The sequence below is a fragment of the Mobula birostris genome, chromosome 3 (genome assembly GCF_030028105.1).
Source record: "Mobula birostris isolate sMobBir1 chromosome 3, sMobBir1.hap1, whole genome shotgun sequence".
NCBI classification, from domain to species: domain Eukaryota; kingdom Metazoa; phylum Chordata; class Chondrichthyes; order Myliobatiformes; family Myliobatidae; genus Mobula; species Mobula birostris.
In genome coordinates, this window is record NC_092372.1 from 43,304,347 (window position 1) to 43,448,525 (window position 144,179).

General features: G+C 42.1%; 1 protein-coding gene across 5 annotated transcripts; it reads left to right on the forward strand.

Annotated features, from left to right (window-relative positions):
* Positions 1-382: 382 nt before the first annotated feature.
* LOC140195000 (interleukin-6 receptor subunit beta-like) lies at positions 383-101,217 on the forward strand. 5 transcript variants are annotated; one of them, XM_072252537.1, is made up of 18 exons: positions 383-544; positions 22,114-22,249; positions 35,065-35,133; positions 39,008-39,307; positions 43,650-43,770; positions 45,370-45,530; positions 48,678-48,835; positions 52,685-52,838; positions 53,337-53,419; positions 71,141-71,357; positions 72,299-72,487; positions 74,290-74,391; positions 76,362-76,505; positions 77,779-77,919; positions 80,305-80,398; positions 84,606-84,687; positions 92,325-92,645; positions 100,748-101,217. In XM_072252537.1, exons 2-18 carry the CDS (start codon positions 22,231-22,233, stop codon positions 100,784-100,786), a joined length of 2,394 nt encoding a protein of 797 aa, XP_072108638.1. In that variant the 5' UTR covers positions 383-544; positions 22,114-22,230; the 3' UTR covers positions 100,787-101,217. The 5 variants fall into 5 exon arrangements, with proteins under 5 accessions (XP_072108638.1, XP_072108635.1, XP_072108634.1 ...); XM_072252534.1 differs by lacking the exon at positions 100,748-101,217 and adding an exon at positions 624-741 and having other exon boundaries at positions 384-544; positions 92,325-100,641; XM_072252533.1 differs by lacking the exon at positions 100,748-101,217 and having other exon boundaries at positions 384-544; positions 92,325-100,641.
* The last annotated feature ends 42,962 nt before the right edge of the window (positions 101,218-144,179 follow it).

Sequence of the window (144,179 nt, forward strand, 5' to 3'; positions counted from 1 at the left end):
GGCAATAGATAAAAAAAAAATCAAAATAATTAAATCTTTCCCGTTTTTGGGAGCAAACTTGCTCTGGTCTCAGGATGCAATAATCCTGTTGATTTTAGAGAACTGTTCATCCCTCATATCCTGGAAATCCAGAGCAACACACACAAATCGTTGGAGGAACTCATCAGGCATCTCCTCCAGCATTTTGTATTCTCCACAGATGCTGCCTGACCTGCCAAATTTCGCCAGTTTTGGTTGTGTGTTGCTCTGAATCGTTTATGATTAAATCCCCAGTTTTCATAAAGTAAAACTGGAAATATTTTCATAACCTATCAGATCAGATCTATTCTTGTCAAGTCAAAATCAGTATGAGTAACCGATGTTGTAAATCTGCAGTACACCAGGAAGCGAAATGTGGAAGAGATACTTTAAAAAAAAACTTGAGAACTGACGCCTGATAGTTCGGGGCATTTAGCTTTTTGCGGAATTTCCCGACAGGAATATATCCAGCTTATTCCCTTGTGTTCCTACAAGATTTCAGCCATCCATTAGCCAGTCTACGACTGTAAGTTGTGTTTCATCATTGTTCATATTAACTTCTCTGATTTCCTCACATTTTGGTGAAAAAAGTACTTTTCTTTCAGTCAGCCCACTCGAATCATTCGTGGCTACTTTTCCGCTGTTGGTATTTTTCCAGGGATTCTATTTCGTGTTGATACTTGTGCAGATGCACGACTTTCTTTTTCTGCAGCGATATTGAAGGTACTGTGCTTCTGGAAACGCGATCTTTTATTCAACTAGTAACTGAACAAGCTTCTAGGCTTTCAAAAACTCTGTTTCATATATATGATATATGTATATATGAATCTAATCTAGGGCATTTCGACATACCCTAAGAAAGTCGTTTGTTACTTGGGTCAGTGGTTTTGCTCTGGTGTTGTGTAAAGATAGTTAGTACAGCTTTAGAACGCACTGCTACAGTTTTAAGAGTGCAGTGATTAAATAGCATTTGAATGCACTTAAATCCTTTAAACTGATTGATATTTCACTAATGCCGAGAGGTATCCGGTGGTGCATTCAATGCATTGACTTGCTTTATTAATTTTAGAACGTGTGTGTTTCTGGCAAAGCGAGAATTTATTATTAACCCGTGTATGTATGTGTTGAATTCGCTGATCCATCTTCGAGAACAAGCAAAACCGGACAGCAATGTTGTGAATCTAGAGTTACATACAGGTCGGATTGGAATGGACGTTGCCTTCATTGACTGTTGACAAGTGCCAGCATGAAGGACTGGTCCAGAAGGTGAGATCACACCAGGTCCAGGGTGAACTTGCCAGACATGTATTATATAAAATTAGCTTGGTGGAAGGAGTTAGAGAGATGTAATGGGTGTTTTTCAAATTGGTTCTAGGTCATTAGGATTAGGATCAAATGTATTCACCATATACATTTATATGTATTAGGAAATTACTGTGGTTGTTGGCACTATATGCTACAAAATGACAATATTCAACTACTGTATACAGAATGAAGAATTATATAAAAATAAAATTTGAAATACAGATATGTAATACAATGTGCATAAATACATAAACACCAGCATGTATTTAAAAGTAAACATCATTATATAAAGTGGTTTAAAGTGTTTACACTGCAGTGTAGTGACTGTGGACTGTAGTAATAGATAGAGGAGGTTTGGCAGGGTTAACCAGAATGGTTGATCAAATTAACTTCTTGGGGGAAGAAACTTTTAAGATGGCATGATTTTTTTTTGTTGTTTTAAAGCCTTGTAGCACTTTCCAGAAAGGAGATTCATCCACAATGATTTTTCCTGCCCACTTCTTTGTCCTGGACTCATTCAAGTCCTGCAGTGATGGCAGCCTGCAGGCAATGACCATTTCTGCTGACCTGAGAGTTCGCTGTAGTTTTAATTTTCATGTACTGTGAGAGGATCTTGAACCAAACCAGACAGTGACGACTGATGTGAGGATGTTCTCAACGAGGGCAGTATGCTCTGGGTAAAGATGGAATTTCATCAACTGCCACATTTACTGTCATCTGCTATTTGTCATTAACATTAAATTTGCGAATGACACCAAAACTGGTGGTGTGGTGGACAGCGAAGAACGTTGTCGACGGTTGCCACAGGATGTAGATCAGCAGGAAAAGTGAGCAAAGGAAAGGCAGGTGGAATTTAACTCAGACACGTGCAAAGTAATGTACTTTGGAAAGTTATATCGGAAAAAGGACGCACAGTAATGGGGAGGCCCTGGGAATAACGCAGAAAAGAGAGAGCTATTGGTGATTGGCTCCCTGAAAGTTGTGAAACAGGTAGACAAAATGGTGAAGAAGGCATTTGGAATGCTTACCTTTATCGGACAGGATATTGAATACAGAAGTTGGGACATCATGTGAGACATTGGTGAGACCACACCTGGAATATTGTTTGAAACTCTGGTCGCCGCACTATAGGAAGGATGTGATTAAGGCAGAGGGAGCACAGAAATGTTTCACAAAGATGTTGCTGCGACTGGTGAGATTGAGTTACAAGGAGAAATTGGAGAGAATGGTCATGAGCAAAGGTGGCTGAAGGAAGAGGTTTATAGAATCATGAGGGGCATTGATAATGGTCATAGTCTTTTCCCCGGGGCAGGGGAGTCTAAACCTGAGGGCATTGGTTAAAGGAGAGAGAGATTTAATGGGAAGTTTTTCGTAAGTTGTGACAGGTGTATGGACTGGGTTGGCAGAGAAAGTGGAAGAGGTGGGTACAGTTACAATGTTTTAAAGACATCTGTTCAGGTTCATGGATAAGAAGAGTTTAGAAGGATTTGGGCTCAGTGCAGTTCGGGGTGGGGGGGGGGTGGTGGGATCTAGCCGAGGAAAGCGTGGACAAATTGATCCAAAAGGCTGTGCTATTAAACTTGGACCTGTTAAGTTAGAGCATATTATGCTCAACTCTGTAAGTCTTTCTGTGTGAAAAAAGGACTTGGCTATTTTCCTAGCCTGTGTGGCTTCATTAGCATAATTTAATACAATAAGATTTCCCATAGAACCCTTCAGAAACAATATTTAAAGTGCTATTAATATACTGTAACTGTCATCAAGCAAACACAGTTTATTTCGATCAACCCATCAGTTCATAGCATGCAACTTTAAAGGGGGGAACTGAGACATGGAGAAGTGAACAATGATTATACCTGATAAAAGCGTTACAGATGAAGTGAATTTTTCTTAAGAGTAATAGGAAATTAAGTAATGGTAGCAGTCTATCACATGTTAGGAGGTGGTAACACAACATGACCATTAATGAAACGGTAAGGATTTTAAATGTTGAATGTATATTCATTAAGAAACTTTCTGAGGATTATTTAATGTGTAATCCTGTCATGTGCATGTCATAAGTATAATATTTGGGGTCAATATGTCCTGATTTTTTACTCGAAGTATTAACTCAGCAGTAGTCTTATATCAATTTAAGCAAGTACTTAGGGTTGCCAGTTGAAAAGTGACTGTAGTTTACCCCAGTGCTTTATGGTAATTAAAGTACTTTTATTTACTATAGTCTCAGGAAGTTTGATGACTAATTTCAGCACATCCTGATCACATAATCATGAGGTTTTTTTTGTGATTTTTGGTTGAGAGAAGTGAACATTGAACAGAGGCCTTCTGTTGGTTAGGCTCGACCATGGATGTTGTGTCCTAGCTATCTACATTGTCGCTGTCAGTCGATGAGCAAGCAGATATGCAAGCCAGGGCAATACAATATGGAGAGCAAGCTGTCGCCCGTGGTTCTTCTGCTCCATGCAGCTGATGAATGGAAAGGAATGGCAGCGACTGATACAGTTTGGCACCAGCGACATTGCAGGAGATGCCAGTCAGCATGGAGATCAACATAGGACTACCTTATCGACTCCAGCTCCAGCCTTCCCCATGAGTGGGTATAGCCGCAAGGCAGCTTCTTCCTCTTTTTAAATGAGTTAATGCATTGAATAATAAATCAGGTCACATTGACCCCAGGTAACGTACTTATGACGTGTACATGATAGTATTACACACTAAATAATCCTCAGACTTTTTCTTCTCCTAGATGAGCTGTCAACTATAGCTAATGAGCCCCACCTGCCCCAAACGACTGGTTTTAAGGTGCCAGTAACCCGTCTTCGCCCCTTCTCATGTCAGTAGAGACGGTTCCATCAGGCTTAGTAGCAAAGTATTCTAACAGATTTGTCAGGCAAAATCTCCATGGAATGAAACCGTGCTGACTTTGCTCTAGGTTATCATTTGCTTCCAATTACTCTGAAATCTCATCCTTAATAATGGACTCTTAAATCTCACCAGCCACTGAGGTCAGACTAACCAGCCTAAAATTTCCTGTTTTTTGCCTTCTTAAATGGGGTGTTATATTTGCGACCCTCCCTGACTCCAGTGATTCTGGAAAGATCACTATTAATGCCTCTGCAACGACTTCAGCTGCTGCTTTCTGAACCCTGGGGTGTAAACCATCTGGTCCAGGGCATTTATTCGAGCTCAGGACTTTCAGCTTACCGAGCACTCACTGAATAACTTCCACTAAGTGCACCTCTATCTTCTGACCGTCTTGAATTTCCGGCATGTTACTGACAGCTTTCGCTATGACGACTGATTTTATTTTTTCTTCTTGTTTACTGAGATACAGCACAGAATCGGTAATTCCAGCCCTTCAAGGCGTGCAGCCCAGCAACCCCTGATTTAACCCTAGCCTAATCACAGGACAATTTACAATGACCAATTAAACTACCAGCTGCTAAGTGCACTTTGAGTTCCTCCACCAATTCTTTGTTAACCATAACTACTTCTCCAGTGTCATTTTCTGGTGGTCCAATGGCCACTTGCTTCTCTCTTACCCGTTATGTATATTAAAAAGATTCAGAATTGACATTATATTTGAAGGACAGCTGATATCAACCTAGTTTGGGAATGTCAACAAGAGTTAGACCAATGAATTAGGACTGTTTATAATTCAAAAATAATGAGCAAGTCATATGAAATGATATGATCCATATGTCCTTTCTCAATATCTGTTTTTGAATTATATCTAAAGATATTAATCCTGCATTCCCATGAGGTTTAACCATTATGCCTTTCTTGTTTTGTTTGGTGACAGTCCAAAAAGCCACATGCAAGAGTCTTGAACCTAAATGTAAACTTTGAAACAAATATGACTTTACATTTTATGTCAGATTATGTTCATTATTTGGAAGTAATTACAAGAATTTTTATGCCTATGGCAATTATAATTAAAATTGGCTTTTGATAAATACAAAGTATCTGTAGTAGTAACATTTATCTGTATCATGACAACTTTTCATTTCTGGTTTAGCTAAGTGTTGCAGTTAACGGGAAGAAAGAGCAATGGGATAAATTACTGGCACATCGAGAGCTTGGAAGGGAAAGTAAGCAAGGAACACATTTGCACAACTTCCTGTTCTTGACAACAAGATAATTGAATCAAAATGAGCTTATGGAGTGACTTTGTTTCACTTTTAGCTCTACATATTGCATACAGCATTGGTGAATTTATTAAACATTTAAATAGTGCAATCTAATACAATGGCCAGATAGATATTAGAAACAGTTCAAGATTGCCTCAAGTCTTGGAGTATTACAGTCAACGGTCTCAGATAAAGGTAGATTTCAGCTGCAAGTGCCGGACAGTGATTTGCTGGTGACTACTACCATGCCTGTGACGTTGGAATGTGTCTGTATGTTATCAGGATGGAGTGAATTGCACACATTGCCAGTTAGACCAAGCACACCCACAGAGTGGGCAGTTGAGGCTCTGGGATCTTTTTCTGTTATTGTGGCCTTCCTGAGAAGCTGCTTTTCTGATAATAGTCTGCAGTGGAGGCCGGCACATCTTGTCACGTTATGGTAGATGCAAGAGTGGAGGGCAAGTTGCACTACTGATTAGAGAACCTAACAGCAATAATGAGAGGGTATCCTGAAGGGATTATCCAGTGTGGCTGCATGTGTAGAACCTAGCAATAGAGGGTTCATCACTTTGCTCACATTATGCTATTGGCTTCCTAGTCATCAGGGCGGACTAAAGAAACTAATATGTAAGCAAATTGCAGAAATGTAACAGCAAGGACGCGTGCCTAGCCCACTCTACTCTCTCTACACTCATGACCATGTGGCTAGGCTCAAATCAAACACCATCTAGAAAACTCGCTGATGACACAACTGTTATTGGCAGCATCTCAGATGGTGATGAGGAAGCGTACAGGAGTGAGAAGCAGATGTAATCCCTTTATTTCAGAAGGACAGCAGGAATAAGCCAGGAAGCTACACCTCAGTAAGCAGAGGAGTTACCAGATAAAATTGTAAGGGATAGAGTTTATGCATAGCTGGAAAGGCAGCAAATAATAGGAATAGTCGGCATGGCTTTGTGAGAGGGAAATCATGACTTACTAATTTGAATGAATTTTTTGAGGAGGTGAGTAAGAAAATTGATAAAGATAGACATTGTTTCGTATGCAATATAGTAGGGCATGTGACAAGATCCGCACAGTAGGCTGGTCCATAAGGCTAAGACAAATATGACCCAGGGCAAGTTAAATAATTGGATCCAAATTGGTGATAGAAAGCAGAATGTAATGGTGAAAGGATCCTTTTCTGATTGTAGTAGTCTGGATTCAGGAGTGTACCTGATATTGTTTGTAACACAGTAGATTACAGGTAATTGGGACGTAGCAGATACAGTAGATCTCGGCCCAATTAAGCAGTTGCCTCAAATTAGCCAAAGTTTCATGGAAATAGTTAAAAAGATATAAAAAGGAAAACTGTGTAACAAATTATGTATTTAAATGAAATATGGGACAAATTAGAACACTATCATTACTACTACAGTACTATAAAACTGTGTATTAGTTCCTAATAATTATCAATGGAGGAATTTATCCAGTGTACTCTGCGTGTTCTTTTGGTTATCAATGAACAAAATCATGTAGACACCTAGTGCGGATAATGGACTCTGTTCATACAATGCTTTTGATGATTGCAACCTCCAAATCTTCATTTTTATTTATTCATTTATGGGACGTGGGCATCGTCAACTAAGCCAGCATTTATTGTCCATACCTATTTGCCCTTGAGAAGGTGGTGATGAGCTGCCTTCTTGAACCGCTGCAGTCCCTGAGGTGTAGGTACACCCACAGTGCTGTTAGGGAGGGAATTCCATGATTTTGACCCAGTAACAATGAAATTACGGTGATATATTTCCAAGTCAGGATGATGAGTGATGTGGAGGGGGATTTCCAAGTGGTGGTGTTCCCAGATACCTGTTATTCTCATTCTTCTAGATGGTAGTGGTCGCGGGTCTGGAACGTGCTGCCTTAGGAACTTTGGTGTGTTGTTGCAGTGCATCTTGTAGATAGTACACACTGCTGCAACTGTTCGTCGATGGTGGAGCTGAGGGACTGGATGCTTCTGGAAGGGGTACCAATCAAGTGGGCTGCCTTGTACTGGATGGTGAAAAGCTTCTTGAGTGCTGATGGAGCTGCACTCATCCAGGCAAGTGGCAAGTATTCCATTACACTCCTGACCTGAGCCTTGTAGATGGTGGACAGGATTTGGGGAGTCAGGAGGTGAGTTACATACTGCAAGATTCCTAGACTTTGACCTGCTCTGGTAACCACGGTGCTTATATGGTTGGACCAGTTCAGTTTCCTGTCAATGGTAACCCCCAGGATGTTGATAGTAGGGGATTCAGTGATGGTGATGCCACTGAATGTCAAGGGACAATGGTTAGAGCCTCTCTTGTTGGAGATGGTCATTGTCTGGCACTTGCTGGCTCGAATGTTACTTACCTCTTGTCAGCTCAAGCCTGGATATTATCCAGGTCCTGCTGCATTTGGGTATGAACTGCTTCACTATCTGAGGAGTCACGAACAGTGCAGAACATTGTGCAGTCATCTGCGAACGTCCCCACTTCTGACCTTATGATGGAAGGAGGGTCATTGATGAAGCCGCTGTAGGTAGTTTGTCCTAGGACACTTCCCTGAGGAACTCCTGCAGTGATGTCCTGAGGATGAGATGATTGACCTCCAATAGAATCAATGAAAGACTGCACACAGCAAGATGGACAAACAAACCATGTGCAAAAGACCAACAAACTCTGCAAATACAAAAAGAAGAAAAAAAAGCAATAAATATTAAGTACATAAGATGGAGAGTCCTTGAAAGTGAATTGATAGGTTGTGGGAACATTTCAGTGTTGTTATCCCCTCTGTTTCAAGAGCCTGATGATTGCGGGGTAATCACTGTTCCTGAACCTGGTGGTGTGGGTCCTGAATTTCTTCTACTTCCTTCCTGATAGCAGCAGTGAGAAGAGAACATGGCCTGGATAGTGGGGGTCCTTGATGATGGATGTTGCTTTCCTGCATCAGCGCTCCATGTAGATATGGTCAATGGTTGGAAGGACTTTATGTGTGATGGTCCGGGCTGTATCCACTACTTTTTGTAGGTTTTTCCATTCAAGGGCTTTGGTGTTTCCATACCATACCGTGATGCAACCATTCAATATACTCTCCATCACACACCTACAGAGGTTTGACATGACAAATCTATGCAAACTTCTAAGAAAGTGGAGGTGCTGACGTGATTTCTTTCTAATGGTACTCACATGCTGGACCCAGGACAGGTCCTCTGAAATGATAACTCCGGGGAATTTGAAGTTTCTGACCCTCCCCACCTTTAATGTCCTGATGAGGACTGGCTCATGGACCCCCGATTCCCTCCTCCTGTAGACAATAGGCAGCTCTTTGGTCTTGCTGACACTGAGTGAGAGGTTGTTGTTGTGGCACCACTCAGACAGAGTTTTAGTCTCCCTCCTATATGCTGATTCGTCACCACCTTTGATTCGTGGTGAGCCAAAAGACCTGAGTTAGTATTCTGAATCTGAATCTTTATGACTATGATTCCCTGATTCTGCTTGAATGGAATCCAATACATTTCAATATCCCTGCTCTTTCCAGCATCTATTAGAAAGCCTAAACAATTTGTCCACACAGGGGCAAATTATTAATCAATAAAGCAACAGTTAGTCATAGTCATACTTTATTGATCCTGAGGGAAATTGATTTTCATTACAGTTGCCCCAACCAAGAATAGAGTATAAATATAGCAATATAAAACCATAAAAAATTAAATAGTGATATGGAAATAAATCCAGGATCAGCCTATTGGCTCAGAGTGTCTGACCCTCCAAGGGAGGAGTTGTAAAGTTTGATGTCCACAGGCAGGAATGACTTCCTATGACGCTCTGTGTTGCATCTCAGTGGAATGAGTCTCTGGCTGAATGTACTCCTGTGCCCTACCAGTACATTATGTTGTGGATGGGAGACATTGTCCAAGATGGCATGCAACTTGGACAGCATCCTCTTTTCAGACACCAGCTTGGACTTGGGGCTCAAGTGTGCATGAGTCATTGATGTCCATTGTTCCTTAAATAGAGCAATGCACATCTCCCCACTGCAGAGTGTTCTCCTGGTGTGATGCTGGTGGACAAAACTGAAGATGGTGCAGCCTAATGAAAGGAGAGCTGGGTGAAGTGAAGAGGAGCTGGAAGGGCTTCTGGGTCAGGGGAAACCATTCCATGGGAAGTGCTCCAACCACCAAGTGATGAAGGGTTGTCTATTTGGAACATGGAGAGATTGTGGAAGTACTGGGAGTTAGAGACATCCTGGTGAAATGAGCTATGTAGAAAAGCTCATGGATCAGAAAACACAGAAAATTCAAACCAAGTAGATGATACACAACACCCTAGAGTAGGCCATCCAGCAGAACTGAGGATATATAGAATGACAAATGTAATTTTGCACTTTATAGCTGTGTACATGTATGTAAATGTTTACTGATTATATTACTTTATATTTATAAACAGCCAGTGACAAGTGGTGTTTAAGTTTGTGTTCTTTTTAAGTAAGCAGTGTAGTATATAGAGTATTTTTTTTAAGAGGAGAGAATATCTTATAGTGTGACCTTGCTACAATTCCAGACTCTGCTGTTTAGTGGGTTGAGGGGTATTTATAACTGTTTTTTTAACTCTGAATTTATAACTTTGTCTCCATCGAATTGACTGAGCTTGCAAGTAACCCAGAGAGATCTACAAACTACAGTATTCTACTCTCATTTATGGATGACTCGGATATATTAAGAATAACTGAAAATCAAAACACTGGAAATCTTTATAAAAAAGTACAGAATCAGGCTTTAGGAAAAGCACTTCACCTTCTGTGTAGACACACTTCAGGGAATAGTTATTACCCCTCAGCCGTCAGGCTCTTGAACCAGAGGGATAACTTAACTTCACTCACCCCAACACTGAAATGATTCCACAAGCTATGGACTCACTTTCAAGGACTCCAATTAATGTTCACAATATTTGTTGCATATTTATTTATCATTATTACTTTGTGCTTTTTTTCTTTTTTTGAATTGCATGGTTTGTTGCCTTTTGCACACTGGCTGTTTCTCTGTCTTTGTTGTGTGTGGTTCTTCATTAATTCTATTGTTTCCTGTATTTACTGTCAATGCCCGCAAAAAAAAAGAATTTCAGTGTAGTACTATTTGGTGATACATATGTACTTTGATAATAAATTTACTTTGATCTTTGAACAGTATTGAATGTCAAATTTAACAATTTCATAAACCAAAAGTAGATTGGGTTATTGCTGGGCAAGGCACTTATGTTAAGGCCACAGGTGTGACTCACATCTTCATGTATTGTCACTTTCATTCCTTAACCCTCTCTCTCTCTCTCTGACCCATCATATGTGGCTTGATGCTGTACAATGTAAGACAGAGGAACGACATGTCACCCTCCAGCTGGGCACATTGTAGTTGTTCAGACTCGATATCAGATTTTACATCTCCAGGTAATGTTCTTTCTCTATCAGTATCAGAACAGAAAGTGCCACCAATGTGATTTTGGCTTTATTGTCTCTTTCCATTAGCACAACCTGACCATCGCTGAAGTTTGCAAGTTTAGTTGTGCTTTGTTTTCATTATCACTCACAAACATTTCAACTTCTTCCAGTTTCCTCGAGTAACTCAATGATTATATAATTTCTACAATTTGACATTGGTTAGCTCTGAACTCACTCTATCGGAGATATCCTCATTGTCCTATCCATATCTCCCTATCTTCTCTGCACCTTAAATCTAATTCATCTTTGCCCTCTCCCAGTTCTGATAAATGGTCTTAGACGTGAAACTCTATTTCTCTTCTCACAGATGCTGCTTGACCTGCCTAGTGACTCCAGCATAATCCATCAAAATCTCATCCAGCACAGCTTTAGATGCTGGTTTTCCTCATGTTAGAGTGAATTCTGCTATAACGTTTGTGATATTTTACTAGGTTAAGGACATTGTTTAAATTTGGAAGCTCTTAACTTTTATTATTGCCTCTGGCAATTGGCCAAACTCTTCTTGTGATTGCAGCTTGAAACCACATTTTTAAACCACAAGTTTTTCAACCCCACTCTAATCCATCATGTTTCAATGTTTTCAGTATGACATGAGTTGATTTTGTGTGTAACACAAAATGTGCATTACAATTGCACATACAGTATATAATTGTTTTGGACTATGATTGTAACTTCGTGACCCTCGGTATCTTGGTCAGAACAATAATCAATGTGATGTCATGGTAAGTAATCTGACTTACACATCTAGGGAGATGAAATCTCCAGCAAAAGACTACTCCTGTATGAATCACAAATACTATATTCCAGGCAGGGAATTGGATATTTGAATTACTCTAGGATACAGAATCACGGCACATTAAAATGCAGCATGACTGCTGTTGGGGTGGGATGACCTACCCAAGGGAAGCAACAGCAGCCATGCCTCTGGCACTGAGTCTGGCCCTGTGACTCGGAAGTATAGGGAACTGAAAAGGATGGCAGCAGTAACAGGGGACTCTATAGTCAGGGGGACAGAGAGGCGATTCTGTGGACAGGAGAGAAAAAAAAACGGATAGCAGCTTGCCTCCCAGGAGCCAGGGTCCACCATGTTTCTGAACATGTCCACAATATCATGGCAAGGGAGGGTGAGCAGCCAGAAGTTGTGGTGCATATTGGTACCAATGACATAAGGGAGGTCCTGAAAAAGAACACAGGGAGTTAGGAAGGAAGCTGAGAAGTAGGACCTCAAGGGTAGTAATTTCAGGATTGCTGCCTGTGCCACATGATAGTGAGGATAGGAATAGAATGAGGTGGCAGATAAATGTGTGGCTGAGGAATTGGAGCAGGGGGTAGGGTTTCAGAATCCTGGATAATTGGAACCTCTTCTGGGGCAAGTGTATAAAAGGGACAGGTTGCACTTAAATCCGAGGGGGACCAATATTCTTGCAGGCAGGTTTACTGGTGCTGTTGGGAGTGGTTTAAACTCATATGGCAGGAAAATGGGAACTAGTATGATTGAGCTGAGGGTGAGCCAGCAGGTTTACAAGTAGATGATGGGTACAGCATGAATGTAAGGAAGGACAAACTGATGATTGGGTACAAATGCAGACAGAGCAAAGAGTTAAATTGGGCCACAGAGGCAGAACTCCAAAGTGTGAAGAATGCAGGACTGAAGGTGCCGTACTTAATGAATGCAGCATCTGGAATAAGGTGGACGAGCTTGTGGTGCAATTACACATTGATAGTTACGACATTGTGGGCATCACTGAGTCGTGACTGAAAGAAGGCCATAGTTGGGAGCTTAACATCAAAGCATATACTTCGTATCACAAGGACAGTCAGAAATGTATAGGTGGTGGTGTGGCTCTGTTGGTGAGAGATGGAATTACGTCTTCAGAAGAAGGTGCCATAGGGTCAGAGAATGTGGAATCGTTGTGGGTGAAGTTAAGAAACTACAAGGATAAAAAGACCATTATGGGAATCATATATAGGCCTCCAAATGGTAGCCAAGATGTGGTGCTGAGATCGCAAAGGGAAATGGAAAAGGCATGTAATAAGGGTAATGATACAATTGTAATGGGGAACTTCAAAATGCAAGGGGATTGGGAAAATCAGGTTGGTGTCGGATTGCAAGAGAGGGAATTTGCTGAATGCCTATGAGATGGCTTTTTAGAGCAGCTCATGCTTGAGCCTACTTGGGGAAAGGCTATCTTAGATTGGGTGTTGTGTAATAACCCAGATCTTATTAGGGAGCTTAATGTAAAGGAACCCTTAGGAGACAGTGATCATAATATGATTGTATTCATACTGCAATTTGAGGGGGACAAGCATAAGTCACAACGGAATGAATGGAATTACAGAGGCACGAGAGAGGAGCTTGCCCAGGTAGATTGGAGGAGGATACTGGTGGGGCCGATGGCAGAGATGGTGGAAGTTTCTGGGAGTAGTTCACAAGGTGCAGAATAGGTATGCCCCACAGAGGAAGAAGTTCTTAAATGGCAGGTGTAGGCAACCGTGGCTGACAAGGGAAGTTAAGGATTGCATAAAAGCCAAGGAAAAGACATATAAGGTAGCAAAAGGGAGTGGGAATTTGGTTGATTTGGAGATTTTAAAATCCAACAAAAGGCAACTAAACAAGCTATAAGAAGGAAAAGATGAAATATGAGGGCAAACTAGACAATAATATAAAGCAGGATACCAAAAGTTTTTTCAGTTATATAAAGAATAAAAGGGAGGTGAGAGTTGATATTGGAACACTGGAAAATGATGATGGTAAGGTAGTAACGGGGGACAAACAAATGGCAGGTGAACTTAATGGGTACTTTGCATCTGTCTTCACTGTGGAAGACACTAGCAGTATGCCAGAGGTCTATGAGTGTCAGGGAGCAGGAGTGAGTGCCATTGCTATTACAAAGGAAAAAAGTGCAAGGCAAGCTGAAAACCTTAAGGTGGATAAGTCACCTGGACAAGATGGACTACATCCCAGAGTCCCGAAGGAGATTGCTGAAGAAATAGCAGATGCATTGGTTATGATCTTTCAAGAATCACTTGATTCTGGCATGGTCTTGGAGGACTGGAAGATTGCAAATGTCTCTCCACTCTTTAAGAAAGAAGGAAGGCAAAATAAAGGAGATTATAGGCCAGTTAGCCCAACCTCAGCAGATGGGGACGTGTTGGAGTCTATTACTAAGGATGCGGTTTTGCGGTACTTGGAGACTAATGTAAGGGGGTTTCTTTTTTTTATGTCACTGTGTAGTGTAATTAAAATGGCTTCTTTGTTATGTTAACTGCTGAGAAAGTCCTTCCCGCTAGCAGTTTGTTTTAGATTATCTACTGGTAAGAGGACGAATGAACCAAATGCGATAGTTGTTATGCTTTTGGTGTGTCTGTAAGATATTGTATGCACGGGGTTTTGGGGCAGAAGGCGGGAGAGAGAGATGGAGGATGGACCAGGTGCTGTGAGTCTGCTAACGGGGTCGGACCCCGAGTGGGGTGTTCGGCGAGGAGAGGAGATGGAGACGGACTCGTGTGGAGAGTCTGGTAGACCACCGTTGTTGGTCCCAGGCGGCCGGTCGAGGTGATCCGAGGGGTCGCAGGGTGAAGAAGAAGGGTCCTGAGCTCCAACTGTTTGTGCACAAAGAGATTGAACTTTGATAAGTGTGGTGCCTTTTATTTTCCTTTTTATATTTTATTCTCTATTAATTATATAGTTCCGGTAATATCTATAAACTGTAAATCATTTAATCATATCTGGTGTATTGTCTGTTATTTGGGTGGGGTGGGGTACATCACACAGCATCCACACAAACTAATTACCCAGTTTGGTGGGGCCGAGGGCTGTTTCCCTAGACGACAGCGAGCCGAGCGACCCTGAGGCTGGCCAGGGGGGCTACACTAATAATAAAGTAAGTCAAAGTCAGCATGGTTTCTGTAAAGGGAAGTCTTGCTTGACAAATCTGTTAGAGTTCTTTGAGGAAGTAACAAGCAGGGTGGACAAAGGAGAGGCAGGGGAAGTCACTTACTTGGATTTTCACATTGTCAGTGATTTTGATAATGGAATTGATGGCTTTGTGGCAAAGTTTGCAGATGATACAAAGATAGGTGGAGGGGCAGGTAGTGCTGAGGAAGCAATGCGATTGCAGCAGGACTTAGACAAATTGGAGGAATGGGAAAAAGTGGCAGATGGAATAAAGTGTTGGGAAATGTATGATAGTGCATTTTGGTAAAAGGAACAATAGTCGGACTATTATTTAAATGGGGAGTAGGTTTAAACATCAGAGGCGGAGAGGGACTTAGGAGTCCTCATGAAAGACTTACAGTAGATTAATTTACTGCTTGAGTATGTGGTCAAGAAAGCAAATGTAATATTGGCATTCATTTCAAGGGGAACAGAATGTAAAGGCAAAGAGGTAATGCTGAGCCTTTATAAGAAACTAGTTAGGCCACACTTAGAGTATTGTCAACAGTTTTGGGCCCCATATCTCAGAAAGGATGTGTTATCATTGAAGAGGTTCACAAGGATGATTCTGGGAATGAGGGAGTTAACATATGAGGAGTGTTTGGCAGCTTTGGGCCTGTACTCATTGTAATTTATAAGAATGGAGGGGGATCTCATTGAAACCCACTGAATGTTGAAAGAATTAGATAGGGTGGATGTGGAGAGGATGCATTCTATAGTGAGGATATCCAGACCTAGAGGGCACAGTCTCAAAATTGAAGGATGACATTTTAGAACAGAGGTAAGGAGGAATTCTTTCAGCTAGAGAGCAGTGAATCTGTGGAATGCTCTGCCACAGACTGTGGCGTATATTTAAGGTGGAAGTTGACAGCTTCTTGATTGGTCAGGGCATCAAAGGATATGACGAGAAGGCAGGTGTATGGGGTTGAGTGGGATCCGTGATCAGCCATGATGGAATGGTGAAGCAGACTTGATGGGCTGAATGCCCTAATTCTGCTCCTATGTCTTATGGTCTTAAATCTTTAGTGTCACAGAAATGGCTGAAAATTGTGTTTCTGATATGATTTGCTGCCTTCTTCTAATATAAAAAAGCAGGCATCTCTTATTTGTGAATTTTGATCTGTGTCGGTGGGCAATAAAACCTGCTGTCCTAATTGAATGTCCAGAAGATAACATCTCCAGTTAAAGTAATCAAACCATATCCAGGATTTAAAACTCTTACTGTCTCTGTCTCTTTCTTTTTCAAGTATCTAGCTGAGTGATTAATTATAATAACGTGGTTAAGTGTATTGTAGTCTGATACTGAGTCAGTAGGTTGTGGATGCAAGCCCCATTCCAGAGACTTGAACAGAACGCCATGGCTGTTACTGAGTGAATGCAATACTCTCAGCAACGTTGCTTTTCAGATGTGTTTAACCTAGTCTCCTGCTAACACCAGGGGATAGCAGTGTTTAAAAGAACAAGGGAATTCTCCAAGAAACTTTGTCAATATTTAGCACTCAATGAAACCAAAGATACAATTGTTGTCATGCCACTGTTTGTTGGACTTTGTTGCACACAGTTTGATTACAATCTCTCTTACACCCCAATTTAAATAAGATAGATACTTTATTGGTCCCAAAGGAAATTACAGTGTCACAGTAGCATTACTAGTGCACAGATATACAAATATTAGAAGAGAAGTAAGAAAGTATTTTTAAAAAAATGACCTCAAACAATCTAACAGGAGGGGATCATCACTTCCCCAGCTATAGGTTGATTCATTATAGAGCCTAATGGCCAAGGGTAAAAACGACCTCACACAGCGCTCCTTGGAGCAGCGCAGTTGTTTTAGTCTATCACTAAAAGTGCTCCTCTGTTCAGCCAAGGTGGCATGCAGAGGGTGAGAAACATTGTCCAGAATTGCCAGGATTTTCTGTAGGGTCCTTTGTTCTACCACAGCCTCCAATGTGTCCAGTTTGACTCCTACATCAGAGCCAGCCTTTCCAATCAGCTTATTGGGCCTGTTGGCATCACCGGTGTTGATGCGATTGCCCCAGCACACCACCACATAGAAGACTGTACTGGTGACAACAGACTGGTAGAACATGTGAAGGAGAGGCCAGCATACTCCAAAGGACCTCAGTCTCCTCAGGAAATAGAGGTGACTCTGGCCCTTTTTGTCCACAGATTGTGTTGGCGCTCCACTCAAGTCTGTCATCCAGGTGTACCTCCAGGTACCCGTAGGTCCTAACCACATCCATGTCCTCACCTTCAATAGTAACAGGGAGCAGTGCAAACTTAGTCTTCCTAAATCCCTTCACCATCTCCTTTATCTTACCGATGTGGAGCTGCAGATGATTCAGCTTGCACCATTTGACAAAACCCTCCACCAGGACCTGTGTTCATCTTTCCATCCTCTCTTTATACACCCAATTATTGCTGAGTCATCAGAGAATTTCTGCAGATGACATGACTCAGTGTGGTATCTGAAGTCCGAGGAATACAGGGTAAACAGGAAGGGAGCCACAGTCCCCTGTGTGGCCCCAGTTCTGCTTATAACCATGTTTGACACACAGCAATATTTAATTGGAAGAAACCTGAGAGATAATTGTAAAGGAATTTGTGCAATTGTAGGTGTTTTCTCCCCATAATTTCTGCTGCTACCTCAGTATAATAGTCTACTCTCACTGCCAAAAGAGCACAATAGTATATAGCTAATGGGTTGTCATAAGGGGGGTGCTGGGAGCAGACCCAAATGCAAGACTCAGACACTGAAGTATTAGGAACTGGACTAGAGTTAGGGATGGGACTGGATGCAGACTAGGAGCTTGGACAAAAACACAGACTTGGGCAAGGACTTGACTGGGAAAGCGGGACCTGGACGAGGAACTAGGAACTTGGAACCTGGACAAGGACTCTGATCCAAAACCTGGGTCTTGACTCAGCCTCAGACCCTGGATCGAGGCGAGGACATGATGGGGCTTGGGTTCCTCGAGGCGAGGACATGACGGGGCTTGGGTTCCCTGAGGCGAGGACATGACGGGGCTTGGGTTCCTTGAGGCTTGGGTATGGACTCCGAGCCAGAGACTGGGCAAGGACCCAGAACCTGGGACTTTGGGACTTGACTCGGGCTCGGACTCCAGAACTAGGCGAGGACAAGACGTGGCTACAGGACGAGGAGTGGCAACAGGACTGAACGTGAGACTCCTGGACAGGTCAAGGGAACCCCAACACCGGGCTGGGCAAGGTACTCCTGGGCTGGGTGAGACACATGGACAAGACAAGAACACAAAGCCGTGGCTTGGACAGAACAAGGTTCTTGGATGTGGTTAGGACTGGACGAGACACTGAAGCCTTGACTTGGTCGAGGGAGAGACAGGAACACAGAGCCTTGGTCAAGGGAGAGACAGGAACATGGAACACAGAGCCAGTACCCCTCCTTGGGTACAGGACATAGGGCCGGGACTCATTACACAGAATGCAGAATATGACAAGACAGTTCTCAAATCAAGGTAGCGGCAGACGGCCGGACCTACCTAGCAAAGGCGTGGACAGAGACAGAAAGTTCCCAACACTAGGTAGCAGCAAACAACCGGACCTACCTAGTGAAGGCATGGACACAGAGACAGTTCAAAACAACGATAGACAGTTCCTTATCTAGCTCCAGCAGTTGAACTTGACAGCAGTGCAGGCGAGGGTTACAGGCAAAACAGGGCTCCGGGGGGAAGGGGAAGGGGAAGGGGAAGGGGAAGGGGAAGGGGAAGGGGAAGGGGAAGGGGAAGGGGAAGGGGAAGGGGAAGGGGAAGGGGAAGGGGAAGGGGAAGGGGAAGGGGAAGGGGAAGGGGGATTCAGACAGGGGGTTTTGACAGGAACAATCCAACAGCCAGAGGCTGAATTTGAAGCTACTTATGAGGCCAGCCCAAATGAGAATCAGCTGCCTCAATAGAAACTGGGGAAAACTGGAAAACCTGAACTGGAATACAGATTTCACGGACCGGACCATGACATGGGTGTTATTTGAGGAAAAAGCCAAGAAATGGAATAGTTATACATTCATGTTTGACGTGAAAGTGTGACCTATCCATGGTTAGTGAAGCAAATTAACATAGTGATAGTCTAAAGAGGAGTTAGGTAAATTTGACAGAATTTGAGAACTGGGAGCAGTTGAGAATTCTGCAAAGATAGAACAAGAGATTGATTAATAGAGCAAAAACAGAACATGAAAGGAAACTTGCGAAGAATATAAGTGGGCATCAAAACTTCTCTATGAATGTGAAAATATAGGTCCCTTACAATGACAATGGGAACAAAGAAAACAGGGAATACTGAAATTGCAGATTAAGTTAGCAATTACCGTTCTTTGATTTTGTCTTCATGGTAAAAGACACAAATAACTTCTCAGAAATGCCAGGAAGCCCAAACTCTGATGAGAAGCAGGAATGAAAGGAAATTAGTAATAGTTAAAAATGGTGCTGGAGAAATCAATGAGTCTGAAGGCCGATAAATTTCCAGGGTCTGATAACCTGCATCCATGAGAATTAAAAGAAGAGGCTGTTGAGAGTATGGATGCATTGTTGGCTATTCATAATTCCACACTTTATGGAACACTTCCTGAAGATTGTAGGATGGCAAAGATATTCCCACTATTTAAAAATGAAGGGAGAGAGAAAACAAAAATATTGGCTAAATTGACATCAATGGTCGGAAAAGTGCTGGGGTATGTTATTCTTAGCCACACACTTAGAAAATATTAGCGGGATTAGACAAAGTCAAGATAAGTTTATGAGAGGAAAATTATGTTTTATAAATCAACTAGAACTATTAAGTGTGTGACTAATAGAATAAATAAAGGAGAACCAGTGGGTGTGGTGTCTTTAGATTTATTCAGAAAGCCTTTCACTTAAATCCACATAAGAAGTAAGAGTTCAGAATTAGCCACATGTTATTGGGAGTAATATAGTGTCATTAATTGAAAATTGACTAACAGACAGAAACAGAGAGTGAAAATAAACGTGTCTGCTTTGGGGACAAGAGCCCAAAATTCATTTCTGAACTGGACAAGCTGCTTGGAGAGGCAGAGGCAGGTCAGTCAGCTCTCTGAGCTATTTGAAAGGAAAGCAACTTAACAATATCTCGGTCTCCATATTGTGCTGGATATTGAGTTTTCAGAGGTAGTTATAGTTCCATTTCTGTTATAATAAATATGGCTGATCTTCTGGGACTAGAGTACCCAGACAAAGTAATAGTTTTACATGCTTCACTGAAATGAAATGGTACCAATTAACCCTTTAAAACCCCAAATCTCTATTGAAACTTGCAGATGTGTCTTGAAAAAATGCACAATTTCTATTACTGCTCACCCTCAAAGATCTATAATATTCTGGAAAGCAGAACCATCGGTGCCATAACCTGAACTCAGCAGCAACAACGTAAGGTTCCAGTGTGGCACGTTGGTTAGTTAGTTAGTTTGTTAGGTAGTTGCCTATTGCCTATGCTGCAATGAAAGTTGAAAAGTCTGAATTCAGATTCTGCATTATGAAAGTGTTGGATCCAGCCTATACTCCCTTGCTGGAATGGATGAGTTCTCTTCTTCCTGACTAAGCACAAAGGAAGTTTGGAGCTGGACTCTCCTGTGCAGGTTTTCATGATAAGCTTAAACATGCTGTAAACATTTCAATGTCTTTGTCCACTAGTTTTCATCTATCAATTCCCAGAAACTTAATTGAATTGTCTTCTGTTCCTTATGGTTATTGGCAAACTGTTGAAAGAGTAAAATATGATAACTGGAAGTCCATTAAAAAAACTTCCTAAACTCATTGAATGCAATTTGTAAAGGAAATCTCCAGGCAAAGATTATACAATTATGAGCGCATGCCAATGTGCATCTTACAAGTTACTGTATTACCTGTAATACTATGGCAAACATTTCAAGGGTGAGTATTGCACATCATTGACCATATTTTTCAAAAATCTTCTAAGTATATTCAATTGAATAGCAATACACTTGGGAAAAACTAATATATATCCCTACAGCAAAAGCAAAGAAACTCTTTAATTTTACAGAATTAGATATCCCTGTAAGTGATCTTGTGTTTTAATTTTTGTTTTGTAGTTGTTTTGAAGTTCCAACAACTTCATTGATTTATTCTGCAGTGTTTTTTAATAAATGCATTTTACTAATGAAATTTCTCCTTTGTTATAGAACAAAATGGTAAGTTATTTTAAGAGTGAAATAAGTCAGCAGTTGTAAAAGCACTCAACCTTCTGGTTCTTTCTTGCTTTGGCATCTCACTCCAATTTCCTTCTCCCTTTTCTCACTTTTAAGGGGAACCCCATCTCTGCCTGTCCAGACCAATACAGTAAATCATTCATTTAGGCTTCTGACATTGGAGCAGATTTTGGAAACCTAAATGGTTGGCATGGTCGTGTTCCAGTTGGCATAATGCTACTACAGTGCCAGCAACCCGGGTTCAAATCCCTTCGCTGTTTGTAAGGAATTTCCCCATGACGGCCTGGGGCTCCTTTGGATGCTCCGGTTTCTTCCTGCATTCTAAAGATGTATGGGTTAGTTGGTTCATTGCTCACGTGGTCATCATATGGCGGCGTGGGCTCGTTGGGTCAGAAAGGTTTTCTGCTGTGCCGTATTTCTGAATGAATGAGTAAAATACTGTATCATAGCAAACGATGGTCACTTGTAACAAGGTGTGCACTCATTCTATAAATGGCATATGGGAGAGTTAAGAAATACCAAAATATGGAATAGGATTATGATGGTTTGAAAAGGTGATTGAAAGGGTTATTCTTCTTATGGATGGTTATTGATCATTCTTTCGGACTCAAATCAGAAATGATCTTTGGAAATCAATACTAATCAATTGATCCTGTCTGATGAAGGATTCTGGACCTGAAATGTTAACCATGTCCAGCACTTTCTGTTTTAGTACATTGATTCAGTTAATTTGTTTGGAGAATAAAATCTTCCCATATTGATCATATCTATAAGATGTGGTGCAATGAAATACTGGTGTCATTGAAATTCAGTGTGATCAGTGGGTTTACGTCTGCATTTCATTTCATCAAAGAAAACTACTAGAAATGTTGGAGTTTTTAAAATAAAATGGGAAAGTGCTGGAAGTTCAACGTAACTCAGTCTACACCTGCCAAGGAATAACTCAGTGTAAACCTTACATCATGACTTTCAATCCTGACCAACACTTACAAAATTAATGTGTTTTCTTTTTTCAGATGTTCCTGAATCTTCTCTCCACTTCTCATGTACTTAGTTTCCAGTTTTACTGAATCGAAAATGGCTCTTGATGATCCAGGAATATTATACCACAGAACTCTTATGACAAGAACTCTATGAATCTTTCAACAATGTGTAAGTTTTTAGATTGATAAGATGAGAGTTGAATTGTCTCAGATGTTCATTGACTGAGCAGTATGTTTGCAGCTCTTTCTATTTTATCATCATACACCTGTATTAATGTTAATTGAACAAATCCTGTGCAAATTGTAGGGGAGTCAAGCAAAGAATTTAGAAAGTATTGAAAGAAGATACTCTAGGAAGAGGTACAGTCGACGTTTCAGGCTGAGACCCTTCGTCAGGACTAACGAAGGGTCTCGGCCTGAAACGTCGACTGTACCTCTTCCTAGAGATGCTGCCTGGCCTGCTGCGTTCACCAGCAACTTTAATGTGTGTTGCTTGAATTTCCAGTGTCTGCAGAATTCCTGTTGTTTGAAAGAAGATACTCCTCATGTTCCTCAGATGGTGTAATTTAGCTTTGAATGTTGTATCCTTGTTCACCCTTTTTTCATTCTTTCAGCATTTTCACCATACCCCCTTCCCAACCCTGCATCGCATTGTGATAGGAATTGACTCACTGAGCTCTTTTGCTTGTCTAGTTCCCTCTCCTCAGATATCTTTGGCCAGGATAATGGTTAACTTTACCCAGATTCTTTGCTTAGCTTCCCTTCCTTTTGCTTATACATCAGTAAGGTAAAAGTTTTGGGGAGAGGGTAATGTTGTGGTTATATATTAGATTAGATTAGTTTATGAGGACACACAGTCCTCTTTTATTGTCATTTAGTAATGCATGCATTAAGAAATGATACAATATTCCTCCGGTGTGATATCACAGAAACACAGTACAGACCAAGACTGAAAAACTAACAAAAACCAACAAAAACCGCATAATTATAACATATAGTTACAACAGTGCAACAATACCATAACTTGATGAAGAACAGGTCATGGCATAGTAAAAACGTTCAAAGTCTCTGGAATGTCCCACATCTCACGCGGACGGGAGAAGGAAGAAAACTCTCCCTGCCATGCCTGACCACAGTCTGACTCTGAGTCGTCCGAAAACTTCGAGCTCTGATCAGCCCTCCGATACCGAGTACCGAGCACCACCTCTATCCAAGCGCTTCAACCTCAGCCTCGGTAGCCAGCAGCAGGCAAAGCCGGGGATTTTGGGGCCTTCCCTCCGGAGAGTCTCGATCGCACAGTAACAGCGGCAGCGAACTGGGCATTTCAGAAATTTCTCCAGATGTTCCTCTGCTTCTCACATCTGTTTTCATCAAGGGAAGGCATTGGAAGGGTAATCCATGGTTTGGATTAATAATCTAGAAGCGGGAGTTCAGATTTTGGAATTAAACAGCGCGGAAACAGGCTTTTCGGCCCAACTGGTCCATGCTGACCAAGATGCTCCATCTAGGCTTCTTCCATTTGCTACTATTTGGTTCATAACCTTCTAAACCTTTCTATCCATGTACCTGTCCAGCAGTGTTTTAAAAGTAGTTATTATACCTGCCTTAACCATTTCCTCTCTCAGCTCATTCCACATAGACCCCACCCTTTATGTAAAACAAGTTGCTCCACAAGTTCCCTTCAAATCTTTCCCCTCTCATCTTAAACCTGTGCCCTCTAGTTCTTGATTCCCAACCCTGGAAAAGACTGAGTGCATTCGCTGTATCTAGGACTCCCATGAATGTATGCACCTCTAGAAGATCATCTCTCAGTCTTTTACACACTTAGGGTTCTAGCTTGTTCAATCGTTCCCTATAACTCACTTCCTCAAGTCCTGGCAACATTTGCCACGCTGCATGCGTTTATGAACATCACAAGTCAATTCCATCATTTGCTGCTTCTTTTAGTTCCTGTATGTGGTAAACATATTTCAGGAAAAATGAGGATCCTACACCAAGTATAAATAACTTTAACCTTTCACTATTTTAATAATAATATCACGATTGTGGCATAGTTCTGTTTTTTAAAATGATGTTAAATAGATTTTTTGTATTAAATTTCTGAATCAGGTAGATTAGATCAAATGATTTTATATATATTGATAAGAACATGAGAATAGGAGCAGTAGATGACCGTATGCATTTTCAATAATGTCATGGCTGACATGATCTTAATCTTGGTTCAACTTTCTTACACGTTCCCCATAATTTTTACCTCCTCTAGCTAGCTTCTTGACCGTCTTGGTGAGTGTTTCTGCATGGCCCTCACTCCCATTAATTTAATTAATACATGAACATACCTTTCTTTCCAGACTCCTAATATTTATTTTCAAGATGCAACACCTTGGGGGCTTGAAATGTTAGTTAGAGCACGGAAAAAATTGCTGGAGGATCTTTGTTGATGCAGAGTGAGGGTTGATGTTTCGGGTTATGACCTGGCAGCAGGGCTGGTTTTGGTTGAATGTTAGTTGCTTTAGCTGAACATCTCTGAACCATACCAGTGAGTGAACAATTTAGAACTATCAGTCAGAAATTACCTGAGTCATTTGACCTTGTTTCTGGAGTATCTTTTTATTATGGGAGGGAACTTCAAATTTAAATTGCTCTTTGGATGGAGAAGTGTTTCCTGATGATGCCCTGAATCATTTAACTTTAATTTTAAAGTTATACCCCCTATTTTGGAGTGACACACAAAAAGGAATAGTTTCCATATATTAAGCCATTCAATCATCGTGGAACTTCACTTAGTCACGGACAGCCACTCAGAATAAGACCAACAACCATTGTGTTTTATCTTCTATAGCGAGGCGATTCTGAATTCAAATGCAAAATCACCACAGATCCCATGCATCATAATCTCTGAATGAGCTTCCCTTGAGAGACCTTGTCGAATGCCTTGCACATAGATATTCAACATCTCCTGTTCTACCTTCATTGACCATCTCCGTCATCTCCTCCTGCAGGACTGACAGAAGTTAATTTTCACTTTCCCCTGTTATGGGAATAGCTTAAGTGGAAAAAAAAATCAAGGACATTCAATGGAAAAGCCAAACAGCATTCTGGAGCTGATTGATTGTAAGAAAGTATAAATCAGGAATGAATCCATTTAAACAGTAAACAAGCGAATATTATGTGAATCCTTGAAATACTTGTGGGTTACTATTAAAGGAAAATACTATCTATAAAGCAGGGCTATTTCTTTATAGTACTAGACTATCTAAAAAAAATTGGGTTTGTTTCTGCTTTAGTTCTTCAGTTCAGCACTAGCATTACATTGGATTGAGCTGAGTTTTGTTTCCTCCTTTTTCAAGAAAGTATGTCATGATTTACTGGAGAATGATGATTCCTGTGCTGTAGCTTGTTCTGATTTTAATGTCAATGACAGAAAATTGTGGCTTTGTGGTGACGTTCTTTTTCAGATGACTTAGTCTGAGAAGTTCTAATGGCTGGGCAGCTTGCACGGAAGTTAACTCTGAGCAAGGAAACTTCCATATTCATATGGGGCAGAGGGCTAGTGAGTTCCTTGTACACATCATGTGCTAGAATGTGTGAATCCTTCTCTGCGATGCATTATTTCTAAAGTCTCTTGAAAAGAGCCATCCTCAACCTTGCCAAGTACTTTTAAAATGGTAGATCTCAATGGGAGCCACTGCTTCAAGTAGTGCTGCAGATCTGAATCTGTTCACTGGGACAAACAGCGTTCTATAACGGTGAATGTTTTATGAGATTATATTAGATTAGTGAAAGCGGGAATAAAATGCATGATTTCACAGTTAGCAAACTTGGCTCATTTTCACAAAAACACTGCCAACCTCAAGATATGTGCCCAGGTATTCAGAGACCAACTCCAGAAGCTGCACTCAAAACCATTCAGGAAAAAAAGACCACAAAAGCTTATTATTATTTTCATCATAGCTGTTGTACATTAAAAAATGTCCTTCTTATTAAAGTCAAGAAATGTTTAAAGTTATGACAGCCATAGTCGGAAAAAAATGCACACATTTCCTCCGTGGTCTTTTCCTGGTTCCACTGATTGTTGTATGAAGGGCTTTTTCCGTGAATCACAAACACATGCCTGAGTCTTTCATGAAACCATGGTAGTGATGGTTGTTCAACCATTTCGCGGCCTGTTAAGTGGAAGTTAGTTAGTGTACAACCAGAGCTGACACTCTGCTGTATCACAATGATATACGATGACTATCCCTTCAAACCTTTCCTATGCATGTACTTATCCAAATTCCTTTTAAATGTTGTAACTGCATCAGTCTCCAATACTTCCTCTTCCAGTTAATTCCATGTAAGTGGTGTTCTTATTAAATCATAGCCTTCTCTACTTGAACCCGTGCCCCCCAGTTCCTTATTCTCCAACCCTGGGAAATGATTGGGTGGATTCACCCTGTCTATGCTCCTCATGATATTATACAGTCTATACAATAACTTTTTAGTCTCCTATACTCTAAGGAATAAAGTTCTAATGTATCCAACTTCTCCCTTTAACTTAGTCCCTCAAATCCTGGCAAAATCCTAGTAAATCTTTTCTGCTCGCTTTCTGGTTTAAAAACATCAGGGAGGCACAACACTTCACAGTATAGATGACCCAGGTTCAATTCCTGCCTGCTGGCTGTAAGGAGTTTGTATGTTCTCCCTGTGACTGTGAGGGCTTCCTCCAGGTGATCCGGTTTCCTCCCACAGTCAAAGACGTACCGGTTGGCAGGTTAATTGGTCATTGTAAATTGCCCTTTGATTAAGCTAGGATTAAATTCAGGGCAGTGCTGGGCAGCGTGGCTTGAGAGGCTGGAAGGGCCGATTCCATGCTGTATCCCAATCAATCAATCAATCTTTTCTGTAGCTAGGTGACCAAAAGTGAATAGGCTCCCCCAAGTGTGGCATCACCAAAACCTTATAAAACTGCAGCATAACTTCCACCTTCTATACTCAATGCCCTGGCTCATGAGGCCAGCATGTGAAAAGCATAGCAACACACACAAAATGCTGGAGGATCTCAGCAGGCCAGGCAGCATCTATGGAAACCAGTAAGCAGTTGAAGTTTTGGGCTGAGACCCTTCATCGGGACTGTAGGAACAAAGAGATGAGAAGTCAGAGTAAGAAGGTGGGGGGAAGTGAGGAAGAAATACAAGGTAGTAGGTGGTAGGTGAAACCAGGAGAGGGCGAGGGGTGAAGTAATGAGCTGGGAAGTTGATTCATGAAAGAGATAAAGATCTGGAGAAAGGGGAATCTGATAGGAGAGGGTAGAAGACCATAGAAAAAAGGAAAGGGGGAGGAGCACCAGAGTGAGGTGATGGGCAAGTAAGAAGATGAGGGAAGAGCGGGAAGCAGGTACGGGAATGGTGGAGGGGATAATTACCAAAAGTTTGAGAAATCTATGTTCATGCCATCAGGTTGGAGACTACCCAGACAGAATATAAGGTGTTGCTCCTCTAATGTGAGTGTGGCCTCATTGCGACAGTAGAGGAGGGCATGGGCTGACATATCGGAATGGGAATAGGAAGTGGCATTAAAATGAGTGGTCACCAGGAGATCCCACTTTTTCTGGCGGACGGAGTGTAGGTGCTTGGTGAAATGGTCTCCCAATCTACGTTGGGTCCCACTGATATCCTGGAGGCCACACCGGGAGCACCGGATACAGTAGTTGACCCCAACAAACTAGGTGAGGCACCTCTTCATTGCTTGTGGTGATAATTTACTTCAGAAAGGGTGTTATTAGTAATGTTTTTAGTCGAGTTCTTTGCCTTTTGAACTGCAAGTGAGCTGTAGCTCGGTAGCGGCACTAAAGCAGAAGGTAAGGAGTCATGGGGAAAGCTTTCATATTCAGCACCCCATATCAGAATCGAACTCAGTTCAGTAGAGTCATATGGCAGCAGCTCTAAATATTCATGGAGAACATCCCTAACTTGGAGTTAATCACAATTGTGTTCACCTTTGCAAGGCTGCTGTGCAAGTGATATATGGAGCAGCTTTTTGCAGAGGAACTTTAAGAAGTATTTCTCTTTGCATTTTAGTGATGGTTGTGTGTGTGTGTGTGTGCGCGCGCGCGCGAGAGTCAATGTGGCAATTGGCTGCAACGGTGTCGGATCTGAACTCTGGCACCACAAAGGCCAAATGAAGCCAAGGGCTTGGGTTTCCTGATGGGGTGTGAAAGATCTACCTTTACTCAGAGGCTCCCATGAGGATTGGACACTTACTTTTTAGCTTGCAAACGAAGATTATGGAGAAGGGAACTTTAGGAGCGAAAATTGTTTTCCTTTGTGGTCTCTTCCTGTTAAAAGATAGGTCAGAGATTATGCTTACAATAAAAAGAGAAAACTTAAGTGATATATTGTAAAAGTGTATCTGGCCAGGCATCAATGAGGAATAAGTTTTGTGTGGTTTTCCTGTAAGCACATAAGGAAAAGACATTGTAATTATAATCCGTAATAGCGTTTGAATCAAGTCCTGTGTGCTACAGGAACTTCCGGAACTGTTGTTGCTATTGTCTAAATTGGCAGCCAAGAAAAAAGTTCCTGTTTTCATCACACTTCTTATAAATCCATCTGAAATATATCCAAAACCAAACTGAAATGAAATCAAACGAGTCAAACATCAAGTATCACACGACAGCCTGAGGTCAACTTAGTTATTTTGAGTCAGCAGAATTATTCTGGTGTTTTAACCATTGACTTAATATTGAAGGTAGCTGCGTTTGAAAAATATAAACACTGGGTACAATTATCACTGCTTAAGCAGTTTTGTACGCAAATGATTATACCAAAGATTAAGAATCCATTCAGCCGAATATTTGGCTATTCAGGGGAAGTCAGAAGAACACACATCAATTGTCATTGAGGGGCCAGTGGTGGAAAAGTTGAGCAATTTCAAGTCCTTGGGTGTCAACATCACAAAGGATCGGTCCTTGGCCCACCATTTTGATGCAATCACAGCAAAGACAAGCCAGCAGCTGTACTTCATTGGGTGTCAGAGACGATTTGATACGTCACCAAAGACTGACAAATTTCTGTAGATATTTCATGAAGAACATTCTGCCTGGTTGCATCACCGTCCGCTATGGAGGTGGCAATGCGCAGGGTTGCAGGTTCAGCCAGCTCCATCATGGGCACAAGCCTCCCCAGCACTGAGGACATCTTCAAAAGGCAGCATCCATCACTGAGAACCCTCACTGCCCTCTTCTCGTTGCTACTGTCAGGGAGGAGGTACAGATTCAGTTTTATTTATCATATATACATGGAAACATACGGTGACATATATTGTCTGTGTTTTAGAACCAACACACACAATGATGTACTGGGGACAACCTGCATTCTGGTGCCAACATGGCAGTCCCACCATATCCAACACAGCAACAACACAACACTCAGCACCGAACAACCAAAACAGCAGCAACAGAACTGATTCAAAGAACAACAATGAAACAAGCCCCTTCCTCATCCTTCCACCCCTCATACACAGGCATCCAAACCCAGGCTGCCTCTGGGCCTTCAGGCCTTGGCCCCGGACTCTCAAATTCGCAGACATCAGGCCTCCAAACTTTAGTCTCTGGCTTGGACTGTCCTTCTACCTTCAGACTCGCTGACTTCAGTCTTCAACCTTTTGGGTTTCTCCCTCTGGACTCACTGAGCTCTGGGCTTTCACCTTCCACTCTGTCCTCTGGACTTCACTGACTTCTGAGTATCAATATAATATCTGATATACACACACATAATGTTTTAGGAACAGCCTCTTCCCCTCCACATCACATTTACAAATGTCCCATGAACATAACTCGCTAATGCACAATTTATTTATTCTCATCGTATCTTCTAATAGTTTGCTGTGGCTACATTGTACTGCTGCTGCAAAACAACAAATTTCCCAATTTATGTCAGTGACCATAAATCTGTTTTTGATTCTGTTTCTGATAATTAGGAGCAGGAACGATAGTATTAATTTTGTGCAATTTTCAATAGCAATTTTGTGCAAACCCATTAGAGCTGATAGACCATAAATAATAGACCATAAAGGTGTAGAACTATCCTCCAATTTCATCAATATTGTAGCGCAGAAGATGCCTAGGACTAAGATCAACTGTGCTGTAAGTGGACTTGAGGAACATGTGTAAGAAGTTTAACTATTTGTGACTGAATAAAGAACTACTGCAGATGCAAAAAATCTGAAAGAAAAAAACTAGAAATAACCATCCCACAAATGTGGCTTGACTTGCTAAGCATTTTCAGCATTTCCTGCTTTTGTGGATTAATGGTGGTCTTTATTTTTTCAGATGATGAAGGCTGTAATAACCTTAAAGACTTACACAGAGAAACAGTGAGCTTTCACCGATTATAGGCTCTGCTAACAATAATGTAGAACCATGCAAAACTGATTTTTAAAATTTATTTTCTTTATGAATGCCATATATATGAGCAGAGAGATTATGCTGCAGCTGTACAGGCTACTGCTAAGGTCACACCTGGAGTATTGTGTGCAGTTCTGGTCTCCTTACTTGAGGAAAGACATAATGGCTTTGGGGGTAGTTCAGAGAAGGTTCACCAGACTAATTCCAGAGATTACGGTTAACCTATGAGGAGAGAATGAGTCACCTGGGATGATATTCATTGGAATTCAGCAGAATCAAATTAAAATCAGGTTTATTATCACCGGCGCGTGACGTGAAATTTGCTAACTTAGCAGCAGCAGTTCAATGCAATACATAATCTAGAAAAACAATAATAATAATAATAAGTTTATTATAAATAAGTTAAATTCAAGTTTCTTGTCATTCAACTGTATACATGTATATCGCCAAATGAAGCAACGTTCCTCCAGACCATGGCACGCAACACAGTACATACAACTCACACACTGCACATTACCACAAATCAATTAGCAAATAATAACATATATTTCAGAAGACTGACATTTAGTACAAGGTGCATTTATGACGCAAGTTAGAAAGTAAACAGTATAATACTACTGGATCTTCATACGTGATGAGACGGGGAGTTTACTTGTCTCATGGTCTGGTGGAAGACACTGTTTCCCATCCTAAGAATAGCCCTAATACTATGGTAGCTCCTGCCTGATGGTAGGGGGTCAAAGAGATTGTAAAATAGAGGCTGGAAAGTTGTTTTCACAGGTAAAACCATCCTTCCCGCAATCTCTTTGACTGTCTGCTGCAGGCGGAGGGTACCGTAGCATAAGAACCCGAACTATCAGGCTGAGTAACAGGTTCCTCCCCCACGCTGTTGGACTTCTCACACTGTTGCCACTCAGCACATGTGTACACCCCCGTCTGAACACACAGCCACACCACCCCCTCCCTCTTCCCAACCAACAAGTCTGCACTGGTAACTTTTCATCTTTTATTGCTGTTGTTTCACATATTTATACCACTGCTTTGTTATTATAACAGTGCCAGTAACACTGTACTGTCTTACATAAACATATACATACAATGGACTTTATGTCAACCTGTGAATCTTCAGGCCATACCACAGGGAACTGTGCTGATATTATTCTTATGTTCTTGTTAAGGCAAGAAAATCTGCAGATGCTGGAAACCCAGAGCCACACACACAAAATGCTGAAGGAACTCAGCAGGCCAGGCAGCATATGGAAAAGAATAAACAATCACCGTTTCAGGCCAAAACCCTTCTTCAAGACAGGGTCTTGACATGAAACGTCAGCTGTTTACTCTTTTCCATAGATGCTGTCTGGCCTTCTGAGTTCCCCAGCATTCTGTGTGTGTGTGTGTCTTCTTATTTAATTACGTTACTTCATTTAGAGGTACAGCACTGATAGGCCCTTCTGGCTCATTGTGCTACACCACCCAGCAGCTCCCTACACCCTGATTTAACTCAAACCTAATCACAAAACAATTTACAATGACCAGTTTACCTAGCTGGAACATCTTTGGACTGTGGGGGGAAACTGGAGGACTTGGACAAAACCTACACATTCCACAGGGAGGACATACAGAGAGTCCTTACAGAGGATGCTGGGATTGATCTCCAAACTCTGATGCCCCAAGCTGCAATAGCATCACACTACCTGCCACGCTACTGTGGTGCTACTACTTAAGCACGGTTTCTTAAGCATGGCACCATTTCCTCATACATGGTTTCAAAATGTACATGGAGATGACTGATCAATCTGTTTCATTGAAGTGCCTGTTAGTGAAAAGTTTATGCATCTCTCAACAATTTTTAATATGCTAATACACCCAGGTTTTAAATGTTAAAAATGAAACCCATCAAAGTGAACTATGAATAGAATCTGAAAGCAAAGTCACACTTGTGACGGTGTTAGTGAGTTTGAATTCTGAGGTACCACACCATATGCATTAGACTCATTATATTCATTAATCTCAATATATCAGCTTATGCAGGTACCAAAACTCAAGTTTACACACCATGGGGATCAATGGTTAATTTTAGACTGTGGCCATTTATCTGATTTCAGACAGAGCCACACCTAGAGAGATGGAAAAAAATATTAATTGGATTTCCAATTACTCATTTTTGGAAACTCTAAATTTGCATGAAATTAAGAAAAACATTGAAGGTCCAAGTATTTTAAAATCTGAAGTTCGTAATGCAATAAATAAGATGAAGAAAGGAAAAACAGCAGGTCCTGATGAATCGGTAACAGAACAAATTATTGCCCTTGAAGATTATGGAATTGGAAAACTTACTGATTTAATCAATTACATTTATGAGACTGGAATAATACCAGAAGAGATGAAAAAAATCAGTATTTATCACTCTTTGTAAGAAACCTGAAGCAAAAGAATGTGAATTACATAGGACCATAAATTTAATGAGTTATATCACCAAGATACTTCTAAGAATTTTGATGACAAGAGCTAAAGTAAGAATCAGCTGAAATAGGCAAAGAACAATGTGGTTTTGTGAAAGGCAAAGGTACAAGAAACACAATATTGATGTTAAGGATACTATCAGAATGAGCTATTCAAGGGCAAAAAGATTTGTTTGTTTGTTTTATTAACTACACAAAAGCATTTGATAAAGTGAAGCACAATAAGTTATTTGAAATATTACAGAAAACTCTAGATCTAGATTCGAAAGACCTCCGCCTAATCAGAAATCTGTACTGGGAACAAACTGCCGCTGTAAGAATAGATGGAGAAGTGAGTCAGTTTGCAAAAATCAAGAGAGGCATTAGACAAGGGTGTGTTTTCTCCCCTGATTTATCTAATGTGTACAGTGAAACAATATTACAAAAAATAAGAGACATCTTGGGAATCAAAGTTGGCGGTGAAAACATCAATAATTTCAGCTATGCAGATGACACTGTGTTAATTGTAAGCACAGAGGAAGAACTACAAAACTTAATTGATATAATTGTCGAAGAAAGTGCAAAATTTTGTCTATCTATCAATTGCAAAAAGACAGAATGTATGGTGATATCCAAAAAGAAGGAGAATCCTATCTGCAGGCTGAGAATAAATGGGGAAGACATAAAACAAGTACAGAACTTTTGCTACTTAGGAAGCTGGGTGAGATCAGATGGCAGGTGCGACATGGACGTCAAAAGAAGAATATGGATGGCAAAAGACACTTTTACGAGAATGAAGAGTATACTGACCAACACTAAACTAGGCATGACAACCCACCTCAGAGTACTGAAATGTTACATTTATCCAGTTATGTTATACGGCTCAGAATGTTGGACAATATCTAGTAACATGAGGAAGTGAATTGAAGCAGCAGAGATGTGGTTTTTGAGGAGGATGCAAAGAATATCATGGACGAAACGAATATCTAATGAGAATGTCATGAACAGAGCAAACACAAAAAGGGAAATAATGTATGAGATCATGAAAAGGCAACGTAACTTCATTGGACATGTCATTAGGAAAGAGGAATTAGAATGCACGGTAATTATGGGAAAGATTGAAGGGAAGAAAGCAAGAGGAAGACAAAGACAAATGATGATGGAGACAGCAGCCAGAGAACTGGAAATGAATACCAATGAATTGATCCACTTGACCCAAAACAGGAGTGTGTGGGCCATGGCAGTCAAAGCTCAAACTGGGCATGGCACCTGATGATGATGATGAAATTTGCATGGGGGACAAATGGACCATGATGTTTTCCATGCTAAATAAGCCAAACCATACTGTCTAGATTCACAGAACAGCTGAAGGACAACCATGTGGCCCTGATGTAACAGCACATTTGAAATGGTACCTTAATGAGAGTCAGTGTCATGATGAGCAGTGGGAAAAATGGATTGAAATACTGTATAAATCAAACTGAATAATAAGGTAATTTTCTTGGTATGAATAATTCTTCTAAAATGGTAACTGCAGATGACTTGAGAAAATTTCAGTGAAATTGCACAAAACAATAACCTTCTAAACAAGACTTATTAACAATAATTTACAAATCTTCCTATCACATAAACAATTGAGTACGTTTTATCTTCACTCTCAGTGTATAAGTAACTGAGACTTTAAGCATGGTAAGTATGGTGCGTTTGAGTGCTTTCCACAACTGGAAGTTTGGGTCTGTTGTAGATAGAAATGGCTTGCCATGATTCATCAGTAACAGAATTATTGTTGAGTCATCTGACTACCAGGACAACAGAGAGTGAACTTGTTGTGTTTGGTCTTGTTTCACATGGACAGTCCATCGCTCATTGCAATTTCTCACAAGGTTCTTCATCTTTCATGTTCTAAAGAAGACCATGGATGAAAAATTCTAAATCAATTGGACTATACATAATAAATATTATGATTATTCTAAATGAGAAATTGCTAGCAATATAGAGTGCTCCAGCCAACATCCAGGGAAGTTAATGTTTCAGATATAGTACTTTCAGATTTGTTTTGAGTAAGTAGCATAAGGAATATCTTTTAAAATTAAGTGTAATTGTTCAGAATACATTATCTTAATATTAAGATCAATTTTTTATCTTTTAATTTTGCAGTTTCTACAGGAAAGACAGTCACTGCTTGGGTATGGGTAATGTTTTCAATAAGTTCATTTTTGGTTACAGGTAAGCATTATGAAGATTGAATGTGTGGTTGGAGTTCAATCTAATTTATTACACTTTATATATATATATATATATATATATAGTGTGTGTGTGTGTGTGTGTGTGTGTGTGTGTGTGTGTGTGTGTGTGTGTGTATGTGTGTGTGTGTGTGTGTGTGTTGCTTGACTATGTCTATCTATCTTTCTTTACATCCTCATTGCATCTCTGTCATGCCGTCCCCTCTGTCATGATGTTGGACTTTTGCATTTTACACTTGCTGCTCTTCCAGAACTCTGTAGGGCTTTTGTCTCATCCTTTCTAATTCTGTCTCAACTCCTCCAAGTTTTATCTTCCTATACAAAATTTTCCTGCATTCCTAACATTTAATAAAGTCTGCCTACAGCATGTAACAACAAATACACCGTAGGCAGAAGAAGTGTGTGTCTCTTAGGCAAGGGCTCTATGGGACTTTATAAGTATTGTTGAATCTCAGAAAACAGTCAGTAATATGATGCTTTAAAAGCAAAAATGATGTTCATAACAATGTTACATATTGTATACTACAACTTAAATGGCCATCTTTTTAAAGTTCGACGTAAAATTTATTATCAGAGTACATATGTGGCACTACATACAATCCTGGTATTTCTTTTTCCTGCAGGCATACTCAGCAAATCTATAGAATAGTAACTATAAACAGGATCAATGAAAGAACAAGCAGAGCTTAGAAGATAATAAACTGTGAAAATGCAAATATAAATAAATAACAATAAATGATGAAAGCATGAAATAACAAGATAATCCTTAAAGTGAGATCACTGGTTGTGGGAACATCTCAATAAATGAATGTAGTTATCCTCTTTTGTTCAAAAGCCTGATGGTTGAGGGGTAGTAACTGTTCTTGAATCTGGTGGCGCGAGTCCTGAGACAATTGTACTTTCTACTTGATGGGGGCAACAAGTAAAGAACAGGGTTCTGGGTGGTGAGGATCTTTGATGATGGATGCTGCTTTCCTACGACAGTGTTTCATGTCGACGTGCTCAATGGTTGGGAGGCCTTGACCTGTGACATACAGGGCTGAATCCACTACGTTTTGCAGGATTTTCCACTCAAAGACATTGGTATTCTCCCACCAGGCCACAATGCAACCAGTCAATGCACTTTCCACTACACATCTATAGAAGTTTGATGCTGAACCTCCACAGACTCCTAAGAAAGTAGAGGTGCTGTTGTGCTTTCTCTGCAGTTACATTTATATGATGGGTCCAGGACAGGTACTCTGAGATAGTGACACCCAGGAATTTAAAGCTACCGGCCCTCTCCAGTGCAAGTTATGAATAAAAGGAACATGGATATGAGGTTGGCTAAAATAATGGGAGGTTATGGTAAATGATTATATTTTTGAACTGGAGGAAGATGAATAGACACAGTGCCTATGGATTTCAATTGTGGCCATTGCTCTTTTAATCTGTGACCAGGACATGGAGGTGTACGCCTCATTTTCTAATATTGAGAATGGCACAAAATTTACCAATATTGCGAGCACTAGGGAGGATAGATAGTAACTTAATATAAGCATGCTGGTGGAATTGGCAGATGCATTTTAGATGAAAGTTAATGTAGAGAAATGTAAGGTGATACATTTTGATAGGAGGAATGAGGAAAGGTAAAATAGAATAGGGTACTGGGTTCAGGAGCAGAGAAATCTGTGGGTTTGTGTGTGCAAATAATTGAAAGGTTAAGAACATGGTTAATGAAGCAAACACGTTCTTGACTTTATCAGTAGGGGCACAGAAAATAACTGTGGGAAGCTCTACTAGTCTGGCCTCAGTTGGAATACTGTGCTCAATTCTGGTCAAAATATTACTGGAAGGGTGAGTAAGTGTTTGAATGGTTTCTGTAATGAGGGACAACAATTGCAGGATGCTTGAAAGAGGGTGTTGAGAAGAGAAGACTGAAGGGAGATTTGACAAAGCACAAAATTATGAGGTGTCTGGACAGATTTGGTTATTGGGAAGTTGTTCCTGTAGTAGTTCAAGGACGAGAGGTCACAGGTATAAAGTTAATGGAAAGAGAATTAATTGCGATTTGTGATGAAGTGCCCTTTTACACATTCTCTGGTTGGGTTCTGGAATATGTTACACATAGTGGTTCCGTTGTGGCCTTCGAAACAGATCTGGATAAATATATGGAGGCATTTTAGACCATGGAAAAAGAACAAGAGAGTGGATCCTAGGAGTTGCTCTGGTAAAGAAATGATATGGAAATAATATGGCAAATGGGCTCATTTTGTGTTATAGTCATTTTATTAAATAGATCTATGATAATAGCACTCTTGTTCAACATCAATCTATCTGTTCATCAAATTTAGCTAGATTGAACTTTGAACTTTGATTAGGCCACTGTTGGAAAGTGGTTTGAATCATCTTGAGGATCTGAAAGGTACATTATAAGTTTAGAAGATTCCTTTCTTGAGATATTGTGTAGAGTTTAAGAGGGAAATGAAACACAAAATAAGTGAGAAAGGAAGTGAAAAAGAATAAGAAAGCAAGTAATAAGGAAGAATGCCGCATTAGAGAGAAAAACACAAGATTAAAAAAGCAGCAGTGAGTTTATGCATTAAGTGCGAACAAAGACAAAAGGGTTTGAGCAGTGAAACAAAAATAAAAATGAAGATAAGTGTCAAGTGGAGGGAGTGCCAAAATTACAGGAATTTTAATCTGCAAGTCTGATCATGATTTGGGAGCAGAATACAACATGATTATGTCCCTTAAATAGAAGTTGATAATATAATTAAGATAAAGGAATTAAAAATTAGAGAAGCCTGTCCATTAATTTATAATATCCCCCTTGGTGTTCCGTTTAAGTAACTATTCTTCATGAGTAGACATGAAGCCATTCTTACTTCCGGCTGATGTCCACAGATGATTACCTTTTAGAAGAATCTCAGTCAATAACAACCATGAAAGTTCAACCCTGGCTGAAATGACCTTCCCATGGGACACTAAATGTAGTTGAAACAGAGACACAAGAGACTGCAGATGCTGGAATTTACAGTCTTTTCCCTTATTGTCTGGCTTGAGTTCCTTTTGCCAGCTGAAGCTTATCCTGTTGCTGCTTAGGATCATTTACCTCTTCTTGTGAAAGATTCTACCCTGAATATATTATTGGCAGATTGGGTGGTATCTAACACTAATCCAAGCCACGGCATCATGAACATCATAAAACTAAACTTTTATTTAGTGTCTTTAATATAATAAGGTGGCTCAGGCCAGTGTATCAGATAACGTTTGGCATATGTAAATATCCGACATCCATAAAAAGGAATAGATTTACATTTGCTTAATGTGAAGAAAGAGAAATAGAAACATGGGGGACTTGGAAGTATCTTAAAGACAGAGGAAGATGTGAACAATAACCTGCACCATCGTGGCTTGGTGTGAGGTAGGATGCGGGTTTGCTCATGAGACTGGCCAAGAAAGGATAGAGGTAGTGATAGAGGTTTTGGTAGCATTTCAGCTACGGCACGAAATCAGCCAAAGACAGACTCTGTCTCCAATCCAAGCACCAGCAGCAAATACAAATCCTTTACATTTTGAGAAGAAAAAAAAACTACTATTACTAGAAAATCTTGCACATATTCCTCAGGTTAGGGCAACATCTGTGCAAAGAGAAAGCGAATTAACATTTCAGTTTGATGATAATTCATTACAGCTCTTCTGAAGAAGGGTTATCAGTCTGAAATGTTTCCTTCTCCACAGATGCTGCTTGACCTTTCCAATATATTTAACTTGCCTTACAACTTCTTATTTAGAGATTTGAATTCAGTAATGTGATTGATTTGTGAATGCACAGACTTGTTTGACTTTGATACATTTTTTTTCTAAATGGACAGGTGGATTGCCCTTGCTTTGCCATGTTGTTGATTCAACTTCAAAAGTGATTAAACTACGATCATCTCTATCGCTGACTTGTGCATTGCGACGGGAGTGTATCAAATCATTAGATGCAAACGCAAGTCATATATTCTGGAAACTAAATGATACCAAAATTCCACAAGAACAGTATCATTTTAATGAGACTGTTTCACAAGTGACCTTAAAGTATTTTGATGCAGTGAAAGGCTATTTGACATGTCACATTAATATCAAAGGAGCACCAAATATCCTTCATCGTATTACTATTGAAGCAGGATGTAAGTCGTCTTTTTGTAAGAAGTTTGATATGGGTCAGAGCAAAATGTTCTAAGGGCAACATATTAAATATATCTGAAAATTAATGTGAAAATATTTACTGATCTTCTAACTATCAAAATGGCCTTATGTAGAAAACATAGGAATTCTGAAGTTTCAGTACTTTTATAAGTTACTTTTATAATTTGCTAAACTTATGAAACGGGAGAGGAACAATAAGAGTAGGCATGTTCAAAACCAAGACAATGGACAATAACTGGATTAGCAACAGAAAATGCTGTTGCTTGACAGGCCAACAGTGTTACATGTAACAAGGAAAACTGAGCTAATAGTTGTTGACCTTTCATTGGAACTCCAAACAAAAGACACAAGTGGAAGTACTCTGGAGACTGGAGATGCTGGATACTGGAACAACAGACAATTTGTTGGCAATTTATTGGTACTTGTGGGGGGGAAATGAATTGTCAACATTTTGAGTCAAAACCCTGCATGAGGCCTTTCAGTGAATTATGTACAAGAACATCTCTGAACATCAACATCCTACAAACCTATGAAGAAAGAAGTTCGACTCAGTTGCCACGCCCCCAGTTTTCGGCTAGGGATTGAAGTGAGGAGGATGTGCGGCCTAGTCAGTTCAAGTACAACCAATTTGTGTTTTTTGTCTTGATGAATCAGTACTTTTCCATGTTGAGCAGCACTTGGAGGAGGCACTGAGGGTGGCAGGGGAACAGAATATACTCTGGGTGGGACACTTCAATGTCCATCACCAAGAGTGGCTTGGTAGTACCACCACAGGCTGAGCTGGTGGGGTCCTACTGGACACAGCTACTAGACTGGGACTACAGCAGGTGGTGAGGGAAAAACACATCTGACCTCATTCTCACCAAACTGCCTGCCACAGAAGCATCTGACCACGACAGCATTGATAGAAGTGACTACTGCACAGTATTTGAGGGGACTAAATCCCATCTCCACATTGAAGAAGCTACCACTGGGCTAAATGGGGTAGACTTAGAACTGATCTAACAGCCCAAGACTGGGCATCTATGAGGTGCTGTGTGCCATCATCAGCAGAATTGTACTCAACTATAATCTGTAACCTCATGGCCCGGCACGCCCCCACTCTAACATTACCACCAGGCCAGGGGATCAACCCTGGTTCAATGAAGCCAAGCACAACGCCAGGCATACCTCAACATGAGGTGTCACCCCGGTGAAACCATAATGCAGGATTACTTGCATGCCAGACACCATAATCTGCAAGTAGTAGACAAAGCTAAGTTGTCCCACACTAATGGATAAGATCTAAGTTCTGTAGTCCTGGTGGACAACTCACTGGGGGAGGAGGCTCCACAAATATCTCCAGCCTCAATGACAGAGGGGCCCAGCACACCTGTGCAAAAGATAAGACTGAGGCATTTGCACCAATCTTCAGTCAGAAGTGCCGAGTAGGTGATCCAGCTTGGCCTCCTCCAGAAGTACCCAGCATCCTGGATGTCAGTATGCAGCCAATCCGATTCGCCCCATGTCATATCAAGAAATGGCTGAAAGCACTGGATTCTGCAAAGCCTATGGGCCCAGACAAGACCCTGGCAATAATCCTGGAGACTTGTGCTCCAGAACTTGCCATGCCACTAGCCATGCCACAATACAACACTGGCATCTACCTGGCAATGTGGAAAATTGCCCAGGTATGTCCTGCACACAAGAAACAGGACAAGTCCAACCCAGCCAATTACCACCCTATCAGCCTACTCTCAGTCATCAGCAAAGTAATGGAAGGGTCATCAACGGTGCTATCACGCAGCATCTACTCGGCAATTACCTGCTAACGGATGCCCAGTTTGGGTTCCGTCAAGGCCGCTCAGCTCCTGACCTCATCACCTCCTTGGTCCAAACATGGACCAAAGAGCTAAATACCAGAGGTGAGGTGAGAGTGATAGCCCTCGACATCAAGGCAACATTTGACCGAGTATGGCATCAAGATGCCCAAGCTAAAGTGGAGTCAATGGAAATTAGGGGGAGAACCCTCCGCTGGTTGGAATCATACCTGACACAAAGGGAGATGGTTGTGGTGGTTGGAGGTCAATCACCTAATACTCAGCACATCACTGCATGATCTCAGATGACTGCACAATGTTCTGCACCATTCGTGACTCCTCAGATAGTGAAGCAGTTCGTACCCAAGTGCAGCAGGACTTGGACAATGTCCAGACTTGGGCTGACAAGTGGCAAATAACATTTGAGCCACACAAGTGCCAGGCAATGACCATCTTCAACAAGAGAGGCTATAACCATCGTCCTTTGACATTCAGTGGCATCACCATCATTGAATCCCCTACTATCAACATCCTGGGGGTTACCATTGACAGGAAACTGAACTGGTCCAGCTATATAAACACTGTGGCTACCAGAGCAGGTCAAAGGCTGGGAATCCTGCCCTGTAGCCTGTAACTCATCTCCTGACTCCCCAAATCCTGTCCACTATCTGCAAGACTCAGGTCAGGAGTGTAATGGAATACTCACCACTTGCCTGGATGAGTGCAGCTCCATCAACACTCAAGAAGCTTGACACCATCCAGTACAAGGTAGCCCACTGGATTGGTACCCCTTCCACAAGCATCCAGTCCCTGTACCATCAACGAACAGTTGCAGCAGTGTGTACTATCTACAAGATGCACTGCAACAATGCAACAAAGTTTCTAAGGCAGCACCTTCCAGACCCACGACCACCACCATCTAGAAGGATGAGAACAATAGATACCTGGGAACACCACCACTTGGAAATCCCCCTCCACGTCACTCATCATCCTGACTTGGAAACATATCACTGTTCATTCGTTGTCACTGGGTCGAAATCATGGAATTCCCTCCCTAACAGCACTTCAGGGTCTGCAGCGGTTCACGAAGGCAGCTCATTGCCACCTTCTCAAGGGCACCTAGGGACGGGCAATAAATTCTGGCTTAGCTGGTTATGCACTGTCAATAACTCCAAAAGACTGGAAGTAGAGTAAATACTGAAAGGCTTTTATTAGCAGTAAAATGTGACCTCCAGCATGCTGCGTATCTGCCCCTGGACTGAGAGGAGGAGCAATGGCGCAGTCGCCTTTATTCAGGGGTCTGTGGGAGGAGCCTCAGGGGCAGTCAGAAGAGGGGCGTCTCCAGACAGGTAACCCAGTTACAACATATATATATGCTTTACCACAGCTGGCAATGCCCACATCCTATAAATGAATGAATTAAAAAAAAGAGCATTGTTCCTATAAACAAATCTTGTTTTATGAGGAGAATATCCCATCTTTTTCTGCAGTCAAGGGAGAATGTGCAATATGAGTAACAATTCAAACAGTGATTAGAGCTTTTTGTCTATCAGTGGACATAGTTCCATTTATCTGGATGTTAAACAGATGTTGTGCATTAGAGATTGAGTTCTGGTTCAGCTTATTAAAATGTAGAAAATGTATCTGGAATGAATGCCCTGGAATTTTTTTTGGCAGTTAAACTAAGCAGCAGTTCATTGGCTTTCAATCTCTGGGAGGCTAGGTCAAAACGTTTTATGCTGAATGCCAGTTATTTTCCATTTCAAATAGAAACAAACAGCAATTCCTTGGAGAAACTGAATGTGCACTGTAGGTGTAATGTCTACTGATGCTTGCTCGAAAGCTTGTTACAAAAAAGGGGAATCCCAAAAGTCGCATGGCTAAGAGAGATTAAAATGGCTTCATCCAGATTTTTATTTTCTCATGTTCAGGACTGAGACCTGAACACACAGGATGATGTGTGCAAAGTCAGGACGATTGTGAAGAGGTGAGGAATCTCAGTATTCATCCAGAATATACAGTAAGCTCTGTATGCCACACATGAAATGCTGGAGGAATTCAGCAGGTCAGGCAGCATCTACTGAGGGGAATAAATAGTTGACATTTCGAGCTGAGACCCTTCATCAGGACCTCACCCAAAACATTGACTGTTTATTTTCCTCTATAGATGCTGCCTGACCTACTGAGATCCCCCAGCATTTTGTGTGTGTTACTCTGGATTTCCAGCCTCTGCAGAGTCTCTTGTCCACAGACTCACTGGACTTAACTTTCATAATGACAATATAAGCAAAACATGTTTTAGTGTTTTGAACAGCCTCTTTTGAGACATCCCATTTTTAATACACTAAACTATTAAGAAGTTGCTCTTCCTTCTAACATGAATATCAGTTATTCATCTGAAATGGATCGCAAAGATTTAATGCCTGAATTAATAAGAAATTTTGTGCTGTGTAGCTGTCAGATCTGCATTTCCCAATGTGTGGCTTATTTAGTGTGACATTTCTGTTGCAATACTTTTTTTCAGTGCCTCCTGAGAAGCCAAAAAATATTTCTTGTGTTTCCTACTGGGAGAAAAACTTTACTTGTTTCTGGGATCAAGGATATGAAACATATCTAGAGACTAATTTCACATTAGTTCGAATAATGTAAGTAACAAATGTGACACATTTTACTTGATATCTGCCTTTTGGTCACTTACTATATCACAAAAAATGTAATTTTAATTGGACTTAAGCATTATAATTTGGCTACTTTAAAGTATAATGTTTGTTTGTCATTTTGGGCATGTGATTGGTATTGGGAAAGTGTCTATAAAGTCTGCTGATCTGGACATATCTCTTCAACACACACAAAATGCAGGAGGAACTCAACAGGTCAGGCAGCATCCAGGGAAAATAGTACAGTCAATGGTTCTGGCCGAGACCCTTCAGCATTTTCTGTGTATTGCTTGCATGTCCAGCATCTGTAGATTTTCTCTTGTTTGTGATTGGACATCTCTCATTCTTTGCTGGGACATTATTTGGGGCCATGTCTGAACAGGCTAATGTTACTGGGTGTGTTATCATATGCTGATGTAAGAATACCACCACATAGACTCATAGAGCACGACAGCACAGAAACAGACCTTTTGGCCCATCTATTCTGTGCTGTATTGTTCTGTCTAGTCCTATCAACCAGCACCTGGACCATGGCCCTCCATAGTCCACCATCCCTCCCCTCCCAGGTTCTCCTTAAAATTTCACCTTTCATCCTTAATCTATGACTTCTAGATCAAGTTTCACCCAACCTCAGCTGAAACACCTTTCTTGCATGAACCACAGCTATACCCCTCATAATGTTGTATACTTCTATCACATCTCTTTTCATTTTCCTATGTGCCAGGGAATAAAGTCCTAACCTAGAGTCATAGTGTCATAGATCACTACTTAGTGTTATAGAACATAGATCACTACATAGTGTTATAGAACATAAATCACTACATAGTGTCATAGAACATAGATCACTACTTGGGTGTCATAGAACATAGATCACCACATAGCATCATAGAGCACTACATAGTGTCATAGAGCACCACATAGCATCATAGAGCACTACAACATAGAAACAGACCCTTTGGTGCATCTTGTCCTTGCCCTACTATTATTCTGCCTGGTCCCATTGACCTACACCTGCACCATAGTAATCCATATCCCTCCCATCCATGTACCTATCCAAATTTCCTTTCAATGTTGAAATCAAACCCACATCCACCACTTCCACTGGCAGCTCAATTCACACTCTCATCACCCTCTGAGTGAAGCAGATCCCCCTCATGTTCCCCTTAAACACTTCACCTTTTATTCTTAACCTATGATCTCACCTGACCTCAGTAGAAAAAGGCAGCTAGCATTTACCCTTTCTAAAGCCCTGATAATTTTGTATACCTTTATCAAATCTCCTCTCATTCTCCTATGCTCCAGGGAATAAAGTCCAAATTGTTTCTTGAACTTCTATTATCCACACTCAATTATGAATCTGGGAGCTTTGTTATAATGAAGCCGAGGAAGACTGGAAAATGGACATGCCACTATGGTGCAGATGTACAGTACTTCTGATATGAACTGTACTAATTGCACTTGTTTGGCACAGATGCAATAAGATCAGCTTCAAGAAATCCTCTTGTTAACATATATATAGTAACTGGCAAAAAATAATTTTTTTTTCTTACTATTTTAGTAGTACTTGTTTTTTTATTTGTTTTACAGAGAACATTCTGGAAATAGTACCTGCGTTAGTCCAAGGAAGAATACGTGCTCCTTTATTTTCCCGAATATGTATATTGTAGACTGCAAGGTTATTGTTATGGCGGAGAATGCTCTCGGCAAAGCTTGGTCTGATCCTTTGGACGTGAAGATTGATCAGATTTGTAAATATTAATAACTCAAAAAGTAACTTATATAGTACGGTAACTGCCACCGCTAAGTATAAACTTTTTGGCACATAATAAGGAGAAAAAAATAATGAACAGTTGAGAACAAGAAATTTTTTTATCGTACACTTACTTTGTAACTGAGAAGATAAAAGATTTGGAGAGATTTAAGATTAATCAAACTAAACAAAACCACTTAGAAGACATAAAATTACTCAGGAATATTTGGATAAATTCCATAAATTTTAAAAAGATTCCACCGTATCTTATACCTAGTCCTTTGCAGTTACTCTCTGAACTCAAATGAACAGAGAAACTTTCTGTGCTTGGCCAATTGTGGAGGTTCTTCGTAAGTGTTTCAGAATTGTCCCAGATGTGTGCTCCCATTGATCTCCACGGGGATTCAGGGTGAGGGAAAATATGGAATAAAAGACATGATGAATTGACTGCAATGACAGGAGATCCATGTTATTATGGTAATCCTAAAGATGCAGACCAGCAGGATTGCAGTGAAATCTTGGCAGGTATGTGTGGAATTGTTAGCATTTTATGGAAGACTGCCAACAATTCCTCAAACAATCTGGGTCAATGTTTAAGAAAGATCAACCTAAATCCCACAACTCTTGGATAGATAGAGATGTGAAACGTGTTTAGTTTTGAGTTCACAGAGTGCCAAGATAGGATGCAGAATCTTCAATGCACAACTGCATAGACTCACATTGAGCAGCTGGTTTTAGATAAGTCTAGTTCTGTATGAATCAAATTGAGAGTACAGGACCAAAAGATGTCAGGGTAATTCTGCAAAGTAGTGTAAGTACTCATGGCAACTTTATACTGTGCTCATAGTGATCACAGCTCTTTGCCATTATCCACATATGTTGATGCAGGAAACACATTCGAGTGAGCACCTCATTGCAGCAAAGGAAAGTTTAATAAAATATTGAACCTGTAGTTAACATGAATCTCACATGTCAAAAAGCAATGTTGGTCTAACCCCAGCAGAGTACAATGGAGTATGAAGCCAATGGCAAAACTTGAGAAAGTAGGAGTTCAATAAAAAGCTTTTGAAGTATATTTCAAGATGAGAAATCTCAGTCTTTGGTCATCAATTGTCAGTAATGTCTTTATGAAAATCCTAATTTTTCTTTGGATGAACTGTACATCTTTGGAAGAAACTAGAAATTCATTGTGATAAGTATCCACATTTTCTTAATATTCTTGGTCACTGCACGTATGATTTTAACTATGTAGAATACAGAATAAATATTTGAAGTATTGATTCAGGAGAAGATGCCAGTAGTGAGTTTTCACAATCTGCATGATTGTTGCTGTTATGCCCAGCATTTTATTAAATATGCATTCTTTCATCATTGCTGGGTGAAAGACTTGAGGCCCTCTCTCTGACAGCTCTCTGTGAGTGCTTTCAACGTATGGATTGCAGTCTCCTATTTCAGCAGTGCCATGAAGTATGGTCTCCAGCCTTACCTGACATCCATGTCCTGATAGCAAATAAACACACATTCATTATATATACCACTCAGTCAATGAACATCAATAGGATGAATATTACTACAGCATTCATAGAACTTAGATCATAGTACAGTACAGCACAGGAACAGCGTCCTCAGTCCACAATATTATGCCGTTCTGATTAAATTAGTAACCAACCTAACTAATCCACTCTGCCTAAAGAACGTTCATATCCTTCCATTTTCCTCACATTCATGTAGCTATCTAAGCATCTCTTGAAAGTCCATAATGTATCTGCCCCTACCCCCTCTCTGGGCAGCATATTCCAGGCACCCTGTATTAAGAATTTTCCCCTCACGTCTCCTTTGAATTTACCCCCTCTCACCTTAAGGGCGTCCTCTGGATTTCAACCAGAAAAAAAGATACTGTGTGTCTATTCTACCTCTGCCTCTTGTTATCTTATAAACCTCCATCAGATCTTCCCTCAGCTTCTGCCACTCCATAGAAACAGCTCAAGTTTGTCCAACCTCTTGTTATAGTAGATGACCTCTAACCCAAGCATCATTATGGACCCTCTTCTGCATCTTCTCCGAAGCCTTGACGTCCTTCCTATAATGGGGCGACTGGAACTCGTCACAGACCTCCAGCTGGAACAAATCCCTTCGACCACAACCCTCTGTCTTCTATGGGCAAGACAGTTCTGAATCTGTACAGCCAGTTCACCATGGATTGTAATTTTCTGGATGAGGGACTTTGTCAAACGTCTTACTAAAATGAATGTAAACAACATCCATAGCTTTACCTTCATCATTCACCCTCGTCACCTCATTAAAAAAACACACTCAGGTCAATTTTAAAGTTCTCATCCTTTTGAAATACTCTTTCATATTACCCCTTCGACATTTGTAACCTTTTCTCACCCAAAGTGCTTCATGATCACTGTATTCCTTCAAATGTAGCCACTGCTGGAGATTGTGCCTTCAACTGCCAAGCCCTAAACTGACAGAACTCTCCCTAAACATATCCATTTCCTTGTCCTTGGTCAGAACATCAGACACATGTTATATAATACCATGCAGCTCCTGTCAAACTTTTTTAGGGATGTTTTATGATGTTAAAGTTGCACTCTGAGTGCAAAATGTCTCAAACAACTTAAACACTGAAGTTTGCAACAGCTACAACTTCTAAAAGCAAGGACAGCAGTTGCATGCAAACACATCATTCAAAGTCTCATTGCATCCTTTTATTATTAGTGGGTGACAGACTTGAACTCTAACAGCACTGTGTGAGTGCTTTCATCAAATGGATCCTATTCCCTAGTTTCACAAGAGCCACTAAATATGGATCCTAGCCTTACCATGGAATCTGCGTCCTGACATTAAGTAAACACATATTATACTATTTATTAAATCAATCATTGTTCATAGGATGAATACTACTACAGCAATTATGTTCCAATGTCGCTGTACTGTTCATTTCGTTAAGGATGGTTGATTTAGTTAAATTATCCCTTTGTTGAGCTGTGCTAAGATAGCCATTGTTTCCCAGCAAAAACAAACATTTGAATTTGACTAACTTAACACAGAGGAATGCAGAGTAAACTCTTAGTTTATTGTTTTGCAATTTGTAGTAAGTGCAAATAAAATTGATCAACTGTTACTTTGTTCAATGCAGCCAGAACTGGTCCACCTCAGAATGTAATTGTTCAGTCTGTGCGAGGCCAAGGTATATCACTACTTGTAACCTGGCAAAAACCCACGGAGGTGATGCCGTTTGTCCACTTACTTTATAACATCCAATACCAAATGGCTGGCTCAAGCGACTGGATTCAGGTACATGGTCAGTTTAATCGACTGTAAGCTCTTCTTTTGAAGTACAAAGCATCTTCTGAGCTTCTGTTGTGGAAGACCCCCATATCATTCTGGGTAATAACATCAAGTCATTGGTAGTTCTAATGAATGGAGGTTCCTGTCTTAACAGCAACAGCTGTCAGTAGTATATTTATTCACATTAAGACTATTTTTTAAAAAACTGTTCCCTCCATTCAAGATTATAGAGCATAGATCTGATAGAACTGGTCTTCCTAAAATGATCTCTTAACCTTGAATAGTAGCACAAGTTCCAATTTTGCTTCTTAATAACATCACAGCTTCGAAGCACACAACGTAAAGTATCTACATTAATTGAACATTCTGTTTCTCTGATAGAAAATTACCATCTAGCCACTAATAAATTCGGGACAATATATTGTACCACATTATAGTGCATCTTGATAACCACAGAAAGAGTTTAACATAGGGTCGAATATTTATTTCACAGTTAAAATCGGTGAAGCAGAATACCTGGTCATCATTACATTGTTGTTTGTGAAAGCTTGAAAATTAGCTACATTGCTTCCTAAATTGTTTTCAGACATCCTAATTACATAGAAACATAGAAAACATAGAAAATAGGTGCAGGAGTAGGCCATTCGGCCCTTCGAGCCTGCATCGCCACTTATTATGATCATGGCTGATCATCCAACTCAGAACCCTGCACCAGCCTTCCCTCCATACCCTCTGATCCCCTTAGCCACAAGGGCCATATCTAACTCCCTCTTAAATATAGCCAATGAACTAGCCTCAACTGTTTCCTGTGGCAGAGAATTCCACAGATTCACCACTCACCGCATGATCCCCATCCAGAAAATTGACCAGAGGTATGGCGTTTGCAGAGCCTGCAGCGGTGTCAAGGACCCCTTCCGTCCATCCCATAATCTCTTTGACCTCCTGCCGTTAGGCTATGGTACCGCAGTATAAAAACAAGGTCTGTCAGGCGGGTAACAGCCTCTTCCTCCAGGCTGTGAGACGTCTGAACACCCTGCTACCACCTAGTACTCATTATTTATGACAGCGCCAGTAGTATATTGCACTGTTGTATATTTAACTATATATCACATATGCACTTTATGTCAACTTGTACTTCTAGAGAATATTTTTAAATTAGTGATAATCAAACCACCCTGTCTGACACCAACAACCGTTCCACAGTCAAAGTCATTTAGATCACATTTCTTCCCCATTCTGATGTTTGGTCTGAACAACAAATGAACCTCTAGACCAAGGGTTCCTAACCTGGGGTCCACTGACTCCCTTGCTAAATGGTATTGGTCCAGGGCATAAAAGAGGTTGACAACCCCTGCTCTAGACCATGTCTGCATACTTTTATTCATTGAGTTGCTGCCACATGATTGGCTGTTTAGATATTTCCATGAATGAACTGGCGTACCCAATTAAGTGGCCACTGGGTGTATGTACTCTGCTTTGCACTTTGGTTGTTTCGTTTAGCTCTATACATGTGCACAGTTGAATGAAAATGAACTTGAACTTAAATAGCAAAGTTTGACTGCAAAGTTTTTTTCATAGTAGTAGTTATTCCATGCAAGGTGCACATAAATTCTGAAACAGGCTGCCTCGTCTAATGGGCAGCCATTGTCTTTATTACCTCAAGCAAGTGATTCAGGCAGGTATGTTAAAAGGCATTTGGATAGGAACATGAATTTAAAAAAAAGGTCTAGATGCATAAGGACCAAACATGGGAAAAGGAACTAGCTTGGATAGGCATCTTGGTTGACATGCACTGTTTGGGCCAAACGGCCTCTTTTTGTGCTCTGTGGCTTATAGTTTCTGCTGTATTCCTTTTGGACTTCAGGTTCTCAATGCCATTCTGGATCCATCTTCCTACTTTAAGTAGTCATAGACTACAAGTTCCCAGGTATCAATAGGCCAGTTGCATTGTAGGCAGTGGTGAATGCCATAGTTGAAGTTTGCCTTCATCAAGAGTGTCTCCTAGGATATAGAAGTAGTCTACATTTTCCAGGCTTTTCTTGTAAACCTTCATTGCTGGATGGCTGTGTGGTGTATTGAGTGAAGGTAGGTAGAAGACCTGTGCTTGCAGATATTGAGTGCAAGGCATATCTTCAATGCTTCAATGGAAACATTGCTAATATCTTGCAGCTCAGCCTCCGAATATCTAAGCTGTCTGCAAAAAGATGACATGGTAGCATAGTGGTTAGTGCAACTCTTTACAACTCCACCGATCAGGGTTCAATTCCTGTCACCGTCTGTAAAGAGTTTGCAGGCTCTCCCCATGACCATGTGGGTTTTCTCCACCTGCTCTAGTTTTCTCCTACATTCCAAAAAGACGGACGGGTGGGGTTAATAAATCATGGGCATGCTATTTCGGCACTGGAAGTGTGGTGACGCTTGTGGACTGCCCTCAGAACATATGTCATGCTTTGATGTTTCAATGTACACATGACAAATAAAGCTAATCTCTCCTTTCTCTGTGGTTCAAGAACTGAGGTTTGGGTGACCATGGCGATAAGCAATGATCTAAGTGACCTGGTCAGTAAGTGAATTGAAGCAGTTAGATGGTGAGAACATTGAGAAAAGTCCATATACAAATAACGTAGGCATTATGAAATGCAGAGCTGGCAGATATCCCTGCTAGGTCAGGCTGGTCGTGTCCCCTGCTTCTAGAGGAAACATTGGGAAAGAAGGAAAAACAAACAGCAAGCTGAGCGAATGTTACCGATGGACAACTGATACAGACAGGAATCGAGTTACCAGAAGTTTAGAGTTCAGCATTAAGTCTAAAAGGCTGCAAGTTATTCAAACTAAGATGAGGTGCTGTTCCTCAGATTTGTTTTGGACTTTATTGTAACAGTGCAGGAGGCCACAGACGGATATGGCAGAGTGGGAGTGGAATGGTGAACTAAAGTGACAGGCACCAGGAGGCTCAGGGTCACAGTAAGTTCTTAGTGTTTGTTTAGACCTTGTTTGCATGGCCTTGTTAACTTGTCAGTCAGGAGTATTTACATGGCTGGCCTGAAAAGACAGCTCTAGGACTGATTTAAGTGTGTTTGTATCAAGGACAGAGTCATGGTTGAGGAAGACGTCAAGGTGTTGCTTCCGGCAGCTGTTGTTAACCATTTCTGGAACTCCGTGGAACAAGACTATAGGTCAAATAACCTCTGCTTGGGCTTCCAGTCGGGTACAGGTTTTGATTATAACCGGCATTTTGATGTCAAGCTCTGCCATCTTTTTCAGGGATGATACCTGGGCATGTCTAGTCTGCTGGTACCACCAGACTAGATATGCCCAGGTATCAGCCCTGAAGAAGATGGCAGAGTTTGTCATTGAAATGTTGGTTATAATCAATACCTGTACCCGGCTGGAAGCCCGAGAAGAGTTTATTCGCCATATACGCCGGGAAAACATTAGATCCTTTTCGGGACCAAAGGTGTTTGATCCATGCATGGCTCTTACACTGCTGAGAAACCTGTACATACAATGGCTGCCGGTAGGTTGCTGAGTGTCCTGCACTCTCTCCATCCAACCTCTATTCTTTAGGTGACATGTTTTCTTCTGGATCTTTGCTTTTACCTTTTTCTTAAGAATGGCTTTGGCTTCCAATCCAGGAACACCTTACGTTTATGTTAATCAGCTCCTTCACCTCTGTACCTGCTTATCAAACCATTCCTGATTCTTTATTTAACTATATTATCCAAATAGATAATTAAAGATTAGGTGCATGGTTACTTTTAGAAATTTATAAGTATTTGACATTTTGTTCATATGAATATCACATTTGAACAATGTATTGTAAAACTTAATTTTATAACAATTATATTTTCTTAGGTAACAGAAAAAGAAGATATTGTTAATAATTCATTTGTAATTCAGAACCTCAGCCCCTTCACTAATTATACCGTTGCTGTGCGATGCATTGGTAAAGAACAGACCATATGGAGTGGATGGAGTAACAAAGGAACTGGATTAACTTCTGAAGCTAGTATGTAACAAAACCTCGATAGGCTCATTTATTAACTGGGGATAACAATGTCATAACATTTTAATATGAAGCACAGGAATGGTCTTGTCAGTGGAGTCAACAATCAACCACTGACAAATAAAACTCTGTAAGCATGCTTACTTTCTTTTCCAACATTTGATCTTGATATTGTGAACAAAAAGTTGAATTGTAACAAAAGTAATTTGTTCTCTACTTTCCAAATCTCTTCATAATTTCTTTACTCCTCTGTACCCTTCCTGATCTGAAAGATTAACTTTTTAACTCAACACTCTTGTGGAAATGCAGAATAAATTTAAAAAATATTAAAGAGAAAGATAGGAGATTAAGAAAGGTATAATTTCTTAGTAACTACCTAGTGCTGAAGGTCTGAATTGAAACAGTTTTGTCTTTCTGTGAAATATAGAAAAAGTGATTGATTGAGTTCAAATAACCCATTGTAGGTCCTAATTTATTTTTTTTTCCCTCCTGTACTTCCAGAACCATTGGCAGCACCAGAACTATGGAGGCAAATCAAAAATCATGATTCTCAGGGGATTAGAGAAGTACATCTTCACTGGAAGGTAACTTGCTATGTCGACTGTACCTCTTCCTAGAGATGCTGCCTGGCCTGCTGCGTTCACCAGCAACTTTGATGTGTGTTGCTATGTTTAAGTTGGCTATTTGCTTGAAAGAGAAATTTGGATGAATAAATAGATATAAGCCAATGGAAAAAATTCATTAATTTCGATTCAGATTTCTAGCCATTCCTTACCTTTTCTGAATAGTGTCCAACTCTTCCCCTCTGGACTACTCACCAATGGAATCTGACTGATTACCAAACTATAAAAGGCCAACCTGAGATGTTCACTGTAGCTGCCTACACAAATGCTGCCAGACCAGTTACTTTCCACCATGTTTTGTTTTATCACACTTTTTAAATATTCCAACCCACCCTCTTCTCCATTTCCCATTGTACATTCTCAAATAATGTCACTATTTCTGAAACACCTGTTTTCTCAGCCAAAGAGATCTTTCAGCCATAGCAGATGAGGCTCCTGATTTTCACCCTATTTTCTATACATGACCCTGAGCCCTCCCTCCCCACCGAATGCATTCGCTAGACCATTGTCATCTATTTCTGTTGCCTTCACTGCAATCCCTTTAACTAGTACATCTCCCCTTCCCCTGCCCACAAGAAAATGAAGCTCAGGGTTGATTTTGGTGACATATGCAGTATGTACTTCGATACTAAATTTATTTTGAACTTTGAACTTTGAAAGAAACTGTACCACAATCATTTATTTTATTGTTTACACTAGTTAGCCAAACCCAATCCTGAACTCCCTGACATTCACTAGTTCAATTGTCCATCTATACCTACTCTGACTTATTTATCCCTTCGTTTTCTGCATTGTTCTGGTGAAGCTCAATGTAAATTTAACAATTCACACCAGAACATTCTTCTGGATGCTTTGTGTTGGTCAGAGCATAATGTTGGAACATAGAACATAGAATATTATAGCACAGTACAGGCCCTTCAGCCCACAATGTCGTGCTGACCTTTTAACCTACACTAAAATCAATCTAACCCTTTCCTCCCACATTGCCCTTCATTTTTTTAATCATCCACGTGCCTATCTATGAGTTTCTTAAATGCTCCTGAAGTATCTTCCTCTGCCTCCACTCCTACCAAGATTTTCCACGCACTCAACACTCTCCATGTGAAGAACCTACCTCTGACGTCCCCCTATACTTCCCTCCAATGACCTTAAAATTACGCCCCCTTTTACGAGCCATTTCCGCTCTGGCTATCCGCTCTATCTGGAACACCTCTATCAAGTCTCCTCTCATCTCCTTCACTCCAAAGAGATAAACTAGCTCAACCTATCTTCATAAGACATATCCTCTGATCAAGGCAGTATCCTGATAAATCTAATATTGTCTTAAGTAGTTCCAAATCTTAACCATAGATCATTTCCTTTCAAACAACAAATCTAGTGATAGTAGTGATTCTGTGGATAGCTGGATTGTTTTTCTACATCCTGTATTGATCTTTCAATGCACTGAGAGCGGTAAGCGTGAAGGAGTTGGGTGCTTACTGTTCTGGTTAACAACAGATGGTGCAATCCGGGTCATATTACGATCGAGGAACGTGCTTGTAGACCGGATATTGAACTTTTTACTGTTGGACTTCGGCCATATTCCACCGAGATACAACACTGGGCGGCACAGGAGGTCGTTCCTGTCTGTGGCCATCGAACTTGCAGCTCCTCCCGTGGAGGATCAGACACCCTGAGCCAATAGATTGGTCCTGAACCTATTCTCCATCTGGCATAGTTTTCATTTTGTTGTTTGATTGTTTGTGGTTTTTGTATTGCTATATTTACGCTCTATTCTTGGTTGGTGCTGCTGTAACGAAACCCAATTTCCCTCGGGATCAATAAATTATATCTATCTATCTATCTTCCACTACACTTCTATGTAAATGGAACCTGATTTCTTTCTCATGTCTACAAACTTAGCTCTCTATATAGATAGATTTAGCTAGGATCTTAAGACTTTTGCAAAGTGCAGCTGCTTCAAAAAAAAAACAAAATAAATTTCATGACATGTCAGTGTCTCTATTGTGGAATGAGAATGGGAAGGGGGCAGGGAGAGGAGAATCATGATAGGGATAAGGGGAAGGGAGAGGAAGGGAGTGGGAAGCACCAGAGAGACATTCCTGAATAATCAATAAACCAACTGTCTGGAATCAAATGACCTTGCCAGGTGTCTCAGTCTGGCAGATAACTCCGTAGGCTATTGCTCTGTTATAATGAAGCCCAACGCAACTTGGGGAACTGTATGTTATCTTTAGTTTGCCTTTTAGGTTCTGTATTGCAATCTACTATGACTTGATTTCCCCGTTTGTATTGGTCATCCATCTGTGCTATTGCCTCAGCTTGTTTGTTGCTTCCCTCCCCACTTCGTGGAGGACATGCCCAGCCCAAGTTGCTGAGCAATTTGTCTCTGTCTGCATTTTGCACCTCCTATGAAAGTAGGAGATTTGTCTTTGTTCGTTTATCTAAGTTCTTGATCTCAAACTGCTCCTTTTCACTCACTGACCAGATCACCTTGTTCACACATCTTCTCATCGGTCACCCCATTTTTACCCTGTCAGAGACTTCCACTCATCCCCACCCTCCCTGTAGCATGACAAGCTTAACTTGTCCCCTTCCCTGTTCTGACAACAATTCTTCAATATGAGAAGTTAACTCTGTTTCTCTTCCCACAGATGTAGCCTGGCCTATTGAGTATTTCAAGCATTTTCTGTTTCGTTTTGTGTTAGATTTTTAACGTGCATTTTAAGAAAAATTCACTAAGTTCACCAGTTGCCTGGTGTAGTCTGTTGCTTGTAATATGAATCACAGCAATGTCAAACAGGGCCAGACCTTGAGACACACTAAACATTCTGCTATAATTTCAGGTGCAATTTAAGTTAACTGATAATGAATTGAATATAACAATCTTACTTACCACTTGCCCAGCAGCCATTTTTAAATTTTAATTAAAATGCTCTATTTAAGTTAGGAAAGGCTCAAAAATTTGAAATTCTATCCTTAGATTTGGAGAGTTTGCAAAGGTTCACGCTTCCCAATTGAACTCCATTATTAAGTTTTGTGGTGCAGCAAAGGACAGCCAGCGGTGTGGGCAACAGGACAATGCTGTCAATGGCTTAGGTCAATGCCAACACTAGACCAGAGATAGGAGAAAGTCTGGGTGTAAGTTCTGGTGCTGGAAAAAAGATGTCCAACACCATGGTATGAAAGAGCTGATGTAGCAAAAGTCTTTTATTTTTACAAAAATTATTCATTTCCTTGTCCAATAGCCTACAGTGACGATGGACTTGATTTTTATTTTAGATTCATCATATAGAAAATGTTTATAAAACTCCTTAAAGCAATTTAAGAATGTCTTTTATGTATTGAAAATATGCTCACTACTGATTGAGTATACAAATAGAAGATGGCCGGCCCAGTAATCACTTCGAAACTTGAACTCATTGGCTTGATTTCTTAAGTTTGATGCTGTAATTGGGTTGTGTCCATAGATTCCAGGCATGCCCTTCCCATGAGCTGTTTTCAATTAAACAAGCAGATCATTTGCAGCTGTTTAGTTCCTCTGCTGCGCTCCCCCACCATGTGAACACTTAAGGTTTGCAGTTTTCAGCCCATTGTCACGGTCTGAGCATAGTTAGCAAACTTTTGTCTTTAAGTTGGTTGACTACTTTTTACTTAGTGGCTAAGATTCCTGTTATTGGTAAAGTTCAACTAAAGTTCAATTTAAATGGGAAAAGTAAATTAACATTGTATTTGGTACATAATTACAGCTGACTTTCGAAACATTTGTGTTGATTTATGCAATTTCAGCGACAAAAGTTGTATTCTTCTGAGAAATTTTTGCTTCTAAGTTGTGCAAGCAAAAGGGTTCATAGGAAATATAGACTGAGTCACATTCTGGAAAGGCTCAGCAGTCAAGGAGGAGAATATAATCTTTTTTCTTAATTATTACATCGGCTGAACAAAATGGGATTATAGAAGTGCAGAAATGGAATTATGGAAATGTAGACCACAGAAAATGTCCCTTTCAGCCCATCTTATCAGTGCTGACCATGATGCCGGACTATGCTAATATTATTTGCCCATATTATGTCCAAATCTCTCCATATATTCCCTATGTAAGTAGCTGCCCAAATGCTTTTAACTGTTGTAACCGTATCTGCCTCTACCATGTCTGCTGCAGCTTGTTCAAAATATTCACCACCCTCTATGTGAAATCCTTACATCCCCAGATCTCTGCTAACTTTCTTCTTAGCATGCTGACTCTGAGCTTTGACCATCGTTTAAATGCTTTTCACAAATCTGATCTTGTTTCCCTCCCTCACGGTTGCCCTTGTCTACCTCTCGTACTCTGCAGATCCCATGTCACATGATCAAAATCCACCTTTAGGACCCTAACTCAAGTATCAGCATTATCTTTTTCTGTGATGACCCTGAAGCTTGGCATCCTATTATTACTGTTCCCAAAAGGTTTCTCGACAGACTCTTTGATCACTTGTCCATTCTCATTCCCTATGATGTCAAGTACAGCCCCCTCCCTAGTAGGGCACTCTAAATGCTGCTTCAGAAGATTCTCTTGAACATAGTTAAGAACTCAAAGTCACTTCAACTAGGGTAATACCAGTCAACATTACAGAAGTTTTTGTTGAAGTATATGGCAGATTATAGATCAATTGGAACCTTGGGTCAAGAAATGGCAGATGAAGTTTAATCTGGAGAATTGTGAAGTGGTCATTTTGGGAGGTCAAATGCAAGAAGAAAGTAAATAACAGGATGTATAGTAGCATTGATGTACAGAAAAATCTTGTTGTACAAGTCCACAGTTCCTTGAAAGTGGGAATGCAAATTGATCGGGTGGCAAAGAATGTGAATGATGTACTTGCCTTGAGTCTAAAAGTTGAGAAGAATATAAAACCTGGGTTAGGCCAACTTTGGAGTATTCTGTGGATACAGGAGTATGGAAACATTACAGGAAAGATGTGGAGGCTTTGGAGCGAATGCAGAAGAGGATTGCCAGGATGCTGCTTGTATTGGAGGTTATTATAAAAAAGGAAAGTTTAGATGAACTTTGATTGTTTTCACTGGAACATAGGAGGTTGGACAACCTGATAGAAGTGTATGAAACTATAAGAGACATAGACAAGGTAGATAGTTAGAACAGTTTTTCCCAGGATGGCTTTGTCAAGTATAATAGAGCATTAGTTTATGGTGAGAGAGAGAAGGTTTAATGGAGACTTATGGAGCAAGTTTCTTTACACAGAGAACGGTGGGTACTTGAAACATACCACTAGGGGAAGTGGTGGAAAAGATACAAAAGCACCATTTATGAAGCATTTAGTCGGTTAGGTGGAAAGGCAAGGATTAGAAGAATGTGTACTTTGTGCAGGCAGATGATACTGTTTTACAATGGAATCATGTTTGAAGGAAACATTATAGGCTGAACAGCCTATTCCTGTGCAGCACTGTTCTATGTTCTAAATTAAAATCCTCTACTACTCTGGCAGTATTGCACTTACGTTCCTCTGTGTTCCACTCCTTCATTTCATGAGGCAGAGTTTACCTGGACAGTTAAGGGTTAAGTTCGCTGTGTACGTTATGTGTACAGGGTTTTTTCTGATATATGTACAACATCACCATTTGTCTGTGGAGGAATAAAATGTACATTAGAAGTAATTACACTTGTGTCGATTTTTGTCGACACACCTACATACTTACATATGCATTCTTCTAATTCCCACTGGTTATTGGGAGGCCTGTAGTCTAATCCCAGTCAGGTGACCGCTCCATTTTTATTCTTAATTTCTATCCATATTGCCTCATTAGATGATCCTTCAAACATATCCTCTAAGTGCTAACACACTGCTCTCCCTGATCAGCAGTACAACATCCCTTCCTCTTTCGCACCTTAAACCTCACTACTTCAGACATTGAGCAGTCAGTCCTGCCCATGTGTCTGTAATTGCAACAATATCAGAATCCCATGTGTAGATACATGCTCTCAGCTCCTCTGCCTTAACTGTGAGGCTTCTCGTATAAACGCAGTGAAGCCTATCGGCCCTCCCATGCTTCCCCTCCTGACTCTGCCAACACATTGCACTGAACATGCCTGCTCTCCTTTCTACTTGTGAGTCAGTCTCTCCCCAGCTGCCACACTCTCAGCTCAAACCGTCCCACCTAGTACCTGCAAACTTCTGTTGGATCACTATGTTTTTTTACCTGGAGTTCTTCGGAAGTCAAGAATGAGTCATAAAACTTGTTGCTTATGATCGTTTATTCAGTGTTACAAGAACAAAGAAGAAAGGAGAAAAGGCAAGATAGCAGAAAACATTAAGACCCTAATGGTGAGGAAAGGTAAAAAGACGAGAGACAAAAGAGACAGAAGAGCAAAAGAGACCAAGCCAGCGTGGTCTGGTCCTCTTGTGGCAAATTGCTGGTAACAGACCTTACATTCCAAGTCCATTGCTTGAATAAGATCACACCAATCCAAGTAACGCAACACCCACAACTGTAACCACTAAAAATGCACTGAACAATTAAAGGTATGTAGGTAATTATATAAAGATACAAACAAGCGTAAGAAAGTGAAACTACAAGAAAAATAACAAATATGTAGTCCAATCCAACAATCCTCCCTTTAATACCAAATTATACATTTAGAATCATTACTTCTGAAAATTCTGAGGTAGAAAAAGTTGTGGTACTATATTAAGTATAAAGTTATCAAATATTTACGTAATTTATAGAAATATTGAGGGATTACATCATTAAGGTAGATTGACTTTGTAAGTAGGCTCACTTACACGTGTTCGAACATGTTAATGATTGCCCTTATACAAATAAAAAAGGTGTAAATTATGTTGGCATATAGGACAAATTTCATGGCATTGTGGCGACCCATTTTCTAGCACCCACGATCCGGCTCACAAAACAGTGCGTGCAGGCAGAGGGCCGGCCCCAAAAAGGGCGCCAGGCCATCTTCACCAGCAGAGGGAAAATCCCACGCGCGGAAAGGGTCTGGGAATATGCATTCCCCACAGCAGTCCCGCCCAGGGAGGGCGGGAACGGGAAGGCTTTAAAGCAGGCCGCAAAGTTTGAATGAATTTTTTTATCGCAACTCCAACTCAGCGACTCCGTGTGGTTATTCTAGCGCTGTGTGTTGCACACCGCTACATTTGGTGACCCCGACAGCCCAAACAATATTTGGGCCAGTGATGATCGACGCCGCATCAGTTCACGCAGCTTCATTACAACTACCAAGCTTTTGGCCGCTGAGACCCCATCTGTGGTTGGAACAGGCAGAAGCACAATTCCACATTCGGCAGATAACCTCGGAGTCCACTCGCTACTACTACGTGCTGAGCTCCCTTGACCAGGAGACAGCTGCACAAGTTGAGGAGTTTATACAGTCGCCCTCAGAGAACGGCAAATACACAGCATTCAAAGCCCTGCTCATAAGGACTTTTGGACTCCGACGGTGCGAACGAGCACGCCACTTAATGCACCTGGACGGTTTGGGAGACAGGCCACTATCGGCATTAATGAACGAAATGCTGGCCCTGGCTGCATGACACAAACCCTGCCTCATGTTTGAGCAGGCATTCCTAGAGCAACTGCCTGAGGACATACGCCTGCTGCTGTCCGACACAGATTTCAGCGACCCCCGGGAGGTGGTGGCTCGAGCAGATGTGTTGTGGAATGCCAAGAGGGAGTGAGGGGCATCCGTCGCACAGATCACCAAGCCACGTGCCCAACGACAGACCAGACCAGGCCCGGCAGCAGAGCCCAACGAACAATGGTGCTTCTACCACCAGCGGTGGGGCACAGAGGCCCGCCGCTGTAGACCACCCTGCAAATTCCCAGGAAACACCAAGGCCCAGCTCATATGACGGTCCGCCAAGGCCCAGGCTCATATGACGGTCCGACGGCCCATGGGCCTCCCCCCTGCACATGGCGCCCAAGGCAACGGGGGGCTGGAGACCATGTGGTGACTACCGCAGGCTGAACGAGGCTACAACGCCAGACCGCTACCCTGTGCCACACATTCAAGACTTTGCAGCAAGCCTACACGGCGCAAGGATCTTTTCCAAGGTAGACCTCGTCCGGGGATACCATCAAATCCCGGTACATCCGGACGACATCCCCAAAACAGCTCTCAGCACCCCTTTCAGATTTTTCGAATTCCTCCGAATGCCGTTTGGTCTAAAGAATGCCGCACAGACGTTCCAGCGGTTAATGGACGTGGTGGGACGCGACCTGGACTTTGCATTCATCTATTTGGACGACATCCTCATAGCCAGCAGCAGTCGTCAGGAGCATCTGTCCCACCTCCGCCAGCTCTACTCCCGCCTGAGTGAATTTGGCCTTACAATCAACCCGGCCAAATGCCAGTTCGGACTCGACATCATCGACTTCCTGGGCCACAGGATTATTAAAGACGGGGCAACACCTCTGCCCGCCAAGGTAGACGCGGTTCGCCACTTCCCCCGACCCAACACAACCGAAGGCCTGCAGGAATTTGTGGGTATGGTGAATTTCTACCACCGTTTCCTCCCCTCAGCAGCCCGAACCATGCGCCCCCTGTTCACTCTGATGCCGGGTAAGGGCAAGGACAGTACCTGGGACGAAGAGGCCGCAGCCGCTTTCGTTAAAACCAAAGAAGCCTTGGCAAACGCCGCGATGCTAGTGCACCCCAGAACGGACGTTTCTACTGCCCTCACGGTGGACGCATCCAACACAGCAGTCGGTGGAGTGCTGGAACAACTTATCGAGGGTCGCTGGCAACCCCTGGCGTTCTTCAGCAAACACCTACGACCACCTGAACTCAAATACAGTGCTTTCGACCGGGAGCTATTGGCACTATACCTGGCAATCCGGCATTTCAGGTACTTCTTAGAAGGTAGGCCCTTCATCGCGTTCACAGACCACAAACCGCTTACCTTTGTGTTCTTGAAGGTGTCCGACCCCTGGTCGTCCCGGCAGCAGCGACATCTGTCCTACATCTCCGAGTACACGACGGACATCCGGCATGTCTCGGGAAAGGACAACGTCGTGGTGGATGCACTATCCAGACCTACCATACAGGCCCTGTCCCAGGGGGTGGACTATGCAGCGCTGGCAGAGGCACAGCAGGCAGATGCCGAGATCCCCAGTTACAGGACTGCAGTCTCCGGTTTGCAGCTCCAAGACCTCCCCGTAGGCCCAGGTGAGAGGACCCTACTATGTGACATAGCTACTGGCCAACCCCGCCCCGTCGTCCCGGCAGCCTGGCACTGGCGGGTTTTCGAATCCATTCACAACTTAGCGCACCCCTCCATCAGGACAACCGTCCGGCTGGTCGCCAACAGGTTCGTGTGGCATGGGCTTCGTAAGCAGGTCAGTGAATGGGCCAAAACGTGCATGCAGTGCCAAACGGCCAAGGTGCAGCGGCATACCAAGGCTCCGACGCAGCAGTTCGAACCCACCCGCCGGAGGTTCGACCACATCCATGTGGATATCGTGCGGCCCCTGCCAGTGTCACGAGGAGCGCGGTACCTCCTAACTACGATAGACCGGTTCACCAGATGGCCAGAGGCAGTCCCGCTCACCGACACCACCTCCGAATCCTGCGCCCGAGCACTGATCGCAACCTGGGTAGCACGCTTCGGGGTACCGGCCCACATTACCTCTGACAGGGGTGCCCAGTTCACCTCCAGCCTGTGGTTGGCTATGGCCAACCTTTTAGGATCGCAGCTACACCACACAACTGCCTACCACCCACAGTCGAACGGACTAGTGGAGCGCTTCCACCGTCACCTGAAATCGGCTCTCATGGCCTGCCTGGAGGGGCCTAACTGGGTGGATGAGCTTCCCTGGGTCCTGCTCAGAATCCGCACGGCGCCCAAGGAGGATCTGCACACCTCGTCAGCCGAGTTGGTGTACGGCGCACCCCTGGTCGTCCCAGGAGAGTTCATACCAGCCCCAAGGGGGCAAGAGGAAGAACCCGCAACAGTCCTGGACAGACTACGGGAGAGGCTCGGTAACCTGGTCCCCATCCCCACTTCACAGCACGGACAGATCCCGACCTGCGTACCCAAAGACCTGCAGAACTGTAAGTTTCTTTTTGTACGACGGAGCGGACACCGGGCACCGCTACAGCGGCCCTACGAGGGGCCGTTTAAGGTGATCAGGAACAACGGGACCACGTTCGTGCTGGACATTGGGGGGAGAGAGGAGGTATTCACGGTGGACCGACTCAAACCGGCCCATGTGGACTTGGCGCAGCCGGTCCAGGCTCAGGCACCGTGGCGCAGGGGCAGACTTCCCAAACAGAGGCCGATCCAGACTGTGGACATTGGGGGAGGTATCGCCGGTTCTGGGGGGGGGGGGTGTTATGTGGCGACCCATTTTCTAGCGCACTTGAACCGGCTCACGAAACAGCGTGCGCAGGCAGAGGGCCGGCCCCAAAAAGGGCGCCAGGCCATCTTCACCAGCAGAGGGAAAATCCCGCGCGCGGAAAGGGTCTGGGAATATGCATTCCCCACAGCAATCCCGCCCCAGGGAGGGCGAGAACGGGAAGGCTTTAAAGCAGGCCGCGAAGTTTGAATAAATTTTTTTATCGCAACTCCAACTCACCGACTCCGTGTGGTTATTCTAGCGCTGTGTGTAGCACACCGCTACAGCATGCAATATTGAGTAACCTCAGCTTTCTAGACTTAACTGAATCCGGTCAACGAAATCCCAACCATCAGATTGATTTATTTTAGCTGTTCCTTTACGAATATGATCAGCCATATCAGTTATGTCTTCCAGCTCGTCAGGTACAGTATATAAGTACAGCACTCCTTGCCTACAACTATACATATCCCCCCCTTAAGCACTAAGAGACGATTTAATGCCGCACGATTTTGAAGAACCATCTTATGCATGACGTCTATTTTGAAGTGAGTGGTGTACATTGACATACAAAACAGCTAGAGGCATCAGCAGATCAGCAAATACATGTGATACCCACAAGTACACATCTCAATCGACACATTGTGAGCAGGGAAACTTTGTAGAGATATAAAAACAAAAAATAATATTAGAATAATCTTCATAATGTCCAGTAGTTATCGACTCTGTTCAAAGTCTGGCTGATTAGTGCTTTGTTCACTGCAGCCCAGCAGTGTAGGCACTGAGTCGGTATATCAAACTCAGTGCTTATTCTCTCAGTTGGTACCACTTTAGCTTTGCTTGCAGTGGCTGTCATGTGTCCCCTTACTTTCATCTTCTACTTTCACTGCCAAGTTGGTAATTAACAGCATTCGATAAGGACCTTTCTATCAAGTGATTCTCTTTGCAATTTTTAAAAAACAGGACCCTCCCTAAAGGAATCAGGGTGTGTTCTCCTTCTGTTGGATCACTCCAAGTGGCAATTGAGATGCTGACTGTACAGCTTAGGTTAATTTCACTCAATTGTTAATTAAACTGTTTGCCATAATGTGTATATCAGCCCCTCTGAGATCAAGAGCTTCTGGCAATGACATGGGTTGTCCTGTTACTACCTCAAATGGACTTAACCTAGTTTTCTTGTTTGAGGTTGTTCTGATGATACACAAGACCATAGGAGGAGCTGTAGCCATGGTATGCCTTCCTCATGATACCTAGTCATTGTTTGATGATTTCATTCATTTGTTTGACTTGTCCTGATGACTCTGGATGATGTGGTCCATGAAAAGACCATTCAATATTCACCAATTGACATAATTCCTGTCAAACACTCCCAGTGAAATGTACTCCTTGGTCAGAATCAATGTGACGTGACAATCCCCATCTAGGAGTATAGTCCTTGTTGATAGTTTTTGCTGTGTGTGTGGCAATGGCTTTCCTTGCTGGAATATTTTTCGCCCATCTTGAAATCTTGTTCACTATTACCAGCATGTGTGAGTATCTCTGTCGCTTTGGCAAAGTAATGCAGTCCACTTGTAGTGTAAAAATGGACCAGGTGGGGCAGGAACACTTAATTGTGGAAGCTTTTCTGCTGCTCCAGGATTTGTTTTCTAGTGCATTGTGCATCTTTCAACTGTTTGTTGAATCTGTGCCCTGAACTTTGGATTCCACACTCCTTCACTGCTTAACCTCCACCATTCTTCATCCAAAACCACTTTTCATTGTTAGAGAATTGAGCTTGCATCTCTCGAATTTCTTGTACGTTCGTCTGCGATACAGAGTTCAATTTGTTTCCATAATTTCAGTAGTCCGTTTCCCAGTACTTCTTTTATTTCTTTTACTCCTTTGTGTGCTGCCCTTTTTGCAATTTCTCCTGCAAATGCATTTCCGTGGCTTTCCATTGTGGGCACTTTGGAGCGGCTTTTACATTTTAATACAGTAACTTCTGATGGCATCCATAAGTTCTTGTACTAGTTGGCCATTCTTGATTGGGGTTCTTACAGCTGTAAGACATCCTTTTGGCTCCATAAGTTTCCAAAGTCATAAACAAATCCAAAAACACCTCAAGAATCAGTGCAGATATTAGCTGATATTCCTTCTGCCATCTTACAAGCTTCAATCAGACCTTTCAGTTCTGCTTGTTGCACAGAGGTACCAGGAGCCAAGCTTCCTGATACCAGCATTTCAGTTTCAGAAACAACTGCCCATACAGCCATTCAAATTCCTCCCTCAGGCGCTAAGGAGCCATTGGTGTACAAAATCAGATCTGGGCTCACCAGGCGTTTCTTTGTTATAATTTGCATCTTACTGGCCCAGTCATGGTCGTCATAGTCTAACAAGAATTCAGCACATTCATTTCCAATTAATAAGTTAACATATAAGTTGTCTGATGTTTGCTCCACCAAGGCAAGAAGGAAAGGCTGCAGTGAAGAGCTTAAACATTTTTGAATGCAATAATACGTCCATCACACCCAACATTGCTTGTTGAGACCATATGATCAGGTCAAGATCTCCCAACTTTTGTGGGGCAGAGGATTGAACTTGTTGTTCAGCTTGTTCCTGTTTTCCACCTTCATTCCTATACCAACAATGAATAGCCCAATGTCATTTTTTTTACCACAATGAAGACATTTTGTTTTAGGGGATTGGCCTCAGAGGTGTGGCTCAGACTGAGATTTCTGTGGTGAAAGGCAGTCCCACTTTTTCTGTAGGTTAATGAGCATTGGCTGCTGACTCACCTGCCCAGCTGTGGCTGTTGACCAGCAAGCAACCAACTGTTGACTCATGGTCGGTGGCTGACTCACTGACTTAACTGTGATGATCACATTCCGATTTCGATATCTCCTTCCACTTGTTTGTCGGCTTACTAGCTCACTATATGGAACACCAACTTCACCCCAATTTAGTTTCCTCAACTTCACCGTTTTGGAAATATCTGGTTTCAAACCATCCTTAAAAGTTGACTTCAAAGCACCACATATAGAATCCTCAATGTTACCTTCATTTATTCCTGGAATTCCTGAATATTTTAACCGCATTGTCTTGTAGCATTCCTCATATTCAGGAATATCCACTGAAATAATTTGCTTGCAATCAACACTTTCTTCCAATCAGTTTATATTGGGACTTGTTCTTCCAATCACCTCTTAATAGCATACCAACCACCTTGTATATTTTGTTTATCATCTCCTATGTAGTTGCGAACACGGAGTCAACTGGCTGTTTTGCTGAGAAGCTAACATCGTAGCTAAAATTTGGATACCATTATATGGGTACAAAGGTAGTGGGTAGTGGGTAGTGGCTCCATATGTCACTACTACAGGGCGTGACAACCTTGCCTTACATGAGTCCTGGGCTCAGCTGGCTCCGGCTGACCATACCCGGTATGGGCCCCTATCCAGGGTTACGGATCCCACTGCCTTGTGGGTATCTTCGGGAGAAGAGAAGGCTGAGGAGTAAACCCTACACAAATCCGGAGTGGAGCCCCTGAGGCGGCTGGATGACGTATCACGTCACCTCCCGGCAGCTCCTGCAGCCAAGCTGATGCCAAGTGTAATACTTCGCATTCCTTTGGACCACATCTGCGAGGCCGGAGGGAGATCTTGATGTCTGGGCAGCCCAGGATCTCCATATTTATCGCCCAGGTCTGCACCCTGGAATGGGTGCATCCATTGTCTACTTAGACAGACGGAGCCATGAATACAGGTACAGATTGTATATATTCTTATTTGTTGATGTGCAGCCCAGGTCTTTAAACTTTCTTTTTTTAGGATGTGGCATTTCTTTGGACCATTTTTCGATTTTTACCAGTTAAGGTGGTTGATGGAAAACCATCTGCCTCCTTTCATGGTTCCACTTTCAGTCCTGTGTGTTTTCACTTTCTTGGTCTTTATTGTACCAAGCTGTGACTTGGCTGACAATGCTAGTTTTTCCATCACTGTCATCCCCACTTAAGTGGCTAGAAGTCACTGTAAAGTCCATGTCATGTAATTCCTCAGTGTTTGAATGGCGGCACTGTCTTGGAAGACAGTCCAATGTAGGGAATGTTTCCCAAGGAGAAGTGTCCCTGGCAGGATTGCCCACTTGAGATCCCTGTTGGGTTTTCTGATAATGCTACAGTTTATTCTGAAGCCCCATGCAGTACATTTTGATCCAATTACATTTATGATGTTGTTCTTTCATTCATTCAGTTAATAAAGGTTGAACAAGTTACATCTTTATTCTTCGGAGCGTAGCAGGTTGAGCGGGGACTTGATAGAGGTGTTTAAAATTATGAGGGGGATTGATAGAGTTGACGTGGTTAGACTTTTTCCATTGAGAGTGAGGGAGATTCAAACAAGAGGACATGGGTTGAGAATTAGATGACAAAAGTTTAGGGGTAGCATGAGGGGGAACTTCTTTACTCAGAGAGTGGTAGCTGTGTGGAACGAGCTTCCAGCAGAAGTGGTTGAGGCAGGTTCGATGTTGTCGTTTTAAGTTAAATTGGATAGATATATGGACAGGAAAGGAATGGAGGGTTATGGGCTGTGTGCAGGTCGGTGGGACTAGGATAGGGTAAGAGTTTGGCATGGACTAGAAGGGCCGAGATGGCCTGTTTCCATGCTGTAATTGTTATATGGTTATAATGTAGAGATTTGCTCTTTAGAATTTTTACCCCTCTCTGTTTTTGTAGTTTTCCCTTTTCTTTTCCACTTGTTCAGTTAACCTCTTCACTTCTTCCACTAACTCACATATTTGACCAAACTGACCATGTGTTTGTTTCTTTAAATGCAATGAGATTGCTCTAAACAATCCAGGTTTTTCCTTTCTCTCGGGCATTCTCCGCATCTTATCACATGCCTTTATATAGACTCAACATTGATGGTATATTTCATTAATCTCATCAAATTGAAATATGAGATTTCAAATCCTCAGTCGTCTGTTCACACATAACTGAAGGTTCAGTTCTCGACTTTGGCTATTGTCTCAATTTAATCACATGTACCACTTAATTTCTATGTACTTTCTGCGTTTGCTTGACTGGGATTGAAATACTGCTGAATTACGTCAAAATATCATAGGATTGCGATCAGAATTATCTTTTTAGGATTGCAGTTGGAATATTATTTTAGAATTACAGTTGGATCATTAGGAATGTGATTAGAATATTATTTTGGGATTGCAATCGGAATTTTATTTTCAGATTGCAATTAGAATTTTGTACAATGGCAATTTAATTTGTAGGACTACAATTGGTATTTTGTAGGATTGCAATCAAAATATTATTGGTTTACAAACTACATTTTTTTTCATTGGATTGCAATGTAAATATTTTTTATAAGCACTGGATTACAATTGGAAGGTTTCCTAGGTACTCCACAGGGCAGTACAAATTTAATTTGAGTATGGTGTTAATTTTAGCGCAGGTCTGACTTTTCCAGAAGAGCAAAGTATACTATAGTTTTCCTTTACTCCTAAGCTTCCATTAGATAGGTGATTTCTCAGTTAAGTTGGAAAATTAGGAGGAAGGTCTTACCTCCTATTTAAACATGCACACAAATGTTTCCATTTCATCTAGGATTCTTCCAAGACCTTAACCTTTATAACCATTCTGCCAATCACACTAAAATTGTTGACTGTCAATGGTTTTGATCTGAGGATCTTCATAAGTCAAGAATGAAGCATAAACTTGTTGTTTACAATCATTTTTTAAGCGTTACAAAAACAAAGAAAAAGTGAGAAAAGGCAAGATAGAAGGACCTAAAGGCCCTAGCGGCAGGAAAAGGAACAAAGGCTACATCCACACAAAGTTTTTTCTCTTCGTTTTGACCCTCTGTCCACACTAAAATGGCGTTTTCATCCCACGAAAATGGAGATTTTCAGAAACGGTCTCCAGAGTGAATAAATTGGAAAATGGAAAACGCCTAATATCCGTTGCAGTGTGTATGGGGTAACTGGAGCTTTTTAAAACTGCTGTCAACGGATGGCGGCAGCGCGGCATTTCATTGTTTTCTTCTTCTTATTATTATTACTACTTTATTGTCGCCAAACAATTGATACTAGAACGTACAATCATCACAGCAATATTTGATTCTGCGCTTCGCAGAACCTAACAATTTCAGAACAGACAGCAACGAGACTGAAGCCAGAAGAGTTAGAAATGTACTCACCAAATATTTTGACCCATAGCTTACTGAATAAATAAGTAAACTCACTTTGCCCTGTTTTCTGTCCTTGCTTGTATGAAGGTGGTTTACCTATTTATGCAAGTACTTCTCTGACAATATATGTGTAACAGCCTAATGTAACATTGTATGGAAATGCAAGATAACACTGATGCAGACATATTTTATACATTTAACAAGGTGTTTTATTAATGCAACAGAGTTAGTCAGTTTTTCAATGTTCGTCATCAGCCGGGTCATACTGTCCGTGAACTCCCTGTCAGTTGCCTCCATACGCTCCAGTATTTGTTTTTTTTCAGTTTTATGTCCTCCTGCGCAAGAGCCAAGAGCAATTCCTTTTAAGTTTTTCTACTCTGTAACTGGACAAACGCGCACTAAGTATACAGTTTCCTCTTTGCTTGTTTTCTGTGCGTCCTGCGCGTGCCCAGTAGAGGAGATTCGCCCAAATATCCGTGTTAGTGTGAACAGAGATATTTTGAAAAATGCTTAGTGTGTACGCCTGTCGTTTTTACTCAAAACCGGCGTTTTCAAAATTATCTGGCGTAGTGTGGACGTAGCCAAAGATTCAAGACAAAAGAGGAAAAGAAACCGAATTAACATGATCTGACCCTCGTACACCAAATTGCTGATAACAGACATCCCATTCAAATTGAATTGCTTGAATTAACCAATATGATACTCCCACTCAAGTAATGCGACACCCACAATTACAACCAATAAAAAAATCCCTGAAGAATTACATGTATAGAAGTCTTTACACGAAAGATTTCAGGGCAATAAAAAAGGTAAACTACAAGAAAAATAACCTGCTGTGTTCACCAGCAACTTTTATGTGTGTTGCTAGAAAAATAACTGTACAGTCTAATCCAACACTTCCCTAATAAGACATTTATCCCATTTGTTCAGATGTAACTTCTTGTAAATGTCACCTCTACCCCAGGTGAGATTCCCAAAAACCTGAAGCCTTCCCTCCTGCATCAGTTCTTGAACAACAGATTGCTTTTGTCCTATTTCTACAGAGCCTGGCAGCCTTGAAATCTTAAGTACAAAATCAGAAACAATGAGTCATAGCACAGCTTAACAACAATTTCACAGTCTATACTGACAGGAAATGATCTATTTTTTGACGCAGGCTTTGAGCAAGTCTATAGCAAATGGAATCATTTTGGGATACAGGATATGGTCTGAGAAGCGATGGGATCAAACATTGGTGCAACAGGATAACACAACATCTTTGAATTATTCCTTGTTGCTGACGCATGAAGCGCACGTTGTAACTGTCATTGCTTATAATTCAGCGGGCGATTCTCCTAAGGCAGTCCTGATAGTTCCAGCTGTAAACCAGACAGGTATGTTTTTAATGCACCACAATTATTTAACTGAAATCTTTTTGCAGGAGAAGTAGAAGAATGAATTATTATCAGGAATATGATACAAAATAAACATTAGTGTAATTCCGTTGTTCTTCCCATCTCCTAATTTACTATTTCCGTCAGTTTGTAACTCTGCTCGGAGAAGCATAGAACATACTGTAGAACAGTACAGCAAAGTACAGGCCTTTCGCCCACGATGTTGTGCCAACCTTTCAACTTATTCCAAGCTCTACCTAACACTTCCTTCCCACAAAGACCTCCATTTTTCTATCGTCAATGTACATATCTAAGAGCTTCTTAAAAGTCCCTAATGTATAGAAAAGTGTCAATTGCATTCCTTTCTAAAACATTCTTGAATGCTTCTTAATGGCTGGTCACATTACTGAACTGGAAATCTAACTTATCTTCATTCATCTTATTAATACATTGATACATTCTAAAATCAGTCATGATTAAAATGGCAGAGCATTCTCAATGGGCCGCATTGCTCCTTTGACATACGGTCCTGTGGTCCTTAGCTGCTACTTCACTACCACAGACAATGAACCAAATTAAACTTGAACCCAGCTCTTCCTTCTTATTTTAGACAAAGTGCCGCGGAGAGGAAAGATCACTGTGATTAGATGTGTACAGTTCTACATAAAGACAAGTATTAACAATAGGTTGAACACCTCCTCTGTAATAACCTTCCACGATTTTAAGGAGCATTTTAAGAACCTTCAGAAAGGAACTAGTTTCAGTGGCATCGGCAGAGTGGGAAATAGGTTCCTTGCCTACATATTGGCAGTAGAAACCAATTAAAACTTAAATCAACAACGGTTTGTTTCTGCTGCACAACTATAATGGTGGTATTTTTACAATTATATTTTGTTTCATCCCATGATGTACACTAATAGCTGTTTATTTTAACAAACAAGCTCCCACAACTATCCAGTATGTTCAAGTTACATCACAGAATAACCGACTGCTCACACAGTGGAAGGCTCTAGAACGACCGGATAGTGGATATAGCATTGAATGGTGTTTGTTTTTGGATACAAGCCCCTGTGCCGGGCCACTGCATTGGCAATATGAAGGAAATAATACTGAAATGACGTATTTACAGGGTAAGCACTTATCATGTTACATTAAAGGATACTACTGTGTTGATGCTAGTTTAAGGTGATTGTCTACTGCACCAAATGTTCTGAAAGATAAAGATTTAAGGGAACTGTCTCTTACTAAAATTTCATCCCTGGCTCAGAGTGACAGGGATGTTGACCATCTACAAAATACAGTGCAGTTACTCACTCGCTCACTCACTCACTCACTCACTCACTCACATTACTCCACCAGCACCTCCTAAACCAACAGCTTCTAGACCAAGGAGGGCAAGGGTACCATGTGCATAGGAGTACCCCCACTGAAATATTTTGTCCTGCTGTACACCATCCTGACCGTAGAAATAACTCACCATTCTCTCAAATCCCAGAAGCCCCAACCCAGGCAGCATTGAAGGAGTAGTGTCACCAGAAGTATTGCAATGGTTCAAGAAGATGGCTCATCGTCACCTTCTCAAGGCCAATAAGTGCTGGTCCTGTTAGAGATGCCCCGAACCAAAAGTGAATCAGAGGAATTGCACATTGCATCAGTGTGTAATATTGGATGGAGATGAGGAGTGGGAAAATAGTAGTAATCTGCTAAAGTAGTGAAGACCAGGGGTGGAACTTGCCTCGTCCATATTCCATAGGTCTCATATCTACCCTAAATAGCACAATAAATGAGCAAGGCAGCCTGACAATCCATTTAATATTTAATGTTATTAGACAGGGGACTGTCTTGTCTCCCTTTCTCTTCACCATTTACACCTTGGACTTCAACTACTGCACAGAGTCTTGTCATCTTCAGAAGTTTTCGGATGACTCTGCCATAGTTGGATGCATCAGCAAGGGAGATGAGGCTGAGTACAGGGCTACGGTAGAAAACTTTGTCACATGGTGTGAGCAGAATTATCTGCAGCTTAATGTGAAAAAGACTAAGGAGCTGGTGGTGGACCTGAGGAGAGCTAAGGTACCGGTGACCCCTGTTTCCATCCAGGGGGTCAGTGTGGACATGGTGGAGGATTACAGATACCTGGGGGTACGAATTGACAATAAACTGGACTGGTCAAAGAACACTGAGGCTGTCTACAAGAAGAGTCAGAGCCATCTCTATTTCCTGAGGAGACTGAGGTCCTTTAACATCTGTCGGACGATGCTGAGGATGTCCTACGAGTCTGTGGTGGCCAGTGCTATCACGTCTGCTGTTGTGTGCAGGGGCAGCAGGCTGAGGGTAGCAGACACCAACAGAATCAACAAACTCATTCGTAAGGCCAGTGATGTTGTGGGGATGGAACTGGACTCTCTGACGGTGGTGTCTGAAAAGAGGATGCTGTCCAAGTTGCATGCCATCTTGGTCAATGTCTCCCATCCACTACATAATGTACTGGGTGGGCACAGGAGTACATTCAGCCAGAGACTCATTCCACCGAGATGCAACACAGAGCGTCATAGGAAGTCATTCCTGCCTGTGGCCATCAAACTTTACAACTCCTCCCTTGGAGGGTCAGACACCCTGAGCCAATAGGCTGGTCCTGGACTTATTTCCTGGCATTTACATATTACTATTTAATTTTTTATGGTTTTATTTTGCTTTATTTATACTCTATTCTTGGTTGGTGCAACTGTGACGAAAACCAGTTCCCTCGGGATCAATAAAGTATGACTATAACAATGCTAAAGCATATTGATTGCCAACCATTCAAACTTTGGAATAAAAATTTCAATAATTATGATAATATTTTCAATGTTATGAATTTTGCAATTGTCCATATTTTCTAAAAAGATATAGAATCTGACAAAACACAACTTTTCATTTTATTCTTTCACAGGTGATTTTAAACCATTTGTGTGCTATAACATTACTGTTTATGCTTTGTACAATGATGGTCCAGGAAATCCATGTTCAACTCTAGCATATCTGCAACAAAGTTGTAAGTAAATTCCCAAAGGGTAATGAGGGGATTCCAGAGACCTTGATGTGAAAGAATGGTTTGGTACTTTATAATGAATGTGTAACATCATATCTGACATCAGGCGGCATTATTCTGTTCCAGAAATCCAGTTAATGTCATCAGTTCGGAAATGCAGCTGGCCAAGCTGGCTCAGTTCAAAGTCCACATTTCCTGATATACAAACAAGAAATGTCCCAGAGAGAACAGTAAAATCGAGACAGTTAGAATAACTTGAGTGGTTTCCAGCAATTGATATTTCTTGCTTTTTGACTGGAGTTAAAGTAGTATCCATTCTTCTGTTTGGTAATTAACTATAAGTACCAATATTACAGTGTAATATTACGGTGATTTTTGATTGAATTGCAAATATGGAAGTGTTACTTTACTTTGTACTTATCCCTAATTTTCATATTGCTTTGATTTCTAGCTATTTTTGTGTAAGTAACTGCATTTGTGGAACTTATTGAATAATGAGTGACATGGCCAAAAGCAACAGATTGCAGATCCAATCAGCTGGACCCAATCTGTGAGGGAAAATGCAATTAGAAATACACAGAGATTGCCTTATTAGTAGAATCATAGAATTATTGAGCAATACAGAACTGATTCAGGCCCTTTGGCCCAACTAGTCCATGCCAGCCATAGCACCTGCCCAGTTAGTCAATACTTCATGGTGTTGTGGAAGAAAGAGGACAAGTGGGCTTGCATATAAGATAAAAGCCTGATGGCAGGGGACCTAGAACTTCTCAGGATCAGAGAGTCGGAGGTCAGAATCTGGTGGGTGGAGTGGTGCTGGAAGGGCAGCTTCTAGACCTCGTTTATTTAAAGGCCTGAACAATTATTGGTGCCAATCATTTCTCAAAGTTCCAAGTTCAAAGTAACTTTGTTATCAAAATACATATATGTCACCATATACATTTTCTTGCGGCCATACTCAATAAATCCAATAGCCGCAGTAGAAAATGAAGGACCACTCCAACAGAGGGAACAACCAGTGTGCAAAAGACAAAGAACTGTGCATATTCAAAAAGAAAGAAAAATATAATAATAATAATAAATAAATAAGCAATAAATATCGAGAACATGAAATGAAGAGAACTTGAAAATGGGTGCATAGGTTATGGGAGCAATTCAGTTATCCCCTCTGGTTTAAGATCCTGATGGTTGATGGTTCCTGAATCTGGTGGTGTGAATCCTGAGGCTCCTGTACCATCTTCCTGATGGCAGAAGTGAGACGAAAGCATGACCTGGGTGATGGGGTCCTTGGTGATAGATGTTGCTTTCCTGTATCAATGCTCAGTAGTGGGGAGGGCTTTATTCGTGATGAACTGGGACGAATCCACTATTTTTTGTCTGCTTTTCTGTTCAAGGGCATTGGGTTTCCAGACCAGGCTGTGGTTCAACCAGTCAATATACTCTCCACCAAACATCTATAGAAGGTTGTCAAGATCTTGGATGTCATACTGAATCTTTGCAAACCCCTAAGGAAGTAGAGTGTGCTAGCAAGTGTGTGAATATAAAGCAAATGGGAGAGATGTAATCCCGAGCAGATGGTGATGTGAAAGAATGTAATCCTGGTTTATCTATACAAGCAACCTTTTATGCCCCTTCCTAGATTGTTTATGATCAATAAATTACTTCTGAAATAATGTCACAGTTGAAGTGTAAGGACTGTGACACAAAATGCTGGAGGAACTCAGCAGGTCAGGCAGAGCAATCGAGAATAGGCGGATTAAATCTCTCCATCGAGACTCATTCTGAAATGTTGAATCTTTACTCCTCTCCATCATGCTGCCCGACCTGCTGAGTTGTGTGTTACTTTGCATCTACAGAATCTTTGTGTGTAAAAGTTCCCCATTGTGTTGAACTATTATTTGTTGAGGATGAAGTGAGAAGATTGCTGCATCTTATTAGGTCTGCCACACAATGTTAAACTAAGATATCTTTAGATCCAGCAGAAGGACCAAGCGGCGCTATTCATAATGCAAGAGGAACAGAGGTTACGATTAAATGGCAGGAAATTCCCTTAGAAAAGCGACGTGGTTTCATTACCAATTACACCATCTTTTATAAATCTGAGAAAGGTGAAAAAGGTAAGGGAACCCAGATCAATTTTGTGACTGGAAATGCCTGTGTTATCATTGTGAATAGCTCATTGCTTATTCCTTGTATGTGCCTCTTTATGCAACTCTACATGGTCCTGTCACGACTCTCCTACATCTATTCAATCTATAGATTGTGCTATTCCTTTAATGTTGCTGCAACTTGAGTTCTCTCCTCTGCTGTTCAAACAGATTTAATTGTGTGGAATGAAATGGTCGTTCCACAAAATTAAATCTGTTGTGCTTAATACTTGCAAATTACATGCAATAGAATTATGCAATAGAATTGCCAAATACCAGGAGCTGGTAGAGCAGTGCCAGGGACGGGGGGGTGGGGGGGTGGGGGGATGGCACGATGTGAGCCTATAGAGTTGGGGTACAGAGGTTTTGCGGGTTGCTCACTCTGCAGAACCTACTCTACCATTGACATTATGGGAGCTGCGAAGAAAAGAGCCAACTGGACCCTCATAGAAGCTGCTGAGCATGTCTCTAGATGGCTATGTATTTTCACATTATTACTCAATAATATATTATACAAATAGAATACAATCTACATTACAGAAATAGGTTACATTTAAAAAAAAAGAATGCACCCAACCCTTCCTGAGAAGTGCTGACTGTTCAGTTCAGGAATACCTGCACACCCCTACAAAATTTGGATGTCAGTGCAAACGTGTCTTCTTAAGGGGTGTTGCCTGATTGTACTCCAAAACAGAATTCCTGGAGTACCAATTCCTGCAGTTTCCTTGGAGTTACATAGGGAAATCTGTTTTATAATCCTGCAACAAATTGGATCAGATTACAAAACTGTTTTCTAGCCTGTTGCACGTGCTAGTCTCTACTAGGAAATTGTAGAGAGTTTGAAGCAGACACCTCTTGTGGAACGAACTGACAGCTAAGGTCATTCCACAAGATGATTTATGTTTTCAAACTTGCATGAGACTCAAATAAGTGACTTGCCTCTTCCCTTGGATGTTTGCTATTTGTGAAGCAGTTCTTGAAGTTTCTTAAAGATCACAGTTTAGATCTTTAGGCCGCAGTAATTTGCCGCAGTAATCTTTCCTCCTCATACGAAGACAGCCTATGCCCCTTGCTCAATGTAAAATGTGGAGTGAAACTGGGAGTACCTTATCCATCGTTCGTTTTACTGAATGTTAATAATAAATAAGATTCTGAAAGACTATCCAATTACAAATATTATTCAATAAGGCATGATCTTGAATGCTATTTTACTGCTATCTAATTAATTTCTGTTATTTTGTAGCTGTAACACTGAGTCCAGATACTTTTGAGTATACATTGGAATCTCTGGACAAAAATACTGAATACTTTGTATATATAATGGCATCCACAGCGAAAGGAGGTAAAAATAGCAGTTTGATTGTCTTCAGGACAAATGCAATTGGTAAGTAAATTTAAGAAAATATCAATATAAGGAATGTTAGAGTTGCCCAGAGCAAAAAGTTTTTAAAGATAGTGAACGGATTGCTAACTTACCTTTGTTGTCCTGTCTGAATGTTAGCAGCCTAGAATATGTAGGGATACAATCCAGGCATATGGATTGGAATTGTACTTGCAGCTCATCTTCCCAAGCTTTGTAGGTGTGGAACAAACTGTCTTGAGAAATGGGGCAGCAGCTCTGGTCACTTTCCAGGCCAACTTCACTTACCTATGTAGGAGCAGCAGTGTGGTCATTGGAGTTGACTATGATGTTCTTCTAAGGGGTTGGTTATTGGTGGGTCTTCAGGTGATCCAGTTTCCACATTTTCTGAGCGGCTCTCTGACCTCACAGTCCAGCCGCCTTTGCCACTTGCTGATTGCCACGGGTCTTAATCCAGGATGACAGATGTGGATTCCCCTAATGGAAAATGCCTGTGCGTGACTCTGTTCAACGTGGGGAGGCTGATGCATGGGCAGCTAGCACACGGTCCTTGGCAGATCAGGGACAGGGTACAGTAGCATGGACTACAAGATGACTGGAAACTACTCAATGCTGCAGCCTTCCTCTGCCTCACACTTCACACCTTGTGGTGTGTCATCATCTTCCACCAGCTGCACCAAGTCTTGGCTGGATTGCATTTTTTGGAGCCTCCTTCTTGACCTTAAAGCCACGGGTGGCCCTGCCAGGAGCTAAACATCAGATAGCTAAACTCCAGACATACAGTATTGCTCTCATGATCTCTGGAAATCACAAGCCTGTTGTCCATGACAAGACTTGTCTGCATAGCTTACATTGTTGAGTCCAATGGGAACATGCTAGAGGCTACTTTAAGGCAATTGGATAAACTTTTATCCACCCTCTTTCCCTAGTGATCCTCGGGTCCTGGTCTGACCTTCTTATTTTGCATTTTATTTAGAGTGAATGGGCCTACATTTTATATTATAGTTACGTATTATGTGCAGTAGCTGCTCACTAACTTTCTAAATAACTGGCTGTCATCTTGTACTGAGTACAGGTATTATGCAGTTGTCTGCTCTACGTGTAGAATGTACTCATGTACCAAAATCAAAACACCTCACTAAATTGAGAACATAAATACAACTTGAAACCTGCACCTTCTTTGTGCCCCCCAAATGTTTTCCTCGCTTTGCAGCAAAACATTTGGAAGTAAATGTAATTTCACTGTAAGATGTTCCATTCTGCAAGGTCACATAGAAAATATTCAATTCCTCCATAGTTTGTAGATTTTCAGCAAGACTCAAACCCTGAAATGAGTTAAAGGAAATGAAGTTTGTAGCTATGGTTAACATACTAAGGTGAAAATTTTAAAACTAAAATACAAATGTAGTTGAATACATGATTTTACAAGAGGTAACAATTTATAATATGCATTGCTTACAAGTAAGAAGAAATAAAATTGGGCTTTGTGATGCCAAAAATGTAACTATGTTTTTAAATATTATTGTTTGTGTGTTGCCCATTGAGCTTAGCAACAAATTATAGATTATTTTTTGATTTATGTGCTTGTTTCAGCCTTCCTGTTATGTTGTACAAATGTTTGACACATTTGAAAACTAGCTAATCTTACTGTGGGATTAAAATGTTAAACATAAAGACTTAATTAGGATAGCCTGTCAATATATATCTGGCATATACTCAGGACCCTCTGTGGATTATGTTTAGATTCTACTGAAAGTGGACCTTTGTCTTCATATTAAGAATAATTAAAATGGAATAAATTGATGGATAGCACTAACATTAAAGGTTTTGTCAAAAATAAATATCAACATAAGTATTATATGAGGGGTGATTGATAGGTTTGTGGCCTAAGGTAGAAGGAGTTAATTTTAGAAAACCTAACACATTTGTTTTTCAATGTAGTCCCCGTCTACATTTACACACCTAGTCCAGCGGTCGTGGAGCATACGGATCCCTTCCTTGTGGAAGTCGGTATCTTGGACCTCTAGAAATTGGTCTGCAGCAGGGGTGATTGATAAATTCGTGGCCTAAGGTAGAAGGAGATGAGTTATTAACTTCACTCAAAGAGTCGAACTGCACGTGCATGTAACGAGAGCCGTATAACTCATCTCCTTCTACCTTAGGCCACGAACATATCAATCACCCCTGCTGTTGACAACTTTCTGGAGGCCCAGGACACTGACTTCTACAAAGAAGGGATCCGTATGCTCCACGACCACTGAACTAAGTGTGTAAATGTAGGAGGGGACTATGTTCAAAAATAAATGTGCTACCTCAGGCCACAAACTTATCAATCACCCCTGGATTTTGTGATCTGTTCTTTGACTGACATTGCATTGAAACTAAAGCCAGATTACAATTCTTCTGCAGAGCAAGGAGGTATTGTGATGATTGTGGTGTCTGTCGTTCTCAGCTTCCTACTACTGATCATTGCATCCGTGGCCTGTTTTAGTTATCAACACAGGTATGTTTACATTCATTTTAAATAGACCACCTGAAAAAGCAATTAATGTTTGATGCATTCCAGACTTCTCTGCTCCTAGATTATGAATTCACACACTACACTAATCAGGAAATCAGATGAATTTCCATCAGTATAATTGAATAAATTGAAGATGCTGTGATCAACCGTTTTGCAATAATTACTCCCAGTGGGAGAAAATCTCTGACAGCAGTACTAAATATAAACATTTACACACATTTGGCAGCTCATTTAGGAGAAGGAAAAACTCTGATCTCAAACCTCTGCTGCCTTGTGGCTATACCCACTAATGGAGAAGGCTTTGGAAATAAATCCTGGGGAAAGAATCTGAAACTGGAATTCCTAAAACAGTCCTTCATTGAGTTCAATGCTGACCGGTAATCCTGCAGCAATGCTGGTGCCAAATTGAATTGGTCTCTGCCATTCCTTTGGATTCATCAGCTGCGTGGAGAAAGGTAGCCTGCTACCTGGGCAACAGCTTGCTCTCCATATCATACTGCCTTGGCTTGCACACTGGCTTACGTTTCACGTAGACAGCTGGAGTGAGACCTCAAGCAACGAGGGCCTCACAATAAAAATACCTTGCAGAACTCCAGTTTTTTAAAATGTAGACTTACTATACAGGAGGTTACAGTTTGTATTTCTTAACTGGCATGAACATAGTGAAGTATGTCACTTTCTCCATTTGAACTGATTAAATTTATTGAAGAGATTGGCATCCTCCCAGATGCAAAGAGTGGTTAAGGCCCTTTTCCATAATTTAGTACCTGGCAGGCAGCGTGATACTCCACTAATGATGGATTTCCATTGTTGAACTGCAAAGGAACAAAGAAAGGAGAATAAAACATAATTTCTGAAATGAAGTCAGCTTAGGTTGTTGAAAAATTCAGTGAGGAAATACTGAGCAGTGAGCTGATTCTGTTAAATGGCATAGCTTGAAGGATTACTCTCTGTTCCTGGTGCTTTTTAAATTTTAATAATAAATTCTTGGGTCTGTTCTTCACAGTAAGCCATCAAGGATCAAGGATTAACGTTATGTCCCACACATGTGTTAGGAATTTACTGAGGCGTTTTGGCAAGACATCACAAAAAAAAATCACCATTCAACAATTATAAAGAATAAAGAAGTATATAAAAATTTTAATTAAAGTGAAAAAAACAGATACAGAATATAATGTGCATAAATACATAAAACCTAGCACGTATTTACAATATAAACAGCATTATGCACAGTGGTTTATACTGTAGTGCAGAGATTCAGGTAATAGATAGAGGGATTGGTGGGGGGGGGGGGCTGACTAGAATGCTTGTTCTAATAACTGCCCGGGGGAGAAATTTTTAAGATGGTATGAAGTCTCTGTTTTAATGGCCCTATAGCACTTTCTAGAAGGGTGTTTTGGTAAAGTCAGTTTGCTGCATGGGTAATATCCGCAATGATATTTCCTGCCCGCTTCTTTCCCCTGGACACATACAAGGCCTGCAGTGATGGCAGACCGTAGCTAATGGCCATTCCAGCTGACCTGACAGTTCACTGTAGTTTCCATTTATTGCGAGAGGATGCTGCATCAAACCAGACAGTAATGGCTGATGTGAGGATACTCTCTATGATGGAAGTGTAGAATTGCCCAAGTATTTCCTGTGGAAGCTGGAATTTTACCAACTGACAACACACACAAAATGCTGGAGGAACTCAGCAGGCCTGGCAGCATCTATGGAAAAGAGTAAGCATTCGATGTTTTGGGCCGAAGCTCTTCGTCAGGACTGGAGAAAAAAAGCTGAGGAGTAAATTTTAAAGGTGGGGGGAGGGAGAGAGAAACACAAGGTGATGGGTGAAACCTGGAGAGGGAGGGATGGAGTAAAGAGCTGGGATGTTGATTGGTGAAAGAGACAGAAGGCTATGGAAGAAAGATAAAGGGAGGAGGAACACTAGAAGGAGGCGATGGGCAGGCAAGGAAATAAGGTGAGAGAGGGAAAAAGGAAGGGGAATGGTGAAGGGGGGGTGTGGGGGGCATTACCGGATGCTTGAGAAATCAATGTTCATGCTATCAGCTTGGAGGCTGCCCAAATAGAATATAAGGTGTTGTTCCTCCAACCTAAGTGTGGCCTCATCATGACAGTAGAGGAGGTCATGGATGGACATATCGGAATGGGAATGGGAAGTGGAATTATAATGGGCAGCCAAGGGGAGATCCCGCTGGACACGTAGGCTGGTGAGGTGGAGGATGGACTACACCTTGTCCCACCCTGCTACTTGTAAAAACCGCATTCTCTTCACCATCTCCGCCATATATGCTCTCACAATGAGGCTTTTCATTCTAGAATGAAGGTAATGTCCTCCTTTTTCAAAGAAAGGGGCTTCCCTTTCTCCACCATCAATGCTGCTCTCAACCGCAACTCTTCCATTTCACGCATGTCTGCTCTTCCCCATCCTCCAGCCAAGAGGTTCCTCTTGTCCTCACCACCACCCCACCAGCCTACACATAATTCTCTGAAACTTCTGACACCTCCAATGTGATCCCACCACTAAACACATCTTCCCCATCCAGCCCCACATTCTGCTTTCTGCAGGAATCGCTCCCTATGCGACTTCCTTGTGCATTCTCTGGTTTGTAATTTTACCAGCTGCTGTGTTTCTTAAATAAAAGAACAACTTTCACCATTCTCCACCTTTCTGGTCCATCACCCATGGCTAAAGAAGATTGAAAATTCTCCATCAGGATCCCAATAATTTTCTCTCTGGTTCCCTTGACAATTGTGAATAGATCTCATCTGACCCTAGGGATTTCTCTACCCTTATTCACTTCAAGAGTGGTTGCTGAGGGAGATTTCTGCAGTTGATGGCATACCTAGCAACCACTGTGTGCCTGTGGTGGAGAGAGTGAATGTTTAGGGTGGATGCTTAGGCTAGTGGATCTAAGTGCTGGCTGGGCAGACTATTATCTGTCGATGGCATTAAGGTTATTGTATATATGTCTATTGCAAGGGCTTCAATGGAAACGAAGGTCTGTTACATTCCTAAACTGTGTCTTTTTGGGAAATCAGGGCTTGAAGCACAGGCCACATAATAACTATCCTGTCTTGGAATCCAAGATGCCTTTGTATTGGATCTCAATGTATTTCACCAATGACAACCCAGGATTTTGCTTGTGGTGAAGGCAGAGATCGTAATGTCACTGAATAACAAAAGGCAGTGATTAATTATCCTCTAGATGGGGACTTGGGTATATGGGGTGTCAGGGAGGGGTAGCACCTCTGGTGGGGGAACATGTCGCATCCTTTTCAGGGCGGTTAGTCCACCTTTGGTCCCCACCTGGCACTCAGCTCTCACCTGTGGCTCCCCGTAGCTGTTTGCATGCGACAGCGGCCACACCCCGGGCAACGGCTTCAACAAGCCGGCTAAACCGGGTGAGGGTAGCCGACGGGTCTCAAACCCTCGGTGAGATAGGGAGTTGTCTATCCCAGCATGTGAAGACAGACTCCGGCGGATTGAGCGGACGAGACCCATGGAAGGTCCAATGGTCAAGAAGGCGGACTCTGCAAGCGTCATGGAACGTGTAGAGCAGGACAAGACACAGAAGACGTCCTGGTCATCCACTGCGCCTAGTCCCATCTCCAGCCGTCTAGACTCTGTCTTGCCACTGGACCCAGATGGGAATTGGGAAGAGAGAGTGAGGCTGACGCTGCGCAACTCTCCCTCACTTAAATCCAAATCACGCGCTAGTCTCGACACCATCATAATGGTGTCGAGGTCCTTATCGACGTCAGCGATGGACGAACAACAACAGATGGGGACAATCAATGCCTGGCACATGCATCTTGATTGTAGGTGCTATTTATTCATACTGAGTGATAATGCTTCATGAGTATCTGATGTTGGGCTGCAGAGTGATACTGTTTGGTGAACCTCATGGTGGACCCAAGATTTAATGACTATTGATTTTACATAATAATGATTAGAAATAGTTGATAGTTGTTGGATCATAAGCCTCATCCTTGTATTCCATCCCTGCAAATGATAACATTGGTTTGCCCTTTGCTTAATTACACAGGTTGAGTTTGAGATTGTGTCATTGTGATTATCTGATGAGGTTACTTTTGTTCACATAAACAAGCTAAAAACTTGTGAAAAGCTCTAATTTCCATTACTGCCATTTTGTAATAAATATGCCAATTACTTTAATTCTTTCAGGATTAAAACATACATTTGGCCTGAAGTTGCAGACCCAGCAGGGAGTAGTATGGCGGATTGGTTACAAAAGCACCCATCCAAGGTATACTTTTGCTGATATGGTGATTTTACACAAGATTTAAATTTAATGTATATTTGTGAAGTTCCTCAAAAGTGTAAGTCTGATCAGTAATATACTTTGGTTTACACAATTTAGTGTTAGTATGTTTTTCTTTTACTGTTATCATTTCAAAGTGACAATGATACAACTCAGTGATAATGCAGACTACACAGATGTATGTTTTCAAAATTTCATTCAGCACTAGATACACTGTGATTGCATTTGCTAAAAAAAAGTTTTTAATCCTATTTTATATTTTTCCAGTTGGTTCAATTCTACTTGCTTGCACATGTAAGAAATGCTTCCCCATTGTATATTATAAAGATGCAAGTACGGGTAGAAATGTTGTTTAAATGCATATAAACGAGCCTTGATTAATGACTTTTGATATGCCTAATTGTAAGTAGTTTCTCTTGTTTTATGAACATTCAAATAGCTATAGCTCCTTTAGTGATGCTATAAATGAAACATAAGAGTTTTGTGAGCAGTGAGGATCTTGGGTCTTTCTGAGGATTTTGATCAAGTCAAGGCACCTCATCAATACCTAAGTAATTTCAGGCCTGAGATTTACTTGGCTTATTGAAAGCACCAGGAACAAATCATTGTATAATGACAGCCAGGGAAAGGCTCCTGGCTCTCTGTTTCCCAATGGAGGTAGCAGGGGAATGGGAGTGGGGCTGGGGTTGAGGTAATGGACTGTGGTGAGCAATGTTTCTTAAAGTTAGAAGACATTTGAACAGGGGCGTATCTACGGAAAATAGCGCCTATGGCAAGCACTGAAACTGCGCCGCTGTCCAAACATCTGACACCCATCTTTTAGATAACTTTACCATAATAGCAGCTCAAAAATACAAGTCAAGCTTGTTAATCTTTTAATTAACAAATTATGGCCCTACATGAAAATTATAACTGCACCTTCCTTGCTTTCACTGATGCAAATTGGTCTATGATGTGATCAAAGCAGTTTTTTTCAGTTTCTTCTCTTTCTACACTCAGCAGAGCAAGATCACAGAGTCTGCCTTGACCCATGGAGGCTCTCAAATACGAAAGTATTAGTTTTTACTTGCTGAATGATCTCTTACAGCTGGCGATGGAAACTGCGATGGCTGGCATTATCTGAATAGCAATGCGAAGATTGGGGAAGACACTCTCATCTCCATACTGAACAATAAATTCAAGAAGCTCCTCAGGTCTTGATATTTTCATGTTGACCCGCCTTGACAGCAACATTCTGCAATCCAATATTTCTTCATATAGCTGCTGTCCATCAACATCAGAGCTGTACAATTCACCCAAATTTTCGCACTTCTTCTTTAGGTCATTACCGTTGGCGCCGTAACACAGTCCCTCGACATCGAGAAGGAACCCAAACTTGGCATCAGTGTCATGCAAATGAGCGAAACTTTCATCCATTTCTCTGTGAAGACGATCGAGTGTTCCCTTCATGACTCTTTCCATTTCCTCCTTAGCTGTTAACCCAGCATCTCTCGAGTTCTCATCAGCCATTTGTTTCTTTCGTCTCTGACGTCTTTCGACTTCAATATTACATTCTTGACAGAGACCAACTCCTTCTTTGAGTGACTCACTGACCAACACTTCTCTTTTATCGTAAAAATGATCTTGGAGGGCTTTCAAATCCAGGGCAGCATCATGGAAGTTCATGCTAGGATCCTGCAGCCACTTTTGAATACAGTCAATGCGAATGAGTACTTTGATCCAAAATCCTAGCAAAATCAGAAAATCGTAACTCAACATGCGGTTGTACAGCTGCCTGGCATCCCTTCTTGTCTCGCTGGTCTCGTTTTCATTGTCTATCATGTCCTGGAGAACTTGAAGTATCTCCTCAAGGTACTTGTTGATGGGCTTCACTGCTTCTGTCTTTGCACTCCACCTGGTTTCGGACTCCAACTTAACAACCACAGGCACGGCATTTTTGCGTTTTTCCCAGTGCTGTGTTGAATGAGAGAAAAACATGTGGAGAGCTTCGATGGTTCCAAAAACCATGACCATCATTGTATCTTGCTTGGCTGCATGTACACCCACCAAGTTGAGTGAGTGATTGTTGCAATTCACAACCACTGCCAGGTTGTTTTTCTCACTTATTCTTTGATGAACACCACTTCTGTGTCCAGCCATCACAGCAGTGTTGTCATAGCACTGTGACCGACAATCTTGTAGCTCCATTTCGTCCTTCTGTAGCTGTTTCAAGATGTCTTCAACCAAGCTCTCAGCATCCTTCTGGCTTATCTGGATAAAACCAAGGAAGGACTCTCTAACACGGACTGTTTTCCTCTCAAAATCAACTTCCACATACCTCACTACTTCTGACATCTGCTCACAGTGTGCCTGATCAGGAGTCAAGTTGAATATGAGACCATAGTACTTGGCTTTACGAATGCTTCTCAGTAAACTCTGGTGAACAGTGGATCCCATCATGTGACTGAATTCATTCTGGACACCTGGTGAAAGATAAGACATGGATCCAGGATGACTTTCCAAATGAGTGAAGTGTTCATTATGACAGGGTCAAAGATGGCCAGTAGTCTCAGTAAGCCAAGGAAATTTCCCACATTGGAGTCATCGTCTAGCTGAAGTGACTCCCTGTGTCCTCGCAAAGCCAGGTTCTGAGTCGCAAGGAATTTTGTGCAGTGAAGGATTCTCGTCAAGATATCACGACACTTCTGCTTTTCCTTCTCAATCTGTGACTGAAATACTGTGTCAATAACTCCTCTGTTTCCAGCTAAATTTCTTTCCATTTCTTTCCACTGTGTGAAGCATTCCCGATGATTCTTGGCATTTTCATGAACACTAATCCTTTCGGGTGCTTTCCACTGGTTGAATCCACTTTCCTGCTCCAATGAGGATTGATGGACTAACCAGGAATAGAGAAGACAACAGATACAAAATGCAGATGTTTTAGAAGAGGAATAGACCAGCCATGAACAAGTCACTTCCTCACCACGACCATTTCCCAATTTCCTCTTGAACCAAGTTTTGTTCATTGAGCGGTTATTTGTTGGTAGGAAAGGCCCCTCACTGTTCTGGAAATACTTCAAACCCAGATTTATTATTTCTGTTCTCGACGCGTCAGGCAGAATTGCTTTTCCAGTATCCTTGTCGAACTTCAGAAGTCCAATGTCATGCTGTTCAGTCATGGTGTGACAGTTCGAGGCTCTTTGACACCATCCAGTTCACTAGGTTCAGTGTCGTCAGGCTCAATCTTGTCAGGTAAAATCTCGTCAATAAACTCAACATCACCACCACCACCATCGTCTTCCCCTCCTGTCATGTCCACGTTCTCTGTGGCAGCCTCACTCTTAATCTTGTCATACTCGGATTTATCTGACTTGACTTCCTCCTCGGCTTGTGAGGCATTTGTACTTGATCCACCTTCAGATTCTAACAAACTTGTAGCAGGTGCAGGCGACTCCATGGAACCATGGGTGAGTCCAGAACCAGAGGCCACAGTTTAAGAATAAGGGGTAGGCCATTTAGAACGGAGTTGAGAAAAACTTTTTCAACCAGAGAGTGGTGGATATGTGGAATGCTGTGCCCCAGAAGGCTGTGGAGGCTAAGTCTCTGGATGTTTTCAAGAAAGAGATGGATAGAGCTCTTAAAGATAGTGGAATCAAAGGTTATGGGGATAAGGCAGGAACTGGATACTGATTGTGGATGATCAGCCATGATCACAGTGAATGGCGGTGCTGACTCAAAGGGCCGAATGGCCTACTCCTGCACCTATTGTCTATTGTCCATTGAATGTGTCGAACTACTTGTTCCGGGCTTTTCAAAGAAGGGCATGAAGAACTTGCTCGACTTCTTGGTTTCCTCTGCCTCCAACTTTCGTCTCTTCCGTCCTTCAGCAGCTCCACTTTCCTTCTTCTTCATGAAGAAATGTTTCATGGTCTTCTTACACAATGCTCTGAAATAAGGTCATCCTAGTACTTCTCGCCCATGATAATCAAAGACAGATCGTACACCTGAAGAAAATTCTTTTTTCACTATCCGAGGATGGCTTGTCTGACTTTAATAGAAACTGCTCAGTGGCGCCCCCCCTCCCCCACCTTCAAGTGGTGCCCAGGGCACCTGCCATACCTGCCATATCTTAGATACGCCACTGGATTTGAACTCAATCGCCTCCTTCCTATGTGTGAGATAGGCTGATACATCATGTAGTTAGAACTCAGGACAGCCAGTAAGCTATATTTGACACATGCTCAACAATTTAGGATCAGGGCATGCTGAGGCCTTTTACGCTTTGGCCTCTGTTTGATTTTTTTTCTGAGGGGTAAACAACCTGGAACACTTTAATACATTAACAACTACCGCTATACTATCAGCCCAAGAGGGTGCAGTGACACCGTGATTAACGTGACTGACAGTTGAACTAGAGATAGGAATTCAACTCCCATTCCCTCAGGCCTGCACATGTAGGCTCCATCCAGTCTCTACTCAGCTAACGTGAGTCACCTGCCACTCATTTCCAAGGCATCACCTGCAGCCTATTTAAACTCAGCTCTCACCTACAATCCTTGTTCAACCATCAAGTTAGCCAGTTGCTCCTAGCTTACAGTTGCCTTGTTGCATTAAGTATCTGTTCTCTTTCGTTTTTGTGGCTTGTTATTTTGCAGTTTATTAGCTGCTAAATCATCGCTGCTGCTCTGCATTTGGGCCAAGCTTCCTCTAAATTTCCAGGCACCCTTTGTGGCATCTGGAAGAAATAAATACAGGCAATTAAATAAAGCTGGATTTAAAAAGTTGCAAGTATCCATCAAGTTGACCAGTAAGAGAATGGAATCTGGAATCCTTACCTGCTATGGCATCTGTGTGAATCTCTCGACCAATCTGATTGATTGTTAACAGCCCCGTTGACAACAATAAAATAATAAATGTTGACCTTGGCAGCAAAAGAAATAAAATACCAGGGCAAATTATTTGAATATTTCAAAAACAGATCCCTTCACTTTTATACAGTACTTCTGGGTGGGGAGTAATGATTAAGTATATTTATCTACTAGAAGTACGATCTTGTATCATTTATAATTGCTTGGTTTGATTATATTTGTGCTGTGAATTACAGTAAGAATGGCAGTCCATAAGTTCATTAGACATGGGAGCAGAGTTAGGCCATTCAGCCCATCGAGTCTACTCTCCCATTCCTTCATGGCCGATCCCGAATCCCACTCAACCCTATACACTTGCCTTCTCACCATAACCTTTGATACCCTGACCAATCAGGAACCTATCAACGTTTGCTTTAAGTATACCCACAGTCTTGGCTTCCACCACTTCCTGTAGCAGAGCATTCCACAGATCCACCACTCTCTGGCTAAAAATATTCCTCCTTACCCCTGCCCCTCGATTTTGAGGTTTTGTGCTCCTATTCTGGACACCCTCACCATCCTCTCCACATCCACTCTATCTAGTCCTTGCAATATTCAGTAGATTTCAATGAATCCCTCTGCATTCTTCTAAATTCCACTGACTATAGGCCCAAAGCTGCCAAGCTCATTTGTTAACCCCTTCATTCCTGGAATCATCCTCAGGAACCTCTTCTGGACTCTCTCCAATGACAACAAATCCTTTCTGAGATATGAGGCCCAAAACTGTTGACAATACTCCAAATGCAGCCTGACCAGTGTCTTATAAACCCTCAGCATTATCTCCTTGTTTTTATATTCTATTCCCCTTGAAATAAATGCCAACGTTACTTTGCCTTTTTTACCACTGACTCAACCTGTAAATTAACATTCTGGGAGTCTTCTCCGAGGACTCCTGAGTCCCCTAGCACCTCTGATGTTTGAATTTTCTCTGCATTTAGTTAATAGTCTTCACTTTTGTTCCTTTTACCAAAATGCATTATCATACATTTCCCAACACTGTGTTCCATCTGCAAGTTTTTTTTGCCCATTTTTCCAATTTGTCTAAGTGTAGAGAAGGAAGCAAATAATAACCTATCATTAGGTAGTGAGAATATTGAGGAGCATTGAATAAAGCATTTATCCATTGATAAAAGATGGGGAACTGGCATTTACATCGCACTCATCAAGATGGTAATATTTTACAGCCAGTGAGTTTTTTTTGCAGTTGCAATCTTCTATTTTGTGCACAATATTTTATTGACAGTCGAGGTAATCAATTGCATTGACTGATCAAGTTTCAAAGCTATATTGTGAAGGATTCACTCATTTGTTAAGGTTGTCTATTGTGAAGCACAGATATTGTCCAGGACATCAGGAGATGATACGAGTTTTCCTTAGGTGACGTCATGCTAATTAATTTCAAGATGAATAGGCAGAAGGGGTGAATACCTCACACAAAAGAGAGCAGGCTTCCCAGCACAGTATTTTTTTTTTCTCTAAAGGATGGGCTGAATTGTGCTGACTGCTAGCAAACAGTTCTGAAGGGAATCACTGGCTATCAGCCCCTTCCTCCACAGACTGTGCTACACTTCAGCGCATAGTCTGAGGTATCCTCAAGACATATGACTGTCTGCTTTATCTCTGAACTTTCCAGTAATTCCAGCAGTGGACAAGTGGGTTCTCAAAGCACTTTGTATCTGGGCATCACTGGGAAGGGCTCGTGTTGTAACAGCAACCCCGTCCCTTTGAGTAAGGATGCCAACCTTATCGAAAAGGCAACTTCTAAAAATTTTGTTTGTCTTTTAATATGTTTTGAAATAATGATTTAAATTTTTAAAATGTTATTATGTTAATTTAAATCTATTCAAAAAGTCTTCAAATCTCTGATTAAAGGAAATGTTTAGAGATTATTAAAAAAAAACTTTTGTCAACCAGTGAATTATCAAAAGCTCTCACGTTGTTGTGAGAGAATAGCTTTTGGAAGCTTGTGGAGAAGATGGACAGTGGCCACAAAGTTGTGTAGTGGTAATGAGAACAGTAAATATTCTCAGGAGTGTAACGGTGGATCACAGCCTTATTTACAGGAATGATTTTGTCTTCTTTCCCAGAAGATTTTAATCCTTTTTTTCACATTTCAAGAATGCCCATGTTCTTAAAGTACTGAATGGCAGGATCAATTTCATATATGTGCCAGTCACCATGTCAAACACATGGTTGGGTGTGAGGATTCAGCCCATGAAGCCCTCTGCAGCCAGGCACAGAAAGTGCAGCTGGGTGGGGACATAGGTGGCAAGGCTGGGCAGTGATCTGGCTCAGCACGGAGCTGCTTATCAGTGTGAACGTGCTGATATAATGGTGAGCATGCCACTCACTGGGCTGAACTAGTGCTAGACCTCAAGCAACAGTAGGACAAAAATTTAAAAATATCTTCAGCGATCACAATGCGTGATTATAAGGTGCCACTATTAATATGAGGTATTGAAGATCATTAGAGTTGAAAATTATAAATATCCACATGGATTTTAATGTGATGACTTTTTATTATTGATTACAACTGAATGGATTTTAAAAAATTGCAAACCCTGATCTTGGGGAATTTAGCTTACAAAGATGATGTTTAGAAGCCTCGGGCTGTGTAGTAGTGTTGACAGTAGTATATATTCTCAGGAATGCAACAGTGGAGCAGAGTCAAATTAACAAGAATGATTCTACCTTACTTTATCAGAAGGCTTTAATTACTTTCATTTATATTTCAAGGATATCCATGTTCTTAAAATACTGAATCCTGGGAATGAATCCATATCAGACATCAGTGCCGTTGAAGTTTTGTGTCTGTTTGAGCAAGACAAGCCAAAGTTTGTGCAGACAGATGAGACTTCATCCTTGCACGCAGCAGAAGAGGAATGTTCATCCAGTTCATCTCCACCGCAGCAAGACATTGCAAATGGAGCTGAAGTGGCCCGGCTGTTGCCGCCTACAGATATAGTGGCGTACACAGTCCTGGAGGAATGCTACAAGAGCCAAGTGCCAGAACAGCCATTGGTTTCAACTATTCCAGAAACAAGTGCAGAGGACCAGGTAAATGGGCAAAGCATGTGCGATGGAGAAGAAGAAAACTGGTGGGAGCCAAATATCAATGAAAATGATTTGTTGCAACAAATAATTAAAGACAGTCCATATTTGAAGAACTCCTTAAGTGTAAGAGATGTGCCAGATGCACGTGATCCAAATGTAGATGGCTCAATTAACTCAGGGGTTGGTAATTGCTCTGACGTGGACGTGGCTGCACCTGGCAATAATGAAAGTTTGGATCAGAACCAGTACAATGCTCAGCTTAATAACCATCCAGTTAAACCAGTGCAAACTTACATTACACTAGAAATACTTGGTCTAAGGGTCAACAAAGGAATGTAATTGACTTACCCGATGGAAACAACATTTTTTACCACAGGAACCTCATATTTTTAAATTGCCAACAGAAGAATTACACAGCTGGGCTGCTGGGATGGGAAAAGAGAAAAGTTAATTAATTTTGTAGCTCTGACAGATCATTAATCTAGAGTTGTCATTTTTGTGTCTTTTCATATTTTTATCTCAATATCTTCAGTTGATTCTTTTTTTAGCTCATTTTTTTGCAGATTAACTGTAAATGTTCTCAAGGAATATTTATGGCTGTCAGAATTACTACCAAGTAAGAGAGACTCAGATTTAGTTAACTTTCCTTTATCCACCAACAACTTGGCTCTGTCCCAAAAGATAATCCCAGGGAAAATACTCAGGAGCAGCATAAGCAAGAAGCTAAAGCTGAGAATTTTATCAGTGTTTGGATGCTGGTTATAGACCACTCCCTTGTCTCCTGGGTTACCAGAACATATGCATTGCTACGTCGAATTACAAAGAATACTAAATGTGAATGTATGTTGCAGTTTTACAATATGCTGATCAAGGAAGTGCTCGGAGAATTTCTTGGATCTAAATACAGGAAATGATCATGGCTTGATTGTGGTTAAAAAGCAATGGAAAGTAATGGATTCCATCACAGAATGAAAGCAGTTGAAGTGTTGAAACCTATTATTTTTATTTCAGATCCTCTCATTAGCCTAATAACCTCTACTGGTCAAAATATCCTCCAGCAATTTCTCATTCCTGCTATTTTGTTACGTCTTTGCTTTTCATTGCTCTGTTTGTGACCATGCCTACAGGTGATTGGACCTTATAGTCAGAAATCCTGTGCCTCAGTTTCTTCATCTCTACCTCTGTTTGTGTTTTCTGTTCTCCTTTCTTGATTTCTCTTCATGTAGCAATAAGCCGCAGAGCATTTTGATTCTATTATCTGGCAAATTGTCCAGTGTGTTGCTGATTTTATTTTATGAAGCATTAATCTCAGTCTGGAATATTGCTCAGGTCATTTGAGAAAGACGTTACTCTTTACCGTTTACTGGCATCCTTAGAGGAAATAAGTGAGGAAGTATTTTACACTAAGTATTTTACACTCATTGTGTAGTCACAGTTACAGATCATACAACATAGAACTGGACTGCCTGTTCTACATTTAAAGTAAGCTATTCACTGAAGTATACTGGTTCTTTGAAAGCAATATACTTCGCCCCTTTCAAAGGGAAACTCAGTACTCCAGAAGGATGAATGCAGCAGGTTGCAAGGGAACACCAGTATCTGCAGGTTCCTCTCCCTTTGGCATGCCTCCCTGACTTAAAAACATTAACAATTGTTAATCATCACTGTGCTTGACTGTTAGAACTCGGTAGCACTCTGGCAGTATCTTCATCAGAACGCCTTGCCTTCAATGTGCACTTTCTGTAAATAAATAAATATAACTTACATTATCAGGTGTTAAGGCCATATTAAAAGCAGTGAAAAGTCCACTATTTGCTTCATGCCCCATTTGAAATTAACACCGAAAATAGGCACTTGGTTTATATGTAGCTAAAGTTTGATATACAATATATGAATTGCTTATTAACTTATTTATTTTCTCTACAATCCCACTGAGCCATTCAGACCATTAATAATCTTGGGCACTGATATATCTGATATTAAATAGAACAGTATAGTTGTCCTTGCCTTCAGCGCTCATGACAGACCTTTGGGTTCTGCTGTTGATCCATGAGCTTTGGAGATAGGAAGAAGTGCTCCTGTCAACTGGACATGCCCTGCTTTCTGAGTGTATAGATATAGACATAGACATAGACATACTTTATTGATCCAGAGGGAAATTGGGTTTGGTTACAGTTGCACCAACCAAGAATAGAGCATAAGTATAGCAATACAAAACCACAAACAATCAAACAACAATATGCAAACTATGCCAGATGGAAATAAGTCCAGGGTCAGCCTATTGGCTCAGGGTGTCTGACCCTCCACGGTAGGAGCTGCAAAGTTCGATGGCCACAGGTAGGAACAACCTTCCATGACACCCAGTGTTGCATCTCGGTGGAATATGGGTGGAGTCCAACAGCAAAAAGTTCAATATCCAGGCACAAACACATTCCTTGATCGTAATATGACCAGGATTGCACCATCCGTTGTTAACCAGAACAGCAAGCCCCCCTCCTTTACGCTTACCGCTCTCAGTGCACCTCCGGTCAGCCCGAAAGGTCTGGAAGCCCTCCATGGAAACGTTTTGGTCGGGTACGTCCACGTGCAGCCACGTTTCAGTAAAACATATAACACTGCTCTCCCGAAATGTTCTCTGACTCCTGGCTAGCACCGTGAACTCATCCATTTTATTACCCAGCGATCTCACATTGCCCATAATGAGAGAAGGAAGACACGGCTTATAACTCCTCTTCTCCATAAGTCTCTGTTGTCTCGACCCAGTCCTCCTTCCTCACCTTATTGATCCCCCTCTGCATCTCTGTGTGTTTTCCTCCAGATTTCAGCCAGGGTGTCCACCACTCTGTTCGCTAAACCGACTGGCATAAGCGCAATCAGCTGGTCCCTGGAATAAACAGTGCGACCATACTGCTGCCCTGCTAGTGAGACGTGTCTGAATGTAACTGTTTCCAGCTATAAAAAACCCATATAAAATTCTTTCCACCAACCTGTTAGAGAGGGTGCAGCTTCAATGTGTTACCGTGAAAAAAAAATACCACAAATAACATAAGTTAAGAAAGTAAGAAGAAAAAAGTAAGAAAACTGGTCGGAGTGTCTGTAACAGGCTGCGTGCATGACTGGCACATGCGCACTTAATGAATGGCCCATTGACATCCATTGGCCCAATGCAATCATACATACAATATACAGCTCCTTCACCCATTAAGCCTGCCTTGGCCATGATGCCAGTCTAATTTATCCTGTTTGCCTGCACATAGTCCACATCCCTCCATTCCTTACCTGTTTATGCATCTGTCTTAATCCCTATTAAACATTGTTATTCAATCTGCTTCTGCCACCTCCCTGTCCAGCACATTTTAGGCACCTACCTCTCTCTGTAAAAAAAAATGCCTTGTAGCTTTCCCCCTTTCACCTGAAACCTATTTCTTCTAGTATTTGACCTGGAAAAAAGACTCTGATTATCTCCCGTATCTATGCCTCTCATATTTTTATATATTTCTATCAGGTTACGTCTTAACCTCTCATACATCAGAGAAGACAACCCAAGTTTTATATAGTTGCAACATGACTTTCCAACTTTTATACCCATTGCCCCATCCAATGGTGACTACTGCTTGTGTTCTCATGTTCATGGGTCTATAGGCATAACTCAAAGCTCCCTTTGTATATCAATGCTCCTAGTGGTTCTACCATTCAACTCTAAACTTTCCTCTTCCATGTTACACTTGTTCAGATTAAACCCCATTGATCATTTCTCCATTCAAATTTCCAGGTGATCTATATTCTGGTGTATTCTTTGACAAGCTTTCTTCACAGTCCACAACTCCACCAATTTACATCTTGTATGCATACTTACCTACACTTTCATTCAAATAACTTAAGTTACAAACAACAGAGGTCCCAGCATTGATTCTTGCGGAACATGACTGGCCACAGAACTGCAGTCAGAAAAACACCCTTGCTTTACCATGACGTCTGTGACCAACTTTGTATGGATTCGATGTGACTGAATTTTCTGGACTAGCCTACTATGAGGGCCCTTGTCAAATGCTTTATTAAAATCCATCTAGACAACTTAAAATGGCCTACATCATCAATCATATTCATCAGTTTCTTAAAAAAATGATCAAATTTCTGAGACAGGTCCTCTCCCACAGAAAGCCATACTTTCCCCCAGTCATCTGAAAATTATGCCCCATCTTGTGAGCAGTTTCCACTCTGGGAAAAAGTCTCTGGATGTCCAATCGATCTATGCCCCTTAACACCCTGTATATCTATATCAAGTCTCCTCTCATCCTCCACTCAAAGAGAAAAGTCCTAGCTTGCTCAAACCATCTTCATAAGACATATCCTCTAGTCCAGGCAACATCTTCGTAAATCTCCTCTGCACCCCCTAAAGCTTTCACATCCTTCCTATAATGAGGTGACTAGAACTGAAAACAATTTGCTTAACCTTTCTTCTCCAGAATCAACTTGGTGAACATCCTCTGTCACCTCCAAAGTCTGTGCTATACCTCCTCCCTCACTGCCATTCAGAGCCCCTAACAGTCCTTCCAGGTGAGGGAATATTTCACCAGTGAGTCTGTTGTGCCTCCTGTATATCAGTGAGACCCAACGTAGATTGGGAGATTGTTTCATTAAGCACCTACACTCCGTCCACCAGAAAAAGCGGAATCTCCCAGTGGCCACTCATTTTAATTCCACTTTCCATTGCCATTCTGACATGTCCATCCATGGCCTCCTGTACTGTCACAATGAGGCCACACTCAGGTTGGAGGAGCAATGCCATATATTCCGTCTGGGTAGCCTCCAGCCTGATGGCATGAACATCGATATCTCAAACTGCTGGTAATGCTGTCCCCCCACCCTTCTCTATTCTCCATCCCATTTCCCCTCTCTCACCTTATCTCCTTGCCTGCCCATCGCCTCCCTCTGGTGATCCTCCTCCCTTTTCTTTCTTCCATGGCCTTCTGCCCCCTTCGCCAGTCCTGTATCTCTTTCACCAATCCACTTCCCTACTCTTTAATTCATCTGTCCCCTCCACAACCAGTTTCACCTATCACTTTGTGTTTCTCCCTCCCCTCCCACCACCTTCTAACTTTGACCCCTCATCTTTTTTTCTCCAATCCTGCTGAAGGATCTTGGCCCAAAACGTTTTCCATAGATGCTGCCTGGCCTGCTGAGTTCCTCCAGAATTTTGTGTGTCTTTCTCAGTATATCTTCCCGCAATTAAGGAGATGAGAACTGTACGCACTACTCCTGGAGATGCTTTCCAATTGCAGCGCAATCTCCCTGCACTTAAAATCAACCCTTCCAGCAATGGAGGCTAACTTTTCATTTTCACCTGCAAGCCAACTTTTAGCGACTCAAGCAGAATCACTTCCAAGTCCCTCTGTATGCTACGTTGTCTGAGGGATGTGGCAACTACATTACAGAGGTTCCTACTGACAGCAGTTATATAAATGACCCTCTGAACTGCTGCATTGAGATTAATGAATGGATAAATGTTGATCAGGATATTGTCTTCAATCCCCTCACCTCTTCATATTGAGTATGAAATAAATCTGCGACTGAGCCATGGCAGACGCTCGATGCAGTTTTGACTGTACATTGCAGAGTTTCTTCTCATTTTCACTACAAGGGAGACATAAATGGATGTATGAAAGTTTGCCACCAGAAGTGCCCGAACTTCACAGCATTTTTCTGTATAAGCAAGAGAAGGTAATGAAGTACAGCTTGTTATCGGGAGCAAATAAAGCAAAAGAGGGGCTTGAAGTCTGACATAATGACTCTTGGGTTTGAAGAGTTGACAGAGGGAGTCTTCACTTCTGGTGGAGAAATAAGACAAGAAGTTTGAGATATTCTGCTTGTAACCCATAAGAACATATGTTTTCAATTTTAAATACAGTGGCCTTGAAATTCTATCAGTGGTGGAGGTGGATCAATGAAGAAAAATGGAGTGGAAGTGGGGAAGGATAGAAGGAAGAGGAAGAGAAGGAAAGGACAATGGGAGGGGAGGACAATTGGAGGGAGGGACGGGACAGTGGAAGGAAGGGAGAGGACAGCAGGAGGGGAGAGGATAATGGGGTAGAGCGTGAAAAGAATAGGAGGGAGGGGGCTGATAATGGGAGGGAGTTGATGGAATGATGGGAATGGAGGAGAATTGTGGGAGTGGTGAAATATGGTGGGAGGGGGAAAGGATCATTCCTGGGAAGATGTGTAGATACAGAAAGCAATTAGGAAGACAAATAGTGTCTTGGCCTTTATTCCGGGTGGATTGAGACACATTATTTCCATGATATTCGGCTTGCATCAGGAATATTATGTACAGATCCGGTGTCCTGACCTGCATGGAAGGAGTGCAGAGAGATTCCTGGGGTAGTGGGCTTGTTATATGAGGGCAGTTTATGCAGATTGAGCCTTTACAGTCTCAAAGAAGGACTGGTGAACTCATTGAAACATAGAATTCTTAAGGAGCTTGACAAGATAAGTGCAGAGATGTTGTTTCCCTGTCTGGACAGTCAGAAATAGGGGTCACTATCTCACCATGCAGGGGAGAGATGGGAAGAAATTTTTTCACCTTGAACCTTGGGAATTCTCTGCTCCAGGGGGTTGTGGACTGTCATTGGATATAGTTCATTAAGAGAATCAAGAGATACTGGGCTAGTTCAGTAAATTGCTTTGAGGCAAACACGATGGGCTGGATGGCCTGCTGTTTCTCTTGGCTTACATTCTGATGCTTTAACAAAGCTGACTGTGGGTAAAGAGAGCAGCTCACTGGTTGAATTCCAAGGCTACGGATAATCCAAGATAGGATAGGGACGATTGTGTGGGCTTGATAAGAGAGCTTTGTATGGAAGAAGGTTGGTGTGTAATGAGAATGGCAGAAGAGCAGAGGTTAATTAGTTGGTGGGAGTGGGAAGGTTGATGGGGAGGATAAGAGCATATTGGCGGGAGAGCTGAGCCATAGAGCACAAGCTGGGAGCTGGAGGTTGGGTGTGGCAGGAACGATAACAAAGAAAGCTATTTAATAGAGAAACTAACTGGAAGAAGATGGACATCTCGGCCTTGCAAGGTAATGTTGGTTCCCTTTAAGTAATGACAGTTACTCTCAGCTATTGAGTGAGATTTGCTTCAGTGGATGAAGCTCCTTTGTTTCACAGATCCTGCAAGCACAAAATGTATCAAAGCACATTAAAAAAATAAAAAAAACTGAAATTCCAGGACCTTACGCAATAAAGTATTGTGCTTCGTGGGAGACCAGGCCATTGTGAATATCAGTTAGCATAAAGAAATAATGATTACAGAGAAATAAATACACTCAAAGCTGAAGCAAGTTTGATGTCAATTCAGTAATGAACTAGCTGCCCTCTCCTGGACAGAGCAGAAGTCTTACAAGTTTCCCCATCTATCACCTCCCAGCTTCTCACATTATTCCCGTTTGCTCCTGTTCCTTACTCTCATTCTTCCCCCGTCACCGGGATTCATCTATCTCCTGCTAGCTCCTGCCCCTTCCCCCCCACCATTCCGGCTTTTGACTGTTTCCTTTTCAGTCCTGATGAATGTTATTGGCCCAAGGGTTCATTTCCCTTCAGAGATGCTGTCTGACCCACTGAGTTCCTCCAGCATTTTGTATGTGCTGAGGCCTACCAGTATAGCTGGGTCACGTGGATGACAGAGGTGATGCACAAATCAGTATTAATTTCCTTGCTAGTTTTCCTTATGGCAAAGTGCATGTGGGCATATTGATGGAGGACATCAAGATATGGTTAAAATATGCTCATTATTCCATCCTTAAGACTCAGTAGTAGGAATTTTCGGGCTGCTGGCATTCAAGGAATTATGTATAGATCAATGTCTATAGAAAGTACTTGTGATTTGTTTATCCTTAACCAATTATGTCATGTGAATATTATTTCATTTGGGTCTTTTGTAATGCTTGTGATAAAACAATATAATAAAGAATATGATTTAAGAGATTACAAAAAGCCTACATTGTAATTTTGCAACCCGAATTCACTATGCTGCCTTTTTTGAAGAGCAACAAAATTCAAGATTTTTGTTAGCATCTGTACTGGTATTTGGACCTGTTGTATCTTTTCTAGTTTCCAGATGAACGATCAACACTTTGGACGATTCACTAGGTATGCCTGGTGTTTCATCATTCATTGCAAGAAAGGCTAGCAGTTTTTTGTGCCTATTGTGGATCGCTGCGTCGTGGTTAGCATGACACTGTTACAGTTTTGGGCATTGGAATTCAGAGTTCAATTCTGGCGTCGTCTGTTCGGAGGTTGTACATTCTCCTCATGACCGTGGGTGTTATGTTTTGTGACTACGAAGGAAGTTGAGTCAAAGGAAGACACGGAGTCTGGAAGGCAAGTGTAACTTCCTCTTTACGTGAGGCACGTATGTATCATGTGGCAGTCTGATGATGTGTGGAATTAAAGCATTTTTACATGTAACCTGTAATTAGTTATTTAAACAAACAAGATGGTTAATCAAACAATATATATATATATATACAAACAAGATTACTCAAATATATTGAAATAATAAATGCACAACATTCCTCCCTGCTTACCTATAAATTTCAACTCAATAGCGAAAGCATCTCAACTATATACACAGTATACTATATAACACAGCTACTATATACAGACATCCACAGCATAGTCAAATTTTAAATTGTCCCACTCAGAATTAAAGATTTAATTCTTGTGGAGGATTTCTTACTCTCGTGGGATAAAGCCTTTCCTGACAAATGGGGTCACTCATCTTGGCAGGTGAGACTTGTGGCTGTGAAACATTCTCAGGTTCTGGGGCCTCCCCTGTCGTGGTCCTAGGAGTTGACTCTGAGACTGCAGGAAGTGGTTCTGATAGCAGTAGCCAATGTTCTTCTCTATCAAATGACTCCGCTCTCGTCAATTGATTAATGTTTTGTCTCCAGATGAGATCAGACTCAATCTCCACTGTGTAGGACAGTGGTCCTGTTCTGTCCTTAATCTTTCGGAGAACCCACTATTGGTCACTTCTGTAGTCCCTCCCCTGGACTGTCTGATGAGGAGTGCACAGTGACACCAGGGTACAATGCTCCCTTGGTCGACATCTTCCAGATAGCTCACGAAAATGTCTTTTTTACTTCTTTTACCTCTGTTTCTCACCTTGAATGTGTTTCTGGGATTGTAAGAGCCTGTGATTTACAGTTTGGAGATCGACTGAGTAATCCAGTGCTTTGCTGTCTCCGAGAAGATTCTGGGAAGTGAATGCGTACTTGGACGGCCTAGGTGTGAAGAAACCTCAAGATGGGGCATGAGCCAATGTTTGACTCTATTTTGCTGGTTAGAGCGTCCATTAATTGCCGAGGAAGATTGAGACAATGCCGAAGGCAAGCAAAAATTTAGCGCTGACTGTCTTCCTTTTCATATTTGCCATAGAAGGAGTCTATAAGCGGCCTATTGCCATGTGACTCACTATGCAGGGTGGGTAGGCCTCTCTGCCTCGTGTGGAGTTCCTTTCTTAGATGAATGTCCATGATGTCATAGGATGGCATCATGGTTCTGCGTTTATGAATTGGGCTATAGTGTTTATAGACTGTGAACTTTTTCAGGCCTATTGTTTTTATATTCTATGTTTTTTGTTGCCCGTTCCTTTGGGGAGAGGAGTTGATGTTCCTGTTCAGTTTTGTGCAGGGGTGAGGGCGGTTCTGAGGGGTTGATGATTAGGATGCTGCTCTTTTTTCTGTGTGTGTGGGAGTGATGGGTTTGATGTTTCTCTCTGAATGACTTTCATACTTTTCCTTTGTTTCATGACTATCTGGAGAAGATAAATTTCAGAATTGTATATGGACACAGGGTTTGATAATAAATGAACCTTTTAACCCTTGAAACTGGACTTCCTTGTTTGAGGAGCTTCAATTTGTCCCAGCTGTTTGTCCTGCATCCTCCTTCTGAGATTGGGTTTGAGGAGATCCAAGCATGAACGCAAGGGACGACCCAGGCTTAGCTGGTGAGTTGTTGATTGTGGAGTGTGTTGCATAATGATATGCAAGGAGGAAATTGGTGAGTTTCCGGTTTAGTGTAGTGCATTCTGCTGACATTGCGTTCTTTAGACGCTGGACAAACCTTCCTGCCAAGCCATTCATAGTCGGGTGGTAATGTGCCTTATTCCATTCATTTTCAGGAATGGTTGAAACTGTTACCCACAAACTGTGGTCCATTGTAACTGACCAAGTGTTCTGGAACTCCAGTCCTTCTGAAGAGGCTTCTCAATAGATCAGCCGTGGGCGAGGCTGCAATGGCGGCTATTGGGAACACTTCTGGCAACTTTATAGCTGCATCCACTACTACCAAGAAATTTGTGCTCATGAGCAGTCTGGCAAAATCCCCATGAATCCTCTGTCAGGGCAATTCAGACCATTCCCAGGGACAGAGAGGTGTTGCTCTTGGCATCTCTTGGATGTGTTAGCATTCCAAACAGTGCATGGCAAGCTGCTCAATCTGCTGATCTATCGACGTCATCAGACAAAGTTCTGAGCCAATGCCTTCATTTGAACCATGCCTAGATGACTGACATGTAGTTCCACTGACACTTCTGCTCTCAGCTTGGATGGTACAACAACTCTCAATCCCCACATAAGGGAACCCCCATCAAGAGCAAGTTCATCTCAGCACTGGTAAAAATGGAGGAAGTTGGATTTCTGTTGCACATTCCAGCCACTTGGAGTGGCCATGTGGACCATAGGGAGCCTTTCGATTTGCGTTAGGGAGGATAAGTCAAGAGGACTGCCCTTTTCAGTACATTTTTTGGTATTCCCTCTTCCAAGGGTAAACGGGACATCCAACAGCATTTCCATGATTATCTGTCCTCTTGAATTCAATCTTGTTACTGTGTCCTCCAGGAAATAGAGCCCGTCTCGGCATTAGTGCTGTTGCTGTTAGTAGAACACCTTTCTGTGGAGTGAAAATGGACACTAGTGGTTGATGCAATACACATCAAAGTTGCTGGTGAACGCAGCAGGCCAGGCAGCATCTCTAGGAAGAGGTACAGTCGACGTTTCAGGCCAAGACCCTTCGTCAGGACTAACTGAAGGAAGAGTTAGTAAGAGATTTGAGAGGGGGAGGGGAGGGGGAGATCCAAAATGATAGGAGAAGACAGGAGGGGGAGGGATGGAGCCAAGAGCTGGACAGGTGATTGGCGAAAGGGATATGAGAGGATCATGGGACAGGAGGTCCGGGAAGAAAGACAAGGGGGGGGGAACCCAGAGGATGGGCAAGGGGTATATTCAGAGGGACAGAGGGAGAAAAAGGAGAGTGAGAGAAAGAATCTGTGTATAAAAATAAATAACAGATGGGGTACGAGGGGGAGGTGGGTTGATGATCAGTTATGATGATCGGATATCAGTTATGAGGATAAACTCTCTCATATAGAAGTACTGGTTGAAACATTTTGCACCACAAACCAGACTCAAGGCGACTCTGTCAATCTGTGTTTATTTTTTCTCTGCTGCAGTAAGGGAACGTGACACAAAGGCTGTGGGGCATTCACTTCCATCACTCATTACGTGTGACATGACTGGACTTGTACCACAAGGTGGGGCGTCACAGGCAAGCTTCACTGCATGATGTGGATCATAATGTGTGAGCACAGTGTCTGATGTCGCCATTTCCTTTACCTCTTTGAAAGCCACCTCACACTGCTTTGTCCATTGTCATTTCACTTGTCACATCATGCACTGAGTCCATAATTTTCTAAATTCTTTAAGACTGTCTTGAGGTTTTGGAGATGCTCTTTGTCATCCCTACTGGTATCAATGACGTATTCCAGGTAGCACTGAGTTCCTGGGCAGCCTTGGACCATCTGGTCCATAGCTTTCTGCCAGAGTGCATGTGCGATGCCACTCCAAAAATAAGCCCATTATAGCGATAAAGCCCTTTGTGAGTGTTTATAGTGAGAAACACTTTGGACTCTTCTTCCAACTCCATCTGCAAGTAGTTCCATTTTGCTGAAGTGTTTTCCTCCCGAAAGGCTTGCAAAGATATCCTCTATCCCGGACTGAGGGTATTGATCTACTTTCAGTTCTGGGTTGGTGGTAACCTTGAAAGCACCACAGGTCCTAATAGACCCATTCTTCTTGGCTACTGGGACTACTGGTGTTGCCCATGGACCTCATTCAGAACTTGGGTGCAGCATTTTCACTTAACACTCTTTTACCCTTGATATGTTAGAGTTTTCCAATGCCATCCTTGAACATCGCTGTGGCATCATCCAGTACCTGTCTTAATTCACATGGCTTCATTGCAAGAATTGTGGCATACAAATAGTGAACGTATCTCCAATCAAGCTCTAGTTGTCTCAGACACACCCTGACAATGATGGCGCTCCTGTTTTTTTCTACATTGAAGCTCAACGTGGCTTGTTAGTTGTTGTATTTCACAGTTAAGGATGTCATTCCCACTGGAGTTATCTTTTCTCCTGCATAAATTCTTAATTGGATATCTGCACGTTTCAGTTTGGTATCTTTGAAATCCCATTCAAACTCATTTTGTGGAATGACTGAAGCAGCTGAAGCATTGTCTAATTCCATTTTAATTAATTTGCTGTTCACTTCTGGCATAAGCCATATTGCTTGTCGATTGTTTGTTTTCACACTGTAAATATCAAGGGTACACAATCCTGTGTCACTGTCATCATTATCAGATTTTTCCTCAACAGCATGCAGATTAATGCTCCTTGAAACCGCAACTTGACTTTTCATCTTCTTCTCTTTTCTGTGCAGTCTGTTTATTTTTGTCCGCTCGACATGCTCTTTATATGTGTCCTAATTTGCTGCATTTTCTGCAAGTTTCTCCTTTAAATCTGCATTTGTTTGGTGGATGTGAACCCCTTCCACAACAGTAACACAATTTGTTTGGCCAGATTGGTTTCTTTTTAGATGAAGCAATTTTGCTCACGCTCACTCGCTCACTTTTATTCCTGATAGCAACTCAATTGCACCTCTGTCTGTGATTTTCCGTGAAACAGCAGTTTTCACTGCTTATCTGAATGTAAACTGAGCTTCAGTTAGGAGCCATTTTTGAATGCCTTCTTTCAAGATTCCACAAACTAAATGATCTCTCAGTGTATCATTAAGCCCACTGCCAAATTGACATGCTCAGACAATCCCCTCAAATGGACTCCCCTTCTTTTGATTTCACTTATGAAACCTAAAGCGTTCTGCAATAAACAGTGACTTTGTTTCTAAACATTCCTGCATCACTTTTACAATATATGTTTGCATTTATATATATATTTGGCAATGGCACATGATTTCATGTGACTTACTTTTATTTAATGCCACTGGGAAGTTGTCCAGACCGTTCTCATTTCACTCCATGTGGTCACACTGCAATACCATTATGGCCCTTGCTTTTGTCTATTGGCCTAGCAGAGATAAGGATCTTCCAGCTCCTTATCTTTGGCAGGGTAATAGACAGAGGCACAGGCTCCAAGATTCATGTTAGTGCTCCAAATGAAATTCTTCCATTATTCTTCTACCTGGATTTTGGGGTAGAACTATGACTGAACCCTCTGCAGCTCTGATGTTTGGATATTCAGAATGCTTCTGACCCTCAAACATGTATCTGAACTATTACAACCACTCAAAGTGGACTCATGTACCTGCCATAATTCTCGGTCATTCTACATCGGTCTCACCACCGTTACAGGAAAAACATTTGCCTCATTTCACTGTCTATGTTGATGCTTTCATTGGGTATCTTGATAATGCAGCTATTATTTGGATGCTTCCTGTCCATTGTTTGTTGAATGGCAGGAATGCCTCACAGCACTCACTTGAGGAAGGTGCCAAACTTATAGAGATGTGACGTTATTCAATTAGAGGATCCCATTAAGTGGGAAAGGGGGCAGAGAAGGTTCACCAGGATGCTACTGTCTCTGGAGGGCTGAGATAAAAGGAGAACACAAAAGATTCTGCAGATGCTGCAGATCCTGAGATAACTCACAAAATGCTGGAGGAACTCAGCAAGTCAGGCAGCATCTATGGAAATCAATAAAGAGTCAACATTAGGGTCTCGGTCCAAAAATGTCAACTCTTTATTCTTTTCCATATCAAAGCAAAAATAACAAGAAAGCAAAAATGGAATTGGTACAATAACTAGCTTCTCCTTTCACTGACAGATAAATAAGAGCAATAAATAACAATGATGATGATGTACTATATATCTGGACTGTACACCAAAGAAATTGAAAGAGGCGCTGCCTGCTAGTCGGGGCGGACTCCTGCTGTGGCCTGCAGATAATGAGAAATGCAGTGCTGCATTGAACTGAACTGAGTAGAGCTAAATATACCTGGACTCTTTTGATGTCTTTGTGATTCGGTATTTTGTGTTTTTCACTTGTTATGTTTTTCTTGCCGTTTGCACGAATTGTTATTCTCTTGTGCATTGGGGGTTTACTTTATACGTTATACTTTATACTTTTTTAAAACTTTATACTTTATTGTCGCCAAACAATTGGTACTAGAACGTACAATCATCACAGCGATATTTGATTCTGCGTTTCACACTCGCTGGATTACAAATATTAAAGATAATAAAAATAGTTAAATTAGTAAATATTAAAAATTTAAATTATAAATCACAAATAGAAAACAGAAAAATGGGAAGTAAGGCAGTGCAAAAAAACCGAGAGGCAGGTCTGGATATTTGGAGGGTACGGCCCAGATCTGGGTCAGGATCCGTTCAGCAGTCTTATCACAGTTGGAAAGAAGCTGTTCCCAAATCTGGTCATACAGTCTTCAAGCTCCTGAACCTTCTCCCGGAGGGAAGAGGGACGAAAAGTGTGTTGGCTGGGTGGGTCGTGTCCTTGATTATCCTGGCAGCACTGCTCCAACAGCGTGCGGTGTAAAGTGAGTGCACGGACGGAAAATTGGTTTGTGTGATGTGCTGTGCCGTGTTCACGATCTTCTGCAGCTTCTTTCGGTCTTGGACAGGACAACTTCCACGCCAGGTTGTGATGCACCCTAGAAGAATGCTTTCTACGGTGCATCTATAAAAATTAGTGAGGGTTTTAGGGGACAGGCCAAATTTCTTTAGTTTTCTGAGGAAGTAAAGCTGCTGGTGGGCCTTCTTGGCAGTGAACTCTGCTTGGTTGAACCAAGTCAGGTCATTTGTGATATTGACCCCGAGGAACTTAAAGCTTTTGACCTGTTCCACTTGCGCACCACCGATGTAAATTGGGTCCTGCGGTCCACTACTCCTTCTGAAGTCAACAACCAATTCCTTCGTCTTGCTGACGTTGAGGGATAGGTTATTGTCTTCGCACCATGTCACCAGGTTCTTAATTTCCTCTCTATACTCAAACTCATCATTACCCGAGATACGGCCTACAATTGTTGTGTCATCAGCAAACTTATATATTGAGTTCGACGGAAACTTGGCTACACAATCATGGGTGTACAGTGAGTACAGCAGGGGGCTGAGTACACTGCCTTGTGGGGCACCGGTGCTCAGAGTGATTGTAGAGGAGAGCTTGTCCCCTATTTTTACAGCCTGGGTCCTGTCTGTGAGGAAGTTGAAGATCCAGCTGCAGATCTGAGTGCTAAGGCCCAGGTTCTGGAGCTTAGGAATTAGTTTATTTGGAACGATGATATTAAAGGCAGAGCTGTAGTCACAGAGGACCTCATCCGTTTCCTCCGTCCAACACGACACTACTTTTGACACCGTGACCTCCGGCTTCAGTTTCTGTTTGTAAACCGGGAGGAGGAGTATGGCCTGATAGTCTGATTTTCCGAAGTGAGGTCATGGGACGGAACGGTCGGCATCCTTGACTGCTGTGTAGCAGTGGTCAAGTATATTCGGGCCTCTAGTGGGGCAGATGTTGGTATAACTTTGGCAGTGCCTTTCTGAGGTTGGCCTGGTTAAAGTCCCTGGCTGTAATGAGCAAAGCCTCCAGATACCTGGTCTCAAGTTCACTGATGTTGGCATACAGTACGTACAGAGCACACTCTACGTCCGCCTGGTGGGGAATGTAGACAGCTGTCAGTATGACCGAGGTGAATTCCCGTGGCAGATAGTAGGGACGACACTTCACCGACAGGTGTTCCAGGTCCGGGCTGCAGGAGCTTGTCAGTGCCACTGTGTCCGAGCACCACCCAGTGTTGATCAGTAGGCAGACACCACCTCCCCTCGTCTTGCCCGAAGACGCCGTACGGTCCATCCGATGGATCGAAAATCCCTCCGGTTGGATGGCACAGTTGGGGGTGGCAGGGGAGAGCCAGGTCTCTGTGATATGTTTGATGTTTTTCTTCAAACAGTTCCATGATTTTCTTTGTTTCATGGCTGTCTGTGGGAAGATGAATATCAGGGTTGTATACTGCATACAGACTTTGATAGCAAATGTACTTTCAATCTTTGAAGTACAAACAGGATGAGCTAGGATTATTCACACTGGAAATTAGGTGCGATAAACTTCTAGACGTTTTTAAAATTATGAGTGGGTATAGATCGGATAGATATTCATAATCTTTTCCCCAGAGCTGGGAAATCCAGAACAGAGCAGAGTTTTAATGTAAAAGGGGAGGAATTTAAAGGAGATCTGAGGGGTTCATTTTTCTCGTGGAGAGTGGTGAATAGCTGCCAGAGGAGGTGGTAGAGACAAATACAATTATAATATTAAAATAGTAATTTGACAGGTACTAGGATTTAAAAAAAAATTATTTAGAGATAGAGTTTGGTAACAGGCTCTTCTGGCCCAATGAGCCTGCGCCACCCAATTACACCCATGTGGCCCATTAACCTGCTAGTCTTTGGAATGTGGGAGGAAACCGCAGCAAATGGAGGAAATGCACATGTTCAAATGGAGAAGGTATAATCTTCTTTCAGACAGCTGTGGGTAGGTAGGGGAGATGTAGAGGAATGCAGGCCTAATGCCTAAAGTGGGATTAGTGTGGATGGTCATCATGGTTGGCTGGAAGGATGTTACATATTCTATTGTTCTGTGAGTTACGTAAGCAACTATGGCCAAATTCTTGCAATTTCCCATGAACAAATTATTTTTCCGTAGTTTTGATTCACTTTGAAAGGCTTATGCTCACAGAGTTCACAAAGAAAATAGTATGAAGGGATAGAGAGAGACGGAGGGAAAGAGTGCAAAGGGAAGAGTGTGAATTGAGAGCAATGATAAACCAGGAGATAGGAAAGAAAGGAGTGAAATAAGAAGAGTGGAGGGGTAGATGGAGGAAGATGTATGAGATAGGGAGGGAAGAATAGGAGATTAAGAAGTGAGTGAGGGAAAAAAGAGGTTTACTTTAGTCCTTCTGTGGGGTTCACTCATTCCCTCTTAACTTCTCTCACTATTCCTCCTTATTCACCCTTATAATGTCTTTTCCAGCTCTTGCCACTTGTTCCACTGCTCTACTGCCCACATTGTCACTTCCCAATGTCCGTGAAAGGCAAAGCAGGAATGGATTTGGGGGAGGCGTTTTGGACGTGCTGGAGTCTGTGTCCGTGGCATCAACAGGCAGGCAAAGTAAAGCACTGTAGGAATTGAAACACCACTGATTGAAATTGTGTTTCTCTTTCCATAGATGCTGCCTGTTTGTTGAGTGCTTCCCAAATTGTCTGCTTTGCTAATGGAGAAGTAAAATAAGACACTCAGTGCGGTGCAGGAGTGACCAGGGCCAGTATTACGATGCAGATTCACATGCACGGAATTTCCCTAGAAGTGTTTGATTCTCACAACTTCATCAGTGCGCTAGAAAACCTATTCTACAGTTACAGCTAGAGTTTGAGAACAGGACTGAGGAAATTCTAGGTTTCAGAACCATATTCATTAAAACCTACAAGATCAAAGATGTGTGTTGAAACTTTAACCTTCAGCCAATTGCTTTGGATCCTTTAGGTTTTGCCTTCATTTCATCTTTGTAAGAAATCTTATGGGGCTATTTGTAATACATTAGTCTATAAATGGACAAGTCTAGAATGGGGTAAATGGGAAGAGGCTATCTGGCCTTTTGTTTTAGCGCCAAGAATGAGGACTGAAGATCTGGTCCCAATCCCATGCCCAATATACAAATCATTTAATAAAATAGCAAATAACAGTTTCTTTACCTAAATGCAAAACAATTTTTATGAAACTGAAACAGCCAAAAGTCATGACTGACTCAAAGTGAAACTGCAGTTCAGTGGGTGCTTAATGTTTCCCAGACAATCACCCACTGAATACGGTAACGATGAAGCATTCGGTGAAGCTGGGTATCTGCTCCCATGTTTGTCACGTCAGTTCCCACAGGAAGCTGCTCCACCACACCCAGCAAGAGCTCCTGTTGAGAACTGACACCTCACCATCATCCACAAATTTTGAAATAGTTCCCTGAACTGACAAACTTACGTTAATAGCACATACCAGGAAAAGGAAAGAGAACATCAGTCCATCTTCCACCCGTTCATTAGAACTCCTTGTTTTCTTTCCATAAGTTATTTTCCCATGATCCTTTCATTCCATAAGCTTCAACCTTCCTGACATGCCCACTAAGTGCTTTTCGGAAGCTTGTATCCATCAGTCCAGTCATTTCACTGACATCAGCCCTCGCCATTACCTTGTTATACATCAATCCAATTATTTAACACAGCTTGCTTTTTACCAAGCATTAAATAATTCAGCAGGTTGAGCAATATATTGTGGACTTACTTATTTATTCATTTATTGTTTTCAATTAAAACCTTGTATCATTTCACTTTCTCCCACAGATATTGCTTCACAGGCTAGGTTTCTCCAGCTGATTGCTTGTTGCTCTAGACTCCAGTAACTGCTGTCCCTTGCATCTCCCTTGTCTTTTATGATTTCTTGCTGTCTTTCATTAATTAAACCATATGCATCCAACTGTTGATTTTGTTCCAGTTTTTTTCCCTCCATCCTCAAGGTTAGCTGGGCTAGGACACGGATTCTTGCTGTTACAAGAATCACCCCTTGTAATAATGATCAGTGAGGCACAGAGAATCTGTATTTAACCAATTTAACCAATTTCCCCCGGGATCATTAAAGTATGACTATGACTATTTACCGACAAGTAACTTCTATTGTCTCAACTAAGAAGCATGTGGGTTCACAAACTAACTACCTGTGTGCACCCTACTTGAATCTCTGACCCTCCATGAACAGCCAACGAAGAGAAAAGGTATTACCTGAGGAAGGAGTCTATACTGGCCAGGCATTCCTCGTGGTCCCAATCTCCACGTGTCCATGGTGTTCTCCTTATCTGCGATGATTGGTCTCTGGTTGCTGGAGAGTTATCACCCCTGTGTATTTGGATCTCCTGAGTCTTATACGGTTCCTCATCAATTGGACTGGTGGATCTCCATCCCACTGGCTCAAGGTCACCTGACCTACCTGGGTCACCTTCTTACTGGTCATTATACAAGGCTACAAACAACATTGTTTCAGGGTACTACCCACCTTGTGTGTTTGTGCTTTTCAACTCTGACTGGTCCAAACAAGGCAGAGCCTAATGAGATTACAGATTGCTTCTTTAGTAGGTCTGGCATTTTATATAATAAGTAGCTACTCCTCTGAGAATGGTCTCAGATTTAGCAGGTCATTACCTTGTGTCCACATTCAATTGCTCTGATTAGATTGTCCCAGAGCAAAAATAAGTTCAGAGTCCACAAAATGGGGGGGGGGGGGGGAAGAGACAACTGATTTGTCTGCTTCCCCTGTCCTTGATTAGACTGCACTTTCTCTGGCCAACATTGCACTGTTTGTTTTTTGAATAATAATGTAATGTGCAGATCTTCAGTCCTTTGATTGAGAGGAAGAGTTTGGCTAATTCCCCCACAAGTTTTACCCTTCCTTTCTCAACAGCTCAGTGTTCCTCCCATTCCTGGTGATATATTCATTTTTATTATATCCACCCTTCTGATAATAATTTTTATTCATTTCGATACATCCGGCTTACTAACTACCTCCTCTTCTTGGCAGCATCTCCACCCATGATAAATCAGATGTCTAATATTGGGGCAGTGCATGCTGACTGTGTGAGTGGGTCTCTCACAGGGCTCCATTTACTCTTTATACCCATGTAGGAGTTTCTTAGATTTGTTTTTGTGCCAGATGTCTGTGTGCTTTCATAGTCTGTTTGTACTTATTTCCGTTTTCACATCCTTTCTACACTTTCAGTCTTAAAATCTGGTTCTCACATCAATCTTTCGTGTCCCTGCCTCCTCTTATTGCTCAACCTCGGGAGCTCTGGGTTTGGTTTCCCAACCCTTCCCCTTGTGGTCTTGTATACTCACTGCATCCAAACGATCTCTGTTTTATTTCTCAGATCTCTTTTGCATACAAATATTTGATCCCAATTCACCGGGCAACTATGCTCACGTATCACAGTAACTGGCCCTCCCACTATTAAGGTGGGAGGCTTGACTGAGTGCATCCTTGGACTTTGTGAGAGGCTAGAAAAGAAATTGAGGAGGCCCCTGTGGAGATATTTGCTTCATCGTAAGGCACTGCTGAAGTTTTGGAAGACTAGAAGGTGACTAATGTTGTTCTTTTGTTCATAAAGGATAAGCCAGTGAACTACAGGCTGGTCTGTCTGCCATCAGCAGTGGACAAGTTACTGGAGGGTATCTGAGAGACAGGATCTACCAGCATCTGGATAAACAAAGACTGATTAGGAGGAGTCAGCATGGCTTTGTGCATGGTTGATGAACTTTTAAACATTTTTAGAAGAGGTAACCAAAAAGCTAGATGAGAGTAGGGCAACGGATGCTGTCTACTTGGATGTTAGCAAGATGTTTGACGTGACTCCACGTGGTATGTAAGTCTGAAAGATTAGATCCCATGGAATTCAGGAGAGATAGGTCAGTGGATTCAAAATTCTAAAGGTAGGAAGCTGAGGGAGATGGTTGAAAGTTGTTTCTCAGAATGGATGCTGGTGACTACTGGTGTGTCTGAGGGGTCAATGTTGGACCATTGTTATTTGTTCTTTATAGAAATGATTTGGATGCAAATGCACAAGGTTTGAGCAGTAAGTTTGCAGTTGACAGAAGATTCGGAGGTGTTGTTGATAATGAAGATGGTTATCATAAGTAACAGTGTATTAGCATATGTTTTTATATATTTGATATGTTAGTAAAGTGAGCTGAGAAATGGCAAATGGATTTCAGTGCAGATGAGTGTGACATGATGCAGTTTGGAAGACGAATCAGCATAGGATTTATACTGTGAATGATAGGGTGCTGGGGTGTGTAATGTAACTAGGAGTACAAGTACATAATTCACTGATACAGGTAGGCACTGTGGTGAAAAGGGTGTTTAGCACATAAACCTCCCTCAGTCAGGGCAATGAGTATAGAAGCTGTTGCAGAAGTTGTTGATGAAGCTGCACTGGGAGTACTGTGAGCCCTGGTCACCCTGTTAGACAGCCATAGAGCCATAGAATACCACAGCACAGAAGCAGTGCCAAACCATCGTTCTGCTCAGTCCCATTGACCTGCACCTGGACCATAGCCCTCTACACTGCTCGCATCCATGTACTTATCTAAACTTCTCATAAATTTTAGATTTGAACTGAAACAAACACTTCCACTGGCAGCTCGTTCCACATTTTCACCACCATCTGAGTGAAGAGTTCCCCTTAAACATTACATCTTTCACCCTTAACCCATAACCTCTAGCTCTAGTCTTACCCAACCTCAGTGGAAAAAACCTGCTTGTATTTACCCTATCTACACCTCTCATAATTTTGTATATCAAATCGCCCCTCATTCTCCTGGGCTCCAGGGAATAAAACATCTCCATAATTCCCTTGTCCATTTGTTACCCTCCTGGTGCTTATCCCTACAAGTGAAACAGGTGCCAGACCTGTCCATTCATCTCCTCCCTCATGACCATTCAGGACCCCAAACAGTCCTTCTAGGTAAGGCAACACTTCACCTGCAAGTCTGCTGGGGTCATCTTCTGTATCCGGTGTTCCCATTGTTGTCTCCTCCACATCGCTGAGACCTGATGTAGATTGGAGGACTGCTTTATTAAGCATCTTCACTCCATCTGCAACAGGAAGATGTCCCTGTGGACAACTATTTTAATTTCACTCTCCATTCCCATTCCAACGTTTTGGTCTACGGTCTCCTGTTCTGCTACAAAGAGGCCACTCTCAGGCTGGAGGAGCAGCACCTCATATTCCGTTTCGGTAGACTCCAACCTGATGACATAAAACACGATTTCTCCAACATGCAGTATTTTTCCCCACTCCCCCTTCTCTCCTTTACTATTCCCTGTTCTGGCTTCCCTCCGTAACGTCTGAGACCCCAACTGACTCCCATTTCCTAGGGTGAAGCCGTTGACCCCGCCAAACAGTGCAAATGCTTTGGTGTGGATATGGTGTGAGGCACCCAATGATCAGCCATGACACAAATATCAAACATACAAGGTGCGAGTACAGAAATACACTTTATAGTAATTTTTGGTGATGGGTTAGTAGAAACAACTAAAAGAAGAGGCGCCACATAAGTAACTTACCAGTCTTGTGCACATAATATTTTAATACGTTGGAGCTCACACCTCTGATTCCATCCACAAAGTCCTTCCGAGATTCCGGCCACCATCCAAACCCCCGAGGCCCGGTATCTGCCACCCTGGAACCGCTGTCCGTTTCCCGCACGTCTGTCATCTCCGCTCGCCTCCCAAAAAAGCCCGCGATTCTCAGCTCAGCACAAGCAAGATAGCATAACGTGACTTCCATTGGCTAGCAAACGAATACAATTTCCATTATCACTGACTATAACCCAAACATGTTGCCACAGAGAACTCCTTACTCAGCAGTTAACAGTACGAGAAACCATTTTATTTTAACACTTCAGAGAAGCCATTTTGTAATAGGCAATTAACAGGTACACTCCATCTAATATTACTGAGAACCCTACATTCTCCCCCCACCGAATTAAGTCATGCCCTCATGATGCTCAAATAATTTGCCATCCCTTCTTGCAGAATACACAGCCAATCCATGTGCAGGAAGCAAGGACTTGACTCCCCAAAACAGTACAGATCACACCCTGTACCCCGGGTGCTACATAGATCAACCTCTCCAGAGGGTTCCGACTTCTCTGAGACCTACATACCCCCTCTTCTAACTCTTCTGCCTCAGACACTACAGGGGACCCTTTGAAGCTACGAGGCAAACCCTCCCCGAGTGGTCACCCAAGCCCCTTTGCACCTCGGAACCCTCTCTCTCTGGTTCAGGCCCTGCATCTTCTCCTTCAGTGCCCTGTGGTACCATGGACTGCTGCTTACTAGCCCCGTCTAATCCAGAGGGGAAAAGGCCAGGAGTCTCTTCCTCCATCACGGGAGCGTCAGCAAATGGCAGAATGTACCAACCATCCCAGTCATCATCCTCCGAGTCAGTATCCCTCACAGGGGCTGGGCTCGGGCCCACCTCTCCCGGGGTAGGCATGCCCTCCACCCTGAGGGGATGCAGAGTCCTGGTACTGTGTGCAGCCGCCTCGTCAGGCTCCCGCTCTACCTGTACGTCTTGCCCCAGGGGCAACAGGTGATTCCGATGGAGAACCTTGACAGGCCCCTTTTCATCCACGGGCTGCACCTGGAAAACTGGTAGGTTTGGCATCTGACTCTCCACCACATAGGGCGTGTCTGCCCAGTGATCAGCCAACTTGTGTTTTCCAGGTAATCCCAGATTCCTGATGAGGACTCGGTCTCCCGGTAGGAGTTGAGAGAACTTTACTTTCTGGTCATACCTCCTCTTATTTCCCTGATTCTGCCGGGCTGCCACCTCCCCAGCCAACATGTAAGCCCTTTTCAGCTCTTTCCTCATATCAGACACATACTTCAGGTAAGGCTTCGGCGACACCTCACCCGCACCAGTCCTGAAACAAAAGTCAATGGACAACCTTGCGTCGTGCCCAAACATAAGATAATAGGGCGAGTAACCAGTAGCTTCATTGTGTGTACAGTTGTAACAGTGAACCAGGTGCCCAATATGTCGACTCCAACAATTCTTTTTGCTGATCTCCAGAGTCCCGAGCCTATCTAGCAGTGTCCGATTAAAACATTCCGGCTGGGGATCGCCCTGCGGATGATAGGGCGTGGTCCTCGATTTCTCAACCCCCAGCATGCCCAGTAACTCATAGATGAGCTTACTCTCAAAGTCTCATCCCTGGTCACTATGTATCCGCCGGGGAAGACCATAATGCACAAAATACTTCTCCCATAGCACTTTCGCCACGGTAGTCGCCCTCTGATCCTTGGTAGGAAAAGCTTGAGCATACCTGGTGTAGTGGTCCGTGATGACCAAGACATTTGCCGTGTTGCTGGCATTGGGTTCTATGGACAGGAAATACACACACACCAGGTCCAAAGGCCCCGCACTCTGCTAGTGGGACAAAGGGGCAGCCTGCCCGGGCAGCGTCTTCCGTCGTATGCAACGGATGCAGGACTTGCAGTACTCTTCAACCTCCGTCCTCATTCGGGGCCAGTAAAACCGATCCTTGAGCAATCCATAGGTCTTTTCCACCCCCAGATCTCCAGAGTCATCATGGAGAGACTTCAACACAACCTTCCGATACATCTCCTGCAGGACCAGCTGCCAACACTGAGGTCAGTCCGGGGGTGACATTGCCCGGTATAACATTCAGTTCTTCAACCTCAACTGAAGCCATTCTCTCAGTAACAGAGACACTGAACCGTGCTTAGCCTTCACCGCCCGTGTCACCTCCCCCTCTTCCACGGCATGCCACACAGGGCCAATGTCCGGGTCATCGCACCGAGCAGCGGCCAATTCCCCAGGGCTTAACCCTGGCAGCTACATGGTCTTCAGAGCAGTCATGTCACAGTACACAAGGGGCAGGGCATCATTGGATGCCCCCAGTGAGTCCACTGCTCGATCTGGCCTCTCCTTCTCCTCAGCCTGCACGGTGACAGCAAACTGGCACATTGCCTTCATCCCGGATGCAGGAACACTCTCCCACTCCTCGTCCTTCTCCAGCTCCTCATAGCCCCGTTGGGACAGCGCATCCTTGTCGACATTCCGGCTCCCTGGCCGGTACTTCAGGCTGAAATCATATGAAGACAAAGCTGCCAGCCACCGATGGCCTGTGGCATCCAGTCTCGCTGAGGTCAGGATGTAAGTGAGCAGGTTGTTGTCTGTCCTCACCTCAAACTTGTCCCCGTAGAGACAGTCACTCAACTTATCCACCACCGCCCATTTCAATGCCAGGAACTCCAACTTGTGAGTGGGATAGTTTCTCTCAGATGGTGACAAGCTCCGGCTGACAAAAGCTACAGGCCTCAGCCCAGCTCCCTGATCCTGTTATAAAATGGCCCCTAACCCCTCATGGCTGGCGTCAGTGTGTAGCATGCAGGGCAATCGGGGGTCCGCAAAAGCCAGCACTGGCGCCTGAATCAGCATCTCCTTCAGTGACTGGAAAGCCGCTTCACATTGGTCATCCCATCTCTGTCCGAAGGGCTCTGACGGTTTCAAATATTCTCCCACCTCCCGTCCTTTCCTCTCTTTCCCCCTCTGTCCCAGGGGAGGGTAGCCACGCAGAAGCTGGTTCAAGGGATGACTCGCCTTGGCGTAGCCCTTCATGAATCTCCGATAGTATCCACAGAACCCCAGGAATGAGCGCAGAGCGCTCACGGTCTGGGGCCTCTGCCAGGTGGTCACCGCTTTGAACTTAGCCGGGTTTGTAGCTACTCCATTCCGCAAGACAATGTGTCCAACACAGCCAACAGACATCTGGCAGAACTGGCACTTGTCCAGGGAAAGTTTTAACCCTTCCTGCGCCAGCCAGTTGAGCACCTTCATTAGTCTCATTTCATGTTCTTCCAAGGTGGATCCAAATACTATGAGGTCATCCAAATATACTCTCACTTCGAGCAGGTTCATATTCCTCACTGTCTTCTCCATGACCCCCTGGAAGGTGGCAGGAGCCCCCGATATGCCCTGGGGCATCCGTTCGAACTGGTAAAAGCCCAAAGGGCAAATGAAGGCCCTCTTCTCCTTATTGGCCTCACTCATCGGGATCTGGTAATACTCACTCCTCAAATTCAACACGCAAAACCACTTCACCCCACTCAGACAGGCCAGTGCGTCTTCGACCCGGGTGACCGTGTGCCTGTTCCATGTTCTATACTCCACACACATACGAACCTTCCCATTCTTCTTCTGGGCCACTACGATAGGAAATGCATAAGTGCTTCGGGACTCCGTGATGATTCCAGCCTCCTTCAACTTACACAAATGCTGCAGCACATCTTCCACATCTGCAGGGGCCAGTGGCCCTGATCGTTCTCTAAACAGATTATCCTCAGTCACCCGTATGGTGTGGCAAGTGCTCCTGGAACAACCCACATCAAACTGGTGAAGGGAAAAAACATCTGTCATCGTCAACATCTTCTCCACCAATCTCCGCTTCCAACCCTCCAGTACAGGTGATGCCCCAAAGTTAAAAGCTTCAGCGGTCAACTTAGGCCTTTTTCCCTGACAGCTCTCCCCCCAACTGGCCTCACGGGGGCGCTATGCATCACCGTCACTGGGAACAAATGTGCCAGAGGCACTCCTCGCTTAAAGGTGACCTCCCGTGCAGTAGTGTTCCTGACGATCACCACTAGCCTGCGTGCCTGTGCCACCGAGGGCTTCTGCAACTCGGGTCTCACCAGCACCCCAGCAGGGAACCTCGACTCCTCCTCGAGATCTTCCGGGTGTCCACTAAAAGGGCTTCACCCTCAGGCATTCCCGGGAATCTAGGGATCCCCATCACTCTCGCTACTTCACCCGGCTGCACCACCCTGGGCTTCGACTGGGCACACCTCACAGTGCCTCGTTCACATGCCGCGTCCAGCCCAGGGCGCGCCACGCTTCCTCAAAAGGAGGAACACTGGGCGCACTGACAGAGTCTCCAAAAAGTCTTCATCCGCCTTTTCCTTGCAGGCTCCCAGGAGTCCCCACACAACAGGGGTGTTGGTCCCCACCACAATCGACACACCCCCAATCTCACTGGGGTCTGGGCAAACCAGTACCAGGGCCTCATGAGCCTCAGACACCCCCACCTCAGCTTCCAGGAACTCCAGTTTCACAGACAAATAGCCATTGTACAGGTAATCACCATCACTGATACCCCTAGAACGACCGGTACAGTAATGTGACTGCGACCCCATGTCGAGTATGGCTTTTGCATCTATCCCCTCTATCCTTATCGACATGCTGGATCAGAGTCCTGCCAATCCTTCTGGGATAGGGTCTTTTCCTCTCAAGGGCCCCGTGGCACATGGTTGGGAATGTATTTTCCCAGAGACTCCAGTTTGTTCTCTCACTGAGTCTCTTCTAAGTTTCCCGACCCCACCCTTCCTGCTGGGACACCCGTGGGCTGTCCCTCCGAGGGGCTCCCTGTCATTCACATTCCCGCCTGAAGTGCCCCTCTTCACCGCAGCTATAGCATACGCCTTGTCTCGCGACACCCCGGCTTCCGTCTGGCCTCAGTGCCATCCGTCCCGCCTGGGAGGCGCCTTCTCCGCTAGTCCCCTCCTGCGGAGACACTCCTTTTGCCATCTCCCGCGTGGAGCTGGCCCCGGTCATTTCACCACAAGGAGCTACTACCGAGGGCTGCACTGTACTAACGGAGCCCTCTTCTGCTTCCAATTCGTCGTCGTCCTCCCTTACCTCTCTGAACAACTGAACAACAAACGGGGTGGGGGGGGACGCGCTCTACGAGACTGCCGGAGGCTCGCCGCAATCGCATCATGCCTCTGCGCTCCCCTGGCTACCTGATCGATCCTTATCTGATCCACCTCATCCCCTGAAATGACCCCCTGCCCCCCGGCACCTCAAGCAATTTAGCCTTCACTCCAGCCGGAAAAGATACTCAGAAAGCTTTTCTCCTTTCTCCTGACGCAGATTCTGAATTCCCCCTAAAAGCTCCACCGTGCCTCCCATCAGCTCAAAGGCCTCCTCTAATGCTTTTAGACACTCCGTCCAAGAAGCCAAGGGCTGGTTAGCTTTATGCCTTTTACCACCTCAGCTGCCACCCCTTTCAAACTTTCTCCCAATCTTTGCCGCTCCTCCTCCTCAGAACACGGCTACTCACCCAGCAACTGAGAGGCACGTTCTATCCAGGTTTCATAATCACCCTCCCCTGCGGGGATGGGAAACCTTCCTGAGAAAATTATTAACTTCTGATGCGGACTCACCGCCCTGTTCACCAGGGAATTAATGGCCGAGGCCAACTCAGAGCCCTCCCACTTCCGTGGGGAATGAGAACTAATTACATTCTCCAAAGCTGACCACTCCCTTCCGTCATCCCTCAAAAATGATTGGACCCACTCTCTAAAATCTCCGCCCCTAGCTTCGGGCAACCCCTCTGGTGTCTCTTCAAACCCTTCCTCCGTGACAGCGTGCACACCCCATGGGCCCGCCTCACCGAGGTCACCGATACACGGTGGCAGTCCCAATTCCTTAATGTCAGCACCAGTCTGTACCAGCACAAAGACTGAGTCGCCGGCTTTACCAGTCTTTCTGCTTACAATCTCAACCTTACTGATAGCTCTGACCGTACTCAAACATCGAATCAACACATCATCCGGGGTACATATATCCACCCCACTTAATATGCAGGCACGATTAACTGGGACATCCTCGATCTCACACCAAAGTTCAATCTTATCCACATCCATCACTTCTAACTTAATCTGGGCGACTTACACAGTATCCGACAGAATTCAAACCGCAGACAAGCAACCCACAATGTAATGTCTGAGACCCCAACTGACTCCCGTTGCCTAGGGTGAATAGCCGCCAACCCCGCCAAACAGTGCAAATGCTTTGGTGTGGATATGGTGTGAGGCACCCAATGATCAGCCACGACACAAATATCAAACATACAAGGTGCGAGTACACTTGCGAAATACACTTTATAGTAATTATTGGTGATGGGTTAGTAGCAACAACTAAAAGAAGAGGCGCCACATATGTAACTTATCAATCTTGTGCACATAATATTTTAATACATTGGAGCTCACACCTTCGATTCCATCCACAAAGTCCTTCCGAGACTCCGGCCACCTTCTGAACCCCCGAGGCCCGTTATCTGACACCCTGGAACCGCTGTCCGTTCCCCGCATGTCCGTCCTCTCTGCTTGCCTCCCAAAACAGCCCCCGATCCTCAGCTCAGCACAAACAAGATAGCATAACATGACTTCCATTGGTTAGAAAACAAATACAATTTCCATTATCACTAACTATAACCCAAACATGCTGCCACAGGGAACTCCTTACTCAGCAGTTAACAGTACGAGAAACCATTTTATTTTAACACTTCAGAGAAGCCATTTTGTAATAGGCAATTAACAGGTAACAGTCCATCTAATATTACTGAGAACCTACTCCTCTTACCACTTCTCTTTTCCTTACCTGCCTATCACCTTCTTCTGGTGCCCCTACTCTTCTCTTTCTCTCGTGATCCCTTCTCCTCTGCTAACCACCTTCTTCTTCCTCTTCAGCCTTATACTTTTATCACCTATCACCTCCCAGCTTCTAGCTTCATCCCCCCCAGCCACCCATCCACCTACCTGTCTTCCTTCTTACCTGGGTTCACCCATCACCTTTTAGCTGGTATTCATTCCCCTCCCCCACCACCCACCTTCTTATTCTGGCTTCTTCCCCACTTTTTTTCCCATCCCGATGAAGGGTCTCTGTCCAAAACATCAACTCTTTATTCCTCTCCATAGATGTTACCTGACCTGTTGAGTTCCTCCAGCATTTTATTGTGTGTTAATAAAGGCCTAACCTATTCAAATTTCCTTGTAACTCAAGTCCTCAAGTCCAGGCAACATCCTTGAAAATTTTCTCTCTACTCCTCTAATATAGTTGATATCTCTCCTTTGGGAAGGTGACCAGAATAGATAGATGCACGAATAAAGTTGAAAGCTCAAAGGATATTTATTATCAAAGTACATACTGTATATGTCACCATATCAGTATATGAGATAATTTTCTTACAAGTATAACAAAGGAATTCAATAGAATCAGTGAAAAACTACACACAAAGACCGACAAGCAACCAATGTGCAAAGGAAGACAAATTGTGCAAATATAAAATAATAATAATAATAATTAAAGTACTGGCAGTGATAGCATTCATAATTGTTGCTATTAAATTTTTTCTTGCCTTCATCAGTACCTATTAATGCATATCAACAATTTTCTTAAAAATCTTGAAAAAGTGACTGAATTTTTGACAGAAGGTGAAACATATGTTTCACCTAAAGGGGAAATCACAAAGGATCCATCAAAATATTCTCCTATTACTTGTTTACAAACTAATTATAAAATTGTAACATCATGTATCTCACAACTAATCACCACTCACTTAGGACTTCAAGGCTTGAGAAAATCTGCCAAATCTGTCAACAGTAAAAATATAGCAAAGCCAATAAGCACTTACACTAAACCCATATTAATGTATTCTTTTAGCATAATATCTTGGTCTGAAATCAATCTGGAAAGGAAAATTTACAAAGAAAAACAAGAAGTGAAATGATAAATTTCAGAAAACACTATGTACATTCAAGTAAACTAATATTAACACTACCTAGGACAGAAGGGGGAAGAAGAATAACAGACATTAAAAATCTACACAGCAATCAGGTCAAACTTCTAAGGATATATCTTCACCAATGAAGACAGAGCTCAGCACTCCACAGGAGCATATGCAATGCTGAAAAGAAATACACACCACTAAACTTAAATGAGAACACAACTCAGAAAAATTAAGAAATTATCACCATTCAAGAAAAAGTTTACCAATAGAATAGCATGACTTTCCATGGAAGCCACTCCATGATCTGAGCAGATTAGATATTGACAAGGAAGTGTTAAAAGCCTGTGGCAATACAGGACCAGGTGGTTGCTACAAAAAATTATCAAAAATATATAATAAAAGACTAACAAAATCAAGATGATAAATGTAGAAAATGCTAAGAAAAAAAAACACAAACAATCCAACACATTGCAGGATCCTGTAGCAGATTAACTCAATCTGATTACTTGCACAGAGACAATCAAGTGGCAAAGATCATTCACCAAAATGTTGCTTTAAAATACAAACTCCAAGTAAATGACATCTTACTATAAATACAACCCTGAACAAGTTTTAGAGTCAGAATCCCATCAGTTATATTATGACTGATCTGTTATTACAGATAGGACAATTCATAATAATCATCTGGATATAATAATGCAAGATAAACAAGCAAGAAGAATTTATTTATTTAATAGATACAGCCATTCCAAACACAACGTACAGAAATCAATAAGTGAAAAACACTTATGAAAAGAAGAAATTGAAAGACCTTGGAACATGAACAGGTAGACATTGTCTCAATATCTACAACTGGTATCATCCCAAAGCACTGCACAATAGCATTAAACAATTTGGTCTGTACAGTAACATCTATGTCAATCTTCAAAAAGCCACAATACTAAACCCCACCAGAAAGGTCCGAAGGTTCCTAGCATTTGAGAAATGAGCTTGTTTGTGTCTTTCCACACCTCAGGATTTACCAGCTTGAGCTGAAAATTAAAAAAAAATATGATTCTGAGGCTTAAGTATAGCTCCAATACCATATTTAAGTTTGCTGAAGACACTGCTGTTGTTGGCCAAAACAAAGGTGGTGCTGAATCACCATATATGAGGGAGATTGAAAGTCTGGTTAAATGGTGCCACTATAACACCCTGTCACTCAACATCAGCAAAACCAAAGAGCTGATTTTGACTACAGGAGGAGGAAACCATAGGTCTACAAGCCAGTCCTCATTAGGGGATTGGTGCTGGAGAGGATCAGTAACTTTAAATTCCTTGGCATGATCTTTTCAGAGGATCTGTCTTAAGATCAGCACACAAGTTCTATTACAAAGAAATCTTAGCAGAGCCTCTATTTTCTTAGAAGTTCTTGCAAATTTGCAATGTCATCTAAAACTTAGACAAATTTCTATAGGTGCACAGTGGAGAACATACTGACTGGTTGGATCATAGCCTGATATGGAAACACCAAGGCCCAAGAACAGAAAAGCCTACAAAACCTGCTGGGTACAGCCTCATCAATCTCAGGAAATGCCCTTCCTACTATTTGGCCCATCTCCAAGGAGCACTGCTACAAGAAAGCAGGATCCATTATCAAGGACCTTACCATCCAGGACAAGACCTCTTTTTATTGCTGCCATCGGGAAGGAGGCACAGGAGTCTTAGATCCCACACCACCAGGTTCAGGAACGGTTATCACTCTTCAGCCATCAAGCTCCTGAACCAGCAGGAATATGCAGGGAATGGAAGGATCTGGATTACGTGCAGGCAGAAGAGATTTGACAACATGCTTGATGTAGATAATGTGGGTTGAGGTGCTTTTTCCTATGTTGTACTGTTTCATGTCCTATCTACCCTCCCTCACTGGTGCACAATGGCTGTAGTATGTGTCAATAACAAAATGCAGTTACTTGCATAGGTTCCTCTGGTAGTATCTCTCAAGTCCACAACCTCAACCATCAAAACAACACGGATATCATTCACATGTGAACAGCATCACTTGAACACTCCTTTTAAGTTTGACAAAAACAAACCTGATTGAAATTATTATTGCTATTATTTAAATCCTGGAACTTCCTACCCAACACAATTATGGAAGTACCTTTATGAGTACTAACTGGTTCAAGAAGCCATCTCTCCACAACTTCTTTAAGTCAATGAGGAATGAGGAATTAAATGCTGGTTTTGCCAGCAAAACTAAAGTAAAAAATTGAACTGAAAAATCTTCTTACGTAATACTCCCTAAACACTTCTGATTATTATTACTATAAACACAAGAGATTCTGCAGGGATGCTGGAAATCCAGAGCAATACCCACAAAATACTGGAGGAAATCAGTGGGTCTGGCAGCATCTGTGGAGAGGAATAAACAGTCAATGTTTTGGGCCAGGATTTTTGTACTTCAACAAATCTGAAGCAAACATTGTTCAGTGTAAGGGTCTGACTTAGATTATATGATTGGGGTAAGTTGTGCAATAAGAAGCCACAAATGAGTATTTTTTAGACAGCTCCAATGACCCAGTCCTTCACAAGAAAGTTTGTAAAAGAGTGATGATACAATATACGGGAAAGGTTCCTTTCATGCATCACATGATATACATGGACAAATTTTTAGGAATTCCGAATTAGAAGAACATGGATGTTTGCACAATGGTAGATCTGCATTCCATCTGGTTTTCTTCACCTTTAACACCGTGGGCAATTTGCATTTGCAAAATTTGTCTTCTTTTACACATTGGTGTTTGTCTGTCCTTGTGAGCAGTTTTCATTGATTCTGTTGTATTTCTTTGTATCTACTGTGAAGGCCTGCAAGAAAATGAATCTCAGGACAGTATATGGTAACATACTTTGATAATTAATTTTCTTTGAATTTTGAACTTTAGAACTTTGAGATGTCAGATGAAAATTTAAAAAAAAAACTCTGGCTACTAGAAACCAGAAGTAAAAAATATGTAAATGCTGAAACTACCCAGTAGGTCACTGAACTGATGTGGAAAAAACAAAAAATGGATGGATGATTTAACTGCTGCACACAACAACAGTTCTAACAGTGCAGAAAATCGACAATCTTGGACACTGAAAGAATTAGGAATATAGGGATTGAACAAGAAAGTGAACAAGAGACTGAATCTTTCATGGTGCCACTGAGTGACGGAGGAGGCACACAGATACTGAAATATTTTTTCCACTTCTCTTTCCATAGACAGTAAATGAATATTCCAGCATTTCTGTTTTTTTAAATGTTTTTGTTATTTATTTGCAGAATCTAGCATTGCAGGCATGCCTGTGTTTATTGCCCACCAATAAGTGGTCCTGAGTTATCCCTTGAACTGGTGAAACTACTGTGTTGTAAGATAGCATGTAACAATAAAGTACAAGAGATATATTTCCAGGTCAGAATGGTGTAAAGCTTAAAAGGTATATTTGCAAGTGGTTATGTCGTTATGGGAGTACTGTATTGCTACCTCCACCCTCTTCATGTAGGTACATTTTTTTCTTGACCAAAGTTCCTCCTAGTTTCCCTCCACTAACAACCTCATCTGCCTAGCAGAACTTCTCCTTACCCTCAACAATTTCTCTTTCAATTCTTCGCACTTTCTACAGATCAAAGGGGTAGCCCTTGGAGCTTGCATGTGACCCTGCTGCACCTCACATTTTGTTGGCTATGTGGAAGAGTCCTTGTTCCAAGCCTGTTCCAGCACACACCTTTCTCTGTACAGTTGTTGACTCAGATGGTGCTTCCTCATGTATCACGCAGAACTTTCAATTTCATCAGCTGCTCAGAAAGCTTAATGGTCTGAGGGTGGATAAATCTCCTGGACCTGATGGAATGCACCCTCAGGTTCTGAAGGAAGTAGCTGGAGAGATTGCGGAGGCATTAACAATGATCTTTCAAGAATCGATAGATTCTGGCATTGTACCGGATGACCGGAAAATTGCAAATGTTACTCTGCTATTTAAGAAGGGCAGGAGGCAGCAGAAAGGAAACTATAGACCTATTAGCCTGACATCAGTGGTTGGGAAGTTGTTGGAATCGATTGTTAGGGATGAGATTACGGAGTACCTGGAGGCACATGACAAGATGGTCAAAGCCAGCATGGTTTCCTGAAAGGAAAATCCTGCCTGACAAACCTACTGCAATTTTTTGAGGAAATTACAAGCAGGGTAGACAAAGGAGATACAGTAGATGTGGCGTACTTGGATTTTCAGAAGGCCTTTGGCAAGGTGCTGCACATGAGGCTGCTTAGCAAGGTAAGATCCCATTGAATTACAGGGGAGTTACTAGCAAGGGTGGAGCATTGGCTGATTACCAGTGGAGTTTCACAGGGGTCAGTGTTGGGACCACTGCTTTTTATGAAGTATCTCAATGATTTGGGCTATGGGATTAATGGATCCGTGGCTAAATTTGCCGATGATACAAAGATAGGTGGAGGAGTAGGTAGTGTTGAGGAAACAGAGAGCCTGCAGAGAGACTTAGATAGTTCAGGGGAATGGGCAAAGAAGTGACAAATGAAATACAACGTTGTAAAGTGCATAGTCATGCACTTCGATGAAAGAAATAAACGGGCAGACTATTATCTAGATGGAGAAAGAATTCAAAATGCAGAGATGCAAAGGGGCTTGGGAGTCCTTGTACAGAATACCCTAAAGCGTAACATAGAAACATAGAAAACTTTCAGCACAATACAGGCCCTTCGGCCCACAAAGTTGTGCCGAACATGTCCCTACCTTAGAAATTACTAGGCTTGCCTATACCACTCTATTTTTCTAAGCTCCATGTACCTATCCAAAAGTCTCTCAAAATACCCTATTGTATCTGTCTCCACCACCGTTGCCGGCAGCCCATTCCACGCACTCACCACTCTGAGTAAAAAACTTACCCCTGACATCTCCTCTGTACCTACTCCCCAGCACCTTAAACCTGCGTCCTTTTGTGGACATTATTTCAGCCCTGGGAAAAAGCCTCTGACTATCCACACGATCAATGCCTCATCATCTTATACATCTCAATCAGGTCACCTCTCATCCTCCGTCACTCCAAGGAGAAAAGGCCTCATTCACTCAACCTATTCTCATAAGGCATGCTCCCCAATCCAGGCATCATCCTTGTAAAGGCAGCACCTCTAGGAAGAGGTACAGTTGGCGTTTCGGGCCGAGACCCTTCGTCAGGACTAACTGAAGGAAGAGCTAGTAAGAGCTAGTAAGCTAGTAATCTCTTACTAGCTCTTCCTTCAGTTAGTCCTGACGAAGGGTCTTGGCCCAAAATGTCGACTGTACCTCTTCCGCTGCCTGGTCTGCTGTGTTCTCAAGCAACTTTGTTGTGTTGCTTGAATTTCCAACATCTGCAGAATTCCTCGTGTTATCATCCTTGTAAATCTCTTCTGTACCCTTTCTATGGCTTCCACATCCTTCCTGTAGTGAGGCGACCAGAACTGAGCACAGTACTCTAAGTGGGGTCTGACCAGGGTCCTATATAACTGCAACATTACCTCTCGGCTCCTAAATTCAATTCCACGATTAATGAAGGCCAATACACTGTATGCCTTCTTAACCACGGAATCAAACTACGCAGCTGCTTTGAGCGTCCTATGGACTCGGACCCCAAGATCCCTCTGATCCTCCACACTCCCAAGAGTCTTACCATTAATACTATGTTCTGCCATCATATTTGACCTACCAAAATGAACCACCTCACACTTAGCTGGGTTGAATGCCATCTGCCACTTCTCAGCCCAGTTTTGAATCCTATCAATGTCCCGCTGTAACCTCTGACAGCCCTCCACACTATCCACAACACCTCCAACCTTTGTGTCATCAGCAAACTTACTAAACCATCCCTCCACTTCCTCATCCAGGTCATTTATAAAAATCACAAAGAGTAAGGGTCCCAGAGCAGATCCCTGAGGCACTACACCGGTGACCGACCTCCGTGCAGAATATGACCCGTCTACAACCATTCTTTGCCTTCTGTGGGCAAGCCAGTTCTGGATCCACAAAGCAAGATTCCCTTGGATCCCATGCCTCCTTACTTTTTCAATAAGTCTTGCATGGGGTACCTTATCAAATGCCTTGCTGAAATCCATATACACTACATCTACTGCTCTTCCTTCATCGATGTGTTTAGTCATATCCTCAAAAAACTTAATCAGGCTCGTAAGGCACGACCTGCCCTTGATAAAGCCATGCTGACTATTCCTAATCATAGTATACCTCTCCAAATGTTCATAAATCCTGCCTCTCAGGACCTTCTCCATCACTGAAGATTCTCCTTCTCCTTCCTCCACTGGGAACACCTCTACAAACATATCAGCCTTTTCCTTATTGGTTACAGCTTCAATATCTCCTTCCAGCAAAGCTGGGATAAATGGTTTCCTATATATCCCTGACATTCTGTGAATGATCATCCATTGCTGCTTTATAGGTGTCTCAGGGCCCAGGGTTCCACAAGATCTTCTCCAATTATCCCTTTTTGCATTTTTAATTACTCTCCTTGCTACTGCTCTTTCCTTTTTATATTCCATAATATTATCTAACACTGGGTACTTTCTTAATTTCCTGTAAGCTCTATTTCTGTTTCTTACTGCTATATCAAAATTTTTATTCCATGACAGAACTAATGCTCAGGCCTTAGGAACATTCTGTAGCGAAATAGTCAACTGAACAACTTTATGAGTTATAGAACAGGGGGATTCATTCCAATCGTCTATGGAGCCCTCGCTATTAATCTCTTCTATTATATCCACAGCTTTCTCCTGGTACTCATCCGAATGGGCCAAAGAAAAATTATACCTAGCAGACTTCTCCTCAACTTCTATCAAATCTACAACATATTGGATAGTGATCATTTCCTACTGTGTATCTGTCCATAACATTCCATTCCCCAACCCTAGCTAAGTTTGAGGAAGTGACAGATAAGTCTAAGTGACTCAAGTATTCTTTACAATATTAAATCTTGTAGGTCTTCTGTCATTTAGCAGTACCATCTTGTATTTATCTAGAAACTCCTCTACTACCGCTCCGTTACTATCTTTACTTTCACTACCCCATATACGATTATGGGCATTGAAATCTCCAACCCAGGTTACTGGAGATCTTACCTTATTCATAATTTCATCCAAATCTGATAACATCATATTACCTGGATCATAAAAGTTAATCAAAGTTGTTTGACCACGAGAGCTCCAAACCTCCACAGCCGCAATTTCAAGATTAGATTTAAAATCAAGTCTTCTAAACTGGAGTCCTGTTTTTATGAAAGTTGCACACCCTCCACCAGATTTACCTGTTCTGTCAGCTCTCAAACCATCATATCCAGGGATCACAAAATCTAAATGAGGCTTTAACCATATCTCTTGTATACAGATCAAATCAGGCTTGTCTTTAAAAGTTCCAACAAATCTTTTTAATTCTTGACCATTTGCAGTTCAACTTCTTGCACTCCATTATAATATTAAAAACACTGAAATACTAATTATCGGCCTCTTCATCCACATAAAGCTCCTTCGTACTCTCTGACCCCAACAGCTGGGAAGTGTTCAGTGATTGTTTGTCTGTCATATACTCATGTAATTTTTCCGCGAATTCTGTTTCATATCAAGGACTCTCTCTGCAGCTCCAACAACTACTTTTATCATATCCGACCTCTTGGCTGTAGTTTTAGCCCCGACCAGTACATCAGCAACAAATGCCAAAAAAGACTCTTTAGTCAACAACATGCCTGAAGGAACCATATTTGGAGGACTTGGAATGTACTGACTTCCCATCATTCCAATCTTTTCTTTACTTATCCTTTGCTCTCTATCAACTTTCTTTATTGCCTCAGCATATGATATTTTTTGTTGGATACTAACATCCTGAATCTGCTTTGCCTTACTAAAATACTCACATCCTCTGAATGCCACTATGTGGTCCCCTCCACAGTTACTGAACTTAGGCACCGCTGCCTTACATGCTTTAATATCATGATCCTCTCCACATTTCACACATCTTCTTTTACCTCGACATGAACCAGCAACATGTCCAAACCTCTGGCAATTATAACAGCACAAGGGAGGTCTAATATATTCTCTAACTTGATAAGACATGCACCCAAGATAGACTCTAGTTGGAAGAACGTCACCAGCAAAAACCAGAAGAACAGGAGAATTCCAATCAACACGTTTTCTCGATTTTAATCATTTGGTTTCAATCACTCGACCACCTTTAATATTGTCCAAAATTTCCTTTTCAGTCAGGCCAGACCGAATACCATACAGTAACCCCCCTAACTCCCTTCCTTTCTTTTGAAGTAATACACTCCACTTTCACAACCAATTTTCCCACCATTTTAGCACTGTTATATTGGTCAATATCTTTGCAACAGATTTTCAGCAATTCATTAGACAAAATTTTGGCCTGGAATCCTTTACCTATTTGGTTCTCTAATGCTGCTGCCACTTTCAAAGGATTGAGGGCTCTAAATCCTCCTTCCCCTTCCTTCTGTCCTTTAATTTCATAGAGAACTATAAATTCCTCGAACTATAAATTCCTCCAATTCACCCATTTTCCTCAGTTTGTTGTCCCCCATTGCTTCAGGTCTTTCACTTGATGCACCCCTTTTTTGGCTGCCCTTACTTCTGGAGTATTCCATAGTCTCCCACCCTCCTCCTTCAATCTCAACTCCCCCTCTCCCTTTTGCAGCCATAGGCTACGAACTAACCCTTTCCAAACTTCTAGGCTGAATCTGGGTAAGATATTTCCAACTCCCCTGCAATCAGGAACCTCTCAACCGAGCCTCTCCTCCTCTCCCTGCTCATTTCTCCTCCCTACCATCCTCTCCAATGGGCCAGCAAATGAAGTTTCTTCTTCTTTTTTGTTTTATGGCGGTTGGCAACCAGTTTTTCACTGCATTACCGCCACCTGCTAGACTTGTGGTGTTCCGACCAAATATGTCCTGGAGTTCTCTACTAGACAATGTCCTGGACAATCTAGTTCAGCCTGCAGTTCTCTATTAGCATCACTCTGTAGTTGCAATTCCTCGTGAATGCTTAATGTGCTCATTAGATAATGCCGTAAACTGCTATTCTTCCCTAATCTTGTCACATGTTTCCATGTAGTTGCATTACCTCAATTACATTGATTTCATCTGCAACACTTGTACGACTATCACCATGCCCCCTTAAATTAATCCAGTAATTGGCCTCCAGCTGTTTACACCGCAGCCCCAATGGCATTTCATTTGCTTCAATTTAGAGTGCACACACTGGGGAAGTTCTAACTGCTCCCAAGTACACCCTTAGCTTGCACGATATCCAGTTCTGCCAGCACAGGTTTTGCTGCTGACCTGTATACAATACTTCCATAGTCTAATCTTGATCTTATTAATGCTGCATAAATATACTTCAGTGATGCAAAATCAGCACCCCATTCCAATCCAGCAAGATATCTCTTGATATTTATCACATTTTTACATTTACTGACTACATATCTAACATGTTCTCTCCATGTTAATCTCAGGTCAAAGTGCACTCCCAAAAACCGAAAACTTTCATCTCTCTCCGGGTTACTTCCATACAGATTCAAATTAAGTCCCCTGAACTTTTTCCTTGTAAAGAACATGGCTTTTGTCTTCTCCACTGAAAATTTAACACCCCACTTTGTCCCCCACTCCTCAACTTGATTAATTCCATCTTACATTTTCGTAACTATATGTTCAATATTTCTCCCTCTTTGCCACAAAGCCCTGTCATCTGCAAACAATGACCTCCCCACTTCCGTTGGAATATTTAAGAATATATCATTTATCAAAATGGAGAATAAAGTTGGACTCACTACACTCCCGAGGCGTCCCGTTTTCTACAACATACTGGCTTGCTAGCTCTGATCCTACCTTCACCTGAATAGTTCTCCCGTTTAAAAAGTCCTTAACCCAATTGAACATCGCCCCCCCCCTCCCAATTCCCATTAACTGTAGCTTGATTTGGAGCCCCTCTTTCCATAACATATCATAAGCTTTCTCAACATCAAAAAAACTACAAAAAAACTACAACCACTGTCTCTTTATTTACTTGAGCTTTTCTTATTTTATCCTCTAGACACAACACTGGATCCATAGTATTCCTTCCCTTCCTGAACCCGCTTTGATACGTAGCCACCATACCTCTACTTTCCAAGAAGTACACTAACCTCTCATTTATCATACGTTCCATAAGTTTACATACATGTGACGTCAAGGCAATTGGCCTGTAGTTTTCTGGCCGGCTGGCATCTTTCCCAGGTTTCCTTATTGGAATAATTATTGCCTCTTTCCAGCTCCCTGGTATTCTTCCTTCATCCCAGACTTTGTTATAGAGAAGCAGTAGTTTCTCCAGACTTCCCTCACTCAAGTGTTTTATCATACTATAACATATTACATCTTTACCTCGTGCAGTCTTTCCTGTTTTATCTAGTGCCTTTCTTAATTCTCCCATGCTGAAAGGAACATCTTGCACACTGTCAAGGTTAGCTTTCCTACATAAAGCCTCCATATTTTCAGCTTTTGTTCTCTCTCTACCTCTTCTTCCCTTCTCAGAGAAATTATCGGAACTATGTACCATAACAAAAGTGTTTGCCAACAGCTCTGCCTTTTCCTTATTTGTTACTGCAGTCACATTTCCATCAACCGGAACTGGGTACCTCCACTCTCTCCTGTCCCCTCCCATCCTTTTTATCATCCCCCACACCTTTCCTACTGAGTTGTGTTTCTGATTGAATCACAATACTTTCTCCAGTGCATCCTTTTAGCATGTCTTATTGTCCTCCTTACTACTGCCTGAGCTTGTTTGTACTGAATCATATGTTGGAAGTTATGAGTTCTTTTAACCAGTTTAAGTGTCTTATTTCTATTTCTCACTGCTTCCTTACAATTATGATCCCACCATGGTATTATTCTCTTCTTTATTCTTCCTTTACTTTTAGGAATGGATTCTAATGCAGCTGATATTATACCTTGTTTTAATTTGCTGTCAAGTGTTTCTATGTCCATTCCATCACTGACCTGACTTAGGTATCTATCATTTTTTTCCAGAAATTTCTCCCAATTGGCTTTCTCAAGGATCCATTTCCCACCTGTATTCTCTGTGACCAATGAAGCAGAAATATTTATCTTGCACCAAATTGGGTAATGATCACTCCCTACAGATCCTTCTTGGTACACTAACCAATCACACACTGATGCAATGGAGTTTGATACTAATGTAAGATCAAGCACAGATTCTTTACCTGTATTAACATCAATTCTAGTACTACTGCCATCATTTAGGCACACTAAATATTTCTCATCTAGCAACTCCTCTATTATCCGACCATGGATATCTGTTCTGTCACTCCCCCATAATACATTATGTCCATTAAAATCACCACACCAAACAACGTTACTACTATTCTGCCCTTCTATCTCCTCAAGCTTGTTTAACTCTAGTCTTTTTCCTGGATTATAATAATTCACAAACACCAAATCTTTCCTTTCAGCCCATACTTTTACTACCACATACTCTTGTTCACTTCCTATACCTAGTGTTCTATAAGGAATACTTTGCTTTACATAAGTTGCACATCCTCCTCCAGCCCCCTCTCTCCTGTCTCGCCTTACTGCCTCATAACCATATAAAACAAAATCTAAATTAGGATTTAACTAGGTCTCCTGGATATACACAACATCCGGCTTTTCTCTCCTACTTGCTATAAACTGCTTGAAATCTTGTCCATTAGCAATCAGGCTTCTTGCACTCCATTGAAGAAGTTGCATTATTAGTAATATCAATACACACGTACTGACTCTTGACTTGACTGTACCCTGAGTTCATCGTTTAATTCTTCCCATTTTAATCCTATCATACCCAAATGGTGCTCTGCAGCTTTCACAATAATCTGAATCCTTTCAGTTTTAGATTTGATCTCATACGTTTTGCGTTACCACTCCAGCTATAAAGATCACCAATTTCTTCTTCTCTATCCATGTATTCTTCTTATCTTGCCTTTCTTTAGCTGCTGCTACATCCTCCCTCATTCATTTTCTTCTGTCCTGCCAACTTGACTGCCTCAGCATATGAGACTTTTTCCTTCACCTTACCTGCTGCACCTCCACCTCTTTTTTCAAAACTTCACATCCCCAGTACGCTACACTATGGTTACCTCCACAATTACAGCACTTCGGTCTCACTCCCTCTCCACATCTTCCGTATTCATGTTCCCCACAACACCTTGCACATCTTCTCCTTCCTTTGCACACTTTGGCCACATGCCCAAACTCCTGAAACACCTCATAGGTTTTGATATATATTCTCTTACACTGTATCTTAGAAATCCAAAATATAACTCCTTTGGAGGCACCTTATCCTCAAATTCTACCAGAACAGTTTCAGTCTCACTTTTCTCTGCTTCCCTTGTCATTCTTTTCACACTCTTCACTGAACTACTCCTCACCCTCAAGTTCTCCACTAGCTCCTTCATATTAACACTGAGAGGAACCCCAGATATCACCCCCCCTGCAACCATTGACCCTTTGTGCTCCAACTCTTACAACCCTGGACACTTTGACTTTCCCAACATTAGTCACCTTCATTGTCTTCTCCATCTGCTCTTCAGTTTTACATCCTATCTGCAGGTTTCCATCTCCTAAAATTCTCACATGGCTCACTTCCCCTTCTTGTCCTCTAATGATTTTTGTTAGCTTAAGTGGATCGATTTTCTTTACTCCCCCTTCTCCCTCAAATCTTACCACTACATTTAGCAATTTTGCCCTCGGGCCCTTCTCCTCAACTTCCCTTCCCTCACTTTCTGATCCACCCACATTAGACCCACCTCCTTTCTTTCTCTTCTGACCCATCATCTTCCTGTTCTTAGTCCCTCTCCCCACCTCTTCCCACTGACACTCCGCGCTGTTGCTGTCACCATCAGTCTCCCTCCCTGCCATCCTATCAGAGTTTGCAAGGGACCGTGTAAACCGGAAAACCTAGAATACGGATTGATGGACTGGACCGTGAACCGGAATGCGGACTTCACGGACCGGACCATGACAGATCATCGCCAGACGCTCAGCAACCTCCTCCCTCGCCTCCCACAGTAGCTTGGGGTACATCTCATCCAGTCCCGGCAACTTATCCAACTTAACCTCCAGGTTGAGTCGGTTGTGAAGAAGGTGAACGCAATATTGGCATTCATTTCTAGAGGTATAGAATATAAGAGTAATGATGTGATGTTGAGGCTCTATAAGGCACTTGTGAAACCACACTTGGAGTATTGTGTGCAAGTTTGGGCTCCTTATCTTAGGATATACTGATATTGGAGAGGGTTCAAAGAAGATTCATGAGAATGATTCCAGGAATGAAAGGGTTACTGTATGAGGAACATCTGGTAGCTCTTGCACTGTATTCCCTGGAGTTCAGGAGAATGAGGGGGGATCTCACAGAAACACTCTGAATGTTAAAAGGCCTGAACAGATTGGATATGGCAAATTATTTCCCATGGTAGGGGAGTCCAGGACAAGAGAACACAACTTCAGGATTGAAGGACGTCCATTTAGAACAGAGATGCGGAGAAGTTATTTTAGTCAGAGGGTGGTAAATCTGTGGAATCTGTTGCCACGAGAGGCTGTGGAGGCTGTCATTGGGTGTACTTAAGGCAGAGGTAGATCGGTTCTTGATTAGCCAGGGCATCAAAGGGTATGGGGTGAAGGCAGGGGAGTGGGGATGACTGGAAGAATTGGATCAGCCCATGATTGAATGGTGGAGTAGACTTGATGGGCCGAATGGCCTACTTCTGCTCCTGTACTTTATGGTCTTATGGTCTTCACCACCAACTTCACCTCGGCCTCAATTTCACTTAGACCATCACTGACAGTTCTCCTGCTTTACTGGATTTAGACCATAAGACATAGGAGCAGAATTAGGCCATTCATCCCATCCAGTCCGCTCTGCCAATCCATCATGTCTGATTCCAGAACCTACTCAATCCCATACACCTGCCTTCTTGCCATAACCTTTGGTTCCCTGGCCAATCAGGAAATCATCAATCTTTGCTTTAAATATACCCACGGTCTTGGACTCTGCAGCTGTCTGTGGCAGAGTATTCCACAGATTCACTACTCTCTGGTTATAAAAATCTTCCTTACCTCTGTTCTAAAAGGTCGCCCCTCAACTTTGAGGCTGTGCCCTTGAGTTCTTGTCACCTTCAACATAGGAAACATCCTCTCCACATCAACGTTATCTAGTCCTTTCAACATTCGGTAGGTTTGATGAGATCCCCCCCTCATTCTTCTAAATTCCAGTAAGTACAGTCCCAAAGCTGCCAAACACTCCTCAGATGTTAACCCCTTCATTCTCTGAATCATCCTCATGAATCTCCTCTGGATTGTCTCTAGTGACAAACCATCCTTTCTGAGATATGGGGCCCAAAACTGTTGACAATACTCCAAGTGCGGCTTGACCAGTGTCTTATAAAGCATCAGCATTATCGCCTTGTTTTTATATTCGATTCCCCTTGAAATGAATGCCAACATTGCATTTGTCTTCTTTACCATAGGCTCAACCTTTGTCACATGGGGTGAGCAGAATTATCTGCAGCTTATTGTGAAAAAGACTAAGGAGCTGGTGGTGGACCTGAGGAGAGCTAAGGCACCGGTGACCCCTGTTTCCATCCAGGGGGTCAGTGTGGACATGGTGGAGGATTACAAATACCTGGGGATACAAATTGACAATAAACTGGACTGGTCAAAGAACACTGAGGCTGTCTACAAGAAGGGTCAGAGCCGTCTCTATTTCCTGAGGAGACTGAGGTCCTTTAACATCTGCCGGACGATGCTGAGGATGTTCTATGAGTCTGTGGTGGCCAGTGCTATCATGTTTGCTGTTGTGAGCTGGGGCAGCAGGCTGGGGGTAGCAGACACCAACAGAATCAACAAACTCAATCGTAAGGCCAGTGATGTTGTGGGGATGGAACTGGACTCTCTGACGGTGGTGTCTGAAAGGAAGTTGCATGCCATCTTGGACAATGTCTCCCATCCACTACATATGTACTGGGTGGGCACAGGAGTACATCCAGCCAGAGACTCATTCCACCGAGATGTAACACAGAGCGTCATAGGAAGTCATTCCTGCCTGTGGTCATCAAACTTTACAACTCCTCCCTTGGGGGGGTCAGACATCCTGAGCCAATAGGCTGGTCCTGGACTTATTTCATAATTTACTGGTGTAATTTACATATTACTATTTAACTATTTATGGTTCTATTACTATTTACTATTTATGGTGCAACTGTAATGAAAACCAATTTCCCCCTGGGATCAATAAAGTATGACTATGACTATGACTATGACTATGAACCTGTAAACTAGCCTTCTGGAAGACTCGCACAAGGACTCCCAAGTCCCTTAGCACTGCTGACGTTTGAATTTTCTCCGCATTTATACAATTGCACTTTTCTTCCTTTTACCAAAATGCATGATCATACATTTCCCAACACTGTATTCCATCTACCATTTCTTTTGCCCATTCTTCCAATTGTCTAAGTTCTTCTGCAATCATATTGCTTCCTCAACATTACTTACCCCTCCACCTACCTTTGTATCATCTGCAAACTTTGCTACAAAGCCACCAACCCCGTAAGACCAAAAGACCATAAGACATAGGGGCAGAATTAGGCCATTTTGCCTGTTGAGTCTACTCCATCATTCTATCATGGCTGCTCCTTTTTGCCCCTCCTCAGCCTCATTCCCCAGCCTTCTCCCCGTAACCTTTCATGCCATGTCCAATCAAGAACTGATCAAGCTCTGCCTTAAATTTCTCAGCGTCTCTGTTTTAAATAGATGCCCCTCTATCCTGAGGCTGTGCCCTCTTGTCCTTGACTCCCCCACCAAACATCCTTTCCACATTTATTCTGTCTAGGCCTTTCAACATTTCAAATGTTTCAAATAGATTCACCCCCCGCCCCATGCTTCTAAATACCAGCAAGTACAGACCCAGAGCCATCAAACGTTCCTCGTATGATAACCCTTTCATTCCCAGAATCATCCTAGTGAACCTCCTCTGAAGCCTCTCCAATGCCAGTACATCTTTTCTAAGATGAGGAACTCAAAACTATTCACAATACTCAAGATGAGGCCTCACCAGTGCCTTATAAAGCCTCAGCATCACATCCTTGCTCTTGTATTCTAGACCTCTTGAAATGAATGCCAACATTACAATTGCCTTCCTCACTACCAACTCTACCTGCAAGTTAACCTTTAGGTTGTTCTGCACAAGGACTCCTAAGTCCCTTTGCATCTCAGATTTTTGGATTTTCTCCCCATTTAGAAAACAGAATGCATATTTATTTCTACCACCAAAGTGCATGACTATACATTTTCTAATATTGTATTTCATTTGCCATTTGTTTGTTGATTCTCCTAATCTATCTAAGTCCTCCTGTAGTCTACCTGTTTTCTCAACATGACCTGCCCCTCCATCAATCTTTGTATCATCTGCAAACTGCAACAAAGCCATCGATTCCATCATCTAAATCATTGATATACAGCACAAAAAGAAGAGATCCCAACATCAACTCCTGTGGAACACCACTACGCACTGGCAACCAACCAGAAGAGAATCCTTTTATTCCTACTTGCTGCCTCCTACCAAACAGCCAATGCTCTAACCATGCCAACACCTTTCCTGTAATACCATGGGCTCTTAACTTGGTAAGTAGCATCATGTTTGACACCTTGTCAAAGGCCTTCTGAAAGTCCAAATATATAACACCCTCTGTATCCCTCTTACCTATCCTACATGTAATCTCATCAAAGAATTCCAACAGGTCTGTCAGGCAAGATTCTCCCTCAAGGATATCATACTGCCTTTGTCATATCTTATCCTGTGTCTTCAAGTACTCCATAGCCTCATCCTTTACAATTGACTCTAACATCTTCCCAAACTCTGAGGTCAGCCTAACTGGTCTATAACTTCCTTTCTGCTGCCTCCCTCCTTTCCTAAAGAGTGGAGTGACATTTGCAATTTTCCAGTCCTCCAGAACTATGCCATAGTCTTATGGTTCTTCGAAGATTATTACTAATGCCTGCACAATCTCTATTACTACCTCTTCCAGAACCCTAGGGTGCAGTTCATTTGGTCTGGGTGACTTATGTACCCTTAAGTCTTTCAGATTTTTGCTCAACTTCTCCCTTGTAATAGTAACTGCACTCACTTCTCTTCCCTCACACCCTTCAACATCTGGGACACTGTTAGTGTCTTCCACAGTGAAGACTGATGCAAAATACTCATTTAGTTCATCTGCCATCTCCTTGGCTCCCATTATTATTTCTCCATCCTCATTTTCTAGTAGTCCCGTATCACTCTCATCTCTCTTTTTTTTATACACTTGAAAAAGCTTTTGCTATCCACTTTGATATTGTTTGCTAGCTTGCTTTCATATTTTATCTCTTCCCTCCCAATGATTCTTTTAGTTGCTCACTGTAGGGGTTTAAAAGCTTCCCTTTCCTCTGTCTTCCCACTATTTTTTGATTTGTTGTATGCTGTCTCTTTTGCTTTTACATTAGCTTTGACTTCCCTTGTCAGCCACGATTGTACCATTTTGCGATTTGAGTATTTCTTTGTTTTTGGAATACATCTATCCTGAACCTTCCTAATTTTTCCCAGAAATTCACACTGTTGCTGCTCTGCTGTCTTCCCTACCAGCATCTCCTTCTAATTTACTTTGGCCAACTCCTCACTCATACCACTGTAATTTCCTTTTACTCCACTGAAATACTGCTATGTCAGACTTCACTTTCTCCTTATCAAATTTCAAGTTGAACACTGCCTCCTAAGGGTTCTTCTACCTTAAGATCCCTAATCACCTCTGGTTCATTACATAACATCCAATTCATTATCTAAATCATTGACAAACAATGCAAAAAGTAGCGGTCCCAATACTGAGCCTTAAGGAACACCACTAGTCACTGGCAGCCAACTAAAAAAGGCCCCCCTTATTCCCACTCACTGCCTCCTGTCTGTCAGCCATCCTTCTACCCATGCCAGTATCTTTTCTGTAATGTCATGAGATTTTATCTTTTTAAGCAACCTCATGTGTGGCACGTTATCAAATGCCTCCTGAAAATCCAAGTAAATGAAATGCACTGCCTCTCCTTTGGCCATCCTCCTTGTTACTTCCTCGATGAACTCTAACAGGTTTGTCAGATAAGATTTCCCTTTACAGAAACCATGTTGACTTTGACTTATTTTATCACTAGTCTCCAAGTCTTGCCCAGAAACATTGGCACTTAATTCCACTCTGTAGATGCTGTCTGACTTGCTAGGCTGGTCCAGCATTTTTTGCTTGATACTCTGGATCCCCAGCATCTCTTATGTTAATGATTTTCTGCCTGCTTCTTTGTCCTGGACCAATATGAATACTGCAGTGATGGTAGACTACAACCACAGACCTTTTCAACTCTCTGACAGTTTGCTGTAGTTTTTGTACATTGTGAGGAGGATCCTGCACCAAAACAGACAGTAATGGCTGAATGTCATGGTCTGGTCCATGAGGTCCGCATTCCGGTTCACAGTCCAGTCCGTGGAGTCCAGACTTCGGGCCTTCCAGCTGTCCCTTGTTTCAGTTGGGCTCAATCATAGGCACCCGATGCTCGTCTTGGGGCTGGGAATATAAGTGGCCCTGGGATTGAGTGTGGGTGCTGGGTGCTGGGGGCTGGGAGCTGGGAGCCTGGAGTTCTGCCTGCAATGTTTTGCTTTGGATTTTTGCTGGGTTTTTGGAGGATGACGGCGGCTGGCTAAACAACTAGACTGTAAATGGATGGAGGATGGCAGGAGGAAGTGAAAATTTGGGAAGTGAGTTAGAGATGGAAGATGGTGGGAAAGAGGAATGGAGTGTAAAGAGTAAGAAAAGAAAACAGGTATGAGCAGTCAGATTCTGAGGGGTCAGGGGATGATTGAAAAAGGATAGCAAAAGAATGGGAAGATGAGATTAAAGCAATTATAAAACTGAGTGAAGATGGGGCATCTTTTGGGGATTGGAACCTGATTTATTTGATGAAGGTAATCAACAAACTTATAGGTGAAGTCAAAAGAGCCAAGGTATTATGAAATGGATCGCTATTAGTGATATGTTGGGATAGTGAGCAAGGCAAAGTGATAAGATTAAATAAAATAGATGGCAAAAAAATACAATGCTCAATACTTGACAATAGAAAGTGGACTAGAGGGGTTACTTTGGGGATACCAACAAAAGTTACTATGGATGAGATTAAACAGAACATAAAAGGAGAAAAGATTATTGAGGCCAAACATTTGAAAGTTACAAGAGAAGGAAAAAAATGTGTTAGTTTATCGGTGATGATTAACTTTGATGAAGAGAGATTGCCGACTAAAGTTTATTTAGGGTGTATGTGTTATGAGGTCAGAATATATATACCACCACCTTTAAGGTGTTTTAAATGTCAGAAATTCAGGCACATTGCGGCGGTCTGCAGAGGGAAACAAAGATGTGGGGGGGGGAGATGCGCTGAAGGTCATGAATACAGGAAGTGTGAGGTAGGAGCTAGGCTGAAATGTTGCAATTGTGGCGAGGAACACAGTGCAGCTTGTCAAGGGTGTATTTATAGCAAGAAGGCGACTGAGATACAATATTGTTAAAGTAACTCAAGGGATTAGTTATGCTGAGGCAGTGAAAGGTTTCACCGAAAAGGAGAAAGCTAATAAGTAAACAAATACAGGGAATAATGAACTGGTGAACTGAGGGCTGTAATATGATAAATAAGGACACACTAATAATGAATAGAAAAGATTTCGTACTGTTTATGGTAGATGCAATTAACTGTTCAGCGCAAACAGACAAAAGAACAGGAAAAATTAAAACTATAGTCAAGTCTGCAGAAAAATATCTTGGTATTACAGGGCTTAGGTGGGAAGCAGTTGAAAAAACGCTGAATAGAGGATCAAACAGATCACAGGCAGGGCAGGCGGGATCTTAATGGCAATATATATCTTGCAATGGAATGCAAGGAGTCTTATTGCAAATGGTCAAGAATTTCAGAAATATGTATCAGAACTTAAGGAAAAACCTCAGATTCTATGTATATAAGAAACATGGTTGAAACCACAATTAGATTTTTTACAAGGAAATACAGCAATTAGGAGGGATAGAAGCAATGGCAATGGTGGAGGAGTAGCAATATTTATAGCCAGTGGTATGAGATATAATATAGTCAATATAGGGCAGAAGTATGAGTCAATAATAATCAAAATATGGATAGGCAGAGAAAGCTTGGTAATAAGTTATGATAATCCATGTAGAAGACTAAGCAAGGGTACATTAAACAAAGTGGGTGGTAGGATGCAAGGGAAAATAATATGGTGTGGGGATTTCAAAGGACACTGTACACTATGGGGATGCAAAAATGTGGATGAAAACAGATTAGTGATAGGAAAATTTCTAGATGATGAAAAACTGATATGTATAAATAATGGAGAAGGTACAAGATATAATATATCCCAAAACACAGAAACTGCAATAGATTTAACATTTGTAAGTAGAGAATTAGCAGGAATCAGTACTTGGAACGTATTGAAACAAACTACAGTAGGAAGTGATCACTATCCCTTACTCACAAGGATTCAGGTTAAAATAGAACAAAATGTAGGACCTAGAGTGTCAAGGTGGAAACTAAATATGGCAGAGTGGAAGATATTTCAAAAAAGAAGTGAAGTAAGATGCACACAGATTTTAGATGAAAATGTATCGGATATAGAAGAAATGAATGATAAATTGGTCACAGCAATTATAAGTTCAGCAGAAGAAACAATTCCAAAAAGTAAAGGTACAGGAAAGCGGAAAAATGTTCCATGGTAGTAGAAGTCTAAAAGCAAGAAATAAAGCATTTAAAGTGTTAAAAAGACAACATTCAGTAGAAACATTAATACAATATAAAACAGCACAAGCAGAA

Bases quoted from the DNA above. Each gene is read 5' to 3' on its own strand.
- LOC140195000 (XM_072252534.1), top strand. The intron at 53,420-71,140 runs GTAACTTGCTAT...TTTTTGACGCAG, and splicing joins AAGTACATCTTCACTGGAAG to GCTTTGAGCAAGTCTATAGC. The intron at 84,688-92,324 runs GTATACTTTTGC...TTATATTTCAAG, and splicing joins TACAAAAGCACCCATCCAAG to GATATCCATGTTCTTAAAAT.